Source organism: Lepeophtheirus salmonis, chromosome 8 (genome assembly GCF_016086655.4).
Source record: "Lepeophtheirus salmonis chromosome 8, UVic_Lsal_1.4, whole genome shotgun sequence".
NCBI classification, from domain to species: domain Eukaryota; kingdom Metazoa; phylum Arthropoda; class Copepoda; order Siphonostomatoida; family Caligidae; genus Lepeophtheirus; species Lepeophtheirus salmonis.
In genome coordinates, this window is record NC_052138.2 from 24,910,267 (window position 1) to 25,029,760 (window position 119,494).

Consider the following 119,494-nt stretch of genomic DNA (forward strand, 5'->3'; position numbering starts at 1 on the left):
ACAACGCGAGTCAACCACCCTCAAAGTGACGAGTAGACCTTATTAAAATAGCCAGGCTTAAGTTCAGTAAATTCATGTGTACACTCAAATCAAATGCATGTTTATCACAAGCCCTGGCCTAAATATGCGACCGAATTCTGTAATTTAGGATATTGATGTCTACTAATCTTAAATTTTAATCCTCCTCCATCATTTTTGATTAATATTTTTGACCCTAGTCATCAATGTACCCACCCATCAAATAAGTTTTTGAACATAACTTTAATTGAGTTTTGAGAGATTTTGGTTAATATTAAGCAAAAGTTACATAAACAAAAAAAGCAAAAAAAAAAAAAAAAAAGGTGATTGTTTACCTTTTGAACATTTTATTTATCAAGTCTCTACGATAAATATTAACAAAAATGGAGCAAAAAAGGTAAGAAGTGGCTCGTTTAGTCTGTGGTAGATTTAGCAATTATGATATTGTAAAGACCCTAAATGTCTGCAAAACTACCGTATGGAGGGTCAGGGTAAAGGTAACAATGGTAAATACATCAGAGATCGTCGTAAAAGTGAAAGCCCGATCAAATAAAGCCTGAAATGGCAAAAAAACACTTATATGAATAATCTGAAGATGATGATGACTAACTTGGCGAAGAAACTGGTGGCAAGACTCTCATACATATTGCACGACCCTTGATCACTCAACAACAACAGCAATTACGATTTGATCGTTGCAAAAAACATTACAGTGACCTAAAATATCACAGAAACCGAATTTTTTTCTGCTCGTACGAGTAGACATTTAAAGTGGATTCCATGTATTATAAGCAAAGTGATCGGGTTTTGTGTTTCAGAAAAGTCAACTGCAACCTCCATGAAGTGTCAATCACTAAACATGCGGCCTCAGAAATGGGAATTTGATTTTTTTTTTCATCTGAAGGTCACAAAATGAAGCCAATTTGGTTCCTGTTGTATATAGATGGACTAGCAATGTTTACTTGATGATTTGGCCAATTATAGCTTTCAATAAGACGAGGCTTCTACACAAGAGTCAAAAAACCGTTCAAAAAAAATCAAAAATCTGCCCACTGCAGAGCCCCGACCTAAATCCCAATGATTTCAGCATCTGGTGGCGAATTGAATGCAAGGCCTGTAGACAACGTCACAGCAGTATTGAGTCCTAAAGCAATTGGTTGAGAAAGAGTGGCAATCAACTTCGAAGTACTACGTTGTCAACCTCTGCAAAGCGTTCCGGGATCGCGTGGAGTGTGTGATTGAGGCTGAATGTGCTCAAATTTATAAATAATGTTCTCTAAGGAGCAATAAACAAGCTTTAATTAAAGCGGCTCGGTATAACTAAATGATCAACGTTCATTATGCTTCAAGACTTTCTGACGACATGGTAATTGAAGTTATTGACATCCCTTTTAACTTTTATTTATTGTTAAAAACACAGTTGTGGTCTATCAACACATAAACCTTGGATTACGTTTCTCAATAATGAATTTGGATTATTTTTATATTAATCCACCTACTATTTTACATTTAAAGTAATAAATTATCTTGGTGCATTCTTTAAAGACCCCGCTAATTACACTTATGTTACAAAAAATTCCCTTCACTATTAAAAAATACAATATCAAAACTAGATTTTATTTGCAAGATCTCATCAAATCCAAATAATTTCAAATGGATCAAATAAAAACTAGAGTTATGATTCTTTGATATCTCAAACTCATCTCATACATTATGATAAAAGCCCATAAATTACCAAAAAAGACAATGAAATATTGGGTCGTTTATGTTTATGAAGTTGCCAAATAAAGATGTTTAAGATATATTTTCAGTTAACGCACTATAACTAAAAACATACATGAAATCCATCTATTGATCATTGATTAAATAAAATAAATCCATAGTCTAAAAGTTATTATCACATAAAAAAATAAAAGTATGTAATTAATCAAAATCATTGCTCCAACGATGGGGAAAATTATATAAATGGCAAAATGGCTATGCTACTAATTTTTTTGGGATCTCAATGGTTAATTTGAAAATAGATTAATTTATTGGATATTGGTACTGATCGTTGATTGGTTGAATTAGAATTATCTTAAGTAAAGCTATAAACCAGGGGTCTCCAACCTTTTTTCTTCTTTGAGCTACTTTTACAAAATAAAAATGGCCAAAGAGCTGCTCATATCTTGTAATATTTATTCGCATCACTGATTTCGAACAAACAAAATCTGAAGAGCGCCATCTTTGAACTTGCTCTTATGAAAATAGCTACAAATATTTGTATTGAAAGTAATTCATATCTAAACAATAAAGTATTATCTAACCAGAGCCCTTTGGCGAGCTACTTGGTAGGGGCTACAAGATACTGGTAGCTCGCGAGTGATGTGATGGATACCCCTGTGGTAAACAATTTTATAATTGAAGTTAATTGGCTAATTACATGGTTGATGTGTGATCTTTTTTATGTTTCTTTTGGAATAAAAGATTTAAAGATGCTATAAATTTACTAACATCAAAATTTGCACTATTTTTTTTGTCATCTGTGGATTTCCTTACTTTTTTCGGTTCTGAACGTTGATTGTAGGGATTCAAATTAACTTTCGTTTACCTATGAAGTATTCACACCGATTTTAATTTCGTATTTGGAAAAAATTGCCGTACAATAAAGTGTTTTCAAATGACGTCAGGACTGTTGATTGAGGACATTTCGGAGGCCTAAACAGACTTTTTTCAACAGTTAAAATCATTTTTTTTTAAATGAAGGAAAATATTGAACTATCAAATGTTAAAATGAGACCAACAAATGAAAGGACTTAACCCTTACTGATTATGAAAAATATTTCCCTCTATTCCCTAATTTTATTGTATGTTAGACCCTAATATGTATTTAAAATATGTTATTATATCGTTATAAATTCTTATTTCCATAGTCAAGATAAAAATTAACAATTAAACACAAAAGAATAAAATATTTTTTTCTAAGTTATCCAACTTTTTTATCCTTAGTCGATCAACAAAAAAATATGCAAATTTAAACATTTCATAAGGATTTCAGTACATTTCAAATCAATTATATTCAGATATTACTGTCTATCAATTTTTTTTAAATCTAATGTAATTGTATCCCTACTTTTACAATCCAAGAGCATATTTTAAGCACTCCAAAAATGTAATTTTCAATTTCCAGCCAAAATACAAGAGATGGTAGAATTAAAAGGTCACCTAAAAAATAGGACACCCTTCTACACTAACTAAAATAAAAATTGAGAAGAAGTTTACTTTTTATCTTTTTTTTTGTGGATATTGAACTTTAAAAAAGACTTTATTAACTCAAATATTATATAATTATTGCTTTAAGTATAAAAAGGCTTTAATGATCACAAAATTTGCTAGTTTCTTCATAGTACATTGAAAATAGATAAAAAACAAAACAAGCATTTATGGTTGTAAAATTAATATTTGAGGTAGTGGGAGGGGGTTTGGTTGTCGATTTTAAAAGTTTTTCACAAAAAAATACTAAGCTATGTAGTCACTTGAAAAGTTGAGCTATATTAAGTTGTTTTTTTTTTATTAAGAAAGCCATTGGATGAAGTTTCATCAAAATTGACTGGAAATTTGTCAGTGATATATAGTAAAAATATCAACTTTTTGACCCTGAGTCTCCTTCAGTTATGATATAATTAATAACGTCAATTTTCTCTTTTAAATAATGATGGTCATTTTGTCTGTTTTTCTTAGACAAAAAATTGCAAGCCTAAGCCATTAAAAAAATCAACGTCATTAAACACCATAAATATGTTTTAATATAATCAAAAGTTATATCAATTAATTTATAATTTTGCTATTTTGTAGAAGGAAGTAATATAATATGTTAATTCTTAAATGGCCCACACAAAGTGTCGTAAATATTAGTATGTAACACAATAAATCCTCTTAAGGCGCTCTATAATAATCTGTAGAATATTTTCAATATCATATTGGATACCTCGTCCCTTGCTGTACACATTTACAAACAAATACAATCTTCAAGACTTTGTTTATGAATAGATGATAATTGCTGCGTTTTAAATATGTATTTTATAATAATAGAATTGTTCTCAATAGCTTCATGATTAATTTGATCTTATACATACATCATTAAGAATTTATATTTGAAATATCTTCAGGTGAATTTGAAAAGATTGTTATACTCTAAGGCTATTAGTACAAGATACAGCTTGCTAATATATTTTAGCAATTTTGGCAAATAAACAGTTAGTTATTGTTATTATATAAGCTTCTTCTGAAAATTATAGCAGATATTTATGTATCCATCTGGATTTGATTAAAAAACGTGGTGTGATAGGGCTTGTTACAAAATCTATATGCATACAAATAAATGAACTTCCTTACATTTTTTTACTTTAAAAATGACAAAAGTGTACTGATAATAAGTCAAAGTAATTATATTTAACAACAATTAAATGATATTTATATGATCTTTTCCCTAAATACAAGAGCGAAAACTACTAAAAGCCTTCTTGATAGTTCCTTCAAGAACCTTGTTGCAAGCAAGGGAAAATTTCTTATTTCCTAGACCTAAATTTGGATGAGGAGAAGAATTTGACTCCACAACGCTTCACCAGAATTATTCAAACACGTTGAGATTAGGGAATGAGGGAGACCACATATTCGAACAACAAGATCTTACGGCATTTAAAGACCATTGTACGAAATCAACTCACAACGCTAATATTTCAATTATATATATGGTAACTAGCAAGTATTCAAAATATACGGGAAAATTTGTTTAGTAAATGTATACATAGACTCTACCTTAAGTTCTAGTAAATATAGCTACAACTAACATTAAATTAAAATGTGATAAATGCATTGTTGATCTTATCTCAAACACTATATATTCTGGGAATCTATGAAATTGTAGTATATAAACTCGTGGATAAATGGTATTATATATCATCTTTTCATAAGTGCATTTATATTTCATTATAATGGACTGTATTTATATTATTCTAGCCTATCTATTTTAATCATGTGGGCCAAGGATTCTCAACCTTTTTTTAGTGATGTACCACTTGTAAAATATTTAGTAACCCCTATAATCACAAAGCATTTTTAGCTTCAGTGATACGGGTGTCTGGAGGATTATATTTTGGAGAGGGAGGGTTGGAACTTTTTTTCAAAAAACCAAATTTAATCCCAAATAATTAAGTATTCTTTGGAAAAAGTTCAAAATCAACAGTTGATCGCAAAAAATATAGTTTTTTTTGGAGAAACATTTAAAAATCCATAGCTATTCAAATATTAAATTTTTGGAAAAAATTCAAATTTTATATTTTTCAGAAAAAAAAAATTCAAATATTAAATTTTCTAGTAAGAAACAAAAATTCCTTAATTTGAGGGGGTCTTCACCCTTTCAACCTACCCCCTGCAGACGCCTCTGAGTTATATACCACTTGTAAAATATTTTTTCAAAATCTCAAGTACTCCTTGGAATGTCTCCAAGTACCCCAAGGGGTACGTGTACCCGCAGGTGTTTAAAAGATATTTACAATTAATTTGACAGAATACCCTGTAAGATGGAGGGGGAAATTAATTAAAACCAAAGGCATTATAATGAATCCTTAAATATTATAAGCATTTACACTACTAATTGAAACTTGAAAATCATTCATAAAGTTTCAAAAAAAGTAAACCTATGCTCATGTTGAAACTTTACAAACATTATGCCCTCCCCATCTTAATGAACGGATTTGAGATCTAGAATCCTTCCAAAGACTATTAAACTAAATCTCTAGAGAAGTTATAAGTCAGGTTTATGTCGATTTTTCATTAGGAAATAAGGACAATATCCGTGGAAAATCAAAAGACTTGCCCTCATAACTCTGCATCATAGACGTAACATCAGGATGTTATTACACTCCACATAATTTTAAACAAAAAGATAATTCCATCTCCCTCACCCTAGATCCTAAAAAGAGCCTACCACTGTCACGAAATGAAACTCTTTGAATTCAAAACCATCTACCTACCACAACCAATTATAAACATTTAAAAACATAGTTTTTAATATAGATCGGAAAGTCTTTTAAATTGTATTATATCATGCTATCGTAAGGGATGTAAGGCTGACCTCAAGCAATTTTTAGGCAATTCTTTTTTTGTGTCACATGTTTATATATATTATATATTAGGTCGATTTTTCACGGTGCAATGGTTAGGTATAACTATACCTTATTGCTTTATGGACCTTTCCCTATTGTCTGTAGGGTTGTTTATGGATTTTTAGAGTATGATTTCATAGCTCCACTTTGCCTTTTACCCGATACTCCACCCAAAATCGACCTACAAACTCAACAAAAAACGATACTAACAATCAGGAAAGTTCTATAGGGCAATGAGCGGATCCCCCCACCCCAACGTTGAGGATTAGTTCTACTCGGCATGTCGCTCCACCAAAAATCAGCTTAGTATTTACTTTTTAGAATTGTTTTTTTTTGTTGCATTTTTACGTTATTTTTAAAATTTGACTTTTCTCATCTTACATACAATTCTTACCTTTACTAACGATAATATTTTTTTTTATATTTTATAAACACTAACTATAAGTCGACCATTATCGGTTTTGAATATTGCCGCTTGTGGAAATACGTATTATATTTAAATTCAATCTAATGCAACATGAGCCAAGTTCATTTAATTGTAGTTAGTGTTAGATCGGTTTAAAAAAACTGTAGTCCTACCTGTCCAGGCCAATCGAAATTTTTCAGTACTTTAACCGGTATTTTATCTGCCCATTAATGGTAACTACAACAGCTGAAGGGATGGGATAAATTATTCAAGAACTTTAGCTCTAGTTTAGAATCTTTATTTAATTTAAGAGTCCCCGATATGGCCTTTCATATAAAATCCTTAAAATTTTCATTATTTTATTATCCTAATGAAATTTAGATACTTTAACTGTTATCTGTGGGGCAGTGAAATTTTTAATGCGAATAATTTGTTTGTAGAAATTGACTATTATTCGTCGAAGAATATAAATGTATCTAATCATCACTCAATTTTAAGAACTTTTTTTTAATACCCCTTTAATTGGTCAGATAGAGTTGCAGTGATTCAGTATAATTAAACATTAAAGTATTACATTTAGTCCATCTGACCTAGGAATCTTTTGGTGACATCCATCTTGAGAAAGTATATTTATTTCTCTAGGAATCGCCTGGGCCCAAACGCACATTGAATTCAATAGAATAACTTCTCCCGAGGACGTTGTCCATGGCTTACTGCGATTCCATTGCTGATTTCAATGTGTCACTAGTTGTTGGTTACCACATGAAGTTTTTGAACTATAGGTTGATTAAAAGGTTGTATTTTATTCTATTCTAACCCAGTGATCCTTGTCAGCGCATCTGTTACAGTAGGAAAGGAAAAAAGGGTATTTTGTGTAACCCATAATGAAACTATACCTAAATAGTTGCTTCTTTGACGAAGCATTTCGCAGTTTTGCTGGCACCATTTTTACGAAATAGATTTTAGGTTGTTTTTGTGTTGATGAGCCAAATATGTACTTTTATATGTAAATGAGGAGGGCTATTATTATATACTGTCAAAATCTGACAAAAATTATGGACATCTCTTTCCTGATTTTGTTAATAATAGAGATATCTTTACAAAATCTTTATCATTTTTTAATGTCATTATCATTATGAAGCTTTTAATATTCATAATGTACAATACTATGATATTCTATTTGGTCATTATCTATGCAAAATTATATTTGCTTTCTTTGAATTGAGGAAACAATACTTTTTTAAATGATACAGACTGGGCGTTCAAAGGAGTATGCTAATAATCTATGTAGATTTAAGAACAATGAATAGTATAGTTTGTATTTTAACAAAACATTTTTTTAATTACCTAGTTTGAATTTAGAATAGAGTTAATTATATTGCAATGATATTATTATATTAGTAAATGACCGAGCAAAACCTTAACAGTGCCTATAATTATTCTAAAATATATCTTCTTTTTATTCATTCATATAATTGTTATGTGTATTGATCTATAAAGGACGTCACAAAGTGCATCATTTATTGTTTATGGTAATTAAACTTGACAAGTAATAGTAATACCGCTGATGGCTTTATCCTACTGAAAAAGAGTGCTATATAAATTTGTCATGTTTGATATTTACTATGACTTATTTTGTAGAGTATAAACCAAGGACTACGCCATATTGAAGACCAAGAGTTGATATATCTTTAATTATATAGCCATGTTTGTCTGTCTGTTTTTTTTTTTTTTGTTTTTTTCTGTCTATAGGGGACTCATTTTGAACAAAGAGTGTGTGTAGCTAAAGCTCAGCCCGCCAAATTTAAAAAGAAAAGGGGAGTACAAATACACAATAAATAAAAAGGGAATGCGAATTTTGATACGGTTTATCAACGAGCGTTGTAGCTGAAGAAGCCGAGCGCGATATAATTAAAAAAATAAAAGGGTAGCATATATTTAAAAAAATGAATTTGACTATAAATGAGGTTTAGCAATAAGTGTGTATAACAAAAAATGATTGCGTCATATTAAAAAAAGGGGGATTGCATATACAAAAGGACGTGACTTAAGATGCGGTTTAGCAACAATTGTGTAGCAAAAACTTAGCATATGGTAATAAAAAGAAAAGAAAAGAAGAGTAGTTATGTATATATATCAATACAGCAAAGTTTGTCTTTCTGAAATTTATGTATGTATGAAAAGTATTACTCCATTATATACATCATTATTCATTTGCATTTTCGGTATGCCTAAAGGGTTGAATAAAATATAAAAAGACTAGTAAGTATAAATGAACTAACTCTTGCATGAATTTTGTATTTAGCATACGGGGATCATTAGTTTTTTGGTTTTTTTTTCTAGAGAGCACCTTAGAGAATTTAGTACTGATCAGTCATTACATTATATATATTTTTTTCTCGAACCCCTTATTATTATTCGTTCATTCTTGAGGGGAAAATACAATATATGAATTGATATAAGGTTTTAGTAGTTACATGTTAGTGTGATCATGAAAATGGAGAAAAAACTTATGATTTCTCGGGGACTTCTCTTCTAAATAATGAAAGCAAAAAATTCATTTATCCGGTGCATAATTAATCCGGGCAATGAGTACCACTTGTAAAAAAATAATTAAAAGAAGTTAATGTTATCTTAAATAAGGTATAGCAACGAGCATCTGTAGTTAAAGCCCAGCGCGTCATATTTAAAAAAAAAAGGAATACAATCTACATATTTATATTATTAGAGCAAAGTTTATTAACGCTTAAACAATCTTTGAACAATACCAGGTACTCCAGACAGCTACCAAAATAAAATGAAAACATTTTCAAAAATCTTGAAAAAGGTTTAAAATGTAGAAGGATTTAATATCTTTATTCAATTTTCCTTGCTGTAAAAGAAAAACAATGCTATTTCAATTAAATCAAATTAAAAGATACCAAGGTTCTTTTAAATAAAAGGTTATACAAAAATGAAATCAGGCATGCTAGAATTTTCAATCTGATGTTCTGTACCGACTGCTGGGCAAGACAGGCAGATTGTGACAAAACACGCAACCACTCATAGTCTATGACGTCACTATTGCTAGAATTTACAATTTAATGTATCGTACTAACTACTGGGTAAGAAACACAGATTTTGACAAAACACGCAACCACTCACCTCCTATGGCGTCAATATTAAAAGTGTGATGGAAGTTGAACATCAGTCGTACATGCATTTTAGTATAACCTTGTATTGCTATTAACTTTAAAAGATACTAAAAATCCCCATAAATGTCTGAGTGGCTACAATTAATTTTTATGTTTAAGTCCTTTTATTTGTTGATCCCATTTTGACATTCAAATTCATTTTCCTAAGTTTGACTAAAAAAAGTTTTTTTACCCCTATAAAATTTGATTGCATGGGCTCAAGATGGCCAAAATGAACTATGCCGACGCCATTTTATCTCTATACATAGATATTTTATCATTTTATAAATAAATTATTATAAATTCATATATAACTTTAAACACATAAACGTTTGTTAAAACATTTTTTTTTTCTTAAAGTATGTTACAGTTTAATCCGGATTATGGTAACATGAGCTTAAAAGCATTAAAAAAAAAAAATAGAATAAGACCAACTTCTTTTTGTTACCCTTTATTAATCTCCAAAATACGTGTATAGAGAATTCATCAAAAACATTGTAATATATTCAAAAATAGTTTTTAAATAGATATTTATGCACTGTCCTTAGACTCTCAGTATTTTATACTATAAATACTGTATGTTGCTGTAGGATCTATAAACCTATTTATGTAATTTATGGCCATAGTGATGTTTATAAATCAGAACGTCATTTAAAGAGTTCAAACCTATTTATAGAAATAATTTTTGTCCTTATAAAATTTTATAGCTATGGATATTTTTACAACTGTATTTGTTTTTACATTTATAGAAATTTTCCGACTATTTGTCTCCATTTTTTAAATATTTCTGTAAATGTTTTTTACTAATGTTATGGATTAGCTTTTGTTTCTTAGCTCTCCTACCTCAATGTGAAGATTACAGGACTTGTAAATAAAAGCAAATCATATTTTTAGTTACTCACCATAGTTTTAGCAAGTTTGTATGTATAGTTGTTTGAGTGAGTTGATGGGAGTGTTACTGTGCAAATGGAGAAAATCGAGTGTCGAGTTGTCATTAAATATTTGTTTTTGAAAGTGTAACCTTTAAATAGATTCAAACAATAGCAGACATATAAAAGGGGGTTGTGTTAAAATTTGACGCGTCTAAGTCAATCCAATTCGGAGTATTTGAGCCAAAAAGAAAAGTATGTCGTGAACAATTATTTGGACTGGTTACAGAGATGAGAGCATCACTGGAAGAAGTGTGTAGAATTAAAAAGAGAATATACATATATTTTGAAGAATAAAATCAAACAAAATGTTTTGTATCTTTGTAGGTCGGAAACTTTTCCGACCACCCACGTATAACTTTGAAACATGACCCCCTCAGTACTCTGCATATTCGGAGTTCCACACAAAACGGCGAAACAACTTTTCATCTGATCTCAAACAGAACTACAGATCTGATTTACATGATGCTTATAAACAAAATGAAATTTGTCCTTTGATCACATGCCAATGGATGTTGTTGCTCTTTACAAATATCTTTGTTAGCTCAGAATCTTTTCAGAACACCCTTGTAGATATGTAGGCCTAAAATAAGTCTATTGATTTCTTCCGATAAAGGAGTTTAAAATATATACAGTTAAAGAACAGCCTCTGAAACATCAAAATGAAATATCGAATGATCTAATGCATATCTCCATCCTATTCAACTAAAGGAGAAACCAGAAAAATCAAGTTCACATTGTCCGACATTAAATTCCATTTGATTCTCGAGCATCGATTTTTTAATACTATACACTATATACCTCTATGATGTACACCTACAAATAGAAGTGGAAACTTGCACTCAATTCCACATTCTCAAGCCTTGCAATTTGACTTGATAACACAATAAAAACTCAAAACTCGATTCGGACTCAAAAACAAAGGCTTACGACTAAATTTGGACTTCAAAGGCATTTCAATTGTTTCACTGGATATAACTTAAGGTACTCTTTTGAAGTATATTTTATTTTCTGAGGGCTTGAAGTGGACTCAATAGAAATATTCATTGACTTGGATTCATGAGCAGAGACTTGACTCGGACTAGCAGTATAAGGCATTTTCCCCAACATAGTATCCAAGGGATCTTAATTTATTTTTCTATCTCCTCTTTAATTTTTTCAATCAATTAAATGATAGGGCAGAGTAAAAATTAACCAATCGGGTGATAAGGCAAATAAACCTTCCTTTCCTCCATTGCATCTCTTCCTTTTACCCTTAATAACTTGACCTCTTCCAAAAGACTCCACGAAAAGAGATACGGGGAATATGGAAGAGTTCACAAGGTAATGAGTCAATCGTCCACATTGCCATTTGCTTCACCAAAAATCGACCAAATGTACAAATAATTATAAATCTAAACAGTAAATTGTTAATTTTGATTGAAACTGATTTAATTCAATATTAAAATTAAAAATTGTTTGCTTAAGTGATACAAATTATATCAATTTGATTACCCATTACGGAAATTATAGAAACTCATGTGATCCTAAATGACTACAAGCCTGACTCCATATGATTCCGTGACCGAAGCAAAACTGATTCTAAGTATTTTAGTATTAATCGTTATTATTTATTGTTCAAATAAAAAAGTTACAATATATTTAAATCAAACGAACCATACAAAAGTCAAGTCCAAGTCAATAATAAATGGTTCGAGTCCAGGTCACAACTCAAGAACTACTCCTTGGCTTGTAATTTGTATTTGATATGCATAAACTAACAAAGAATTTTTGGAAATGAATCATTTAAGACAAAGTAAAACCAATTCAATCATGTAATAAGTTTAATTAATTGATGATTAAACAATGTGGTCCTATGGTATTTAAACAATAATTTATTTTTGTGTTCAAAGTATAATTGATCAATCAAAATTACATGACAAAGATATTTTATTTGATCAATAAACTGATTTACATATCTATGTACGTATTATATATATATATTTCGAGTAAAAGTTGTAATTTGTACAAAAAGATTGTACAAGTTGCAATTTGTGCATTTACTAAGGTTAACTATAAAACCGTCCATATTAATTGATATATGGAATTATCACACATGCAGTTTATTTAATGTAATAAAATTAATATAATAAGAAAACCAAAAATAAACAAACATGACAACGATTCGAATAGAACAAGTGATAATTACTTCTTCTTTATCAACTATCATTAGACATGATTAATTATTCATACTAGAAAAGACTCAAGGACTTACAAACCAGCATAACTTGAGGAAGAAACATAATTCCATCGTTTAATTTCTTTTATCGTAATAAATATTAAGCTTTTTTGTAAGTATAAAATTCATTGAAACATCAATTTTGACTAAAAATAAACAATAAAGACAAATAAATCTCATTTTTTTATGTTAAGCAAAATATCTATGAGGTAAAATGGCTTTAAGGCAAAATTGTTTTAAAAAAATACCGGGCCCCATAAAAATTAACTGAAAAAGATACACGTGGTTTATGAATAAACTTGCAACTTGCACAATATTTCTTATACAAGATACAACTTGTACAAAATCAAACACCACATAAATAAACAATTATAGAAACAATGTATCGACAAATATCACATCCGAGTATACATATTTTAAAAATAAAATAAGAAATGTTTCTTGAAGCAATGGTTTTGCTTAGTCATTACATTACAAATAATTATGTTTTATAAGTACAATAATGAAACAAATTAGAATACTACCTACATATGTACAGCGGAAACAAACAGAATTCTTTGATACTGGATACATACTAATCTGTAATGATTTTTTTGTTAATATTTATAACCTCAGTAATAGCATGGTTCTACTCCTTTTAACTAATTATAATTTTGGTCTATTTAATTGATGTATGATTATAAAATGTAGTGGAAGTACAAGAAAGATGGTTTGGATGTAATCGTAGATAGGTACAGCATGCTCCATGTACTTAGTTATCATGTTTTTATGATACTTAAAAATTACAATATAGGTATATGTAGGAAGAAGGGCTTAGTTACAAAGGCCAAAGTGGACCTGGAGGACTTAAATAAAACAGCCCAATACCTTGTCTTCAAGTCCAAAGGGGCCCATGATTGAGATCTCGGGGTTTCAAATCAGACTGTTCAGAGAGCAATAAAAAAGTGGGTGTAAAGAGCCTTGTGAGGATAGAGAGGTCATTTGTAACACTAGCAAAAAAACACTGATAGCCAGCATTGGGACGCCATGACAGAACACTACATCGGCAGCGGGTTCCAGGGCTTCCCCTACCTCCTGAAAGCTATAATTGCCGCTAAGGGCGTCTACGTTAATTATTAACGGAGCTGTGATACACATCTATTTATGGTGCTAATTTTGTTTAAACTCTATTGTTAATTAATAAATTATATCTTGTTGAAATTTAAAATTCAAAGTGTGTATATTTTAATGGACCACTCGATATATGGTACACTCTTCTCTTTTTGGTAATGGATAATCTTAGATTTATTCAATGATTCATTGTTTTCTAACAATAAAAACGTCAGCAAATGTGAAGATTCTTTCAATTTTAGACAAAAGTTTAAAAGCAATAGGCGGCCATCTCCGAATATCTTTTATATGTACAAATTTTTGGAACTGGGATATATTTTCACAACTGGAACCGCTTAAGAGGGTGAGAGAATTGGTGATAAAAATATTGACTATTATTTTAGTTAACAATAAGAGCCACCCTAACGTGCATAATATATTCTCAATTAGCTTAATTATTATCATTAGTTTTATAAATGAGTTGGATACCAAGGAAGATTATTAAGGGTAATAACAGTCACTACATGGAACATAGTATGTTCCATAATATGACTAGGGATTCCCATTAAAAACATTAAGTATAAAGTATTGTCTACGTTAGTTGAATTATGTGCCTAGCATCTACATACTTTTAGTTCCTTCCTTTTCTTAATAGCCAACAACCACTATGTTGAAAGAGTAGGGTGATCTATTGGATATTCTTTTATATGGTACCTACGTGTTGTTGGTCATATAAGTTTTTGTAGGTTGTAAGAGTTGCAAGCAAAAAAAAAGATGAAGTATTTTAATTGAAGAATTACCATTATTTGTTATAAGTAATAGTAAATTAATGGTTGAAGTACTTTTAATTACTGGTGATTTCATTTTTTGTCTTTTCAATCCAAGTAAATGCATTCCCTGCAAAATTAATCCCTGGACATTTCATTCCCGTCATGAAGAGTGATATTTCATGACGTCATACAACATATGTTTCTAAACTAATTATTTGTGTCTTGTGAAATGCTGTACAGGGAAGGGCGAAGGAACATGTTAAATGCTTACATAGATTTGAATTATCAGGATACCGAGTGGTCCATTAAAATCTGAACAATTCGAATTTTTAACTTTCACAACATAAAATTTATTAATTAACAATAGGATATCAACAAAATTAATACTATAAATAGATCTATGTCTGAGGTCTCTTAATCATAAATGAAGCCGTCATTAGCGTCAAAGATGGCTTCCAAGCGGTGGTGGAAGGCCTGGCACGCGCTGGGGAAGTAATCCTTGTCATGGCGTACCAACGCTGGCTGACAGTGGATTTGAAGACTTGGTGTTTGGATGACGGACACTGCAGGCCTTCCCCTCAACATGCACCCAAAAGGTGTAGTCGAGGATGTTAGCATTAGGGCTATTTGTGGGACAAAAGAGTTCCAAAGACTCATTCAAAGGAGTCAGGAAATGGAGGAGATGGGTTTATTTCATTGGTGGTGTTACAAGTGGACTCTCCACCCTCACAAGGTTCTTTACATCAACTTTTTTGATAACTCTCTTGACAATCTGGTGTGAAACCCCGAAATCTCTTGCATAGGCCCTTATTGACTTGAAGGGATTGGCCTGGTCTGCTTTCTTTAAGTCCTCCAGATCCACTTTGGCCTTTTTGACAAAGCTCTTCTTCCTCTCCAACTTTTCGGACTTCTTGACGTCATAGACAGTGGTCCTGTACACGCCCAACTGCTTGGGTTACGCGAATGGAATATCGTCGATCACGTTCAACTGTATTTTTCTCTACTTCTACGTAAGCTAGAGAGCTAAGGTTTGTTTCGTTTTGTAACTAATTGGTTTAGCTTTAATATATCGGAATATGAATGAATTTCAACCAATCAAACTGTATTAATTATTAGAAAGTGTTTTGATTTACATAGTAAAAATTTCGTCTTGTTCAAAAAATTTGAAATATGGGATTAAAATAACCTCAATAGTATTTGAGAGGGATTTGAATATCACGTAGGCACAGCAGCACCACGAAACTCAAAACATTTAAGTTAGTAAATAAATTATGATATTTTCCGAACAAAATTACCCTGAAAAGGCTAAGAAAGAATAAAGGGAACAAAGTCTAAATATATTAAATTCAACACACAAGACCTACATTCCAGCTCTTAAAGACTCAGAAGAAATCTTGTTTTTAATTGGTACTATTGAGCAGAGTTTTACGTGAAAAATATATAACAAATTTTAGTTAATATATCTAATAAACCAGATCTTGAATGGAGGTCGTCTCGTTGTAATTCAGTATATCTTATTGGAGCTATCAATCAATTTTTTGGAGACTTTACTTGGGCAGCTGTACAAAGAATTATATGGAACGGGGATCCTGTCTTTGATTCTAAATCAACAGTGGATATCGTGAGACAAAATGAATGCATAAGATATTTTTTGAAGTATATAGGAAATCCTTGGGATTTAGAAAGGGAATCAATAAATGGTAATATATTTACTGTGCATGACCTGAACTCCTCCAGTAACTACTTTTTAAATAAATGAAAAACCGGTTCCTTTTACAAAATCTACAAGACATCATTTAAACCCAGTGCCTTGGCACTTAAAGATGATGACTTTGCCTACATGTGCTGATGTATCGAACAAGATATGTCGATAAATTCTTTACAGTTCTTGGGCAAATGCCATAAAGGAATTATTTGTGCACAGTTGACGAATAAAAAATATTTACATCTTAGTTCCAAATTTTGAAAGACTGTATTTCTTTCTACGATCCCTGTAAAGATTGTTAAAAAACTTTTAACAATATTTTTCAAACTTTTATCGAGTGTCCTATGGTTTCTTTTTTAGTTGAATTGGTTTCTTTTAATGTGAGCGGGAAATGTTAATACCTTAGAGGCAACAATTTTGCTCGGCTTTGCCGACAGTGCAGTGAACAAAAAGTTGTGAAATTGGCCAATACATTTCGCTCTTTTGAGGGACGAAGCTCTTATTGGCAATAAATGGGAATGTGGAGAACCAATTCTTAGAAAAAACTTAAGAGAAATAGTTGTTTGCCCTTTTCAGCTATATATGGTGCTTTTTTTTAAAAAATATCAAAGATGGGTGGTGATTCCTGGAATCATGCTATAGACATTGTCAAATACAAACTTACAGATTTAACTAGATATATGACAAGTTTAAAAACAATTGTTTTGAGGTATGAACGTTTTCATCAATGGAGACCAATGGATTGATTATTATATTTAAATTGTTTATTATGTGATTGTTGTATATAATTATTTGATCGTTAGAATACTTGATTGTTTTTAGGTGTAGGTCTTGGTGAGGAGGTCTAATTTAAAGTTTAATTACTTATGCATGCTAATATAACGCAATTCTTCATAGTAATTCATATTATATTATCTTATGTTATATATATATATGTATAAATATCAACATATATGATATGAATAATAAAAAAATACAAATAAAGAAAATACAGGCGACTTTTTGGAGTTGCAACTTGAACAGGCTTTTTTTTTTATTTTCTAAGGCTGTATTCATTATTATTTTATTCTTGAAGACAGAACATCTAAGTATAAAGTAATAACTAGTTCATGTGCTTATGAAAGACGGAGAGTAACAATGAAGGGTTGCTGAGGAGGTCTTGTTTTACTCAGAGTAGAATGGAGGATCGAAATCGGAGTACTTCCAGCATATACCTATTTCCTTGCTATATACGGAGTGAGATTTCTGTTTATTTCCGACCACTCACGGCTTCTTGCAGCTGATCTGATGAACGTCATGACCAAGGTTGTGCCCAGTTCAGGTTCATCGGTTCTATCGATCTCGGTTCTTATGTTATCATAATGATATTAGACACAAACAGGGCCGCAGTAACCTCATACGTTGTGCCCCAAGTTTCAGAAGGGGCCCCAAAACTAAGTTTGTTTAAGGCAGTAGTTTTCAAAGTGGAGCCATGAGAGGGATCCGGGAGGGGGAGGGGTGCAGTAAGATGGAGAATTGAGGATTGCTTTCGGTATACAGATACACAGTTCACAAATTTGTATTAAAAAGGGCCTCAACTAAAAATATATTAGTGGGGGGCTTGCCGTAGTAAAGTTTGGGAACCCTGGGTTAGAAAATATCATAGAGTTATCATATTATAGGGACCCGACAAGCTTAGTAGCGGAACTACTTCCATAATCTACTCCATCCCTTCCCTCTTTAATTTAGACCGTGTGGTGCTTAAAACCACTTTTTCATATAGATAAGAAGCCCTTAGCTATTTAGAACTACTCAGATATAACCGTATTACTCTGGCGACGTAAAAAAATAATTGGAAAAAGCTGTAATTCCACAAAAAAAAAAAAAAAACTCAGAAAATGGACTGATTTATTAAAGCTAATTTAATCTTAATAATATATACTCTGTTTATATAGGAACAAAAGAACAAAAGCAAAAGAATCGAGACCGATAAGGGCACAACTTTGGTCTGTTTAAATAGAGCATTAAAAATGGTGTACATTTTATACAAAGATGTCAAAATATCTAAAAGTATTGTCAAAAAGTAACCAACACCTCCAAGAAATACCCTTGTCATGGCCCTACAAATTACGAGATTATCACAAAAATATTTCCATCTCTTTATATTGGCCAAATAATCGGTATCAATTCCAAGAATCCATATTAGTTGGGCTCTACATGAATAATAAATATATGTTTGTAGGAACATAACGGATGCATTAATGGTCTCTGCCCCTAGCTTAGTTTGTTTGAAATTTATTGTTAATTATCTATGTATTTTTCATTACCATGCCAATTTGAAATATTTTATAACATATTTGATAAATAAATCATGCTACATACTATGATGATACAAACACGTTTTTTCATACGTGCTCAAGTGATTTATTCACCTAAATATATATTGAGGAGCAATAAATTATAATATTGTATAATTTATTTTTTTTATGAATATTTTTTTTATACCCATAAACAACTGTATTATATATATATATATATATGAGATAGGATATGATATTTTAATGTGTTTGTCGAAGTAACAATTCCTTTTATTTGCATTATGTACAGGCCACAGGGTATAGGTTGTGATTGTAATTTACAAAAAACGTGGCAAATAATTTGCAATTCATTCTTTATTTTGAAGGGGGCGGGGCGGGGGCTTAATATACTAGGTATATAAAGTATGCATGATGATACAATAAATTTAGAGGGTCAGGGAGATACCTAGTCCGTCTAAAACCCCGCCTATGCCACAGGGTGGTCCACAATTAACGTAATGAAATTAGTAGTACCGTTGGTAGAGATTTTGTAAGTCAAGTTAGAAATATTGCGATATTTAGTAGTCCACAATGCAAATAAATTTCAAGAATGGTGCAAAGACAGTATTTAACACTTTAAGCCTCCCTCTTCACGTTATCATAACGCAAAGACGTATAAAGTCATTTTTAGCTTAGGAGGTCCAAAATAGAACCAGGGAGCTGCATATATTTTTTCTACCGTGGTATGAACATGGTTTATAATAAAAACCTTTAAATTTTTGGGCCACCCGGTTCCCAGTAGCTTGTAACCCCCTCAGCTATGTAGACTGTCAAGCTGTTCAAAACAAAAGTATAGTATATTGAACAAAGTCAATTGCAGGATAATATTACTTCTTGAAAAAACTAATATATATTCTAGTACAAATCATAATCAATGAGTAATAACATCTTTGATGATGTTCTAATTTTGGACCACTCTGTATATTTTTAGCACTTCATAACTGTTTACATAATGAAACATAATACACTCTTTTTCCCTAAAACATTAATGTAAGTATTGCCAACAAAATTGCGAGAACTGGAATATATTTGAAAAATTGGTGATATTTACTTACTCAAGTATCATTTATGTATCCTTTGAACCTTTTGTTTATATATGTACTCGTAATATGATGGTCAGAATCATTGCTATTTGACTTTTGACATATTTACGATTTTAAATCAATATTAATATCAAACAGTTTTTGGCAATTCAATTACAAAATATGTACACCTTTACATATTTAAGTACATAAGTATAAATAATAGTGTTGAAACTCAGTCCGAGGCCTGTTTTTTTCTTGGTTCGGTCTTGGATGATATTTCTGGATCAATTTGGACATAAATATAATTGTTTTCAAATGATACACTAATCTTTTCACTCTTAATCTAAAAACTAAATTTCCCTGTTGTGGCTATAGGAGTTGTACATCAATCAAATGCATTAAAATTCATATGAAGTCATTGTACGGATATTTACAATTTACAAAGGACTTCATTAACAACTCATCCGCTATAGACACAGTTTTAAATGAAAACAATAAAAACATATTTTCCTTATGTTCAATCCTTATATAACTATTAGATTTATCCATACCGATTTTTTCTAACTTGCGGACACACCTGATCTTCCTTAAAGAACTGTGTTAGTTCGGTCCAACAACAATTATTACAGTGTCTAAAACCCAGCATAGGCTCTAGGCCTATTAGCGAAAAACACTTTTGCCTCTGTACGATTTAAATAACGGGCAATTCACCAAAGTTCAATTTGCTAAAGGCAATATGGAAAATTGTCCATGAAAAATACTACTTCATATATTGGTATAACGATTGTACGAGAAAATTTCCTTGTGGTATATTATACTTTTTTTAAATGACGCGTTGAGCTTTAGCTATACACACTTGTTGCTACATTGTTATTTCTTAGGTAAAGTAGCTACACTCAAAAATGAGGTATTCACAAACATCCAAACTAACTTTGTTCTTATCAATGTACCTAATATAGTATTTGGATAAACAGTAGGGGCATCAAGAAGTGTTAAGAATGAAAATGAATGCTAGTTATGTGGTTATTGAGATCAGTTTAATTCTCAGGCCCAATGTTTTAAAGCATTATTATTTTCTTAGTCTTAACACCGAGGCTAAAGCATCCAGATTAAACTTTATTCTCCTATTCAATAGAAACAAGTGTTTCCTTGGCTTCGATCGCTTAAAATCTTATTATCATCTTTGTCTCAAGATTTGAAAGTATTTTTTCTCGGCAAATCTGGTCTTGACGCTAACATTAAAAAAAAATTATTTATAAGGTTAGATGGTGTATATTTTTGCATTTGAAGGTTTTTCCTAAAAAATTGGGTGATCAATTCAAATGTTTCATGTTTTCTTGTAAGCAAAACAGGGCTAAACTATGAATTTCATTAAAGCAGCGTTAACCTGGAATGTAATATAATTCTAAAACTTTCAATTAAAGAATTAAAGTCAGGTATACACAATTGACCTAACCATTAAATACATTTGATGAAACTTAAAAAGTAAGATAGCTCATGATATGAGCAACATTTAAGTGTTCAAATAAAAGTTGAATAATTTTGGAAACTTTAATTTGGCTGATTATTTTCTGTTCATATCTTTTAAAGCATATATTACTCCAAAACTTACAATGACTTAAATAAATTTAATGAAAATATTTAGTAGAATAGGTTATAGTTTGGGATACATTTAATTGATTTTTTTTAATGCACCTTTCATTGATGATATGGAATTGTACAAAAATATGAATAATATAGCATAGAATCGACTCAATGAACAACGCGATCGGAAGAAGTTATTCTATTGAACTCAATGTGCGTAGGTTTGTGCCCAAGTCATTTGTAAAAAGAAATATAATTTATATAGATGAATTTCACACAAGATTCCTAAGTCAAATGGAGTAAACATACTACTATTTATAACGTTAACTTATATTTAATCAGTGCAAATCCATTTGACAACAAATTTAATAAACATTTAAAAAAAAGTATGAATAAGCATTATAGTATTACATTTAGTGATGGGATGATTAAAAAAAAAAAAAAAAAAAAATGCCAATTGTGATTATTTAATATTTTAAATAATAGTATGAGAATACCATTTTGCTATCAGGAGGATCTACAGATCTACATTACAAGGTGGCAGAGTTTTGGATTTTTTTGAAAAAAAAATCAATTTTTTTTTTTTTTTTTGAAATTTGAAAAATTAAATTTTTAGGAAAAAATTTCAAAAATTAAACTTACAATTTAATTTTTTTTGAAAAAAAAATTCAAATATTAAATTTTGGAGAATTTTTTTTAAATTTAATGTTTTAAAAATCAAATTTAATTTTTCGAAAAAAAAATTCAAATATTAAGCTTTCTATTAAAAAAAAAAAATTCTTCATTCGGGGGTGGGCAGCTATTTTTTTTTTTTTTTTTTTTCATAACTTAGAAAAATAATAAATAGTTATATACCAGTAATAAATAATAATAAAAATTGCAAATTAAGCATACTTTTCCCAATGCCAATCCTATTTCCGATTCCAGAAAAAAACACACCATTCTGTGTAATTGTCTCATCACTAAATTTAATTAATTTAAAACTTTATCTAGTGTGGATATAGAATTAGGGAATGTGGACCGGTTCTATTTAAATGAGGAGGAAAATCTTTTCTTTTTTTTCCTTTACTAAAAGCATCGTTGAATTAATAACATAATCATTTAAAAAGCTTCTAAAACGAAGACATTTTTGTTGGAATATGTAATTAGGAGTGGTAGGGACGTTAAGCTCCATACTTACGGCTTGACTTGATCTCACAATCAAAGACTTGGGACTTGACTTGGATTCAAAAGATAAGAACTGAAACTACTTAATTTTGACAATTTTCTCAACATAATTTTAATTTTAGTAACCTTCAATCGAACATTGGAATTATAATACAATTCAAGTTAGATTTACGGACTTGAAATGAACTTGAATGAAATTAGAGGACTCGAACTGTAGCCGATGAAAACATTGAAGGACTTGTATTTATGAGTAAATACTTAAAACTCTACTTGGATTTCGGAGTAAAGACTTGAAACTCTACTTGAACTTGCAGTATAAGGACGGTTTACCCACCTCTGAAAATTGGATACACCTGTTTTAACCTTATTTTTGAATCAAACTTTTTAATTTTACTTATATCCCCGAAAATGAACGTCCTTTTTGCGATTAAAAGGCTGTGTTTATCGTTACTCACTCTTGGCAGATCTAAATACATTCAAAACAAATTTTATATCATCTTTTTTTTCTCATTATCCAAATGCATAGAAAGGAACAAAAAAAAATACTATTTAATGTACCACAATGTTAGAATATTCCAAATGCATTTCAGTCAATTTGCTTAAGGATATATGAAAATGAAAGCGGATGATTGTCATTTATTTATTGAAATTAAAATGAGAAGAATTATATGGAAAAAAACCTGAAATCAGCAATAAAATATATATGTATATTATGTTGCAAAAATAATAACTATACTTATTTAGTTAGAGTTTAATTAAACCTACTCATTTAATGAATATATATGTATGAGTAAATGATTAACTTTTAAAAAAATGAATATTTATCTGATCCATTAATTAACTACATGTTTAACTTACTTAAATTGAACAATATATTCATATAAATGTTTATATTGAAGCCTGGGAAGGGCTTGAAATATACGTAAACTTGTGTTTTAGTAACAAATATGTTCTTACAAAATAATAAGAGTACTTTACGTTCTATCCTTCATCATTGCAATGATTTAATATAACATATATCAACAGATATTAACTCGTATTTACCCATATTGTAAATATTTTATATAATATCTTTCTTAATTAGACATACGATTTTGAGTTCTATGTAAGTGGCAAATATGGTATGTGTAACTGGGCAAACATAAGACGCTTTTTTAAAAATCACCTAGGAGTTTTTAACCTATTATAGTCAAGTATGCTAAAAGTTTTACAGTAGATGTACTTTCATGCTACGCAATAAAAATTCTTGGAACTTATCTCTAACACACATAAATATTTAAACTAGAGGCCTTTTTTGAAAACTTATAATTCGTTCGTATTACTCCATGCTCAGAGTAATACGGGACATCAAAGTCGTTTTAGCATCAATAAAGCCTAAAACGAAATGTTATATTAAAACAAAATTTATAATAGTTCATAAGTTCATATTTTTACTTCAAAATATGAAATCATAACTCTTCTTTTATATTTTACTGTTTATATTGACTGGGATTATGAATTGTTTTTCATTTATTAATTTAGATAAAAAATTTAGTTATTGCCATAGTTTGAGGGTAGTAATAATAGTATTAATATTTAAAAAAAATTTATTTCCAAAACCTTCCTATAGAGCAAGAAATGAAATTAATGTAAATAAATTTTGATGGCCTGTCTAGAATGCGCATCTCTTTTTTCTTTTACATTTGAAGTTAATAAGATCAAACTAAATGTTCAAAACTTTTTTAGGTTATTTTCTACCTTTTTCTCCATAGGGTAACTTTTGAAAAACAAAAACATTAAATATTGAAATAAGTCTATCAATTTTTTGTTGAGGAAAATGAAAAATAATGCTTTATTTTAGGGATTATGTTATGCCTTTTTCCAACTTTGATCGAGATGTGCGACTTAAAAATGTTTTGAAATTTTACATGAGTTATTTTTTTTTACCATATAAGAACTTTTAGGCATTAGTTGGTATCAAAACTTGAAAAAATTTGAAGAAATAAACACACTCTATTATACTGTTCTATCAATATTTTGGAGCTTTTATATCAATTCCTATGCCTTTTTAGGTTTCTTTAAGAAGTTCAAATTTTTTCTTCTACCCCATTCCATTTTTTAATATGAAAACACACATTGAAAATCAGCCTTGATCATTGTATAGTATACAATGGTCTTAAATTGCAAATGAATAATAATAATCCCTTCTTTTTTTTTTTCCCCGTATTTCTAATGGTGTTAAGATCAAAAAGGGCACTTATTTGGACTTTTTGAAGACTCAGATTCTTCTATGGATCCATGTGGTGTTTTCAAAAACTTTAATTAAATTTCAAAAGAAGAGAAAACTCCCCTAAACAGAAAAATGGTGTAAGCTCAATTTTGAGCACTCTTTCCCCCTTTTTCTCTGGATTGCAAACCTATGGAGCTTTTTTTTGTAGCGTTCATTTCATTGCTCTTTTTTACAGTTCTCCGAAGAAATATTTTAGCTGGGGCAAGGAAAACAATATGTATTTATCACTAGGAAAAATTATAAAGTAACAGCAACTGAGATATTACAAAAGATACATCTCGCAAGGGAAAAAGTTTTTTTATTACACACTAAATTAGGACATTTGACCTGGTCTTTGTCTTTTTTTACTTAAAGGGAGGAAGGGAAAGGAATTAACACAAGAAAGAAAACATTTCAGAAACAAAAAGAATGAACGGGTCCAAATCTGGTATAATTATATAAAACATATAATATGTTTTACTGTTAATATTAGTTAAATAAGTTACAAACAATGTCTTTTAAAGAGAAAATAAAAATCAAAAATTGTAGTTGATGGATTCTTTTTAAACAAACATCCTCATTAAATATTCCATTAATTAACTTATCCCAACATTCCTAAATGTCTACTATAAACGAATATCTGTATAAAGCGTGAACGTCTTCACTGGGATAAATTGTTTTTTGAATTGACTCATTAATTAACTTCAAATTGGATCTTTAGTTAGATCCTTGTGGTCTTTCATAAAGAAAGATATATGAATATATTTTTTATGGAAAGCTTCCGTAAATAATAACATTTTTGTTTCCTTAAATAATGGGCTCAAAATGATCATATTTTTGTTTTATTTTTCGGATGTATTTCTTGATTTATAGCTGAAGGAGATAGTAACATTTATTAACGTACAAACATCTGACACATTTCCCATTTTTCTTCTTAAAAAAAGATGGAAAATGTGACCCTAGTCAAGGGCAAAATAATTTTTAAAAGGGGAAACACATAATTAAATTTAAGTCCAATAAATGTTTTGAGTCATTGCCTCTTAATCTTTTTTTTTTCTTCACACCAATTACATCTCCTATAAAATTAAAATTGATTCTATTTATATAAAACCAATTATCCAAAAACTTTTTTCGAAGAAAAACTGTAAAATATGACGCTTTTCTGTTTTTGGTGTCCATCTATGACACGCGTACAAGCAATACTGATTCAAACAGTCAAAAACTGTGTTAACAGTTTTTCTTGTATAAAATCTTATCTTTCAAAAAGTAGCCTCCAGAAGTTACTATATAAATTTTGAAAGTCAGTTTTACTCATGTGAGGAAGCATTAAGAAATAAAATTATATATATATATAAGCTTTATTTAAGGAATAGCACAGAAATTTTTTCGTGATTTTTTTTTTAATTACATTTTTTGTTCAATACAAATTTGACCTTCTGATCAAATAAATGGATTTTCTTAAAAACATAATTTATCAAAGAGGAAAGTATGTTATCAATTATTTTAAATATTTACAATAACAGTATTGTCAAATAATTTGTCAAAATATCAATGTTGCCGTTAATTTTTATTGCTTACACAGTTATAGATTTTTTTATTAAATACAAAATAACATTCCAAAATTTTGCAATATATTGATTGACACAATAAACAAATTAGAAATGGATTGATATATTTGAAAGGGATCAAAATCAGCACCAATATAAGTATCTTAACTCAAAGTAAGGTTCTAAATTATTACAAAAATTCTAAGGTGCATTCACTCATCCAACAAATCTGAATCAATATTTGAAAAAATTTTATTTGTTGACAGATATGAAGAAAATACAAATATTATCAATTCCTATTTTTAAATAATTAATTATTGAACTATTAGCTAAAAATATTATAAAGGAAGAATTTACAAAAAAAAAAAAAAGGCGTGCTTCAAAAAGGATGATGCCAGCCCTTTAAAATGTGTTTTTCTATTTACTTTGTAATTAACTGCAATAAGTACTATAAATACTCAGATAAGTCTATCAATACCATCAATTCATTTGAAGAAGAAAGGATAAATAGCTATGAATGTAAATTTAAAATAATAAAGATTAATACTTTTATCCACTTCTTTCAATATCTTGTTAATTTATATTTCAGACTTTACTCTTGATTTCATTCATTCCCCTTGCCCTGGGAACTCCTGTACAAAACTACAACTATCCCGGATATGCTCCAACCTCCCCCAATCCTCATACTCCTTCATATGGCCATCCAGCTCCATCATATGGTGGTCATCACGGATACGAACAACCCAAGCATAACTGCACTGTCCAAGATGCCACTGAAGTAGCTGACATTTGTACTCCTGCCTTTGAGACATATTGCGAAAATGTTGACTTGACCATCAAGACCATTGTAGACACTGAGTACTGCTACACATCCACACGTACTGTCTGTACCGAATCCATTGAGGAAATCCCCAATGAGATCTGCACCTACAACTACCAAAAGAAGTACGAAGACACCACTGCCAAAAACGTGGAAGTCACCTTCAAGAAGGAAACAAACGTTCAAATGGTCACTGTCTGTCAACCTGGATACGGTCATGGATACCAGTCTTATGGACATCAACAATGCAAGGAAGTTGCTCAAGAAACCGCTTACAACGTTCCCGTTGTCACACCTATTGATGTCCCCGTCAGAGTTTCTTATCCTGAGCCAATCAAGTCCTGTGTGAACAAACCCATCTCTCTTCCACGTGTTTCCTGTTCTGACATCCAAGAAGAAAAATGCATCACTGTTCCTGAGGTTCAAGACTCTGTTCAAACTGTTGAGAAATGCAGTACTAGGCTTGGAGCTCCCTCTTGTCAAAAGATCGAGTTGACCCTTCCTAAACAAGTTTGCATCGAGCTTGTCTATGGATATGCTCATGAGCCACATCCAGAGCCTACTTATCCTCCCCAACATTCCTAAATATTATTCTTCTTATTTATCAGATCAAAAAGATGCCTAAGTATTTATATTATTTTCTATTTATTTGCTCTTTGTACTAAGTTGTATTCCTTATATGATGAAGCAATAAATCTGTTAATCAGTTATTCTCAAATACCACTTTTTCTTAAATCGGTAGCGTAATCTGAGTTTAAGGACAGCCATTTATAGATTTTTTTACTCACAATCTCGACTGTCAAAAAAGAAAAGAAAAATTTGGAAGAAGCATAATGTAGCTAATCTTAAATGTTTGCCTTGTTGCCAAATATTTATTATTATTTAAAGATTTATTATAATTTTTTCAGTATAATAATCAAATGTTGAGTATGAATTGGTTCGAATTCTGAACTAAATTTCTTAATTTGTATAAATTAATAAAGAATCCAAATCATAGTAGATACCTTTTTTGAGTTCATAATGTTTAGAGTCATCTGCTTTAAATTATACAAGGGTCGACTCTTTCATTTTATAATGCTAATTTAAGTACAATCTGTGGCTCCTCCAAAGGATTAATGAGAATAATTTTTTGGTAGAAATTAATTAGGAAAAGAATACAATGTGTGTTGTTATTGGAATAAAAAAATTTTTTTTAAATCCAAAAAACCTTTTGTTTATAATTGCTTAATTTGAAGGAAAATTTTTTTTTAAAGAAAAATTATATTAATGGCTCTGCGCATGGAAACGTCATAAATAGTTTGAGTATCTTATATTCAGTTTCGTCTTACTGTTGGTAATTACAAAGGGATTTTAATATTTTTGCATGTGTTACCATTTATTTTATCATTGTTTACTTGTACGATGACATGAATGCCTAACTTTTATTGCTTAAGTGAACTAAAGCAACTCTATTATAATTATTATTTTATAAATCAAGCGTACAAACTGCAATTTATTATGTACTCTAAATTATTGTGGTTTCAACATAAAAACCCGGAAATTCATAAAACGATTAAATATAATTGATATTTGCCTAAGGAAAGTGAAGATGATTAAATTAAAGAACTGTCCATTGTATATGAAGTTGAGTATTGTTGAACTTAGCCTACGAAATATTTTAAGAAATTAGGGTTTTAATTATATTTTATAGTGTTGGATTTTCCAATTCGATTTTTTTAGCATTGAGTCAAATCTAGTTTGAATCAACGCATTAAGTAAACAAAAATATTTCTCAAATTCAAGACAATGCATCATTTCATAAAACAATTTGGAAAGAACAGATGTAAATTTTGAAATCTTATACAAAAAATTTAATTTTTGGTGAAGAGATGTAGATTTTGAAATTCAAAAAACAAGTTTAACGATTTTGTGTGGCTTTAGATTTTTGAAAAAAGCCATTAATTTTTGAAATTTTTTGCAAAAAAAAAAAAATAAACATTAAGGTTGAGCTGCAAATTTTTGAAATTTTTTCAAAAAATTTTATTTGTCAGTTATAATTTTTGAATTTTTTCAAAAAATTTTATTTTCTATGAAATTATGGATTTTCAATATTTTTTTCAATTAAAATGATATATTTGAAATTTATTTTTTGAAATATTTTTCAAAAAATTTTTTTTTTCTGAAAAAAATGGATTTTTAAATTTTTTGAGAATAACTGTAAATTTTGAAATCTTTTATGATTTGTATGATTTTGAAATTTTTTGGGAACAGCTGTAGATTTTGAAATTTTTTGAGAATAAGTTTTGATTTTTGAAATTAAAAAAAAAAAAATACAACTTTTGTTTAGCTCTGGATTTTTGTGATTTTGTTAAAAATAGCTATTGATTTCATATTTTTTTTATTTGAAAAGAAAATTAATTTGTGTATAAAGCTGTCCAATTCTTTTTATTTATTTTCTAGTCATGTCACTTACTGACCCTTGAAAAACATAGCAAATTTTAGAACTCCTCCTAGAACGCAAAATTTCGTCAAATGGAATAATAAAGTAATACTACCCAAAAGCATCGTCTACAACAGGGATCTCAAAACTTTCAAGTCTTTTGCTGATTACTCCAGTAAGTTCGAAGGTCCAAAACTGTTTTATTTTTCCTGTCACTAAGCATTCCTCCGTAATGTTCTTTTTATAATCCTTTAACTGTAGTTGGCCAGATTGAATTAACAGAGGGATATTTATCACAAATAAGGCATTGAACACCTACCTTAGTAACATAGTAACCTTTGTATTAATATTCAGGACGTATTACTCTTTAATTGATTCAAATGTAATTTACATATTTTCAAGATTTAATCCACCAAAATTTTTGTGAATAAATTATTCTGGATTGTGATATTTATTTTCTTTTATTAAATATTTTCCATCAAATAAAATAAAACTGATAAAATATAGCATTAACTAAAGAACTTAAGGGAAAGAACGGACAGACAAGAAATCTACGACCACTAAAATATAAAGGAAAAAAACAAAGTCTAAATTTAGAGCTATTGCACCGACTGATACATAATTGTTATTCTCGTATGATTAAAAATGGTTATTTTTTATGAAATAGTTGTTAATTCTTTGTTTTATTCAAGAATCCAATTAAAAATTTATTTAATTTAGAAAAATATTTAGTGTTAAAAAAGAATCAAATTTACATTTATACAATAAATACTTAAAAGAATTTTCTACTATAAAGTTGAATAATATTTTTTTTAGGAAGTAATATATTTAAATAAGTCATTGTGATTAAATTTGGCCAATGATCAAGACATGTTTTCTACAATTTCATGCATACTTCCATTTTTTTTTCTCCGCTTAAACGGGAGCTCTTGTTGTTTTTAATCTTAGAATGTTCTAATAAAGTAGGAATTGTATTATTTACCAAACGCCACCATCCTTCTGAAGACATCCGCAGAAACATTGATTCTATAAATAAGACTAAAGTGAATAATTTAATAAAGGTAAAAAATAGGTGATTATATTACTTGGTAAACTTGTGAGTCATTTGTGAGAGTCCAATTCTCAAGTTGGATGGTTTTGATCCAAAATTTCTTACGATTGATGACTTTTGGTAAATTAAACATTTTCTAGGGCGATAAGCCAGGCGATTTTTTCATTCAATGTTGATCTATTATTACAATACAAAGCACAAAACGTTACCATTATGAAAAATATATTCCAATTAATAAGTATTACCTAATTATCATAATAATTTGATGAAGCTCACAAAGTAGTTTTTAAAATATTGCCTTCAAGGCATTTAAAATAGACCTGATGGGAGCTGACAATTTTAAGCCAATCAGCAAAGAGAAAAAAAACATGCTCTTCTTTTACTACTATCGTCGACTCTTTCCCTTGATTCCTTTGACATTGAAATATATTAATCATAAGGTTAATAAATATATATATAAAAAAAAAACCTATAAAAAATTTTCACTACTTATTTTGGATTTAAAAAAAATGAAAAATACGACCCAGCCTAACATTGGGGGTTAAGATTTTTCATTTTGGTTCCCGTTTTCACAGTATTTCTAAGGATTTTACTACTACGAAAAATTCTACCGGAAATACTGCATTTAATTCATTCATTATATGAGCTTCGTTTAATTATATACGAAGCTTATATAATAAAATGTTGAATCCATATTATATGAAGAATCACTCGGTTTAAAGTTTTTAGGATTTATGCATTTAAAAGTATGTGGTAATGAATTGTTAATAATTGATGCCCAACGAAGGAGAACACGTGGTCTTTAAAAACTCCGCAGTACTAGTGATCTTGATCAAATCAATAAAATGAGAATATAGACTTAAGACTAGCTGAAAATGTATAATTTATATTTTAAAGTATATAACAAATACTTGAATTTTACACTATTTATTATTTATTAAAAAGATCCCGTAATTTTTGGAATCCCATTCAACGTCAATTTCTAGGGAAATAATAAAAAAATAGTAGATACAAAACGAAAGAAAAGGCTTAATATTGAGAATATGATATTCCGGAAAAAAAAAGACTTAATTTCCTTTAATCTTTTATTTTATTGATTTTTAATCGTCCAACTTTTGGTACATCGTATAATTTTACAAAAGTAAAAATGCACATTGGACATAACCATAGCCCAAAAAAAGAATCTATTGATCTACTTTATTATTTTACCCTATAAATAAGACAGTCTTTTAAGATAAACATATAGATCATATAGTGACGTCATCACTAAATTATCTTCACCATTGTTAATGAAAATAATACACATATTTCTTAAGCTTAAATTGAGAATACCGGGTGGTGCATTGAAATCTATACCCTTACTAATTCAATAGTTAATTAAAATTGAATGATTGAAATTAATTCTTATTTTGACATATTAAAGCATAAACAATTACTTAGAGAACAAAATAAACATGAGCTCTTTAACTTACGTACAAGTCGAAAAAAGGAGACTTGAACGTGATCAACGAATTTTAATTTATTTTACTGGTGGTTTCACACCAGATTGTCCGGAAAAATATCAAAAAACTAAGTGGGAAAAACCCTTTTGATGATGGAAAGGCCACTTTTGAGACCAGCAATGAAATAAATCCCACTCCTTTGTTGCAAGACTCTCTTTAATAATTCTGTGGAATTATTTTGGACTCTTTTTTCACAATTTTGGCCCCTCCATATCCCTGATGTCAATCTCCTCGACTACACCTTTAGGATGTAGATCAAGTGAAAGGCCTGCAGTATCCGTCATTCAAACACCGGGCCCTCAAACCACTGTCAGTCAGTACTGGGATGCCATCACAGAGGACTACATCCGCAGTGAGTGCCAGGCCTTCCACTGCTGACTGTTAAAAAGGCCAAACTGGACTCGTATTACCTTAAGAAAATAGTCCAGGGAAATTCCCTCGAGTCCACCTCAGGGGTTCACAACACACTGTCTAGAGAGCTATCACAAATTAGATGGAAAGAGCATTATGAGAGTGGAGAGGCCACTTTTTGACGCCAGCTATGAAAGAAACCTATTTTCTCCGTTGTAAGACTCTTTTGAATGAGTTTTAATTGAGTCTTTTGAGCTCTTTTTGTATACATTTGGCCCCTTTTAGTCCTGATGCAAACCCTCATGACTACACCTTTTGGGGTGCATGTCGAGGGGAAGACATTCAGTGTCTTTCATCGAAACACAAAGGTCCTGAAAGCCATATATCAGCCATCAATGGGACGCCATGGCCAATGAATACATCTGCAGCAGGTTCCAGACCTTCCGCCACCACCTGGAAGCCATCATTGACGTTAAGGGCGTCTATATTAATGAATAAGAGAGCTCAGCTACAAATCTATTCATAGTATAAATTTTGTTGAAATTCCATTGTTAATTAATAAATTATATCTTATTGAAATTTAAAATTCAAATTGTTTAGTTTTAATGGACCATTTGGTATCTTCTAGAAAAAAAGATATGGTCCCTGAAACCTGTACCATTCCCATACAGACAAGAAGAACCAAAGGTGATGTAGCAATTTCGGGCCTAACTCCATGTGATACTCCTCTAGACCTGACATCATCCCCCTGGAGCGTCTCAGAGAGGAACCTCTGCCGCATTTCTCATCCAAATGTGGATTCTGTCCCAGCTGGCATCATTACAGCGTGATACATCACAGATACGGCCTTCATCGACACGAGCTGTCAATTTGTTTGCTGGCGTGTCGGGTCGGTTATTGCTTGTGAAGCAGGCCATATGGAATAAAAAATATTACTAAATATTGTATTTAAATCTCACAAATTGTTTTGGGGTTGTTTCTTCTTGATTCCACACAAAGCACATTTTTCGTAATTAAGTCATGCTACTGCAAGTTTTGGGTCATAATTGAAGTGTAATTTTTCAAAAAACATATAGAATAAAAAGGCCAAATAAAAACAAATTATAAGCAACTTTACTGATAATATTCTAATAAAAATCTTAAAGTAATTTCCTTTTTAGATGAATATAATAGTTCCTAATATCCATAAGTAATTATCAATAGAAACTGCATTTTTTTATTTAAATTACCTATAAATAGTGATGTAAATCTAAGACAAATATGTAAATAATAAATAAACCATGTTGAAATGTTACTTAAAAATGTACTATTTCAATGTGGGATTTACTAAGCTTGATTTAGAATACAGAAAACATTATTAAATACAACATCGTTTATTGCATCAATACAGAATCTGTGTAACATTTTTGAAGTGGACAGACCAAAATCTAATTTAAAAAGAATTTTTTTTTATCTTACATGCTGGGGTAACAACCGCCCTTATTTGCTTGGATATATCCTCCTTTTAATTAATGATTCGAGAACAAATTCATAATATGTCCTGTTTTTATGAGTTAAGTCAATTTTCTGGATGTAAAAGGTGTACTAGTTTGTGCAAAAGAAAACAGTTGGTCTCCTTATTTTAAAACTAAGGTGGCTCAACAGTTTGCAACCTAACAAAGATAAAATACATTTTTTTTCAAGATAGTCTCCTTATAACTTAACACACTTCTTTTAACATCTCAGTAATCCGTCCAAGTACTACTCGGCGTTTTTTTTTTTTTTTTTTTCAGAACAATTGTTCACGAGCCACTTTGTTTATTGTGGATGTGTAAAATTTTAAAACAACACGCTTTTATATGTTTACTATAGAAAGTTATTCTGAAAGTTACACTTTCAAAATCAAATATTAAATCTCAGCTCGAATCTCGATTTTGTCCATTTTTGCATAAACACATCAACAAACTCAAACGACAGTTAGATAAAAACTGCGCGTCCAAAATGGCAAAAGCATTGATGAGTAACTGTAAACAAATGCTAGATAGATGTAATTAGCTTTTATTTACAGGGGTTGTCATCTTCACGTTGAGGTCCGAAACTTTTCAGACAATCCTTGTATACGGTAGGGAATTTCTTTAACAAAAGAAAAATATAAAATAAGAAGAGATTAAATTTATTTCTTTATACAAAAAGTTTAAAACAATAAATAAAAATAAATGTTACTAATTTCCAAATATTTACTCTCTTCTCCGATAAAACCAACACTAACTGGGCCAAATGTCCTTTTTCAGAAATCAAAATATAAATGCCCTAGTTATATAATAATTAATCGTACATTCTTGAAAAATGAGGGCCCTAGCCCTCCCTGTTGGCAGCCCTACACCAATAGTCTAAATTTTAAAGAAAAATAATAAAGTAATGTTAGAATCAAAGTTATTTTTTTTATTAGATACTTTTTAAATAATTTTTAACTATATTTGTTTTTTCATACTGTCCTTACAATGATGTTGAAAGCTATATGTGAAAATATTTTAAGATTATAAAGTTACTTGTATCAATATTGTCCTACGTATAGAGATTTATGAAAAATGTACTAGAAAGTGGTGGTGGTTTTTTCTATTCGGTAATCTGAACATGCTTATAATTTCCAAAACTGTTTTTATTATTATTTTTTCTTGAAAACAGAACATCTAAGTATAAATAATATACAACTCTAAGCTCTATAGCGTATGAAGAAGTCGAGAAAAGAACAATTGAACGTAATAGACGAATTTCCAATCACACACTCCCAGCAGTGGGGCGTCTCCTGGACCACCATCTACGCCGTCATCAAGTCTGAAACGTTAGAAAGGAATTAGGGCTTTAAGGTAAATTTATCGGCTCTAGTAATGAAGTTATCCTGAATCCATAATTACAAATAAGTTTCTTCAAGTTCTCCATAATCTAACGAACACGGTAGTTAGATACAAGCTCAGCCAGTATCATCTTGCTTTTATTATTTTACATCCCCTTGCTCCTCAGTTCAAAACAAAATGTCGGACTTTGTGGATGTGCACACTACTAATTGTTGCAAAGTTTGGGATCATTTTACCCAAATAAGAAAAATACAATTGAACTTGATGAACAAGTGAAGAGAAAAAATGAAATAAACACGAAGACGAAGACGAAATATCTCCGGAGAAAGAAAAAAATTTGTGAAATATTTCAAACAAATAAAAAAACCATAAAAAAGATCTTGATGAAAAAGTTGCTAGGATGTGTGCTCATGATAACATGCCATTCAAAAGTACTGCTTCCAGTGAAAGTTTGCACTTTGCGTTGAAGAAAGCTGGTTATATTCTATATATTAAAATTAGAAAAATTGTTTTTAAGCAAGCGATTCGCATAAAATGTATTAATTATGGAACTCAATTGGTTGATACCAGGTGCATTTTTAGGAAAATGCAAGCCCTTTATAATTTATTCTAACAAAAAAGAAGATTTTTTACATAAATATTGATAATAAGATCAGAGATGATTTAGACAGAGAGGATGACAATGAACGGTTGAATAGTGAAGGCGAATAAAGCTAGAAAATTTTGCAAACTTTTTGACAAAATACAGTCATAAAAATTTGAAAAGTATATAGTTTTGAGTAATGGAAATGAGCTGGGGCTTCTTTGTTATCGAAATACTTGTTAGAATTTATTTGTGGAAATCCTAAAGCTCTTTCCGGAGGTAAGAAAATCCTTTAAATTGCAATGACTTAAATATAGAAAAAAGTTTGATTTTTTAAGCATTATCGATATTATTGATAATCGAGAATTTAAAAAAATATCGATATTTGATTATACTCGTGGCTATAACATTATTTTTTGGGGTAGGAGTGGTTTAAGCCCCTTAGATCACCTTACCTTAGAATACCCATATAATACATATATCCATCAAAATATAAGATTATTTCAAGTATTAAAACACAAATAACCAAATAAATATAAAAATAAATGTAAATTGAGTTATTTTTAATTTAATGAATATCAAATGGATTCATAATTAAAAAAATTAAACTTGACTTTTGAAAAGTATTGGAAGAAAAATGTAAATCTGTTACTGACAGGAAAAGATAACGAATAAACAATCCAACATAATGGGCGTGTTACTTAACATAATCACCGCTTACATAAGGCACCGCCTTACCTTTAGTACTGCACACAATAGACAGAATATCTCTTGTATATATATATATAAATATGTATATCAACATAAATCTCATCATCAGATACCTTTGAAAGCCGCAAACACAATGAATGTAAACTAAAAATAAAGATGATTACTTATCAACTAATATCAATAACTTCTTAATTTGTATTTCAGGCTTTACTCTTGATTTCCTTCCTTCCCCTTGCACTGGGAACTCCAGTACAAAACTACAATTATCCTGGATATGCTCCAACACCTGCATACCCTCATACTCCTTCATATGGCCATCCAGCTCCATCATATGGTGGTCATCATGGATACGAACAACCCAAACATAACTGCACTGTACAAGATGCCACTGAAGTAGCTGACATTTGTACTCCTGCCTTTGAGACCTCCTGCGAAAATGTTGACTTGACCATCAAGACAATTGTGGACACTGAGTACTGCTACACATCCACACGTACTGTCTGCACCGAGTCCATTGAGGAAATCCCCAATGAGATCTGCACCTACAACTACCAAAAGAAGTACGAAGACACCACTGCCAAAAACGTGGAAGTCACCTTCAAGAAGGAAACAAACGTTCAAATGGTCACTGTCTGTCAACCTGGATACGGTCACGGATACCAGTCTTATGGACATCAACAATGCAAGGAAGTTGCTCAAGAAACCGCTTACAACGTTCCCGTTGTCACACCCATTGATGTCCCCGTCAGAGTTTCTTATCCTGAGCCAATCAAGTCCTGTGTGAACAAACCCATCTCTCTTCCACGTGTTTCCTGCTCTGACATCCAAGAAGAAAAATGCATCACTGTTCCTGAGGTTCAAGACTCTGTTCAAACTGTTGAGAAATGCAGTACTAGGCTTGGAGCTCCCTCTTGTCAAAAGATCGAGTTGACCCTTCCTAAACAAGTTTGCATCGAGCTTGTGTATGGATATGCTCATGACACAGAGCCAGCATATGCTCCTGCCCCAGCATACGAAACTACTCCAACATATCCTACAGTCCATGCTTAAATTCGTTATTATTTATTTATTTGTTTGTTATTTCATTAATTTGTTGCACCTTTGTGATTAGTCATTCATTCATTAATAAAACCAAAATATTAAGTTATACATATTTATAAATTTATTTATTTTTGTGGTTATGTGGGTTTTCAAGATTTTGAATTGTTGGTAAAGTTATAATGTGGCATTGTTCCAAATAGTAAGTAACTTTTTTAACGAGTTTTTATTGAGGGAACTTACAGATCTTGCCTTTACTTGGTAAAAACTTAAGATATATTCTTGTGTTTTTCAGTTATCATTCCTGTCCCCATCTATGGTATATAACAAGTATTGTATTTATTCACAATTGAAACAATTTATTAACTTATTTAAACTTTTAACTACACGGAACTAAAAGAACAATGACCAGGTAGGTGAATATTGGCTAAAATATGGCGAGGATAAAAAACACCCGAGAAACAAATATGGCAACTTTATGATCTAATATATCTTCCAACACAAATAACTATAAACTATGTTTCTCCTTCGAAATAGAAAGGAACAACTAATTAAAGGATTTCTATTTCGCTCTCACCAACAAATAATTATATTTTAAATGTATTATAACCCTAATTTAGCCAATATTCACATTCCTAGTAATGACTGTTGACATCCTAAGATTTTCATCCAATTTCGTTTGTTTTTATGTTCATTTCAAAACACATTATTTTTATTTTTCAAATGAAAAAAGTTAGATGAAGTCCCCAGGTTTTGTCTGAGACCATTATAAATTTTGCTTGTTTATAACCTAAACTATTTAAAACTGTAAATTATACAAAATTAGACGCCTCAACAGGTCAAAATCTGTGTATCACACATCTAAAGTATAAAGGTTGGTAGGGTTTTATTTAAAAAGTTATGTACCAAATGATATATTTATATCCTTAATATTGGAGTTATAAACCTTCCAATTCCTTTTCCATATTTTATAGTCATGTCAATCTTACTGGCCCTTGAAAAACATACCAAATTTTAGAGCACCCCCTAGAACGAAAAATTTTGTCGAACGGAATTTCCTTACTAATGGAATTATTTTTATACAACTTTTAGTACCTTTAGAGCAGGAGATTGAAAATATTTTAGTGTTAACGAGTGGTTCATTAAAAAAAAATCTGAATAGATTGAATTTTAAACTTCGACAATATATAATTTATAAATATTATAAATGAATGTGTGGCTGAGGTCTCCTTATCATAAATGAGGCCACCCATAGTGGTAAGGATGGGTTCCAGGTGGTCGTTGAATTCTCGACACCCGCTGCAGATGTAGTCCTCTGTCATGGTGTCCCGATGCTGGCTGGCAGTGGCTTTGAGGATTTTGGTGATTGAATGAGGGGCACTGCTTCTCCTAGACATGTACCCGAAAGGTGTGGTAGATGAAGTTAGCATCAGGACTGTAGGGGAATCCAAATGTTTAAAAAAAAAAAAAAAGTGTTCAATAGAACTCAAAAGAGTTTGTCAAAGGAGAAGATGGTTGTCTTTTATTGATGGTGTCAAAAGTGACCTCCCCACCCTCAAAAGGCTCCTTCCACCCTCTTTTTCGACAGCTTTCTATATAGTTAGGTGTGCAACTCCGATATTTCTTGTATGGTGGCTCATGGACCTGAAAGTTATGTTTAATTCCTCCGAATCAAGTTTGGCCATTATGACAGAGCCCTTCTTCCTCTCAACCTTTTGGATTTACTGACGGCGTAGACGTCCTAGAGACGTCCATCTGCTTCGAGTGCGCGATTAATAATTCGTCAACCACTTTCCAGTGTCATTTTCTCAAATTTTCTCGTTGATATGCTAGAGAGCTTATTCTTATTCAGTAATTGTTTTTGATTTAATATATCGAAATTTGAACTTATTTCAATCTCTCAACCATAATTAGTTATTCAATTAGTAAGTATTCAGATTTCAATGAACCACCCGGTATTCTTAATTTAGGCCTAAGAAAAATGTAGATTATTCTAATAAAAATTGGTAAGATTGATTGATGATGATGTCACTGTCTGATATCTATTATGACATTATTTAGCACAGATTGTTCTATGGGACGGTGTTTCTCTCTGATTTGGACGTATCGTTTAGAGTTATTATATAGAGTGGAACTGGATACTGATAATGGAACTTTATCGGCAATTTAGTTTTAGAAATACTTGTCTGTTTCCTTTTTTTATTATATCAAACTACCCAATGTCAATCAACCCATTTATTCAATTTTAATTCAATAATTGCTTGACAAATAAGGAAATATGAAAGAATTCACATTTTATTCTTGGGTAGGGTAAATAATGACAGCTGATCTTTATGCCCATTTTTAGTGTAGAAGTATGCAATTTATCTTTTATTGTTATAAAATAACATTTATTTACGCATAGTTTATCCATTTACTCAATTTTACACTTTAATAATCGGTCAAAAAGTGAAATATAAATGAATTGTGCATCAAACGGCTCATAAAAAACCGCAGGGGATATATTGAGAACGCATTTTTGTTATACAAAACATGTTTGATTATATTTTATTTTAATATAATGATTATTAAGTTTGTGTTATTGCTGGATTTTAAATGTTAATAATCAATCGACAAATAAAGAAAATATAAATTATTTGAGAAAGCTAAATAATTGTTTGGTTAACTCACGAGTCCTACAGATTTACAGATTTTTAGCATTCTGTTTACATTATCTTAGACTGACCCAAATACAGAGATAATGCTTGTTCCATTCAAAATTCCATCGTGACTACATTTTAAACAGTTTAGTCTACATACATCACTAATGGTTCTAGGACAAGTGACCAAAAACTTTATTTCCAAATGCAATTTTGTTGAACTTACTTTTTGCCGAATAAAATTGTGTGGAAACATGAAACTTACAGACTTGGAAAGAAAAAAAATAGACTAGCATTCTTTAATTATACATTTTACAAAAATCTTTATTCATATTTTTCTGATACATTGACAATATCAAATTGTTTTATACTATTTGGCCACATTTGTCTTACAGATGGGGACAAGCCTTTTGTGATAAGAGTTCCATGCATTGTCAAAGAAGATCGGGTACATGGCAGTCTACTCCTGGTTGATGGAGGCCTTTATGGCTTCAACGTTCGGGTAACGAATACTACAGGCATTAATTACAACAGACTACCATAAAAATTTTCTATATTTTTTATAAAAATGTAATGTCAATTATGAAATTGGGTCATGAGCCTCTTCTTTTTTTTTATCATTTCATTGATGTATCAAAACCTGTTTTATATCATAGATATTAAAAATCAACTAATGTAAACATAAATCATGATTCTTACTTTGATTTAAATTCGATCATCATCATCTGCTACGTATGCACATTGTCTTTTCGCCAAATCTTAGAATCTATGAATCAAAGTGTTAACTTATTACTAATGTAACACTTTAAATACGAAATGATTTATTAAAAATTTATCATCAAAAGGGTCTAATAATCCTTTTTTGGCAACCAACCTCATTTATTTAACTGCAATAGGGACAAGGTAAAACCCAAATTTCCAGCTATTGGTTATTCTTTCAAAATTGGATTTTTTTTGCCATATAAAGGATCTTTACTTAACCTACAAAAACACCAATTTATGATCTATATCTCAATATGCTCGAAAGTTATGGTCGATAATTTATTTTTAACGTTGTGTGCTCCCTTCACCTTGACCTCTCAAAATGTAATGGCCTCTTACTGTGACCTTATAACCTTGGTAACCATTAGACAAACAAACAGAGGTAAAACATAACCTGAGCTATAAGTGTAAGTCCTTGATGGACTAAATGAGAGATTTATATCCTAAATATGGGACTCAAAATCTGTACTATCCCTTAAATATATTTTCTAGTCCTGTCACTTTTACTGGCCTTTGAAAACAAGACAAGCTTTAGAGCGCCCCATATAAGGAAAAAAATTTGTCCAATAGAATTATGAAGTACATTAGTTTAGCAATTGAATTATTTTGATTAAACTTTTTGTATCTTTCGTTTATTAATAAATTCATATTATAAACAGATGTGTCTCTGAGCTCTCTTAATGATTAACGTAGCTGCCCTTACCGGCAATGATGGCTTCCAAGTGGTGGTGGAAGGCCTTCCACCCACTGCGGATGTAGTTCTGTTCCATAGCGTAACCGTTCTAGCTGACATTGGCTTTGATGGTTTTAGTGATCGAAAGACGAACTCTGCAGGCCTTTTCCTCGACATGCACCAGACAGTATAGTCTAAGAAGTTGACATTAGGACTGTCGGGGTCAAAAGTGCCAAAAATAGTTCAAGAGAGTCTTGGTATGGAGAAGATGTGTTTCTAGCATTGCTTTCATTAACTATTGAATTAGTCAGTGTTCATATTTCAATGGACCATCCGGTATTCTTAATTTAGGCCTAATATATAATTGATATGGTTGTAGATTAGTTCATTCAAAAATATTTTTTTAACTAAAAACTATCTCATTCTTAAAGACTTATAGTACTAAAATGTGTCTATACATAATACAAAGGGCTCATTGTACTTAAAATCGATTATAAACTCAAATATATTTTCCTCAAAAAAGGCTCCGAAATTTGACTTCGATAAAAAATATATATATAAACGCAGAAGGTTGAATAGATCGACTTTATATGCGTTATATCTCCAAAAATTATCACTCAGTAGGAAAAATTTAAACAGCAAAACAGATAAGAAAAAATTTAAATTTCTAAAAGGCATCTTTTAAAATTTAGGTTTTGACCCAAAAATTAGTACTCTAGAATTTTTCAAAAAGAAATTAATATCTTCTAATAGGTATTAAGCTTACCCATTATGAAATTCTGCAGACTGAGACTGAGAACATTTTTGAATGAGTTATTGATAATGGAGTAGGAGTCTAAGGAAATATCGTCACCTTTTTTTAAAGGACAATATATTTTTCAATGTCAAACTTTTCAGGATTATCTCTCGTAATTAGTATCTGCATAACTAAAAAAAAAATAGCCACTTCTGAAATATATGGTTATATCTTTTAAATTTTTTCGATATTTGCAGTAGAATGACCTCGAGGCGTCTAAAGGATCTTTAGTTTGAAAGGGCCATAACTTAGTATTTTAAGTATATATTTCAGGCAAATATTTAAACTCTTTAAAGTGGATTGTAAGATCTTTTGTTATATTTTATATGTGTATTCTAAATTATATATGTTAACGTATATCATTTAGTTATTGATCTATAATATGTGTGTAAAAAGATATGGTAGGTTTGATTTTTGAAGATGGACAATTACTAACTAAACTGTTTATTTGTGCTTTTTTGACGTGACCCTTCGTCTTTTATTTATTTCTTACGTAATTTATGCATATAAAATGTAAACCTCAATAAATAAAAAAATACATTTCTGCATCAATATACAATTTGTTTTCAAGTGTAACGCAAATAATCAAAAATATTGAATAAAAATTTTCATACAGTTATTATTAACTAGATCTATATTTTATATTTATTTTTAGACCATATCTAATGGATCTCCTCATTTCTCAATATCCATCATATAACTTATCATAATTAAAGAAATTAAACTTGACTTAAGAAAAGTATTGAAACAATGATTGTGGATGTGTTACTGACAGGAAAAGATAACAAACAAACAATCCAACATAATGGGCGCGTTACTTAACATAATCACTGCTTACATAAGGCACCGCCTTACCTTTAGTACTGCACACAATAGACAGAATATCTCTTGTATATATATATAAATATGTACATCAACATGAATCTCATCATCAGATACCTTTGAAAGACACAAACACAATGAATGTAAACTAAAAATAAAGATGATTACTTATCATCTTATATCAATAACTTCTTAATTTATATTTCAGACCTTACTCTTGATTTCCTTACTTCCCCTTGCACTGGGAACTCCAGTACAAAACTACAATTATCCTGGATATGCTCCAACACCTGCATACCCTCATACTCCTTCATATGGCCATCAAGCTCCATCATATGGTGGTCATCACGGATACGAACAACCCAAGCATAACTGCACTGTCCAAGATGCCACTGAAGTAGCTGACATTTGTACTCCTGCCTTTGAGACCTCCTGCGAAAATGTTGACTTGACCATCAAGACAATTGTGGACACTGAGTACTGCTACACTTCCACTCGCACTGTCTGCATCGAGTCCATTGAGGAAATCCCCAATGAGATCTGCACCTACAACTACCAAAAGAAGTACGAAGACACCACTGCAAAAAACGTGGAAGTCACCTTCAAGAAGGAGACAAACGTTCAAATGGTGACTGTCTGTCAACCTGGATACGGTCACGGATACCAGTCTTATGGACATCAACAATGCAAGGAAGTTGCTCAAGAAACCGCTTACAACGTTCCCGTTGTCACACCTATTGACGTCCCCGTCAGAGTTTCTTATCCTGAGCCAATCAAGTCCTGTGTGAACAAACCCATCTCTCTCCCACGTGTTTCCTGTTCTGACATTCAAGAAGAAAAATGCATCACTGTTCCTGAGGTTCAAGACTCTGTTCAAACTGTTGAGAAATGCAGTACTAGGCTTGGAGCTCCCTCTTGTCAAAAAATCGAATTGACCCTCCCTAAGCAAGTTTGCATCGAGCTTGTTTATGGATATGCTCATGACCCAGAACCAGAATATGCACCTTCTCCTGCATATGAACCTGCTCCAACATATCCTACAGTCCATGCTTAAATTCGTTATTATTTAATGATTTGTTTGTTATTTCATTAATTTGTTGTCTTTTTGTGATTAGTAAATCATTTATTAATAAAACCAAAATATTATTTCATATATATTTCTTTCTTTCTGTGGCTATGTGGGTTCTCAATATTTTGAATTCTTAGTCGAATTATAAGGTGGGATTGGTCCGACTGGTCAGTAATTTTTCTAACGAGTGTTTATTTAATGGGCTTAGAAGCCTTGATTTTACACGGTAAAAATTAAAAAGGAAATGTTTCGTTTTTCAATTATCATTTCAATCAACATCTTTTTTTTCTCCAAGATTTTAATGATTTGTACAACGATATTGACTGAGCATTTTCTTTCTTCACATTTGAAACAATTCGCCGGCTTATTCACCCTTTAAACTACTAAAAAGTAATGAATAAGGAGTAGAGATATGAATAATTGCTCATTTTAGCGAAGTGTAAAAATCACTTCTGGGAAAATGTCATAAAAAATTGTTAATTTCGAGACACATGTTATTCTCTGACAGAGATCACTAGTAACAATCGTGTTCCTTCGAATTTATATTTCTTTTACATATATCTCACTCACTGCGATTTATCCAATATTCACATCCTTTGTAATTTTGGACGTGCAAAGATAATTAATCAATTCTTGTTTGATATATTGTTAATTTCAAAACATATTTTTAATTTTTCAAATGAAGTGAAGGTCATTTTATGTCTATTACGCATGTAGATTGTATTTTTGCCAAATTTTGGAATCCACAAATCAAAATGTTAGCCAATTACTTAAGTAAAACTTAAAATACCAAATGATATATCATAAAGGGTATCGCTTAAAATTACACGAGTGTTGTTTGAAACGTGCGTGTAAAGTCCAAGAGATGACACTAACTGTGCGTATCGAGGTTATGTTTAGGAAGAATACACACCCACTTTTAGCCAGATCGGTCCATTTTTTTCTGTATGGCATCCGTTTGAATAGAGGAATCGGCCAGAAACATAATTGATACTGTCTTTTGAAATAATCCTAATCGACCATCTGGAAAAGGGTAAAACTATATTTTTGGAATTGTTATGGGACAGTTTGAAAACTGAGCTACAAGAAAAACTCCCGCGATTGTACCACAAAAAATTCATTTTCCATCACGGTAAAGCATCAGCTCACACCTCAGCAGTAGTAGTTGCAAAATTAATGGAAATAGTTTTACAAATATAGATGCCCACAGTACTAACATTCTCACGCACATTCGCTCTTCTGTCATCCATCACCAGATTGTGGATTTTATCAATGATTTCTGGAGTTGTACCCTCAACAAACCGTCCAGAACGTTCAGTGTCACTTGTGGCCATATAGCCACCCCTAAAATTTTGGAACCACTTTTAAACTTTTCTAATCGAAGGTAAAAAGTCCTTATCATGTTATTCAAGCTTCTTTTTTGTATCATGTGACGTTATGCCTTTCAAAAAGTAATGTTTAGTCAACACACGAAATTATTTTTGCCAATTTTTTGAAAATCACTCCAGTTCTTCGATTCAAACGAATGTCAAACAGACAGAAATCGACTGATCGACCTCAAAGCTGGTGTGTTTCCTTCCAAGAGATTCTACTAACTAAATATAATCTCAATACGCGCCTGTAGTACCATCTCTCGGACTTTACACCGACTTTTAAAACGATCCTTGAATAGAAATTACATGGAATCAATTTGGCTCATTCGTACTATGTATATAAATTCAGCTTTTAATACTTTACCTTTGAATTGAAAACATAATAAAGTATTGCATTTGAGAGAGTTTGTTCATTAACAAAGTCCAACAAATTTTGAGAGACTATGAACCATAAATACGTCAATATATATAGATTTTATGTCAACAGTTTCTAGATGAGCTCATATTTAATTGAACTAGTATGTACTATGAAAACCTTAAAGAATTATATAAATTATAAAATTAAACTCAATTCATCAAATTTACCGAAATACCGAAAACAATTTAAATTAAATCATTTAATAACAGCTCTCTCAAGTAAAACTCTGTCACTCTCCATTTTATCTATTCTGCGCTGGATATCATTAGTAAAATATTTAAAACAGTATCAAATTGAATGAACAAGAGATTTTCAAAATACACAGTAACACAATTATAGATGTAATCAACATTCAAATATCTAATAGCTTGATTAAAGTATAGAAATACTATTTTCAATCAACCTAAAATTAAACTTCGATCTACAGTCATTTATATCATATTAATTATGTATTACTAAGTGACCAAAAAACAAGAGGATGTATCATAATTCATTTCTCACGCAAAAATAATTGATAATTATGGAAGTTTGACGAGGGACGGCGTGTATTTAAGTTACCATTTGGTATTATTCTGATACGCTTTAATTATTTCTTGTACTTATGAAGCAACAGTAAAACGGAAAACATATAAATACATAGATCGAAATGAATCTAACCATCACATCCATTTGAAAAATATAATCAACAATGAATGTAAATTAAAAATAAAGTTAAAGTTAGTTCCATTAATAACTTGTTTATTTGTATTTCAGGCTTTACTCTTGATTTCTTTCCTTCCCCTTGCACTGGGAACTCCAGTACAAAACTACAATTATCCTGGATATGCTCCAACACCTGCCTACCCTCAAACCCCTTCTTATGGTCATCCAGCTCCCTCATATGGCGGTCATCACGGATACGAACAACCCAAGCATAACTGCACTGTCCAAGATGCCACTGAAGTAGCTGACATTTGTACTCCTGCCTTTGAGACATATTGCGAAAATGTTGACTTGGCCATCAAGACAATTGTGGACACTGAGTACTGCTACACATCAAAACGTACTGTCTGTACCGAATCCATTGAGGAAATCCCCAATGAGATCTGCACCTACAACTACCAAAAGAAGTACGAAGACACCACTGCCAAAAACGTGGAAGTCACCTTCAAGAAGGAAACAAACGTTCAAATGGTCACTGTCTGTCAACCTGGATACGGTCATGGATACCAGTCTTATGGACATCAACAATGCAAGGAAGTTGCTCAAGAAACCGCTTACAACGTTCCCGTTGTCACACCTATTGATGTCCCCGTCAGAGTTTCTTATCCTGAGCCAATCAAGTCCTGTGTGAACAAACCCATCTCTCTCCCACGTGTTTCCTGCTCTGATATCCAAGAAGAAAAGTGCATCATTGTTCCTGAGGTTCAAGACTCTGTTCAAACTGTTGAGAAATGCAATACTAGACTTGGAGCTCCCTCTTGTCAAAGGATCGAGTTGACCCTCCCAAAGCAAGTTTGCATCGAGCTTGTCTATGGATATACTCATGACCCAAAGCCAAAACATGCACCTCCTCCAGCATATGAAACTACTCCAACATATCCTCCATCCCATGCTTAAGTTTACTATTATTTAGTCATTTTATTTATTTATTTGTTATTTCATTTATTTGTTGCCCCTTGTGATTAGTAATTCATTCTTCAATAAAATTATAATTGAATACATAAATTGACAATTGGGAATGTCAAAGAAAGTCTACGAATCCCAAAACAAATTGTTTTCATCTTTACATAGTACATATAAGTAAACCTACAAGTTATTTCATGATTTTTTAGTTTTTATTCGACTATTTGACTGGCAATGAGTAAATTGTCAACCGGGAACTAGAAATCATTATTTCCTATCGTGGTGAAAAACTAAGTCTTCACTATTTCATTAGGGATCATTTCAATACTTATTAGGGATGTTATTATAACTATTTTTTTTCATGGATGCTACATCACATGCAAATAACATAATTCGTATTTCAATAGTCATATAAATAATTGTGTTTTTTTTAAACTTTGTAATGGGTCCACTCAATTTTAAACTAATTTTTTCTTTTTGGAAACTTTAGAGTATCTAACTAATTTTTGTTGGCAATAATTTTTCTAATAATGTGAGTAAATGGTAAAAAAAAATCTTATAATTATATATTTTTTTGAAACAAATATCTATATTTTATATATTTCGACATAAAATAATACAATAATTTTTAAAGACCTAAAATAGATGCAAATTATATGACAAATCTTTTAAGTATAAAATTTTATCATCATATTAGACATATTATCTAACAATATTGAGAATACGCTTATTAAATTCTTGATATATTTTATTTTGTTGAAAAATATTCCTCTATCGTGATGAATAAACTTCGATTTGGACATAAATTCTTCTTTTTAAAATGTTTCATTTAGATGCTAAAGATTAGGATGTGAAGATGTAACACACTTATAAATTGCATTATGGAATTCCCCATTTGTTCGTCCAGTGCTCACCATTTTTTTTTCAATCAAACACATTACATAATTTGATGGGGTATCTTAAGGCATCTCTTCCCATCTTGTCTGTTCTTCTTATAATTTTTCAATGAACTCAATTTGAAATGTGCAATAAATTCAATACGAATTGCGAGTGAAGAAAATTGTCTCATTTTTAAACTGAAGTCACTTTCTCTGTGATAATATTGTTTATAGCCAAAATCAATAATTTTTTTGTATAAATTTTGAAAAAGATTAAAAAAAACAACCATTCAATTCACAATTAGGGAAAATAGTTTGACGTGCATTGATAGGGAAAATTTCAAAATCAGCTAAAGCAGAATCAGGACATATTGAAATCCTTTCCTTTAATTTTTGATAAAATATTAAGTATATATCTTTTGGTTTACTTGGTAGAAGTGACAATTTTAAGTGTTTGTCCAATTTTTATGCTTTGCCAGATCTTCCAATTCAGGGTTTGACCAAATATAAGAGTCCGAAAAACTGGGATGGAATGTATTATCTTGTCCGTGAAAGAGGAGTAAATGGGAAATTGTGAGTCTCTTCTTTCTAGCTTCTAACACATCTGGATATATTTCTTAATTCAGGAAGGTCTGCAATGGTTCCCCAAGTAAGATTTGACATCATATTGGAAATAAGATAGCGTGTCATATCCTTTTGGAATTCAATTGAAAACAATTATTGATATGACTATTGAAATACTAATAATGTTATTTGTATGAAACGTCACATCCATTAGAAAAAAAGAATTAATGTCAAGAGTTTTAAAAAAGTACAAATACGTTCACAAGTTGCACGATATAGGTGCCTTTATTAATGATTCCTCCATATTTTGGAAGAAACAAAAGTATTAGTGAGTAAAGAGCATTACTTTTAATTTAATTATCTCTGTTCGAGTTACCAGAATATTTTTATTCGACTATGTACGGTCGCATTAATTTAAAAAGGATATTATTAAATTGTTCAGAAACAAATCAATTAACTACAAAAGTGAAATATAAGAGCCAAAAATCTCCATGAATAATAATTACATAATCTCCATCCGTTATTAAAAATTTAAATCCTTTGTTAAATATCCCAACAAATATAAACCAATCAAATCATTTACCGGGCCGTGCAAAATTATTTACCAATGGTGTAAATATACTTTTTAAGAGGTTTTGTGGCAACCAATCTGATTGTTTCATATTTTTACTGTTAAAATAAACAAAAATCCTTCCTGTGAGAGCGTAACAACTTCCACACGTGAGACCATGTCCAATCAGGAAACAAAGAAGATCGAAATTGCAGCCCTCCTCCGAGCAGGAGTGCCTCATAACAACATTAAAGAACAGGTTGGGGCCTCGTTGAAGACAATTTACAACGTTTCCAAGCGCTTGGAGGCTGGGAGTGATGTCAAGCATTCCCCTGGGCTGGCAGGAAGCCCACTGTCTTAACAAGGCAAGTAAAGGCAATGTTCAAGAAGACTTCCAACAGGTCCATTGCCGACATGGCCAGAAAGATGGGAAAGTCGAGATCAACTGTTTCAAGGGCATTGAAAAGGGCTGGAGGAAAGTCCCTGAGGCGTACTGAACGCCCTCTGCTAACTGAACGTCAGCAAGAAGTCAGACTTGAGCGTGCCAAGAAAATCTTGAATTATATCAAGAGCTCATCTGGCCGCATCATCATTTTTTCAGATGAGAAAACTTTAACGGTCGATCCTGTTTTCAACAGGCAAAATGACCGGGTTGTGAGCTTTAGAGATGAGCAAGATAAGCACCGCTATGTGGCAACAACAAAGCACCCTGCTTCGGTGATGATGTTGGGTCTCGTGGCCTCCAACGGGAAGGCCATGAAGCCGGTATGGTTCCCCACTGGCTACAGATTAACAGGAGGATTATGAGAAGATTCTGGAGTCCAAGGTCCTTCCGTGGATCAAATCCATAGTCGGCAACTCTCCTTGGGTTTTTCAACAAGATGGAGCACCCGCCCACGCTTCCAAGAAAGCTCAGGAATGGCTCAAGGACAACATGAACTTTTGGCCCAAGGACTACTGGCCCCCTCAGAGCCCAGATCTGAACCCACTAGACTTCTCTATCTAGGCGCACGCGGAGACCAAGGCCTGCAAAAAACGACGCAAGAACATAAATGCCTTAAAGGCTTCTGTCAAAAAGGCCTGGCCCTCCATGGACGCCGATTACATCCAGCAAGTCTGTGACAGCCTCAGACGTCGCCTGACCAGTGTCATTGAGTCAAATGGTGGCTACATTGATTAAATTTGATTACAAACTATTTTATTATTCTAAAAATGTATGAATAAAAGGTTTCTCAAGTCATTTGATATGTCATTATTGTCCGCAATATGTTCTGAATAAAAATTGGTAAATAATTCTGCACGACCTGGTACATATTTTTTCCAAATTAATCACTTTAATGAAGAAATAAGAACTAATCATGTGGCCACCTACATCTATTTTGAGAGCATGACTATTAATAATATAAAAAAATTAATAGTAAATAAAAGATAATCATTTAAAACTATGAAACTCTTCCTACTTCTATCTACAATTTATAAGCTCATATTGTTTAGAACTGGACCTCCCTCCATGTACAAGAATAATCATGTAAATCTCACTTCTGTGAAGTCAATATCAGTGATCATAATTCATTTTTTACGCAAAAAAAAAAAAACTAGAACAAAATACAAACAAACTCCCGTAAAATTGACGCGTAAAGGCGTGTATTTATGTTAATATTTGCTATTGCTCGAATAAACCTTCATTATTTCAAGTAGTTATAGTAATGGAAAACATATAAATACTCAGATCGACATAAATCTTATCATCAGATCCATTTGAAAGAGACAATCGACAATGAATGTAAATACTAAATAAAGATTATTTTGTACTTCTAATAAACTTATATCAATGACTTGAATATTTGTATTTCAGGCTTTACTCTTGATTTCCTTCCTTCCCCTTGCACTGGGAACTCCAGTACAAAACTACAATTATCCTGGATATGCTCCAACACCTGCCTACCCTCATACCCCTTCTTATGGTCATCCAGCTCCATCATATGGTGGTCATCACGGATACGAACAACCCAAGCATAACTGCACTGTCCAAGATGCCACTGAAGTAGCTGACATTTGTACTCCTGCCTTTGAGACTTCCTGCCAAAATGTTGACTTGTCCATCAAGACAATTGTGGACACTGAGTACTGCTACACATCCACACGTACTGTCTGCATCGAGTCCATTGAAGAAATCCCCAATGAGATCTGCACCTACAACTACCAACAGAAGTACGAAGACACCACTGCCAAAAACGTGGAAGTCACCTTCAAGAAGGAAACAAACGTTCAAATGGTCACTGTCTGTCAACCTGGATACGGTCATGGATACCAGTCTTATGGACATCAACAATGCAAGGAAGTTGCTCAAGAAACCGCTTACAACGTTCCAGTTGTCACACCTATTGATGTCCCTGTCAGAGTTTCTTATCCTGAGCCAATCAAGTCCTGTGTGAACAAACCCATCTCTCTTCCACGTGTTTCCTGCTCTGACATCCAAGAAGAAAAATGCATCATCGTTCCTGAGGTTCAAGACTCTGTTCAAACTGTTGAGAAATGCAGTACTAGGCTTGGAGCTCCCTCTTGTCAAAAGATCGAGTTGACCCTTCCTAAACAAGTTTGCATCGAGCTTGTCTATGGATATGCTCATGACACAGAGCCAGCATATGCTCCTGCCCCAGCATACGAAACTACTCCAACATATCCTCAATCCCATGCTTAAATTGTTTATTATTTAGTCATTTTATTTATTTATTTGTTATTTCATTTATTTGTTGCCCGATTGTGATTAGTCATTCATTATTAAATAAAAATATAATTAAATTCATAAATTGCCAATTGGGATGCCCAAAGAAATTTTACCAATCCCAAAACAAATTGGTTGTATACTTGCATAGTGCATATATTAAGACCTAGATATAATTTCATTTTAGACATCTAGTATTTATTTGACTGTCAATGAGTCAGTTGTCAACTTGTTATATACTTCATTATTTCCTATCTTTGTTCTTCTACATAACCAAACTAACTCTTCGCTATTTCATATATTTATTAGGGATCTTATTATCATTATAGATCCGGTCTAACACTAAATCTGAAGCATGTGTCCGAGTGGGACCTAAAAATTGACTCTTAGAAGAGCCCTATCAAATAACGTTATCATAGATATTAGCTATGACGTCATCATCAATCAATCTCTACAATCAATGATCAAATGTAAATTTAAGTAATTAATTTGGCCTCTATTAAGATTAGTAGCAAATTATTTTCGCTCATGAAAGATACTTAAAAGTTATATTAAACTAGTTCAATTAGTAAAAAAAAAGTGTCTTACTATCATATTAGTGCAAATGATACCTTTAATATTTGCCACGCTTTTAAGGGATGATGATTTCAATTCCAATATAAAAGGCAGATACAGCCCTAACTGCAAGTTTGTAATTAAAATTATCTTTCAACCAATTCAACTGAATATTTTTCCATCTCAGAGATTGCACGATTATTGTGTAAGGGAGGAAAACTTGTACATCAATATTTTAAGTAACAGCTAAGAGGATTTGGAATAAAAACTTTCGTAGTATTGCAATTAAATATAATAAAATTATACCCTGAACTCCAACCATATACAATTCATCTATGTCGGATTTAGAAAAGTCATAACTTCATTGCAATTCGGAATGTATATTTCGAATTTCACTTACGATAACTGTTGGAAAAATATAGAATATATATTATATTACAGCTTTATTCAATTTCATACTTTTGAAAATCAGCTTCCCTTTCACCTGTTGATTTGACCAGACTCCCTTGCTCTATGGTACAGATGACTGATAGTTTTACAGATGTCAAGGGATGCACAAAATATGTCTCGCCGGTATAGAAAAATAATAGAAAGCGAAAGTTAACGTGATAATAATGACAATTTGAAGAATGTCATGGGAGAAGAGCAGCTTAGCGGTCATGAGGTTTTATTGGATTAGCTGCAAGCAGCCATGAGAGGAAGGATATAGACCGGAAATACTCCAATGGTAATCTCAATTTTACTTTACATCCAACAAGGACTTACACGTATTATGCTTAAGCCAAACCACATTGTTAAACTCTGTCTATAATGAGCATGCGCACTATTTATTACTATATACTCACATGTTCTCTCTACAATAACTAAATAATGATGATAACAGTTTTGGAGAATAAAAAAGATTGTTGCGATTCTCAACTATAAAAAGCCTGCTCCCGCTTTCTATGACTTAATTTATAGACTTCATGGCTCTTCAGTAGCTGGACACATATTAATCTCTTCTCTCCCTTGGAATTTCAACCTGACAAAGGAGACAATGAGTAAATAGTTATAGATGTCTTCTCCACTGTGTATGTTATGTTGGGATTTCTTATAAGTTGAAACAAAGAAATAAGGTAAAGTTAATTTAAATAAAGAGCTTTCAGAAGAGTGTTCTTTTTGTAATAAAAAAAAGAAAGAAATAAAACTTTATTCCTTGACTTGGTCAGCCTAGTTTACAATACTTATTGTAACATTACAGTATGTTCAAAAATTGATGGTGTTTTTCTTTTTAAATCATGAAATAACCTAAACAAGTGATTTTTTTTGCCGATTGTTTACTTCCCAATATGACGACTTTTAAGCTTAATACATTTTTTTATGCGTTTTGGCATCTCTTCATACACGTTATTCAAAGTATCTGGAGAAATTTTTCCCAAGCTTTTGTGAACTTTTCTTTAGTTCATCCTTTGAAGTTGCTGGTGCATTTTTATTGAGTTTCCTCTCGACCAAGGCTCACAAATTTTCAATGGAAGCCAAATGAGGACTGTTGGCAGGCCATGTGCCTTTGCCCCAGAAAGAAACCAAGTTGTCTGAACACCACTTTTGTGCCTTTTTTGAAGTGGCGAGTAGGGGCACCATCCTACTGGAAAATGGCTCTTGATGTGTCAATCAACATTTTCCTCTTCAAAGAAGGTCCAGTTTCTTTAGTACGAGACAAAGCTGACATCAAAGACTCACTGAGGATCTCCGTTACGTAGTACTCGGCCGTCACAGTTTGGTTTCGTGGAATCAAGTGAAGATCTGACACTGCCTGGTGGCTGATAACGACCCAAACCTGAATTTTCAGTTCGAGTGTGTTCCACATCTCCCTTATCTCTTTCTCAAACCCGATCTGTTTGGGGATTTGGGGTATGCAATAGCTCATATGGACTTTCATCACTGAAGAAGATACATTTCCAGTCATCTATAGTCCAGTGTTTCCGCTCATGACAGAATTGAAGCCGGGCTTTACTTTGGTTTTCTGAAAGTATCGGGTGCAGACGAAGTTTTTATGGCAAAATATTCAAAAAGTGCCTCAGGTAGTTGTGGACAAATAACTTGGATATTGGATAGCCCTTTGAAGTCAATCTTGCTGCAAGTTTCCTTGTGGATTGCCTCTTTTTGGTAAAGGAGTTTGAAATCACCAGTTTGGGAACTTTGCCATTCGACTCTTCTGATTTGCAAGGGTTTGCCCAATCTTTCTTTTCTTACATCAATTCGCAATGGTCCTGAAAAGAATCTGTAGCCTTTGAGCAACGTTTCTCTGGCTTGATCCATCCTCTATCATGCCAACAGCCTTGGCCCTGGTCTCCAATGAGTGCTCTCTCAACATTTTGGAAATTGAATTTCAACTAACATCATGTGGTGTTTTCTGAGCCCTTTTATACTGATGTATGATGCAATCAGAAAAATTCAATATTGCCTAATGATTGTATCAGCAAAATTTCATTTTATTCCGAAGAAAAATATTATTTTTCTTTTACTATAAAGCATATATTTTTAATACCACCATCAATTTTTGGACCTACAGTACTCATGTACTGTATACTTATAATGTAATGATATAAATATTCGATACATTAATGGTGCAATTAAGGATTTTTGAAGTGGAAATTACTAATTAATAAGAATCATTTGGCATTATAGTATTTAGTTTCCAATAATTCCAACACGTGTGTATACATAATAAACTAGAATAGACACTCATTAGATTACAGGCTTTCCTCTAAAATTCCTTCCTCATCAATTTAAAAAAAAAAATGTATTTGAGTTTTGTATCTCAATATGTTCCAAAAATATGGCCAATTAAGCGATATTAACCTTTTTTGTAACTTTGACCTATTAACCTTTCTATAAAGTTTTACTCAAATAGATTATTAACTTTGTCCATAATCCTACTTACAAACAGACGGACAAACAAAAAAGTGCAGGTGATTATATAATCTCATTTCACCTCCGATACTATTAGTAGAATGATAACATCAAGTAAGTAATCTTAATGTTTGGAGTTATACATAGTTACAATAGATTTTATAAGACCGTAAAATAGTAACTTGTGGAGTCTGCTTGTACAAGTTACAAATTCAACAAAATATGAATTTTAGACAACATACCGAACAAACATTTCAATGCTCAACGCTAGCATGTTAAGCTTTTGAATACTATACTAAATATATGAGTACTCTCCAATAAAAAATGTTGGGATGCCTCCAGTGATTGTTGACTTGTTTGCATAGCAAACATGTTTGCTCTTCCGATGTTCTATAATACATATTACCCAAAGTTAGTAAGTTGGTAACCACTCCGTACTTCATCCAAAGTAATGAATAATCTGTCATACTATTAAGCCCTCTGATTTTATATATTTATTCTTTTTTATTTGATCTGAAAATTGATTTCGTTTTCATTTGCCCATTAAAAGTATTCTCAGCCTATTGTTTCCTATCATTTTCATAAAATTAAAAAAACTGTCGCTAGGGCCAATTTCTCTTCTCTTCTTTTTCTTCTAAAAAAGAGAAATATAGGAGACAAAAATCTCCATGAATAATAATTAATCTACATCAGTTATTAAAAATTTACAACCTTTTGTTGAATATCCCAACAAATATAACCACATCAAATCATTTACATATTTGTTCCAAATTAATAATTTTAATGAAGAAATAAGAACAAATAATGTGGCCATCTACATCTATTTTGAGAGAATGACTATTAATATTATAAAAAAATTAATAGTAAAAAAAAAGATAATCATTTAAGCCTATGAAACTCTTCCTACTTCTATCTATAATTTATAAGCTCATATTGTTTCGAACTGGACCTCCCTCTCTGTACAAGAATAATCATGTATATCTCACTTCTGTGAAGTCAATATCAGTGATCATAATTCATTTTTTACGCAAAAGAAAAAGAACATAAAAATCAAATCGCGTAATAATGACGCTGATAGGCGTGTATTGATGGTACAATTTGCTGTTGCTCGGATACGCCTTAATTATATCAAGTGTTTATGAAACAATAGTAACAAAAAACATATAAATACACAGATCCACATTAATCTAATCATCAGATCCATTTGAAAGAGACAATCGACAATGAATGTAAATACTAAATAAAGATTATTATGTACTTCTAATAAACTTATATCAATGACTTGAATATTTGTATTTCAGGCTTTACTCTTGATTTCCTTCCTTCCCCTTGCACTGGGAACTCCAGTACAAAACTACAATTATCCTGGATATGCTCCAACACCTGCCTACCCTCATACCCCTTCTTATGGGCATCCAGCTCCATCATATGGTGGTCATCACGGATACGAACAACCCAAGCATAACTGCACTGTCCAAGATGCCACTGAAGTAGCTGACATTTGTACTCCCGCCTTTGAGACCTCCTGCGAAAATGTTGACTTGACCATCAAGACAATTGTGGACACTGAGTACTGCTACACATCCACTCGCACTGTCTGCACCGAGTCCATTGAGGAAATCCCCAATGAGATCTGCACCTACAACTACCAACAGAAGTACGAAGACACCACTGCCAAAAACGTGGAAGTCACCTTCAAGAAGGAAACAAACGTTCAAATGGTCACTGTCTGTCAACCTGGATACGGTCACGGATACCAGTCTTATGGGCATCAACAATGCAAGGAAGTTGCTCAAGAAACCGCTTACAACGTTCCCGTTGTCACACCCATTGATGTCCCTGTCAGAGTTTCTTATCCTGAGCCAATCAAGTCCTGTGTGAACAAACCCATCTCTCTTCCACGTGTTTCCTGCTCTGACATCCAAGAAGAAAAATGCATCATCGTTCCTGAGGTTCAAGACTCTGTTCAAACTGTTGAGAAATGCAGTACTAGACTTGGAGCTCCCTCTTGTCAAAAGATCGAGTTGACCCTTCCTAAACAAGTTTGCATCGAGCTTGTCTATGGATATGCTCATGACCCAGAGCCAGCATATGCTCCTGCCCCAGCATACGAAACTACTCCAACATATCCTCCATCCCATGCTTAAATTGTTTATTATTTAGTCATTTTATTTATTTATTTGTTATTTCATTTATTTGTTGCCCGATTGTGATTAGTCATTCATTATTAAATAAAAAAATTTATCAAATTCATATTCTACTAACTTTCATTGAAAGTCTATCAATTTTTTTTGTTCTTGTCACTCATTAAAGCTCTTAAATTACTCCCATTATAATTTGTCTGTATTTTTCCAGTCTACATTTTATTACCCAAATGTCAATCCAAACTTTTATGTTATTTCGTATATTAAGCCTAGAGATATGGGCATCTTAAGTAGCTAAAATTATATTTTTTTTTTTTTTTAAAGAGAAGAATGAAATTTAATTCCACCTTCAGTTTAAAGAAAATGCATTGAATCCTATTCGATCAATACGAGTTTACTCTAAAACTTAGTCTGTCAAAAAATGACAATATGATTGATTCAATTTTATACAGTAGTTGTAATAATTGAATAGAAAGTATTCCTTATCATATATTTTAATATGTAAGACAAACTAACTTTCTATCATGAAGATATCAGAATAAAATATTTGGGAGAGTTTACAGTCTTTTATAGTTTTTATTTATGAAAATACATTATTTAAAATATTTTTAGATACCAATATATCAGGATGAGATATTTTCATAAAAAAATTTCTTTTGCAAATTAAAGATTATTTCTTTTCAACGTTTCCAACTTTCACTAACCTCAGTCCATCCCCTTATAAACCAGTTTTCATACAACATACAACAATGGAGAGTGAATTCAGTACGAATGTTACACTGCCACATCAGTTATTCATTATGCCTCTTTATAACAACATACCCCAGTCTTTTCTTTAATAAGAAAAAATAACGGTATGTACTTTTGTGTCACATTTGTCATTTGTGTATATGTTATCTACTTCCTACAAAAGAATTAGTCAGTTTTGAGATATGTGATTAACTCCCAATGGCACAAAGAACCTCTTTCTGTATCGATAACCAGAGTTTTGGACACAAGTACGACTCGAATTATTTATTTTATGGTTTATGACTTAATTTGCTCTTGAAAGACTTGAGATTTACCTTGGACTTTGACATACGAGTCTAATGATTAGTTTTGAATCAATGCTAGTTCTTAATTACTGATCGGTCTGTTTCTTTCCATTGCAGCCCATCATTAAGGGAAAAGAAAAATAGATTAAAAAAAAACAACGACAAAAATGCACGTTAAGTAGTGTTGTGTTGGTTCAGTTCAGTCTCGGTTCTGTCCAGTTAAGTCCTGCATATCGGTTCTAAAAACTTATAAAGTTTGGACCTTGATTACACTTCTCATTTCATTTCTTTTGTTTTTAATCAATTCTAGTACTGATGGTCTCAAGAACTGATAGGATCGCTCCTAAGACTGGACTGTACCGAATAAATAAGGAATGACACAACACTAATTTTTAATCGCTTTTTTTTCTTTTCTCCCCACTGAAAAGAAAGCCCACAATGGAAGAAATATGAAGATTAATATTCTTAGGAATCGATCCAACTCTACTTAAGCATGCATTTGGGTTATTTCAGTTTAGAAAAGACTAGCAAAAATGTTTTTCAGGTCACTTTAAGTTGATACAAGCAGTTTGCGACCAAAAAATGACTTGTAGTAATTTTAGAGAAGAGTTTATAATATTTATAATTAGGGTCATGCAATGACTAAAATTCTAATAGATAGTTGATATATTAAGAGTGTAATTTAAAAACTCTTGTCATGAGAAATATTATGTTCAGGTGTCCATAGTTCCATCATTTTACATAAGTAAAAAAAAAGTAGTATTAATAGGACAAAATGATATGATATCATAAATTGAAATCTAATATTTTAATTTGTTGGTTTTATAATAAAATAAGACTCCACAAAACATACAAATTGCAACTTGTATACAAAATAAAAGTAATCCAATTATGATATCCTAAAAAATATTTTCACTGAACGCGTTTCTGAGATAATATTGAGCATTGGCCACACAAATGACTATTTTAATACTCGTATATGTGGAATTAAATCAGGAAATACATTTGTATGCTGAAAATAAAGGGGTGGACAAAAGTATCTGGAAATATTGATAATTGTTTGTTTTTATCTTGTGCGTGTATCTTACTCAGCTCTAACTTCACCTCAAAGTACTCTACATGGACAAAAACGTTTGTTTTTATGCTTGATCTCTTTGGTTTTACCATGAAGCAGCATATGTAAAGGCATAGCAGAATTTTTTAAGACCAGCAACGATGTTAAGGCAACCATAAAATTCCCAAAATATATAAGTTGAACCCTCTAACACCCCTGAAAGCAACCGAAAACGGGTAAGAGGCTTTCCTATTCTTCATGTGGCTCAACAAAGCAAAAAAGAGTACTGGCCACTTCCTGGCTCGGCTCAAGAGGTCTATCAAAGCCAATAGTATTTTATATTGCTTTGGATTTCATGAAGGAAACGAAAAAAAGACGGGATTATAAATATTTATATGATGTATTATTCGAATAAACATGATTCTTATTCGTTCTATTTATGGCAATGACTTAACTTTGTATTCAATGAGGTCATTTTTTTTAATTAAACTAGATATTTACAGATAAAATTTATTTTGATTGTTAATTGTTTACTGTACATCTCATTTTTGAAGGGAGAAAGGAAAATTAATTTTAGATTCAAATGTCCATTAATGTTTGTTTTAACGACATCTTTTAATTTTTTTATAGAGACAAACAAAATAACCCTTCTAATTAAGATCCAGACAACTCCCCCCTCGGGTATATTTCCTTCCCAATGAAGTTATTGTGGTGCTCAGTCAGTTGCTTCAACGATATGTCTGAGACATGATACAGTGCAGATTACAAATCTTTTGCCAGGTCTGTATTGTGACGCCATATACGAAAACTCCATGTTGTTAAGGAGAATAACCATTGGTCATAGCACAAAGCAGTTTCTCATCTTTTAAAGATTCAATCTTCATTATATCTAGAGCAGCTGTCAACATGATGGGCAAAACTTTACTAAGCTTTGCTGATACAAAATTATTTTTGTCAGCAAAAAAAAAAAAAAAAGAATTGCCATGAAACAGCTGCATAACAACAAATAAACGATTTGATCTGAACGCCCAGGATCGTGTATAAATTTAACTACAGTAAACAGTAGGTTAAAAAAAAGCAAATAAGCTTGTCTTATCCATTTTGAAAGCATAACTATTCAAAAGATGCAAGGTTTAATATCGAAAAACGATAAATTCATTACAATAAATAGTTAAAATTCATAACTTTCAATAATGAAGCTCATAAAGTTCAAACTGGAACGTTTCGTTTGATATGAAGAGTTCTTCAACTTTAACTTGTTTGAAGCATGCATTTTAAGGATTCGAATAGAAACTCAAACTCATTTAATTCTTGTATAATACAATTGAAATTTTAAAAATGTGAAGTTATACTAATTCAATTCTTACGCAAAAAAACCACAAGAAAAAAAGAGATAATGTAAACACGCAAGCTTGCGTAATAATGATGCGGAAAGGCGTGTATTTATGTTATTATTTAGTGTTGTTCAGATACGCCTTAATTATTTCAAGTACTTATGAAGCAACAGTAACAGAAAACATATAAATACAAAGATCGAAATTACTCTAATCATCAGATCCATTTGAACAATACAATCAACAATGAATGTAAATTATAATGTACTTTTAATAAACTTATATCAATGACTTGAATATTTGTATTTCAGGCTTTACTCTTGATTTCCTTCCTTCCCCTTGCACTGGGAACTCCAGTACAAAACTATAATTATCCTGGATATGCTCCAACACCTGCCTACCCTCATACCCCTTCTTATGGTCATCCAGCTCCATCATATGGTGGTCATCACGGATACGAACAACCCAAGCATAACTGCACTGTCCAAGATGCCACGGAAGTAGCTGACATTTGTACTCCTGCTTTCGAGACCTCCTGCCAAAATGTTGACTTGACCATCAAGGCAATTGTGGACACTGAGTACTGCTACACATCCACACGTACTGTCTGCACCGAGTCCATTGAAGAAATCCCCAATGAGATCTGCACCTACAACTACCAAAAGAAGTATGAAGACACCACTGCCAAAAACGTGGAAGTCACCTTCAAGAAGGAAACAAACGTTCAAATGGTCACTGTCTGTCAACCTGGATACGGTCATGGATACCAATCTTATGGACATCAACAATGCAAGGAAGTTGCTCAAGAAACCGCTTACAACGTTCCCGTTGTCACACCCATTGATGTCCCCGTCAGAGTTTCTTATCCTGAGCCAATCAAGTCCTGTGTGAACAAACCCATCTCTCTTCCACGTGTTTCCTGCTCTGACATCCAAGAAGAAAAATGCATCATCGTTCCTGAGGTTCAAGACTCTGTTCAAACTGTTGAGAAATGCAGTACTAGACTTGGAGCTCCCTCTTGTCAAAAGATCGAGTTGACCCTTCCAAAGCAAGTTTGCATCGAGCTTGTCTATGGATATGCTCATGACACAGAGCCAGCATATGCTCCTGCCCCAGCATACGAAACTACTCCAACATATCCTCCATCCCATGCTTAAATTGTTTATTATTTAGTCATTTTATTTATTTATTTGTTATTTCATTTATTTGTTGCCCGATTGTGATTAGTCATTCATTATTAAATAAAAATATAATTAAATTCATAAATTTCTTATTTCATTGTGACTTGGAAAGACAAAAATTCTACAATGGAATGTTGGCCCAATATTTATTTTTCTAAAAAGCAAAATTAAGTATTATAGGGCTTAATCAACATTGAATATATATGATTTATATGTACCTTGTTAGTTTTTTTTTTCAATTTAATATAGATACATGATATCTCAATATATATATTCATAATGTTAGTGTAGTATATACCTTATAGTCTAACATCAAATAATTGTATCTATGGTCTTATTTTAAAGGATATTAACTCCTTATCATTTTTTAAAAAAATCAATACATCATAATTTTTGTGTAAATGAAAAGATTAATTTTGTTGTCTGTATTTTAATTAAAAAACCAAGACGTTATAATCATTTTAATAATAATTTGTTAGATTGCATTTTATATAATTACAATATATCGCTAAGAATTCTATACAAATACCACAAAGACTACGGAAAACATTCTTAAAACTTACCCTGACCGCAAACTTAAATATTTAATTATCATATAGTGACGTGAATTAAATCTATTTTTTTCATTTCTTTAATTGCAGACCTTTTTTTTATACTTATGAAAATATATATTTTGAAGGAATGGGTGTGTATAATAGCTTTACCCGATAGGGTCATACCCGGAACATTGAAGTGAAAATCCATGTACCGGGTGGGTAGAAGAAAATTACACATTTTGAATCAGATGATACACTAACTAAACTTTGTACAGAGGTGGGCACATGAGTTATCATTTCTAATCTTCAATGTATCCCCCCATCCACTTTTGATAATTGATGCGCCGCTGGAAACTCTAACAGGTGATAAATATGTAATTGGGCCTCATGGAGTTCCAATGTTCATCAATGGAAGCCGTCAGAGCTTTGGTATTCTGTGGCCTTGGCCTGCAGGCCCTGGCCTCAACATGCCGCTAGAATAATAAGTCAAGTGAGTTGGTATTTGGCTTGTATAGCGACTTCATTGCTTTTGGCCAGAATGGAGGGTGGATCTCCAAATAGGCTTTGTAACTTATTATGTGTGTGTCGGTGCAAAATCTTGTTGAATCTCGTCTCGACGCCAATACCGATATTAATATTTTAATTAATCTCCCACCTTGCCTTAGTAAAGTTTCCAAATTTTGTTGGTTTGTACTCTGAATAAGGATATAGTAGTAATCTTTTTTGTGTCTCATTGTAAAGCCCATTTTTAATTGATTGTGTTATTTTTAATGGAACGGGAGGGTCAATAGACACAGTTTGTAAGCGGATAGAAGGAATTATCAATTTCTTGCCTCTGTGTTTCTTATCTCTCCCTTTTATAAGTGTCCAGATTTCAACCAGGCACCACCAATATTATTTGTGTAAACTGGTACATGGACGGTAATTACTTGATGGTGAGTAAAATTTTAGAATACAATCAACCCTGTATTAAGAGGTTAAACTTAAAAAGTGACCGCTTATTGCATGTGACTGTTAAACCCTATTTTGATATTTTAGAAAAAATCAAAAGTCGAAAAGAATGCAATAGGTATAAGATTAAATTTAGGTCTGGGTGGTAATGGGAACATTTGTCTCTAAATGTTAAGGCTATATAGTTGAAAACTATTCATAGGTATTCAAATACAAATGTAAATAATCGTTTCAACCCATGTGTATCTGGTTCCAAGAAAACTATATAAAACCCATCCTTAATATCCTGATATTTTGCTATATTTCTTCTTAGTACTTAAGCGTTTTTATGATTTTTTTCACGTTATAGGTACAATATATGACTGGAAACAAATATACAGCTTGAAAAATGCAATATGCAATATATTAACAGAGTGTCTTTTTACTTTGATAATGTTCTTTTTAAATTGTATAATTATGATAAAAGCGATTTTTCTATTAATGTGCAATGTACAAATTAATATTGGAACAAAATAAATCAAAAAAATAATTATTAATTATACATTAAATTATCAGAAAGTTTAATCGCTCCTTTCCATGTTATACGTAGACGGGAAAACTATCAGTAACTTTCTTTTGTCGGCTTGAATATACAGATCTGATGTATTGTAGTCCCCCAAATTTATATTTCATTAACATAGACTCCTGACAGCTCTATATCGACCTGTGATGTTCAATGCAGACCACTATGAGAGCCATTGATGTAACAGTTCCCGGTTTTTAATGGATCATCATATGGTTTTTAGAAGTTCAGATACGGTTCCTCGATTAGGCTGAAGATACATTTCTTTCTTACCGTATTGTCTGTAAAAAATAGTTCCTATGTATGGATGGACAGGAAGGGAGTACAGGCAGGCCCATCTTTACTATTATAAGCAAGTTAGGCGGTCGCCTAAAGCAGCATCCTCAGAGGCCATATTATATTTTACCAAGGGCGGCAAAAACCACGAACTACCACTTGGTAAAGGGTGTTTTACCTAGTTCCCTCTTTTCTGTAGTATGCAAAGAGCTCTCTTTATATAAAACTTATTTGAAAATGTCAAAACCAACAATTTTCTACTTATTTTATATATTGGGGATATTATATCTTTTCGACAAAACTATTTACATGTAACCTTTGGGGATATCCATGAATCATGGCTCATATTCCGGTTCCTTTTTGTAAGAACTGTTTCATTTACATATTATGAAAAACGGTTCGTCATAAACTTTAATTCTTAGTTTAATGGTATGCGAAACAGTTTGCACCTCCAACCCGTGAGTTCCGTATTTTTTACATTACTTGTTTGAAGAAGAATAGATTTGCTGCCTATTACAAGCACATTTGGAAAAAAGTCTGTTGTAAAAAAGTGACATAGAAAAAGTAACTCTTCCTATGTCTACATAAAGCAATATCTGTAAAAGTTTCAAATAATTTTCCGTTGATAATTAAAAAGTATTGCATTTCAAGGTTGAAATTAACTTATTATACCAGTCTCTCTGGAATTATTGAAACAGTTATGTAAGAAGAGAATGTGATAATAATCCCTCCTAATTAACTTATAGTCTTTTGCACTTTTGTTTAAAAAGAAAAAAAAAACATTAGTGTTGTTGATTTATCATAAATTGCAACCAATTTGGTTTCTGCATAATTTGTTACTTTCGACTCACAAATTTTTTACTTTTTAATTTTATGACATGTAATTTCATTAAGGGACCTTCATAAACCATCTTCAGGAACTCATGTATTAGGGGAGGGGGGTAATAAAATTACGTCTCATATTGATGTCTCTATTGTTGCACAACGTATTTTTACTGTTTTTCAAAAAGTAGACGGCCGAAGGACTAAAAACGGATAAAAACATAGAGTGTTGATTCAAAGAACAAATTAACGCTCCAACAGCTGTTGTCGAATAAAAAAACTAGACAAGTCGTTACTTTTGTTGTATCTCCCATTCTTTTCTCAACAAAGAAACAGAAAAATAGGCCCAAAACCATTTGGTAATGAGTAGTTAGGCAACGATGGAATTATTTATCAATAATTGTGTAGAGCTAAAGAAACGCTCAGAACACAGATTATAAGAAAAGAAGAGGAAAAATCGACCACTGACACCAAAACACATTTTGTAAATTATTCTCTTAGAATAAATACTCAATTACCGTCATTTATTATACTGCCATCCACCAAAAATAGATTTTTTCCCAATATTTTTACAGTCCAAAATTTAGAAAAGAACAACAACAATGTTTAACTTTCCGCCAGAAATCGTCTATGCCATGGCTACCTTTTCTTTTCAAACATTGTCTTTTGACAAACTCCCCGACGTTATTTATGGATGTTAGAATTTCAATACAAATATTGTGAACCAATTTTATGACAACACAGTTTGACTCAAATGAATACAGTCCATCTAGCAAAATCAGTAGCTTTTTCTGTAATCCTGCTTACAAACTGATAGAAAAATAGAGGGCATTTCATAGCCTCATTGTTTATATTGGTCACTGCATGGATAATGGAAGCCCGCTAGGCAGGGTTATTTGCACGTTTATTGGACTCTCTCTCCAAGAAGCCGCACAAAAGTTAGTCCAAGAGTCTCAGATCCGGCGAGCTAGGAGGCGTCGAACATGTCCTGAAAGGCCTTCAGGAAAATCTGAAATGCGTTTTTTAACTGAGAACGAACATGTCTTCCTTGTATGTGCTTCTGACCCACCCCTAAAGAACTGGCAACATCGTAAATATTGGATTTGGGTAGCTTCCTCAACTCAATAGTCAAAACATCTCAAAGATTTTGTATTTTTCTTATACCGTTTTGAGAGCCAAATCTGATGAAAACACTTTCATAAACATATATCTTAGCGTATTAGCGGGTTTTACTAGTCAGTTTTTCGAAAATCAAAAATTATTACTCTTTTTTTACTGTGTTTTTTTCAAGGAGATTTCAAAAATATAATTTTAAAAAGATAGGATTAACCTAAGCTACATCAATTTCCCTTTAAAAACTATAGAAGATGCGTGAGTTCTTTTTTTGCATTTTCCAGTACTGGCTTCTTTATGTAATTTATAGATATTCTTATTGAGGGAATGTATATTTATTGATCTTGATGTGAAGAGTACAAATATGAAATTTTTTTAATGGCATCTTAACATTAAGTTAAATAAGGTTACTATTTGATTATATTTGGTGTAGAAATAAAAGTCATGATTGAGCCCAATTGAGTTTTTAAGTTAAATATTTTATAAATCTATAGCCAAAACCTATTTTAACATAATTAACAGAGACTGTATACTTTTTAACAAACATAATAATAGAGTTATGAATTAATTTAATAAAACTTTAACGTAAATCATTGACAAAAATACGATTAGAAAAGCGTAGGAGAAATAGATGAAAGTTATAAGAGACGAGTTTGAGAGTAGTGTAGTAGAAAAGTTTGTAGTCTGCATTATAATGAACTTCTATTACGTCGTCAAATTCTTGGACTTGATGGCCCAACTCTCTCTGATAATAAATTATCTGGACAAGTAGCTAAGAAAATCAGTTACTGGCTTGGATATCAAATCCAAGCTTTCCCCGAATCTCTATTTAATCACCATTACTAAAACTGTGTGATGAAATTATTCAAGATTTGTCTACAGATCAACACTACGGCGATATGAAAGCGTGTGCTATCAGAGAATGAGTGTTTCATGAAAGGACGGATTTCTTGGAGATCGGATCTGGTTACCACAGCATCTAGGTCACCACTGCTAAGAGACTTTTAAGACTCTGAGTTTCATAGCTGGGACTGTGGAGGAAAAATCTAAATAATCTTAAGTCATTGTTGAGTTTATAATGGGGGTTTATTATTCATATTGGTTCAATACCAAGTTGAAGCACTGTTAGATAGAAGGGCAACTTAAACTGCAACTTACTTCACCTTAATTGTCTCAAAAAATAGGTACGTGAACTTGTGATGCACACAGTAAAAGATCTGCTTAATTTGCTCACAGTGAAATTATCCTAGAGGTTCTGGTTTGGAGATAATCATAGTGATAGAACGAATCCTAAGCACCAGGGGAGAGAGTGGACCAAAATCGTCAACCGTTTAGCCTGTCAGTCAGGATAAAAATAAACAATGGGGCTTCTATCATCATTTACCTAATCAATTTGTCAGAAGGAGTGTCAGAGCCACCTCTTACCTTCACTTTAGCAACTTCTGAGTTGAAGAACTTCATCCAAACACCTATCAAATTGTTGAAATAGCCATGCCCAAGAAAAAAAGTTGTGTGAGAGTTGTAAAAATGGTCACAGCAGTTTCTTCTCAGTATTTCTTACAAATAAATTGAGATGGAACAATTAAGACTCAGGAAGCCAGCAGAAGACAGATATCAAAAAATGACTTCCTGCAAGACCTCTATAACCTTCTAAAAATTAAATAAATTGCAAAAAAATTTACTGAAAGATAAAGTTGAAACTCTTTCATTGATTCAAATGTAATTTAAATATTTTCATCATATAATAGAACAAAACTTTTATTAATAAATTATTCTGGATTGTAATATGTCTTTTCTCTTATTCGATATTTAGAAACAAAATAAACGAACTGATAAATACAACATCAACCGATATGCATCTTAAGGTTTATATAAAAGTATTCTCCAATCGTTTTGATTGAGTGTTAAAATTACTGATTATATTTAATTTTTAAAGTGCACAAATAATTAGCTTGGAACAATTTAATGATTCAAATTTCTTATATTTGAATTTCTTACCTCAGGGAAAATACAAATGTATTCCTTAAATATAAATTTATATTAATTACACATAGAAAGCCAGCACTGGAAAAATATAGAATAAAACGTATTTTATCTCATTTTTATGGTAAAATTGATGTAGCTTAGGGTTATCCTATCTTTTTGAAAATTATATTTTTGAAATTAAAATGAAAAGTAACAGTAAAAAACACTGCAGGTTTTTGATTTTCAGAAAATGAAATGTACGATTCAAATAGAACAGCAATTGATTCCACTTGTATCTTACAATAACCAAACCTAAGAATTTCAAAAACTTTGCGTGGGATAAAGAATAGGACGACTATCTACTGTGACCAGTAAAGCACATTTTAAAATTATAATCCTTACATATATTATTCAAATTTAAAATACAAAATATATTTAAATATGGGGGTGGAGTCATATTAAAAATCAATCATATGCAATCATTTCAATTGTGAAGTCTAAGATATTTCTAATATTATGATACATTTATAAAATAATATAGTATATTCCTCAAAAAACCATAAATATTTTAATATTCTCAAGACAAATACCTACAATGAATAGAGTTGATAATTGTATCAAAATTTGGCTCTTTTGAACAGTATCTAAAATTTTATTTTAAAAAATATAACAAATTATGGATTTTTTTTTTTTTGTTACACAATTTATTTTTATATTGCTCTTAAATGTTGTAATGTTGCTTGAAAATACTTTTTTATGTATAAACCGATTCATAGAAGTAATATTACAAAAAAAAAGATTTTGATTTTTTTTTAGAATTACAAATTACTTACCAAGGGTAATAACAGATGCAAATCATACTAATATCTCTCATTTTTACAAATAAGGTTTTTTCAGATTTAAAAAAAAATGCAAATTAACACATTTTCCTTAAACACTATATAAAAAAGCATTTTTAAGGTAAGACAAAGTTTGTTACAAATAATTTGCTACAAGTAATTACAAAGATGTAAGATTTATCAATATTAGTTAATAAATATACACGTGAACAAAATTTCCAATGAATATTGGATTTTTTATTAGAACTGTATCGGTTCAAATTTTTTGGACATACAATCCAGTTGAAGGACGCAACTAAATCAAATCCAAAAACCAACTCATAGAAAAACACTTGTTGATCAGAACGTGACGTTCTTATCAATCTATCTAGGCTTTATTGTTAATATATAATAATTATAATTATTTTATTTTTTCCTTTTTAATTTAACAACCTAGTTCATTATTAAATTTTAGTCATATTTAATTAATCAAATTAGCAATTTTCTTTTATTTTTAAGCTTACAATGTTTAATTAAGGATTTTTCCCCTATAACTCCCAACGGTGAAATTTTCTGCGGGAGAGGGCCATGCTTATGTATTTGGATGAATTGCTAGGAATAAGGTAAGTTACATTTCTCCACCGCGATTCCTAAGCATCAAGGAACTCTCCCAATATCCCCAAATACAACCTGGCTTTCAGATTCAACGGTTATTACTGATAATACGGGTCTGTCTTGCAGAAATATGTTTTAAAAGCTATATTCAAGAATTTCCAAATTATATATTTAAGAATTTATTAGTGTTAAAGCTAAAAGTTTCTCTTATACGGATAATTCATATTTTATCCTTCAACACCCACTAAATTAAAATATGGCACTACCTTCATATTTTTTTAAATTAAAATTACTGTTTATTTTTTTATATAGAGATTTTTCAGTATTTGATATGAAACACTATATTTTTTTTATTCAGAGTAACAGACCAACCGTAAAAAAGAAAAATGTATCACTGTTCCTGAAATTAAACAATCAGTTCAAGCTGTCCAAAAGTGTTCTACCAAGCTTGGAGCTTCTTCCTACCAACAAATTGAGTTGTCCCTCCCCAAGCAAGTCTGCATTGAGCTTGTTTATGGTTATGCTCATGACACCAAGGAAGTCGAGACCTATGCTTAAGTACAATCTCAAATATATATTTTTTATCTAATTTATTATTTATAGAATGCAATAATGCTGTTGTTATAGTATATTTTGTTCTGTTTTGCCCAAGGTGATAAAGCCAATAAATTAAATTTTAAGAATACTTTGAGTTTTTTTCATATTGACTTTATTTAAAGAGACTTCATTAACACATTTCCAATATAATCTAAGATCGAATTTTCTAACATATTTTATATTATACATTTGTAATTATTTTAGTACGTATTTCAATCTATATTTCGCAGGACCAAATGAAAAGTGATACTTTAAAAGAGATAGGAACTTGGACTTGGAACATGAAAAATTTAATTGATTATTTGTAAAGCATTACATTGTATAAAAGAAATATTTGCTTAAAAGCAAAGTCTACATTGAACTTCTTTATGGATATGCTTATTACACAAGAAAGGAAATTGAGAAACTTTGCAGTGCTGGCAGATAGTGGATTTTAGTTCCTCGGGATTTGGATGACGGAAACTACAGTGTGCAAGTCGAGGGGTTGCGATAAGGTATGTAGGGGACAAAAGTATGAAAAAAGAGTTAAAAAGACTAACACCAAACTCCTTCAATAGAGTATTTCAAGAGAGGAAAAGGTTTTTTTTTTAAATTGCTGGAGTCAAAAGTGCAGAAATTCGTCAATCACGTTCAAGTGTTATTCTCTCAACATGTAAGTAAGCTAAAGAGTTCAGATTTGTTTTGTATTGTAACTAATTGCTTTTATTTTAATACAACAAAATGTAAATTAATTTCAATCACTCAATCTCCATTTTTTATTGAATTAGTAAATGTTCAGATTTCAAAGAACCACTCGGTATTTAGCAACAAGTTAAACAAGATATTACCAGGCCTCTATTTTATATTTGTTTGTTTCTTTGTTAAGAAACTAAACAAATTAATTGAATTTATCTTAACTCTGATATTCCCATATATGAATAAATCAGACTTTTAATGAAAGTCTTAAGTCCATAGATAATTCTATTTATAAACGTTTAGTACCTAGAATACGATCGAGTTTAAACCAATAGAACTTTAACTAAAAGGATGTAATGTGTAGTATACAGATAAAAACTAAAAAATAATCTGTTTTTTTTTTACAAAAAGTAAAATTTAAATCTTTAGGCTAATGGAACTACCTCTAATAAAACCTCGTTTATAAATAAAGGATTTTTAAGCTCAATCATTTAGAGTGTGGTTCAAAACGGTTCCATCATATTTTTCATCAAAAGGAAACAATTCCATTTTGTTACTTTTTCACAAAAAATGAAATAATTGAGACTCCATGACATCAAATAAATCCCTTTAAATCGTCGCTTAACCTTATTATTGATATCCTTTGGCTTAGTAACAAAATTTGGACATCCAAAAAAAGAAGATACATGGCTCGATCTGGATTGGTATTAGGGGTGTTAATATTTTTTTAAATTAACAAAATTTACCCTAATGGGTTTTTATTTCGCAAACAACATAACATTCGAAATATAAGAATTGATAAAAATTTTGTACTAGGTTTAAAAACACTTAAGAAGAAAAAATGAGATAAGAATAATTATTAATATTTAATATATGAAACAGATGAGAAGTTGAGTTGGCCTATTATTATAATTACCTTTCTTCTGAATATACATATTATATATTAATTAATAAAGAACTTATCCTACATTTTATCCAAATAATAATAAAGTAATACATTAATAACGACACAACTAAACGACAAATATGGGAGGGAGGAATAAAAACCGGTAGGCCCGGCTAAAGATCTGATAAACAAGGCATCCCGCAACTCAATCCAACTGAGGAGAGAAGATCTCGAGCTAGTTTTCCTAAATAATTATTTATAAACACTATAGTGTGACGTCCTTATCATTGAGCACATAGTCTGACTGAAGTATTATATTATTTAGCTTCTTGCAGATAATTTTACATAGAACTGAAACAATAGACAAAATTGACTCATAATTCATTTGAACTCAAAGTATAAGAAAAGCTTTGCTATAATCTTAGCTTAGTTTTCATTTTGTCATCTGTTGAAACAGCAAGTCTTAGACTTTTTTAAATCATCTTTCATATATTAGAAGATCGAATGTTCTAATATCTTTATACTGATACATTTATTATTAGTTGAATACTTAATACAATTTATATTTATTATCCTTAAATAAATAGTGATGATCGCCAGAGTCAGAGACTTGGAATTTAAGAATTGACTTGAGAACATATAAAATATTACTTAAAAACAAAATCTGCATTGCACTTGTCTATGGCTATGCTCACGATACCATGAAAGCTGAAACCTATGCTTAAGTGCATCATCTACCGACTGTACTAGTTCACAAATATCGAATATAAATTATTTTGTTAAATGTATGCCTATATTCTCTATATTTTGATTTTATTTAAGTAAATAAATCCATATTTAAATTTATATGTTTAATTGAATTTTAACCTTCAACAAGACATAATTTATTAGTTAACCATATAGTTTCAACAAAGTTAATACCATAAATAGTATCTAACATGTCTTCCACTTGGTGGCTGACAGTGGATTTGAGTTGTTCAGTATTTGGATGACTGACACTACAGCCCTTCCCCTTGACATGCACCCAAAAGGTGTTGTCGATGTGTTGAGATAAGTGCTGAAGAGGGACAAAAGTGTCGAAAAAGAGCACAAAAGAACACATAAGACTAATTCCAAACTTCTTCAAAATAGTATTGCAAAGAGAAGATGGGGTTCTTTCATTGCTGGGGTACTTTCATTAATAATTGAACTAGTAAGTGTTCAGATTTCGTAGGACCACCCAGTTATTATTTGTTACTGTTAATATGTATATTGTATAAGTATAACTTTCCAACAATGTTTCACCAAAAAATTAATTGTAACTTTTCCACTAATCCTTCTTTTTTTTAAAGTTTTTTTGATTTTACCTATTAAAATTTTATGATTTTAAAATATTAAAATATTTCAACTTTTGACAAAGTTCTACTTAAATCCGTTGATTTTTTTTTTTGCTGTAAACCCACTCATAAACATAAATCCAAACAAACAATTTGAAGGTCAAACATAATCTTCGTTTCACTTCGTAAAAAAAGATATCCTATGATTTATATGAAATTTATATTTATAATTTTTCAAAAAAAGTTAATATAATTTTAACATTTTCTTTATGAGACAATAAAGTTGCAACGACGGAAGATCATAAGCAAGAAATTTTCATTTTTTTTTTCTTTTAAATAATGGTTTGATTATATATATAACATTGAATCTATATAGTTTTTAAGCTTAAAAAATTGTTTAATTACTCAAATCAAGGATTTTAAAACTTATGAATTTAATATGATACAAATGGTGTTATATATTATAAAAAGTTGTTAAATGAGTAAAAAATGTAAAATGAAAAAAGATAATCATGTACTTATTTTACTTCTATACTTGTTTGACAATCATTACTATTTTTAGAGTGTAACAATACATTGCCGATGTTCCTCATGAGTTAAATATTCAATGAAAACTTTATAATAAATAAAACAAAAAAACATTTAGATATATTTACTTTATCATATTTTAAATGAGATAAAATCAAAATATATTATTGTATATACATATACATTTAATAAAATAAATTGAATTAAATATTTCTGCACTAGCACGACCTTTGGTATCATGAGCATAGTCATAGAAAAGTTCACTGTAGACTTTGTTTTTTTAGCAAATGTATCTTTTATACGAATGTAATGCTTCGTCTCAAGTAAATTCGCAAGTCCAAGTGCCTAACTCTGGGAACAATAATTTTTCATTTGGTTAAGTGTAAGTACTGAACCCATAATAATTGGATAAGAAAATAGATATTAGAAAATTAGATCTTCTAATAAAAATGGGTAAAAAACGTCTAAAACTTGCTGTTTCATCAGATTATAAAATAAAAATTATCAAAACATTTAAAAAAATTTGATTTATGGACCTTGGGTAAAACAGAACAAAATGTAAAAATAAACAACAGCATTTTTGCATTCTATAAATAATAAATAAGATAAACAATTTATTTAAAGATTGCACTTAAGCATAGGTCTCAACTTCCTTGGTGTCATGAGCATAACCATAAACAAGTTCAATGCAGACTTGCTTAGGGAGAGACAACTCAATTTGTTGGCAGGAAGGAGCACCAAGCTTGGTAGAGCATTTTTCGATGGTTTGAACGGATTCTTCAATTTCGGGAACAGTGATACATTTTTCTTCTTGGATGTCAGAGCAGGAAACACGTGGAAGAGAGATGGTTTTGTTTCCAGAGGTCTTCATGAGTTCGGGGTAGGAAACCATGACAGGAACATCAACGGGTGTAACAACGGGAACATTGTAAGCGGTTTCTTGAGAAACTTCCTTACAGTATTGGTGTCCATAAGCTTGGTATCCATGACCGTATCCAGGTTGGCAGACAGTGACCATTTGAATTTTGGTTTCCTTCTTGAAGGTGATTTCAACAGTTTTTGAGGTGGTATCTTCATATTTCTTTTGGTAATTGTAGGTGCAGATTTCGATTTCCTCAATGGACTCAGTGCAGACGGTACGAGTAGAAATGTAGCAGAACTCTTTGTCAACAATGGTCTGGATGGGCAATTCAACGGTTTCGCATGAAGTTTCTAACGCAGGTGTACAAACTTCGGTGGATTCAATTACATCTTGAACTGTACAATTGTGCTTGGGCGTTTCATGGGGATAAGCTGCAGCTGGCTTGGGGTCTGCCACGGGATGTGCAGGGGAAGCTGCAGCAGTAGTTGGGGTGGGCTTAGGAGAAGTTGGAACATGAGTAGTTTTTGATGGAGCTGGTTTGGGATAAGATGGAGCACCATGGTATCCATGATTGTAGCCAAAGGTAGCACCATGAGCAGTAAAGGAGGAGAAGGAGGATTGTTCTCCAGACACAGCCAAAGCCAAGCAGGCAATAGTAATTAAAACCTAAATAAAATGTAATGAAAAAAATGATGGATATTTATATATGTCATTTTAATCATATTTAAAATGAAGTGGGTTTGTACCTTCATTTTATTGATTGATGTTTGTTTGTAGGACCTAATTCAACAACTGATACAGTTCATGAGACAAAAGTTTTCTTTTATACATTATACGTTATATAATATAACTATAATGTTTTTAATCCAGTTTAATAATTATTCTTTCCTAAGACACGCCTGATGTGTTTAAATTGGGCATACAGGAAAATAAGGTTTTATTTTCTAGAATAGTAATTTAGGTTCGAATTTTAATGGCTACTTATATTTAAAAAGTATTTAGAATAGGATTTTGTTAAAACTTATTTATTTTATTTTAGAAATTGTATTCTCATTGAAGATTTTTAACTAAAAAAAAAGCTGAAGGCAAATCATATATATTTATTATTTGTTTGCATATATACAAATTAGTTCAAATAACATTATTCATTTATATTTTTACGAAAATATAGGTATGTAATAATAATGTACATAGGAAAGGTTTCACATGATATCTTGAACATTAGCGCATATCTTACATGCTCTACAGTTGTATAATGAAAGAGAGCATGACTATCTACAATATGTGTATGATCATTTGGTCATTCTGACAATCTCCTTGTAAAAAAAGGTTTTTTATAAGATTTATAATTTAATATTCACAATAATTTTCTCGTAGCAAATAATTTGTAATACACTTTGTCTTTCCTTTAAAACTCCTATTTGTATATGGTAACAAAATAAAATCCGAAATTTTCCCTCGGAATTACTTCTATGAATCGGTTTACATATAATTGAAAAAAATATTTGCAAGCCTATAAAACAATAAAGCTTAAATGCTAATGTAAAAATAAATTCTGGAAAATCAAAATTATGGAATTATTCAAATATTTATGATATTTAAAAAAATTAACTATATTATTTTATACATGTAAATAATATATATTTTAGATTTCACAATTCAAATGATTGTATATGACTGCAAGTTTTTGTGCGATAAATTATTATGACATCTTGGTCTAATATTAATAATACTATCATACTTTTTTCATATTTTAGGTTAGGTTATAGCAAAGTTTCTCATACTTTGAGTCCACGTCAAGTACGAAGTCCATTGTTTGTCTATTATAGCAGTTCCATGTAAAAAATATCCCAATGTAGTACAATAATTCAATATTTCAGTCAGACGGCCTTAATAATAAAGACGTCAGAACTCCATGATTTTGTAAACAGATAGTTGAGGGTACTTCAACAGTTTTAGACGATAGTGTTTATAAATAACTATTTATGAAAACTAGCTCGAGATCTTCTCTTCTCGGATGCATTGAGTTGCACGTTGGCTTGCTTATCAGATCTCTAGCCGGGTCTACCGGTTTTTATTTCCCTCTCCATTATTTGTCATTTTGTTTTGTCAATGTGAATATTAATGTATATTCATTATATTTTTAGACTAAGTTCTTCATTAATTAACATTATGTATATTCGAAAAAGGGAGGGAAGGAAATAATGGTAATAGGAAAACTCAAATTCTTATCTGTTTCATATATTAGATGCTTAGAATAATTTTTTATGTACAAAAGACAAATACAGAATAAACAATCCTTCTTTTTTCCCGACATTTGGGGACTTTTTTACAATAGATTTATGAAGCTATCCGATTTTTTTGGTACAAACAGATCAAAATCGACTTATTTGACTATTTCCATTCCTGCAAAATATTAACACCACTAATACCCGTCTTGATAGGGCAATCCACTTTTTTTGGAAATCAAAATTTGGCTACCCATCCTAAGGTGTCGGTAATACGATTATGCAACAACTTTAAGGGTTTTATTTGATGTCCTGCAGTCTTTAATTGGATTACACCATTTTGAATGGAACAATTCCATTTGAAATGGACTAGTTCTATTTTGAATAAGACTATTGCATTTTGAATTGGACAATTCCCGTATTGTATTAAACTATTTCGTATTGAAATTGACTGTTCACATTTTGAGTTGGAAATGCTATAAATTAAATAAAAAGATACAGACTGTCACGCAACCCTGCAGATAATATATAATTTTTAGTTTACTCATGGGACCACATTCTAAATTTTTGGATTCGCAATTCTTTATTTTTATATATGTCCAGAGTAGGTTCTCAATTATTTCATTTTTTGTGAAAAATTACAATATGGAAGTTAAACATGTTTCCTTTTGATAAAAATAATATGATTGAAAATTTTGAACCGTTTTTATGAAGAGGCTTTATTAGGTGTAGCTCCATCAGCCTAAAGTTTTAAATGTTACATTTTTTAAGAAAAAGCGAGGTTAAATTTTAGTTTTTATCTTTATACTGTACATTACAGCCTTTTAGTTAAAATTCTATTGGTTTAAACTCGATCGTATTCTAGGTCCTAAACGTTTATAAATATAATTATCTATGGACTTAAGACTTTCATTAAAAGTCTGATTTATTCATATATGGGAATATCAGAGTTAAGATAAATTCAATTAATTTGTTTAGTTTCTTAACAACGAAACAAACAAATATAGATATATATAGGGGCCTGGTAATATCTTGTTTAACTTGTTGCTATATACCGAGTGGTTCTTTGAAATCTGAACATTTACTCATTCAATAAAAATGGAGATTGAGTGATTGAAATTAATTTTATATTTTGTTGTATTAAAGCAAAAACAATTAGTAACAATACAAAACAAATCTGAACTCTTTAGCTTACTTACAAGTTGAGAAAATAACACTTGAACGTCATTGACGAATTTCTGCACTTTTGACTCCAGCAATTAAAAAAAAAATACCTTCTCCTCTCTTGCAATTCTCTTTTGAAGGAGTTTGGAAATAGTCTTTTTAACTCTTTTTTCCTACTTTTGTCCCTCTACATACCTTATCGCAACCCCTCGACTTGTACACGGTAGTGTCCGTCATCCAAATACCGAAGAAATCTAATCTACTGTCTGCCAGCACTGCAAAGCATTGATAGAGGTTTCAGATTCCTTTCTTGTCTAATAAGCATAGCCATAGAGAAGTTCAATGTAGACTTTGCTTTTAAGCAAATTTTTCTTTTATACAAATGTAATGCTTTACATAAAATCAATTCAATTTTTAATTTCAAAGTCCAAGTTCCTGTCTCTTTTAAAGTATCACTTTTTATTTGGTCCTGTGAAATATAGATTGAATATGAACGGAAATAATTACAAATGTTTAATATAAAATATGTTAAAAAATTCGATCTTCTATTATATTGGAAATGTGTTAATGAAGTCTAAGACTTACTCAAGAAAAGTCAAAATGAAAAAACGCAAAGTATTCTTAAAATTTGATTTATTGACTTTATCACCTTGGGCAAACCAGAACAAAATATACTATAAAAACAACATTATTGCATTCTATAAATAATAAATTAGATAAAAAATATATTTGAAATTGCACTTAAGCGTAGGTCTCAACTTCCTTGGTGTCATGAGCATAACCATAAACAAGTTCAATGCAGACTTGCTTAGGGAGAGACAACTCAATTTGTTGGCAGGAAGGAGCTCCAAGCATGGTAGAGCACTTTTCGACGGCTTTGAACAGATTCTTCAATTTGAGGAACAGTGATACATTTTTCTTCTTGGATGTCAGAGCAGGAAACGCGTGGAAGAGAAATGGTTTTGTGTCCACAGGTCTTCATGAGTTCGGAGTAGGAAACCATGACAGGAGCATCAACGGGTGTAACAACGGGAACATTGTAAGCTGTTTCTTGAGAAACTTCCTTACAGTATTGGTGACCATAAGCTTGGTATCCATGACCGTATCCAGGTTGGCAGACAGTGACCATTTGAATTTTGGTTTCCTTCTTGAAGGTGATTTCAACAGTTTTTGAGGTGGTATCTTCATATTTCTTTTGGTAGTTGTAGGTGCAGATTTCGATTTCCTCAATGGACTCAGTGCAGACGGTACGAGTAGAAATGTAGCAGAACTCTTTGTCAACAATGGGCAATTCAACGGTCTTGCATGAAGTTTCTAACGCAGGTGTACAAACTTCGGTGGATTCAGTTACATCTTGAACTGTACAATTGTGCTTGGGTGTTTCATGTGGATAAGCTGCAGCAGGCTTGGAGTCTGCCACGGGATGTGCAGGGGAAGCTGGAACAATTGTTGGGGTGGGCATAGGAGAAGTTGGAACTGGAGTAGGTTTTGATGGAGCTGGTTTGGGATAAGATGGAGCACCATGGTATCCATGATTGTTGCCAAAGGTAGCGCCATGAGCAGTAAAGGAGGAATAGGAGGATTTTTTCCAAATACAGCCAAAGCCAAGCAAGCAATAGTAATTAAAACCTAAATCAAATGTAATGAAAATAATGATTTTTATTAATAAATATCATTTTAATCACATTTAAAATGATGTGGGTTTGTACTTTCATTTTATTGTTTGATTTTTATTCTGAGAATTAATTCTTAGAGATTTCATATCTACTATTTGTTTCAGTTTTGTCTTGCATCAATTTCATTGCTTTGACTTCTATATTGCTAAATAATATGGGAGATAAAATTAAATTTGCTAGGAACAGCATTGTATTTTAATTTCCTTAAGATTATCACAGTATTTTTTGTTGTTTAAATGGTCTTACGGAAAATTGATCAATGCATAATGTAGGATGAAAGAACGGCGTGAAGTCTTAACGACAACAGCTTTTATCCATTCATTCCGAGTCATTATTAATTATTATTATACAAAAAACGAAGCTTGTAATTGAATTGGCTATGATGATTCAATCTAAGCTATAACCTAATCTCTAGGAACCCTATGGAAACTACGTCCAGATGAAGAACCCTTGTCCAAATTGGAACAAACGTAACCAGTACAAAATTTTACTATTTTAGTAAAAGTATACAACGATCATTTAATCTACTACTACCTTGCTATGCCAAACTGATAATAAAAATCGTCTCTGTGTATTTCTTACACTCTGGCTCTGGCATATACAGTATATATATAATATACCATGCATATTTAAAAACACAATGTATATTTTTGGAAATGATACGCATAGAATAAATACACATTGAACTCAAACTTTTTTATTCCAGAGTCTATAAATAATATAACTAAAACAAAGGTGTGCAGAGCTTGAGAAACACTGTTGTATAGAAAAACAAATTGGAAAAAAATATTAGCAAGCCAATATTGACAGTCTGTGTGTCTGTTTTTCTTTTTTCTTTTTGAAAAGCTGAAGAATTGATTGAATTTATCTTTTGTCTGACCTTCACATATGTAAATAAGCATAACCCATAATGAAAGTCTTAGGTTTATAGATAATTCTATCTATAAACGTTTAGGACCTAACATGTGTACAAGTTGTAAACCAATATAACCCTAAGTAAAAGGTGGTTCTAATCTGTAGTATACGGATAAAACTAAAATAATTTAATTACGTTTTTTATTAAAAAATATATAATTCAAAACTTGAGGGTAATGGAGCTACCTTTAATAACACCTTTATATAAAAATGGTTCTAACTTTTTCTACAAGGTGATGTGACGGTTTGTAGCTTTTTATTAAATCTATAGAATTTCCAACTCAAAATTAGAACTGTCCATTTCAAAACAGAATAGTGTCTTTCAAAGTTGTAACTGTCAAATTTGAAATTGTATAGTAAAATTCGAAATGGGATCAAAGTCTGAACAATCCAATTCAAATCGTCACTGAACCCTATAATCGATGCCTTTAGGTTAGGAAACCAAATTTTGATTTCCAAAAAAAGAGGATACATGACCCAATCAGGACGGGTATTAGGGTTGTCATTATTTTGCATATAAAAAATAAATAAATTTTGATTCTTACTTTTCATAAACCACTTGGATTATATTGGAATAAGTTTATTTTTGACTGTTTGTTCCAAAAGAAATCGGATATTTGATGACTCTCTAAGAAGAAAACAAAAAGTTCCTGGATGTGGGACATATCTGGGAAAAGGAGAAGGATTGCTAAATCTGGCTTTATTTTTTATTCAATTTTTTTCAAAATAAACAAAATTAAGCCTTATGGGTTTTTATTTCGCCTTTTTTATGTACTGATTAATTCTTTTTAAAATTTATTGTCGATGTTTTATTCAAACATAGGAATTGACAAATTTTCTAACAGGAGTAAAAATATGACAGCTATTGTTATCCAATATATGAAACAGATGAGAATTTGAGTTCGCGTATTATTATCATTTCTTTATTCCCCTTTTTAAATATAAATAATATATACTAATTACTGAAGAATTTATACAAATAAGAATGAAAAATACATTAATAACTACACAACGAAACGACAAATAAGGGAGGGAGAAAAAAAACCGGTAGACCCGGCTAAAGATCTGATAAGCAGCCTACCACGCGACTCAATGCATTCAAGAAGAGAAGATCTCGAGCTAGTTTTCATAAATAGTTATTTATAAACACTATCGTCTAAAACTGTTGAAGCACCCTCAACTATCTGTCTACGAAATCATTGAGTCCTGGCGTCTTTATTATTGAGCCAATAGTGCAACTGAAGTATAAAAGTAATGCACTAAATGGGATATTTTTACATAGAGCTGCAACAATAGACAAACAATGGACTTCGTACTTGACTTGGACTCAAAGTTTGAGAAAAAATTTTCTATACCCTACCCTAAAATATGAAAAAAGTATGATAGTATTATCAATATTAGACAAAGATGTCATAATAATTTGTTGCATAAAAATTTGCATTAACACTCAGTGCACGATATATTTTATTCATTGAGAGATAGTCACCCTTGGTAAAATCAAAATATCCTCTAGAGCGGTTATTTTTATTTTAAAATATACGTTTAGTGGTGGAAATTAAGATTGGATAATTATCATATACATTAAAATCATGCAACACTTAAGTGTTTATGGTAGAATCCGTTTAGGAAAGCACCAGTTCCAGAATATTGCCCCAAGAATGAGTTTCTTCGTGGACTTTTTTGTTCCAGGAAAAAATCTTGAAAGACTTTTATAGATCTATAGTTGTATATTCTAGAAGCCAAATCAATATTACGAAGATTTAAGTCCCACAGATGATTGTGTCAGAGTGAGTTGATCTTAGATAAGTAAAAACTAATTGGTCCTCATTATGCTTGGGATTAGAAGAGCGATATATAGGAAGGATCCTATGATTATCACAAAGAATTTTGCATGTTTGGAATTTGACTTCAGAGATATCTCTAACTGAAGAACAGCTGAGATTTTTTGAACAAAAGACTGGCACACCACCTCATTCTTTCTATCTCTTCACTAAGTGATACACGCGGGAGATAAGGTTTTAATTAGTCAAGACAATTTTATCATTGCTATGATCATCAAACCATGTTATTCTTATACATACTTGCTGACTTGAAGTCGTCAATAATACATCTTAAAAGTTCTAATTATTAAAAATACTTCTACTTTTTTTGGGTGGGGGAGGGGGACAATTCGGAAAATTCATGAACTCCTTACTTCCAGAAAAGATCTTGAAAGACTATATTGATTCCACCTGTGTCTTGCAATAACCAAACCTAAGGATTTCAAAAACATTGCGTGGGATATGGAATAATTCAATTATCTACTGGGACTAGTAAACACATTTACAAATTATAATCCTTACATATATCGTATTCAAATTTAAAATACAAAATATATTTACATATGGGGTGGAGAATAGACTCTGTATGAAATTTTTGTAGATTAAAGGAGTCATATTACAAATCAGTCATATGCAATCATTTGAACTGCGAAGACTAACACATATTTCTAATATTATGATACATTTATCTAATAATATATTTTATTTCTCAAAACACCATAACTGTTTTAATACTTCCAAGTGTAATAATACATTGGATGGAGTTGTTGATTGTATGTATCTGGATTTTGTTCATACTAAAACAGTTTTTTTTAGATTTGATTTAAAAAATATAAAGGTTAAGGAAACATTATTTCAAGAGAAACCATCAGTCAATGATTTAAACCTAGAGTCCAAAAGTAAAGGTCACCTTTTCTTCTACTTCCTAGATATTTGAGAATACGCAAATTCGCTCATTATCCACATGTCTATTTTAAAGTGTTTATTAAAATACCAACATAAAGAAAAAAATCTTTCATTAGTGTAATTGCATCAATTAACCAATGTGTTCCTACAACAGTCGTGTATAGAAACATTAAAATCAATAAAAATCAAAGATAATTCATAGAAAACAATTTTCTTTAGAATTCTTAGACCAATATTTAGTAGAAAGAGAAATCTCTTCCTGCGTAGTTTAACGAGAAGGATATAGAAACAAGAAGTTTAAATTCACTTGAAACTAGAATTGCAGAAAAAAATGAATTAGCATTTTCCTCTAATTAATATAAATGCTAGTTAGGGAGTTTCAGTTCTGACTTTACAATATGTAAACGAGTCATCTGATTTAAATTCCGGATTGTGAGCAAAGACAAGTCTAATCTTCTAAAACGACTTATTCTTCAAAAAATTACAGGTTTCCTTTTTCATTTTTTTGTATTTCGTTGCACAACCTACCATATTTTCCTTTACACAACATTTTAACACATCGGCGTGTCTTTGGGGATAATAATTTATGAGCTGAATAATAGTTCTACATACTGGTTAATGTATATAAGAAAACTTTTGTCACATAAACTGTATCAGTTGTTCAATTAAGTCCCACAATAAGACATCAATCAATAACATGAAGGTACAAAAATACTTCAATTTTAAAAATGAATCAATCATTATTTTCATAACATTTTATTTAGGTTTTAATTACTATTGCCTGCTTGGCTTTGGCTGTGTCTGGAGAGCAATCCTCTTTCTCCTCCTTTACTGCTCATGGTGCTACCTTTGGCTACAATCATGGATACCATGGTGCTCCATCTTATCCCAAACCAGCTCCATCAAAAACTACTCATGTTCCAACTTCTCCTAAGCCCACCCCAACTGTTGCTCCAGCTTCCCCTGCACATCCCGTGGCAGACTCCAAGCCTGCTGCAGCTTATCCACATGAAACGCCCAAGCACAATTGTACAGTTCAAGATGTAACTGAATCCACCGAAGTTTGTACACCTGCGTTAGAAACTTCATGCGAAACCGTTGAATTGCCCATCCAGACCATTGTTGACAAAGAGTTCTGCTACATTTCTACTCGTACCGTCTGCACTGAGTCCATTGAGGAAATCGAAATCTGCACCTACGACTACCAAAAGAAATATGAAGATACCACCTCAAAAACCGTTGAAGTCACCTTCAAGAAGGAAACCAAAATTCAAATGGTCACTGTCTGCCAACCTGGATACGGTCATGGATATCAAGCTTATGGGCACCAATACTGTAAGGAAGTTTCTCAAGAAACAGCTTACAATGTTCCCGTTGTTACACCCGTTGATGTTCCTGTCATGGTTTCCTACCCCGAACTCATGAAGACCTGTGGACACAAAACCATTTCTCTTCCACGCGTTTCCTGCTCTGACATCCAAGAAGAAAAATGTATCACTGTTCCTGAAATTGAAGAATCTGTTCAAACTGTCCAAAAGTGTTCTACCAAGCCTGGAGCTCCTTCCTGCCAACCAATTGAGTTGTCTCTCCCTAAGCAAGTCTGCATTGAACTTGTTTATGGTTATGCTCATGACACCAAGGAAGTTGAGACCTATGCTTAAGTGCAACCTCAAATATATTTTTTATCTAATTTATTATTTATAGAATGCAAAAATGCTCTTGTTTATTTTTACATTTTGTTTTGTTTTGCCCAAGGTGATAAAGTCAATAAATCAAATTTTAAAAATGTGTTTGAGAATTTTAATTTAGAACCTGTTGAAACAGCAAGTTTTAAACTTTTTTTACCCATCTTTCATAAATATTAGAAGGTCGAATGTTCTAATATCTTTATGCTTATACATTAATTATTGGTTCAGTACTTATTCAAATAGTTTGACCATCCTTCATTTCAACTCTTAAAAGAGGTAAAGACCTTGATTTTGTTTATATAATTTTATTGATATCTACCTTCAGGTTAGAGATATGGAAGGAAAGAGTTGCACCTCTTCTAGGATTCAATTTGTAAATCTCAAAGGACATAGACAAGGAGAAGTGCTTCAGAGCTTCATAAAGGCAAGGCTATGGTCGAGTCTGAAGATGACCTTCAGTTGAAAAAAGGTAGTGGTGGACACAATAGGAAGCGGACAGAAGCTAAGTTGGCCGATATCAAGGCCAGAATCCATGAGAACCCCGAAATATCAATGGCAAATCTGGGAAAGGTCACAAGGTTGTCCAAAACGACTGCAATTGATGCAATTAGGGACTTAGGTCTCAAAAGTTACTAGAAGAGGCATCGCCAGCTCATTACCAAGGCCATCATGGCAATGAGAGTGACCAAAGGAGAAATACTTCTGAACTGCATAAAAAAAATCTAACGTTGTGCGTATCTTCAGTGATGAGAAGTTTTGGATGGTTGACCAATCCAGAAATGCACAAAACGACTGTTATTTGGCTACAAGTCCCAAGGAGGGTGCCCATATCAATAGGACAAAGCAACCTGCTAGGGTCATCATGTTGTTTGTGGTGGCATTTGATGACAAGGGAATGCCTCCGTACTGGTTCCTAAAGGGTCTCAAAATCAACACAGAGGAGTTTTGAAGTTCATGAACGAGATCGTAAAGCTTTGGCTAGACCAAACATATCTTTAGGGAGGTTATGTTTGTCAACAAGATTCAGCACCAGCCAAAAGGCTGCTAAAACTCAAAAGTGGAGTGAGATGAATTTGGACGATTTTTAGCCATACTCAATGTGACCACCTTCTTCTCCAGATTTGGACTATGGTATCTATAGCAATGTGGAGAGAAAGGCTTGCCGCACTCATCATGCAAGTGTTGAAGTTCTAAAGGTCTCTGTTGACGATTTGTGGCTAACATGTCGAATGAGTATGTGGCGAGGGTATGTTTGAGCTTCAGACATAGGGTGGAGGCCATGGTTGCGGTCAATGGGAGTCATTTTGAAATTTAATTGTAAAATTATATACTTAATTGAATTAAAAATTTCAACATTCTACTCCTTACGGTTTCTGCATAAAATGTTCATATCAGTCAAGTATACATTTGTTCACAATTTGCTTGACTGCACTGTATAATCAATCGATTATTTAAAAGAAAAAATTTGAATTTCTTATTTAGGATCTTCCGTTGTTGCAACATTATTTTCCCATTAAGAAAGTGCTAAAATCACATGTTTTTTGTTTGTTTGTTTTTTTAAATTACAAATATAATTTTTATACAAATCATAAATTATCTCTACAAACGAAATGAAATGGAGATTATGTTTGATCTTGCAAATATTTGTTTGTATGTCTGTTACGGCAAAAAATTTCAAACTTTTTTGTAAACTTTATAGAAAGGTTATATATTTTAAAAATAAGAGATTATTAAATTTTGATAAGGAAGGTCACATAAACTTTTTTTAAAAGGAAGATTACAGAAAAATTATAAATCAATTTTCGGGACACTTTGTAAGAAAATTATATTATATATTTTAACAGTATGACGTCATTGCATTTTGATATGTCAAGGTCACAAACACCTTACTCTAAAAGAAGGATAACAAAAAAAATTAGAAATCAATTTTGGTGAAACATTATAGGACGGTTATTTATGTTAAGAGTAAATGCTGAACAATTTTTATAGGTTAAGGTCACAAAAAAAATAAAAATAAAAAATAAAGCAGGATAGCGGAAAAAGTTACAAAGCGATTTTGATGAAACTTTTGTTAAGGTTAACAGTAAGAGTTCAATTAAGTTTTGAGATATCAAAGTCACACAAAATGTTAAAAATTCAAAATCAACCATAAGGTTGGTTACATATCTTGAACTAAATTTTGAGAGGTTAAGGGCACACAAAACGTTAAAAACGCATACTCGGACATCACCATTGTACAAATTGAGATACATAACTTAAATTCAAATGTTAACTTTTAAAGAAAGAGATTTTAAGCATAAGGTTGTACTCTATAAAGTGTCCATTCTAGTTCTTATATAAAAACTAGCAAGAACAGCTAATCAGCTATTTTGAATATAAAAAAACTATTCATTTTTATTATCAATTATGGAAAAATCTTGATATAAATAAAAATCAAAAAATAAACAAGATTATAATTTTAAAAAAAACAGAAAATTATGGCGACACTTTAATCTAATGGACGATTAAGTGGAAAATTGAAATCATCCGGGTATGACGAACTTTTAAAGCTCATTAATTCCGAAAAGTTATAAGGAGTTGGATGTTATGTATTTATAAATGAAGACGTGCTAAATGTTGCTAAATTTAATCTGAAAAGTGAAGTTAAAGGTTGTTTTTATACTAGAAAAGTGAATATTCAAGGCCTTTAATACGAGGTTTATTCCCCGTAGGATTTATACTCTTGGAAATCATTTTGACGTATTTTCTAACAAAGATTGTCGCCATCTTTTCATACAACTACTCTTCATATCTCTTCACTCTGAATAAACAAAAATACGAAAATCCAAGAGCGTTTTCTTCTCTTTTATTTTTTATTTTCCTTCTTTGATTAATATTTTTAATATTATGGAAAAAAAAATGTGAGATAGCCAATAGAACCAATGGGGGAACATATTGGGTTTATTTGATATATTGTATAATGGAGAACCAAGTTTTTTTATTTATTTTTATAAAATTTTTAGTACTTTGAGTAAATACTTATAAAAGGAGATGGATACCTCCAAAGTAAGGTGTATCAGATCCCCCCCATCTCCCCTATGTTAAAATCTTGCATTAGCGTTATGATAAAAATATTCTACCTGTAATAAAAACTTAAATTAAATTGTGCATACATTAATATGGCAAGGCAACGCTAAACATTCATTTTTGTATTTTTCAATAATTATATGTTTAATATTATAATTATTAACTACTTACACTTTCTCAAAAATATATTGTTTTACTTTCAGTTAGTAAGACATGCATGGTTACGAATATATAAATATTGCTTTAATGGCTTAAGAGAGCCAAGAGAAAGAGTTGAGAATAAATTGATGCCTCTAATATTACCCTTATTTTGTTTTATTTGAAGCTAATTAGGATTAAAAGCCACACTTAAAAAAAACTTAATTTTTTTTTCTAACTCATAACATTTTAATTTAGTAGTTTTATTTCAAATAAAGTCAAAAGAAAAAAGTGATACATAAGACAAAAGAGCTTGAGAAAATTATGGAACTAGTTGAGAAAAATTACAAAATTCAAAAATTACCAATTGGTAGCTATTTATTTTCAAAGGTACTTGGGTACAATTTCATCATATGGTGGTTTGATGGGCATTGGCATACCAGATTCATTGCACAGAATTAAGAGAGCTAAAATATAAAAATTACAAGAGAAGAAGGCAAAAGAAAAAGAAGCAAGTGTTAAAAATGTTCTGTAGGTTGACAGTGAATCTAGCCACGATGAAAATAATGTTGGAGAAGAAGATTCGGTCACTCTTGGACCATCACAGAATAAATCCCATAATCTTACAGCTCGACCTGTAACAGCAACCTTCATTCCATATGGCATTCTTAAAAAAGCCTAAGTTGGTTTCATTGGCTACTAGAATGATGTTATCCCCATCTGAGCTGGCATGATACATGCAGGCAATCATTGATGAATCTAGTGGTAACTACAGCAAAGTAGATGTTTCATATGCTACTGCAGACAGGTCACGACATAAAATAGGAGAGATGATTGCCACTGCATTGAGAGATTTGTGGACCCCCCAGAAATTCTTTCAACTCATTGGGATTCAAAACTTAAACATAGTGGTACTTTTACAAATAAGAATGTTAATGAAGAGCAGCTTACTGTAGCGATCCATGATGTGAAACAAATTAAGTTCCTTTGGGTTCCATCTTACCAAACCGGTACTGACCGACGCTCAGGAGAAAAGTATACTGAAAGTTTGGAAATATGAAAAATTAATTGTATCGATGTTGTTTGACACAACTGCCTCTAACACAGGCTATGTTACTGCTGCTTGTATTTGTCTTCAAAGGCATTAGGACGGCTCTTACTTTGTGTAGCAATTTGTTATGCCATTGGTGAGGTGATGCTGAGACAGATATTCAAAGACCTCATAATGGAAGCATCGAAATCATCACATGTATCCGTCTTCAAAACATTTCAAAAAAAAATTGAAAGTGAGAGCTGCCTCAGCAAAGAAAAGCTGATACTCATTGATCTAAGTTCATATTCTGATGAAATTAATACTGTGGTACAATAATGGAGAATTGAAGTACTTCAGTTTGCCAAAGTATCCGCGTGATTATGTCAGAGTGAGAAGTTACATGTATTTGTCAATTTTGTATGTTTGATCTACAGTTCTTGGTGGAATACATGTACCACAGCCTTGGATGCTCTTTGGAATGATGTATGCCTGTACCACAAATCCTTGCAGTATAAAGTAATCAATCTAACTGTGTTTAAGAGTACCATATCTGCTCTACCCCGTCATCTGTGGTATTTAACCTCAGAAATGTTACACTTGCGCTCTTCAGTTATTTAACTCCATCAAGTGAGCGACACAACTTGGATAAGAGGCTCACAGCAATGAAATATCAACTCAGTAAACATAGAAAATACCTACATTTCACTTTGGTATAGATTTTGGGGAACCACGTTTTCCAATTGACATAATACAGTCCACAGCACTTGCAGATTTAGTTTCTTGCAACTCCTGGCTCATCTTTAGAATGCTGGGCTTAGAGATTGATTTCCTTACAAAAAAAAGTAACAGAGTGGATAAATTTGTCGTCTTATATGTCTTCCAAATCAAAAATCAATGCAATTAACGTCATTAATAACGGTGCAAGAAGAGGCGTAAAACTATACGCGGACTTTCCGTTGTTGCTCAATTAGAAGAACATTTTCAGGAGGTTTTACAAGTAGTAGAAACAGATAGAAAGAAGAGACGAAACCTACGCAAGAGAAAACTTATCTAATAGTGAGTAAACATGAATAACTGTGAAGATTATCACTTTGAAGATTATGTATTTACCTTTGATTTGTTTATTTAGGACTTTGTCCATCAAAAACAAAATTCCAGTATTTTTTCACTTACCCTGGAAAATTAAATAATACAATTTAATGTATATTCTATTGTGCAAGAAAATATAGACGAATAATATATTTCTTATGATTTAAATCAACCTTTATCTTATTTATTTAGTGTATGGAAATAAATCTGGTAACATTACTATTTTTTACCAGACCAGGTAAATGTTAACCAAAATTTATGAAATTTCCACAAAAATATTTTTCCATGAGGTTAAACATTTTTTCTATTCCGCCATAACGAAATAGAAACATTTTTTAAATCATGGAAGACGGCTCATAGAAACCTCACTTATCAGGGTTATGAGTTTATGGTATAGAGCTTCAAAAACATAAAAAGAGTATTGGGGCGACTCATTCGATGAGTTCTAAAATGAAATCACTAACAAGAACACCTTTATGAATGAAGGTCTAGACGACATCCGTATTCCCAGAGGTGGTTGGACGAAATAGAAAGGAGAAAAATCATTTATTCATATAAACATGATGTAAAAGACTTGCCAAATTTTAAAAATAATTGGTTGAAGGTCTCTTTATTCGCCCGTGAAGCGATTAATGGTAGAAGGGCCTCATTCCAATAAAGTAGTCTGGATAATGTTGCCTCCATAACTAGGGAGATAAATACGGGTAAGAGAAGATTAGTTCCCGTAAACAAAATTCCACGCCTGGAGGAGAAAAGAAACGAATTATAAACGCTAATAATATGGAGTAATACTTCGTTCTATGAATAATAATGGTATTTAGTAATAGTTTTTCCAATGGGAAACAGCCTGGCTTCAAATTATATTGTGTACAGATAAATATAGGTCAAAGATCCCTGGCTGGTTACAAACAGTGTAAGATGTTGGAAGAAAATAGAATCCCAATGACACTTCTTACGGAGCCACCTAACAAAAATGGCCGTTTGGTAAATAAGCATCCCTACTATGACAATTTTTCACATCAATGCTCCACAGGAACGAGCGTAAGGGCAGGCATTATGATTTTGAAATGCTTAACGGTAGTAAGATTAATTGATTATTGTAATAGAGATACAATTATCTGTTTCATTGTTATCATTGAAGCTAAAGAAACAGCAGATTGTTATGGTATCATATTATGCAGATATAACATTAGAATGCAGCTTTCCATTGCTTGAAAGATTGATAATAAAGTGTAAAGAAGAGCCCACACCCATTTTGATAGTTTTGGATACTAATGCACATAGCACATTAGGGGGTGCTGAAACTACAAATAAGAGAGGTGAACAAATAGAAGAGATGTGTGCAGCACTTGAATTGAACATATGCAACGAGGGGAAAAGGTTCCTCGATTACAGGTGTAACCTTCGTCAACGATTACATGCTTCCCAATGTCTCTTTGTAGAGTGTGTCCAAGAAACAATCAATGTCTGACCACAAATATTTAATGTTTAAACTTGAAATTGAAACAGAGCCATATTATGCAGGAATCTAAGGTCAATCAAATGGCAATAGTATGTATAATAAGAAGCTTCTTCCACTAAAAAGGTTGCTACAACTGGATTGTAAAACAAAATGGTTGTGGAGGAAATAGATCTTCTAGCTACCGAAATAACGAACTTACTCGTCAAAGCTCTAAATGAGTTATCACCAATGCGTACAAAAAATATAAACGAATTAGACGAGAACTGACGAGATAGAGAAAGGAAACCAAGAAAGCTGAGCAAAGAGTAAGAAACCCCCAGTTGAGTAACGAAAGAGTTGACTATTACAAATGTAAAACTGAATATAGGAGGGTAATCGAACTGGAGAGACGAAGAAAATGGAGGGGAAAATACACGGAGTTCGATTTTTACACAGTAATATAGCTGCAATAAAACGACAAGACAATCATAATCGACCGAGTATGAGAATGTAATGTAATAAAGATGGTATTTCGGTAATAGATGGCCTAAATGATATAGTGAGATTGCATTTTGATGATTCAATTATACATGGTCCTCATTTACTCCAACAAAAGGATGTTGGTAAGGTTGAATTTTATCTCCATTTGTGTGGAATTATTCTATTCAGCATATAATTCTACATAAGCCTGGACTAATATTGACAATTGTATTTACGAATGATATATGTAGCTATGATAATAAATGGAATAGATCTGTCAACAATAGGTTCTATCATATTAATAACGGGTGAATTAAATGAGCATGTCTTTGGATGATATTGCTTTTAAGTTTAGTAAGAATAAAACAAAAGGAATATTACTTCCTTCAGCAGCACCTTTGAATGATATCACACTAGTCAATAACTTTATCAGTTATATGAAGACCTATAAAACTTGTGCAATCAAGGCACTCTCGGGACATTTGTGGTACCTAACAGAAGAACTCGTACCATTAGTATTATTTTTGATCAAGTTAAAAACGACTTCAACACATACATGGTATTGGTATTCAAAAATTGACAAATGATCTATATGTGTAAAGTAGTTACTAATTTAATCGTAAATGTATATCATTATATAACGATTATATTTAGTAAAAAGGAAAAACTTTTATTATTTTTCTTATTCTTTTCTAAACTGAAGTTTAATCATGTCTTCTTTATTTAATAAACGGTATAGGTAGGATCACTTATTGCTTGATACAATCAAGGAAAGTGAAGTGACAAAAAAAATATAAAACAAGATTATCTTTATTTGATTGTAGAAATATGTTACTTTTTAAATTGTTTTTATAAAACCCAGTATAAAAAAGTTTTATTTCATATAAGTTTAGAAATTGCAATTGTGCTAGAGGTAAAATTCAACCATATTTGATAAAAAAATTGTGTTCTACTTACCTAGTTGCAGTACCAAAATTAGATTCTGTTGATTCTGATAATGTTGGGTTAACTTTATCACCCTAGTATGCAGCCCATATTTTTTTTTCACCAAGAATGGAATGTTGTTCACTAAAAAGGACTCTGTAACCATTGCTGTGTATGCCGGTGTACCATCTTCTTTAAGAAACACATTCTCGTCCGGAACTAATCCCTGATCCAGAGAATCAGCTTATGACTCTATTTGTAAATAGCGTTGAGCCTATACCCTGTACAGAACTAGACAAGGGGACTTGTCCAGTCCATTGAATGCAACAAATCCCAAGCTCATTACCGGTGCTGGGTGCTTTGTAGTCATCAAGGCCTTCTTGACGTTGTATATAGTCAAGTTTGCATCTGTGTTGGCGTGTTTTCTCTCGAAATAGAGCAGGAATCTCGCTTCTTTGTCTTATTGTGAGTCAATTTTTCGATTAACTGTTTAATTTTTGTTGGAGGGGGTTGTCAATAAACACAGCTTGTCATCTAATGAGAGGAATTATCCATTCCTTTCAATCGTTATTCATATTTCTCTCTTTTATTAATATCTAGATTTCAACCAAGAACCAATTATGATTTATATTTTTTCAATAAAATCAATTATTTAGGTTTTACTACTTACAGCATCTTGGTTCTGACCCTACGATATATACAACAAAAGTAGGCTGAAGAACAATTTATTTAAATAAAAATGTTGAGAAAAATGAAATAATGTCCATTTTTAATAATTATTATATATTAATTTGACCGTTCTAGTGTTTAGGCGACATATTCATACTAATCACCACGACATAAATTTATGCAGAAAGGTCTTCAAGAACCTCTATTTGACCAATTATTATATCTTATATCATTTTGAATTAGGGATTATTACTTGAACCTTTACATGATGTTAACTTAAAATTAAATAGTAAGCCCAAAAAGATAAAAATGAATCATCACTTAGAACTCATATGGCAAAATTATTTGAGAATACTTGTACTAGTGGACCTCTTAAAGAAAATTATATCTTTGGAAGCCAGAAATGGAATAAAATGAAGATACTTCGTATAAAGTACACTACAAAAACATACAAACTGGCAAAACATTAAAAAATGGAAGGATAGCTCTTATACCTAAAAAGGGTGATGGCACTGATTTCAATCACTGGAGGCCCATCACAGTTTTAAATTAGGCTCACAGAATATTGTCAGATGTTTTAGCTAAGCAAATTGAACCCATTTTAAACCAAAACATTAAAGATGAACAAAAAGTTTTCCAAAGAAATAGAAAAATTACGTATATTTCACGAAATATAGCTAAAACAATTGAATCTCTTAATAGGAGATTCAAGTTTGGTGCATTGATTGCAATTCATTTTTGCAAAGTATTTGACTCTGTACGTCACTGCCACATTATGAGATCTGTTAAAAGGGTTCTCCCCAAACTTTTTTTAAATCCTAACAGAACTTTACTGGTTATGGCTTTTCTATAATTTCGTTGGATGGTAAAATGAGTGAACCCTGTTTTTATTAAGAAAGAGCTGTAGACAAGGTTGTCCAGTCGCCCCCTTGCTATTTATATCTGCCATCGATGAACTAACAAGGACCATTTCGAAAAAGTATTTGGGATTTGGTGTCTCTTTTTGTGGGACTCCATATCTAATTGGCATATATGCTGATGATGTAACGTTTATGATTGAAGCCAATTTGGAGAGTCAACTTCAGTATAGGATCAATGTTCTTTTGACTTTTTTTAACAAATTTAAGGTCAACAATGGATTATAAATGAATCGAACAAAACCCACCATCCTTCCCCTTGGATCCTGGAAGCCGGATAGTTCTACAATAATCGAAGTTTGTAGAGTTGTACCGAAGGGGAACATCTTAAGTATCGAATGGACAACCAATGGGGTATCAAGAGGTAATTGGGTACAATTAAATATGATGGTCAACAAACAGATCCAAAAATGGTGTCATTTATCTCTACAAAAACGCATTGATTTGTACAATTTGAGAATTGTTCCTCTTGTATTATACAGAGCTACCTCCATTCCTTCTCTAGCAGAATCTGCAATAATTCAAGAAGATGCATGGTGTAAGGGTCTCCTCCATAAAAAAACGATATTCCTTCTTTAAAGCGTCCAAAGTATAAATTAGGCGATGAGCTATGCTTTTATCTAGTATAATTCCAAAATGTTACAAAAAGGTTGTGGAGGAATAAGGTGTATGCCCGTTAAGAGACTGAAGGGTGAATTTCACGTCTTCTAAATATTATGAATGGATCAAATGGAAACACCCTTAAATAATCGGGATTAGGAAGTTTTTTCGCCACTTCTAGCGTCTATTCAGAGAATTTTATGGAAAGGAAGTCCTACTTATAATTCAGATTCAACAATTGATATAATTCACGAAAATAGGACTAAAATGCCTTTTGTTAATAAGTTTGGGAATCCTTTTTTATTAGAGAAGACTGCTCTCCATCATAAAATTTTAAGTTATCATGACTTAAGATTGGAATCTATCTTTTGGGGTGGGAGATTCCGTCTTCCTTTTGAGAGGTCTCTTAAATATTTTACTCCTTCATAACCATGGTTTTTAAAAATGAGCTTTTGCCAAAATTCATCGGTGGAAGTGAAGTCTGTGTCAGATACATATATGGTACTACTCGATCTTCCTCCTTCATGGGAACGAAGAATTGTCCGATCAATTTCTGGAATTTCAGACGGAACCAAATTTACGGCACAATTTCAAATTTCCACTGACAATATCAAATTTTATTATCCGTGCAAAGACTCCGGTTTTATGTTCAACTCTACCCTACACGCTTTTGCTGATTGCCCAGTTTTGAGAATAGTCAAATATTTTATCCAATTCAACGTTTGTGTGACGGAAGATATTTTTTCTAACTTAATAAAGGCAAATATATTATTTGGAGCTTATAAGAGAAATAAAAATACTTCTCCTGTTCACAAAGCCGTGGAGTTTGCTCTATTAAATATTAAATCATTGATCTCTAAAAAGTTAACTATTGACTCTCCATTACATATGGAAGAATTAAGAGATATAATGAAAAGCGAAGTTGTTCGATATTCAGCACTTTCTATCAAAATCCCTCTGTCATCATCTTTGTCGTGGGCATGGGCCGTAAATATCATCAAATTTGTTCCTTCAAGGTCCGTGCAATATTTTAATCTCATCAAGTCAATAAAAAGAAGACATCGTCGTTTTCTATTCACCTTAGCTGATGTTTAGAATTGTTTATTATATCAGGTTATTTTACTTCAGGACATTGAATATGAACTATAATGTTCATTTATGTTTTATTAAACGTAATTGTCATGATGCTTTTTATCTACTTTTATCTTTATGTGTATTGATAATTTACACTGTTTGTATTGTAGAATATAAATAAATTATTTTAACCAAAAAAATAAAGAATAAAAATGAGTTAAATAACTCTTAAGAGGTCACCATAGACATATACATCTGTATTGGTATCTGACATAGTATTGGAGAAGAGTGTCTTTTGATAAACCTGTTTTTATTTACATATAGATGACTTCACATTAAGTCATTCATATCTTAACTCTTGTATTTGGATTTGAACTCACTTTTCTAATTGATTAAAAGTATTGAAAATAGTGTTTCTGATTTGATTTCCAAATGGAGTATATGTTTGAGTTTTATTTTTGAATAATTTTTTATCAAGTATGTCTCATCCTCCCCATTCCATATATTTAGAAAGAAAGTGGATATCAGCTTGTATATATGTACCTTTAACCTGAGGAATTTTAAACGGATATTATGGATTAAGAACCTAATTGTGGAATATTCAACATGTTAAGGCGGAATTAGTCCATATTTTGCTATTTTAATGGAGCCAATCGTTATTATCCCCACCGCTCAAACTAAAGACACGGTGCATGATTAAGTTGGGTTGATATTTATTTCATTTCAAATTAAATTTGATAATTTAATGTGACACCAGGTTCAACTTTTACTTTTTGATATTTATTTATTTCATTATATTTAGACATGAATGCTATTAATCTTTAATTGGAATAACTCATGATTACATTGATCACTCGATGTAGAGTAATTCATCTATATTTATTAGAATAACCTTATTATTTCTTGCTCAGATTTATAATTTTTATTTGAAGATCCTATCCTGTATTGCTCAGAAATAAATGTTATATAGAAGCTATTTATTCTAATAATTGCATCTTGTACAGTAACGTCCTCATACTTAGTCTTAAAAAAAGTAAATTTGAAATTTCGCTACATGTATTTGTTTGGTCTGCAACCAACAAATAAATTATTTCATCTATGAAAATCTTATGGGTAGTATTCTACATTTTAAATTTCAAGTATATTTGAATAAAATACATTAAACCCAATAGCGAGACAACCTAAAATGAATTAACACTTATTATCGATCATTCATTAAACAAAAATATAGTTATTAAATCAATATAATAATTAATTATTTTCTCAAAAAGAGAGTGCTAATCTCCCTACTTTTCTAATTTTGTGTGTAGTGCAAAATACCTTAGTCTGATTTTGTTATGTACAGAAATTAAACTTTGTCTTCCATCCAACTTACTCATATTTTTCTAGGTACACAATTGTAATCTAATTTTTGTTTGAGCTCCGACCATTTGAAATATCATCTTTTTTCAAAAATGTTTGCACCCTTAATTCTATTTTGTCACTTTTCCGTTTACGGTTCACCTCAGCCAGTGACATTATACTAGTCTTTTGTTTGATTATCACTTCTGTTTTTAATCCTAACAATGATATAGCATCTTTTCTTGTGATACGTCTCTTTAGCTTTCCATTTACTTTCTGTTCCAAAATCTTATCTTCATATTTACAATGAAGGGAGCAAACAATTTTGTAGAGCTATCAACAGATTTATCATCTACATAGAAAATAATAATTGTATATAAAAACTCATCAAATATTACTAATATATAATTTATATCTGGTATTTGTTGGTATTGCTTATTTTCATTTTTTAAGAATTTCCATGTTTGATGTTGCAAATTTATGCAATGAAGTTCTTACTTTATTACCATTGAGCTTTCAAACAGATGTTTTACCGGTGTAGCAACAAGGAACCACCCACGTTTTATGCATATTTCATATATAGGAAGACCCCATGCAACATAATATTTATTTTTAACTAATAGAGGATAAAAAAATATATTTATATAACTTATTTAATCAAAACCGTAATAGTTATAATGGAGAGGTTCTGTAATTTTAAAAGTGAATAGTTTATCCAGGTATTAAGTAATTTATACCATAGATGGATTTTTTTATTCTGAATTTTTTTTTTGCCAGAAGTAAATATTCTTTCATATTTAATATGCGACAATGTGCTAATTGTAATGTGCTATGAATCCATTTATTGTGAAACCATTCAATGTGGCTTTAATGATCATATCTGGAATCCGGTGAGGTATTCCTTAATAGCAATGATGTCTATTTTACATTGATTATTAGCTGCAGGGGTGTACAATACATATGTTTAGGTTTGAACAATATAACTATATAAGAATATTCTGCTATCAGCAACTGTGTCGTTCTATAAAAAATTTACACAAGTTTTTTGAAATAAGTATTTGTTATTTTGAAAGCGTCAAATAATAGTTAATTTCATATATAAAAAAAACATGAAAAAAGTGTTAATTTTCCATGAAATTGTGCAGCTAAATAAATCTAACAATAAATTACTTATAACACCTAGGACAATTTTTTTTTCAGCCAGACCCCTAAAAATAGCCTCCAGATGGTTTATTTGAACCACAAGGTACAAGGACAAAACTTGCAACAATATATAGCACTATGTCAGTACATCATAAAAAACCCAAACTCACAAATAAATTCAGTCGTAAATTTGAGGTCAACCCCCCCCCAATAAGTACCCCAAAAAACGATAAAGTTAAACTTTTGCCCCATAAGGTATATGGACAAAACTTGCATTATTGTTTTTTGCTATGTGAGGACATCATAAAAAATTACTTCAAAAAGTGAGGTCAGACTACGCACCCAAAAAAAAAAAATCGCCCCAAAAAACTTCTAATTTACTGTTTATTTATTTATACATCAATGTATAAGATGTACTACCTCAGATCATCATAAAAAGTCAAGACTAACAACAAAATTTTGTCCGAAAAATTAAATCAGACCCCCAAAAAAGTACTCCTCCCAATCTCAATCTCAGAGATTTATAAGCATGACGAATTGCATGTGTACAAAAGTTGGATAGCAGTTATTTACCATCATGTTCAAGATCACAACCTCCAAAAAATACGTCGAACTCATTTACTAGTTATACGACGGTGGCTTACTGCAACTTGATCAACCTAAGCAGAAGTATTTCCCAAGAGTATGGATGGAAGAATGTAAATGGTTGCTACCAGTTGGTGTTGTTTCAGGACGATTCTTCCCCAAAATTATTAGATTTTCTTCGAACAGAGGCAGATCTGTTCCTGGAACATAGTGCAGAAGGTAAGTAACGAATGGCATGTCTGCCTAACAATATTTTGTGTTTCCAAATATTTTCAAGAAAAATTTGAAAGTGTTAGAAACTGAAAAAGGATGCAAAATTCACTCCAATAAATGGTTAAAACTGTTCATATATTGGATCAAAAGGCTGAATTCAGTATTAAAACTGTAAACTCTCATGTCTGAATTTTGTACAACTAAATCACCTACTTATGACACATACATAAAAATAACATTTTATCTCAATATTAAAATTGATAAATGGATAACATTGTTTAGAAAATGATCTGAATGAAATTGAATTTATTTTGTGTTTGTCCTTTAAGTACATGTTGACGAAGATGACAATATTAGTGATGAAAGTGAAGGTTGTCATGAGGAGATTTTAAATCTGACCTCAAGTCTCAGAGCGAATTTTTGAGTCAGTTTTGGTTTTTAATGATTGTCTTTCATAGTACTACACATTAGTACTTATTTTGTCCATGTGCATTATGGGGAGAAATAAACAGTAGATTCAACACTTTTTGGGCCGACTTTGGGGAGGGGGAGGGTCTGATCTCACTGTTCCAAATTAATTTTTTTGCAAGTACTGGTTTTTATGATGTTTTGATATAATACTATACACATATGCAAGTTTTGTCTATGTACTTCATGGGTCAAATAAACTGTCGGGATTCTATTTTCAGGGGGTCTCGAGGCCAGACCTGGCAGGGGGGGTTCAGGTTGACAAAAAATAATACAATGTTATAGATGACATAAGTAATTTCAGGGCTTGAAACCTTCTGTACCTAGTGGGTTGAAATCTTTCGAGGCAGGGTCCCAGGCTAATGGTTTAATAAAATAGTTATAAATCTTTCAAATGTAAACTTAATTATACAAGTCTAACCAGACAGCACAGTTATCCACTCAATTTAAGATATTTTCCCAGCAATTATGTACTATTTGGTAAATGTATTTTAATAAATTTCGAAAGTTAAATATCTCCATTCAAGCTTTTGTCTAGAAAGTATATTGTTTGCAACTAGTCAAATATTTCGTGCCTCCTAAAAATGTTTCATATAAAATATAGAGTAAGTAAATTCAATTTTTAAAATATTTCAACATTCACTCCGGTATAATTTATTCTTCAAATCCTGAGATAATACATTCATACTCCGATTCATGTACGATTTAATATGCTCCGAGTTAACATGGTTATGAGTACATAAAAGTAACTCCAATAAAGACTAGTGTCTATATATTTGAGATAATGAATTGTTCATTTTGAACGTAAACGAGTTCGATTCAATATAAAAATGGTGAATGGGTGGCTTTGATGATTTAACTTTTTTAAATATATTTAGGTAACTCAACATTCATGTCCACAGAATTTTGAAAATCTTGAGAGAGATTTATTTTTTTGCATATTGAACACCTCTATTAAAAAAAGTATTTGTTCGGGTAGGAACACGGAAAGTCCGTAGTGTTTATCACAAAAATTGTTATAAAAGCTACAATGTATAGTTGAAGAGAAAAATAATTTATCTACTAAGAGAACAAATAACTGTGAGTCAAGATTCATCTGCTTTTCACTCCGTACTTGAGTACTACACGTCTATTAGTATAAATATATAATGTAGTAAACAGTGTTTATACTTCAAACATACTCTAGTTACATTTATTAATTAAAGTGAATAACCAAATTTACAATTTTTTCTCCAAGAAATTAAATATTCAATAGAAAACTTTAAAATTAAAGAGACATTTTGATTTATTTACTTTATCACATTGTAAATTAGATAAAAACAAAATATAGTGTATATAGGTATACATTCAACAAAATAATTTATATTCAATATTTGTGCACTAGCACAACCAGCAGGATTGCACTTAAGCATAGGTCTCAGCTTCCTTGGTGTCATGAGCATATCCATAAACAAGCTCAATGCAGACTTGCTTGGGGAGGGACAACTCAATTTGTTGGCAGGAAGGAGCACCAAGCTTGGTAGAGCACTTTTCGACGTTTGAACGGATTCTTCAATTTCAGGAACAGTGATACATTTTTCTTCCTGGATGTCGGAGCAGGAAACGCGTGGAAGAGAGATAGGCTTGTTGACACAGGTCTTGATGGGTTCAGGGTAGGAAACCTTGACGGGAACATCAATGGGAGTAACAACAGGAACGTTGTAAGCGGTTTCTTGAGCAACTTCCTTGCAGTATTGGTGTCCATAAGCTTGGTATCCATGACCGTATCCAGGTTGGCAGACAGTGACCATTTGAACGTTGGTTTCCTTCTTGAAGGTGACTTCAACGGTTTTGGCGGTGGTATCTTGATATCTCTTTTGGTAGTTGTAGGTGCAGATCTCATTGGGGATTTCCTCAATGGACTCGGTACAGACAGTACGTTTGGAAATGTAGCAGTACTCTTTGTCAACAATGGTCTTAATAGGTAACTCAACGGTTTCGCAGGAAGTTTCAAAAGCAGGGGTACAAACTTCGGCGGATTCAGTTACATCTTGAACGGTACAATTGTGCTTGGGTTTTTCATGAGAATAAGCAGGTTGCTTGTATGGAGCAGGCTGGTATGGAGCGGGCTTGTAAGGAGCATAAGCTGGAGCAGGCTTATAGGGAGCATAAGCTGGAGCAGGCTTGTAGGGAGCATAAGCTGGAGCGGGGTGGTAAGGAGCAGGCTTAGGATATGCTGGGGGATGGGCAGGGTAAGCTGGAGCAGCAGCTGGGGTTGGTTTAGGATGAGTTGGAGCTGGTGTAGTGTGAGCTGGAGCTTGTTGTGGGTAAGATGGTGCACCATGGTGTCCATGGTTGTAGCCATAGGTCTTGCCATGAGCAGAAAAGGAGGAGAAGGAGGTTTGTTCTCCAGATACAGCCAAAGCCAAGCAGGCAATAGTAATAAAAACCTAAAGAAAATTTAATGGAATTTTTTAAGTATATTAATCAATATTAGATTGTTCATTTTTAAAATGAAGTATGTTTGTACCTTCATTTTATTAATTGATGTCTGTTTGTGGGACTCAATTGAACAACTGATACAGTTCATCTGATAACAGATACCTTTTATACAAATACATTATACGGCATGCATGTATTAATACAATATTTATTTCGCTCAAAAATCTTCTTCCCGTAGACACGCCCGGATATGTGTAAATGGGCGTAGAAGAAATAGTTTTATTTCATACTACGAAACAAAAAAAAAATATATTAACAAGATTTGGTGAACTCTATCCTAATTTTTAAAAGCTGATCTTTGAAATGTTTCCTTGATTGAAAACTAAGTCCCCTACTCATTTTAATACAGTTTCCGTATACTAGGGTTGAAACTATGTAGTAGCCAACCATATTTGAATATATTAAAGATATGTAATATATCTTTATTTATTCCGTCAAATGCGTTCATTAAATATATAGTGTATTCACATCATATACATAAAATTGATAATTACATAATAAATGATATGATGTTGTTGTCTTTGCTATTGAGTGTCGAAGTCATTGACTACTGCTTTGTGTGGTTTGTAAATATAATTCTTTTAAATTATAATAAATGTGTTGTAAGTTACACTTCAAATATTTGTGTAACTGTTCACATTTGCCGTTAAACCATAATTACATTGGTTGATAAATTAAGGAAAAATGGATTTTTATCTGAAATATAATTTGAGCAATAAAGCCAACAATTCAAATGTAGTAAAATTTGCCCATTTGAAAAGATAACAGTTGTTTACTTCTTGGAAACTGGATTCAATAGCTTGAGTTATTGTTCCAAAGGATTTTTATTACATTTGTATGTAGTCTCTAATGACACTATTTCAAACTATAAAAAAACTCATAACATCCCATAAATTTTGAATGGTTCATTATAATTCTATATAATTAATTTATAAGTATGTCTTTCTTCTAACATGAGAGAATGGAATTATCGTCTATCATAGGTAGACACTTACAGGATAACATGTGTACTTGATTTTTTATATTCAGGAGTGGTAAACTTTCTATGAAAGGGTCACATTAAGGAAGACATCAATTTGAAAGGGCTATGAACCGAAAAACTTTTTTTTTTTTTTTTTTTTTATGTTAGATCAAATATTTAGTATGTAAAAAACAATGGGACAGAATCAGTGATGCATTAAACACGTACTCTTGGGATATAAAAGTAAAATAAACCAAAAATGAAAATGGTAATCCTGAGAATTTGAAGAATGCTAGGGAGGAGAGTTGCGCTTAACTGACTGTCATTAGATTAACTGCAAGCAAGCATGAGAGGAAAGGAATAAATACAAACCCCACTCCGTAGGTAGCAAGGACATTTAGGCTATAGTTACTCTAATGCTCATTCTCAATCTGGGCCGTACGCAGTTGTACCCCCCCCCTATTTAATTTTCTTTGAATACCTATAGATTTTAAAAAATTTCTCCAAAAAACTTAATATTCAAAAAATTATCTTTTTGTAAACAACTGTATATTTTTTAATTATTTTTTTCCCAAAAATTCTAATTTTTTGGGAATAGCTACAGATTTTGGGAATTTTTTTCTAAAAATTTAATTTTTGTGAATATCTGTGGATTTTTAATTTTTTTTTCGAAACTTTGTTCCCTACCCAAGAATTTAGTAAAAGTAATAGCATCTTTGTGAAACAAATATCCTGGACTTAGTGCACAAGTAACCAAGTACATACCCTTGCAATCTCAAACATTTTTGTTTCCATCTTATCCCAGAAGTAAGGTATATATATTTGTCTGCAGTATCGTGTTTGATAGATAAAAACAACAGCTTCATGATTGAAACTCTCAACACCTATCAAAAATACAGTTTATTCTTTAAGTCGTATTCCCTAACCATTTCTAAGGATGTATCAGTCACAAAATTTGGACTTATTTCTTAAGGACACGCCCTAACCGGATCAAAAGCCGTCCCAAAAATTTTCTTTTGGACTCTCTTTAAGCTTTTTTGACCTCCTTCAGTGGTATCCGCTCGGGGTTTGGTTGGAGTAGCTGTCGCTCCCCCTAAAGAAATTTCTGTATTTATCAGGCAAAAATGAAACAAAATGGTCCAGTTCAAGGCCGACTCAAAAATTTTATATATTTTTAAATTAAACCCCTTTTCTCTAAAAAAAAAAAAAAAAAGTATTTTGCGGACACCCCTGACTTAGGACACAATATTCCAGTCTAGGGACTTGGTTTTGCGAATTCGGCCATAAACATTTCTGGTTTGTCCTCAAAAGAGTGTTTGGCAGGTTTTAAGGTTAGTTTGATTGGATTATCGCTTCGCAGACAAACCATCTTTTAGGGACTTGCGAACGCGGTAGATAGTTTGGTGATTGATACCTTGGCTGATGCAGATCAAAGTTAACATCTCCAATATTTGAATGTCTGGTTTTTCCAACTTCGAATCTACATACTTTTGGGATTTATACAAGGGAAGGACAACAGGCTCCAGAACTTCAGAAATGAGGCGTTCTTGTATCAACCAGACAACATTTTCTAGAAAACTAAAGGAAGTTCAAATCCTTGACTAGAATGCCCCCCCCACTCCATTACTAAAGCTGCAAATTTAGATTTGAGGCCTGCCATTAGACCTGATGGAGCCTCGATAACTGGACTAGCTATGATTTGGTCATTTGGACGGTTGAATTTGGCATCCATCTCTTAAAAAATTCAGTTTCAAAATCTGATAAATCTTGGCTTGGGTAGTTGCAACAACTGTAGAGTTACTTTCAGTCCCTGGATCTGATCTTCGAAATCGTCGATCATATCTCCTCATATCCTTTGATGGCCTTGTGAATGAATTGAACAGCTGTATGTAGTTGGTGGGGTTAGTGAAACCTTAACCGGTTAAAGACAATTTGGGTACTAAAAATCAAGAATATATGGTTTTATGGTTACAAAATGAAGTTTGTCAGCGCGGATCTGAACTACCCTGTATGTAGATAGAGTTTCTTTGACAAAGAGCAATTTTAAGCAACCATTGTCTATTTATCCACATATGTCTTATATTCAATCCACTCTATAAGGTATCGTAAATATATGAATATAAAAAGGACATTGGATGGATGTACTACAATACCATTCTTAATTATTTCATACAAATTAGATTTCCTAGTTCCGCAATGCTTAAGGTTTCTTAAAATATAAGTCTGCTCCAAACGTAGGTAGAAGGAAAGTGCATTATGAATTATCTTTCATAAAAAATGAAATTGAAACTTGATGAGACAAGATTTATGAATATAAATCATCATTTATGGTCTTGGAATAAATTTCCTATGACAATGTAGTTACATTTTGATATATGAGGGTAGTCTGAAAAGTTTCTGACTTCAACGTGAAGATGGCATGATAATGATAGTCACATATATCTAGCATCGTTTGACATTAATTCAACAAACTTTGAGCCATTTTGGACGCACAGTTGTTATTTAACAGTCGTTTAAGTGAATTGATGTAACTGTTTTTGTAAAAATGGACAAAATTAAGTATCAGCTCTCATTAAATATTTGTTTATGAAAATTTAACATTTAAATAGTTCAAAAAAAAGATATATAACCTCTTTAATTATAATGCGTAGCTATCAGGCTATAGAAGTAGTACTATAGTGGGCGTGGTTTCATTCCAGAGGCAGTATTTTAAAGTTTTCTACGAAACACAGTCAGTCGCTTTTAAGCGTTGGCTTATTGAGGAACGTGCGTTTGCTGTCGAAAATAAATATTCATAAAATATTTTGAGAGAATATTTTTTTAAATTAAACGAATTGCAATTGAGTTCCCAAGTTTTTATTTGTGGGATTGATGAAAATCAGTTACTTGCTTGAATTTATAATATACAAAAAAAGAACCTATTAATTTTCATAATTTGAAATTGCCAAAATTCTTTGAAGTCAAATAAGGCCATATATAATTTTACTTTTAGAGCTAAAATTGCTGCTATTAAATTTGGTGTCATGTAAGAATTCTAAATTTGTACAATTTCTTCAAATTAATTCATTTGAACAGGATTTATTTCAGCAAAACTAACATTTTTAAGACATTTGAGGAGTCGCCAATTAGTACTTACCTAATCGACTAAAAATCTGGAGCTATAAAACAAGAAATGTGGCAAATTAATTTTACAAGTTTTTATATCCTCTTTTTTTTAATTACTGATGGACTTGTGTTTTGCTCTTTGGAAAGACGATTTCAAGTTACTGGACCCTGTACAAAAAAAAAGTAATTACAACTAAGTCGTTCTCCTTTCAAAGATTATTCTAGTTATTAGGATAAGCACGTCATTTTTCGATTTTTTTAAATAAAGATAGTCCTTAAAATTTATAACTCTGATTATAAAAGTAATTTCTAACCAATTATTATCTTTCTTTTTTTAAACTAATACTTTTTTAATTAATAAAATTTTCTTAATGTTTCATAGATAAATATTTCCTATTCATTCTATTGCAATTTCAAATGTCAAAATGTTTTTATGATATTAGCAATCACTAATTCATGATATATTATGTATGGATGAACGGGCTCTAACGCTTATCTAATAAATGTTAAATTTTATCAAGTTTAAAATATATAATTATTCTATATAAAGTAAATAATAATCAAAGTGTTCTAAAATGCAAACTTTGATTCAGTTTGAAATATGACCCTCAAAACGAAGCTCTAAAAAAATTTCTTCTTATTTTTTTAAAAATTTATTGCGCAAAATTTACAAAATTGTATAAGAAATACACGGTAACGTGAACCATAACCAAATCCAGCCAATGTTTATAAAAATAATAGGTGTGTTTCAAATAAATCCATTAGTTTAAAAATATCTTTTTTTCAAAAATATTTATCTCCTTGGCAACCAAAACAGTGTTTATATGACGACATTTGGACTCGACGATTTCCATTATTTTGTCCACATATTCGACAATTGGCCTTCCAGAGCGTGATGCATTCTAACATCAAAATTACTGGAACGGATTTGACAAAACTAAACTTCCACGTGATTGGCTTTTACAATATCAGAACAATAAACATTATTGCATTTTCAGCCGCTCGGCTTGTTTTTTCGCTTTGTTGGAAGAAAAATATTAAAACATTTACATAGTATTTTCTCTTTGCTTGAGTCCATCTTTGAGTTGCACTCAAACAATGAGAAATCTGTCCAAAAAAAAAGACATTTTTTTAGTACTAAATCTTATTCTTTCTTGACCCTCTGATTTCAATTATACAGCTGAAGATAAACATTAGTACAGCCATCTATTGGAAAACTAATTAGTTTATATTACATATTATAGTTTTGCAGATTATTTAAAGTATTCTCCATTGTTATTGATAAGAAGTTGGACACAGCCTCCGAAACTTGCTGAGTGCTTCACAAACAGGTGTCTTGGAAGATGACAGAACTGTTCCTTGATGGTAGGATTAAAGCTGTATTTATTTTAATAAGAGGCTCTCTTAGTTTGTTTCTTAAAATAGCCCCAGACAAGATTTTCCATTTGGTTAAAATATGAGGAAATCATGACCGCAGTTCTTTGCAATCTCTCTAATTAATTTCAACCGGACTTACCTTCATTGTTAATATTATAGATGGATCAATCCAGAAATTGGAATTGCTTATAACACATGACTTTAATAATTTAGAGGTAATGCCGTTATTTCGATAGCGATCTAAATATCCGGTATATAAGCAACTTAAAATTGATTCGAAGCAAGTTATAATCATGGAAGCTCAAATGAATCATGATGATTATGCTACATTTTATTTTAAAAGGGCTATTATTTAACTGTGTTAAGTGTCTCAGGGAGTGCAATACAGAGCTTAAAGATTCTTCATCTGAAGGTAGTATATTCCACCCCCCAACCCCCTAGATTAACAAAAAAACATTGAGAATCTATCGAATAAACCTACAACCTAGTAGCTATTGAGAACGCTGACAGAGCATGTATTAAGTCCATTCATGTTAGAGTATTCGGACACTTCCCCACTCTGTATTCCCAACAATTTCTATGTTTTCTTTAAAACCTGTCGATTTGTTAACTATTGCTCCACATCATTAGTGTTCTGAACGATGATTTCTGGAACTCCAATTATTTCTTATTAAGCTTTAAAAATATCCCCACTATTGAATAAAGTCCAACGATTGGGATAATGACGTAATTGGCTGGCACCAAAGTTCCAAGTCTTTTGTTCACAATTCCGAGTCAAGCCCAAGTACTTGACTATATTGATTGAGAACAGTTTGAATCCTTGGGTTTCTTTTTAGTTTATTTCAAGACCATGATAATGATATAAGGATCAAAGTCTTAAGAATTTAATTAAATTCAGTAAAAATTAGGTTTAGAGTCCTAATCAAGTCTCGAGTTGTGAGATAAATTCAAGTTAAAAGTTTTCCAAATATAAAAATAGTGTCAAATATGTACGAATTTTTCTTTTATACAAATGTAATATTTAAATGTACTCAAGACTATTTTTTAAGTTCAAAGTCCAAGTTCCTCTCTCTAGCATGCATCATTTTTCATTTGGTGCTAAGAAATATAGATTGCAATATGTACTAAAATAATTATAAATGTATTGGCATAAAGATATTAGAGAATTAGATCTTCTAACTTATAAAACAAGTGTTAAAAAAAGTCTAAAAATTGTTTTTTCACAATAACACAAAATGAAAACATTTCAAACATTCTTAAAATTGGATTTATTATTGACTACATCAAACGGTAGAACAAAATATACTAGTAAAAAACAATTTTGAATTCTATAAACGATAAATAAGTTAAACAAGGTATTTAATATTGCAATTAAGCATAGGTCTCAGCTTCCTTGGTGTCATGAGCATAACCATAAACAAGCTCAATGCAGACTTGCTTAGGGAGAGACAACTCAATTTGTTGGCAGGAAGGAGCACCAAGCTTGGTAGAGCACTTTTCGACGCTTTGAACAGATTCTTCAATTTCAGGAACAGTGATACATTTTTCTTCCTGGATGTCGGAGCAGGAAACGCGTGGAAGAGAGATAGGCTTGTTGACACAGGTCTTGATGGGTTCAGGGTAGGAAACCTTGACGGGAACATCAATGGGTGTAACAACGGGAACGTTGTAAGCGGTTTCTTGAGCAACTTCCTTGCAGTATTGGTGTCCATAAGCTTGGTATCCATGACCATATCCAGGTTGGCAGACAGTGACCATTTGAACGTTGGTTTCCTTCTTAAAGGTGACTTCAACAGTTTTAGCAGTGGTGTCTTGATATCTCTTTTGGTAGTTGTAGGTGCAGATCTCATTGGGGATTTCCTCAATGGACTCGGTACAGACAGTACGTGTGGAAATGTAGCAGTACTCTTTGTCAACAATGGTCTTAATAGGTAACTCAACGGTTTCGCAGGAAGTTTCAAAAGCAGGGGTACAAACTTCGGCGGATTCAGTTACATCTTGAACGGTACAATTGTGCTTGGGCTTTTCATGAGCATAAGCAGGTTGCTTGTATGGAGCAGGCTGGTATGGAGCGGGCTTGTAAGGAGCATATGCTGGAGCAGGCTTATAGGGAGCATAAGCTGGAGCAGGCTTGTAGGGAGCATAAGCTGGAGCGGGGTGGTAAGGAGCAGGCTTAGGATATGCTGGGGGATGGGCAGGGTAAGCTGGAGCAGCAGCTGGGGTTGGTTTAGGATGAGTTGGAGCTGGTGTAGTGTGAGCTGGAGCTTGTTGTGGGTAAGATGGAGCACCATGGTGTCCATGGTTGTAACCATAGGTAGCACCATGAGCAGAAAATGAGGAGAAGGAGGTTTGTTCTCCAGATACAGACAAAGCCAAGCAGGCAATAGTGATGAAAACCTAAAGAAAATGAAATGGAATATAATATTTATATTAGTCATTATTATGCTGTTCATTTTTATAATGAAGTATGTTTGTACCTTCATTTTATTTATTGATGTCTGTTTGTGGGACTCAATTAAACAACTGATATGGTTCATCTTACAGCAACCTTCTTTTATACATAATAAGATATATAGTATAATATTGTTGTTTCGCTCAAAAATTTTCTTCCCGAAGACACGCCTGTTATGTGGAAATGGGCGTTGAAGAAATATTTTTGTTACGTACAACGAAGCAAAAATGTAAAATAATAACAAGATTTGATGAACACTATTTTAATTTTTAAAAGATGATATTTTAAATGCTTCCTGGATTAAAAATTAATTAAGTATACTCAATTTTATTCAGTTTAAATATTTGTTGAATGAATTGAAAATCTTGTCTTATTGGTCTAAAGGATTTTTATTACAGTATCGTGTATGTAACTAGGAGCTCTAATTATAGAATTTCAAACTATAAATGTAAGCTATCTCATAAATTTTGAATATCTAATATAATTTTATAAATTCTAATTTGAAGTAGATCTTTCCTCTTATGAATGGGAATACATATAGTTATCTTTTACGGAAGTCATTCCTAATATGTGGGCCTCGACCCCAAATAGGGTCACATCGCCAATATTATAATTAATTTCGAGGTTAATGTGAATATTATATATATACACAAGGAATAGCATATTAAGGCAGTTCAGTTCCTACTATAACACGAATGGTCCCTATGTCACTCAACACAATGTTTGAGGCGGTATTGAACATCTTTGGTTTCTATTTTCTTTTTTTGTAACCACCGCTGTTGTTGTTCCCACCCGTATTGCTAAATTAGCTCATTTCAGATTAGATCTAGATCAACTGGTTAGAGTTTGCATAGCAATATTAATATAACGGTGTCAATGGTGGTCAAGGTGGAAGAATCTAGTTTCAGACTACATTAGATAAGTTTGGGAGCATCTGGGCTAATTTTTTCATTGATCAATGGTCAGTTTTTGTAAGAATTATTAGAATACTGTGTCCATGGTGGTCAAGGCTCCTCAAAAGAGGTCAAAGAGGTTTAAGGAGAGCAATTATTGTCTCAATAGCATCAACAACTCCGTATGGAGCGTTTGAGGAGTCCTCTTAATGCCTTCAAACTTCATAGTGACTGCATGATTTTCTTCTTCGATGAAGAATTTACGCAAAGGTACTTTACAAATAATTCATTAATGTACGATTCATAATCACAATATGTAGCAGTTTTTTGTACAAAAAAAGAATGCATATGTAAGATACATATACATTATGTCGTTTACTGATTGCTTGTTTTAAAACGGATATACGTATATATTTGAAAAGTTGAGACCCACTAGTCTAAGGAAAAATTGACGAATCATATGATTACCTTGAGGGGTGTAAGTCCTAAATCTCCGGCTATCATTATCATTGTTAGAGAAGAGAAAATTCACTTTAACATTAGGTATAGCTTAATATCATGCCAAAATGGCATAAATGACGTCATAAGGAACAAAAATATAAAAATGAGTTACTTTTTCTTGAAAAGAGTTAATTTTAGTAATATAAAGAAAATTCTAAAAAAAAAACGTCAAGAGATGAAATTATTTGAGAAAGGCAAAAGGAGGCTTTAAAAATCTTTTTAACTAATATATACAATGAAAACATTTTTTTTAACATTTTACATTTTATTGTAGACTAGCTAAGGATTACCCGGGGTTGGTCGGGCCAAGGAGGGAGAGGGAATTCACTTGAAAATAGTCAAATTAATTAAGAAAATTAAGAAATATTCAAAAAATACTTCTATATATACTAATGATTATAATATGAATGTTTCATTGTTGTCCAAAAAAAAGATCCTGATGACTCTTATTCTATTTCTCTTGGATTCTTCACACTATATAAACCAGGTGAAGAGTAAGGAAAATAGCAACTCCATCATTCTAAAAAAAAAAAAAAAAAAACTCATATTATTGCGACTTGAAGAATGATATGAATATTAAAAAAAAAAATGTTTTATGAACTTCAAAAAACATTATAATATATAAGTATGTACAAAATTGTCTAGATGAGAAATCTATTTTAAATTTACTTCAAAAAATTCCCAAATCGAAATTCGTAAAAAGAATTGCAAAAAACTTTTTTGTGCTATTTTTATAAAAAAAAGTTCTTGATAGGATTTATCGAAATTGCAAAGAGGAACACAAACCTACCAAAAAAAAATCATACTTGCAAGAACAAAAAGTTATGAAGAATAATGTTGTCGAAAAATAACCCTCGATAACTGGTTCATTTTTACAATAGTTGCAAACATTATCTAATAAAATGTTCCGAATTGAAAATTGACGTTTTGAAAAAAGGTTTTAAAAATTATTTAGAAAATTACAGATATTTAAGTTAAATATCAATTTTTCTTTTTTATATGCAAACCAATCTCCAGATAATTTGCTAACAACTTTATTCTATGTTAATCCCATATTCCATTGCAAGTTCCTTTTTTCCACCTGAAATAATTGAAATAACAATTTTCACCGACTTTTTTTTTTTTGCCCAAAACTTTTTTGATTTTGAGTAAAGTTATTCGTAAGTTGGTTTTTAAAATCTCTTTTTGATAAATAATTCAAGCGACTATCTAGTCTCCTTGAGCTGCAAAAAACAGTTTTAGTGTTCTGGGTATAGCATTACCTCCCTAAAAAAATGACACCCCCGTTTTAGCCTGTCCAAGCTCAAAAGATGGGCCCATGCCAAATTTCAGCCTCTTATGTTCAACGGTGTGGGAACGTATAAAGGACATGTACAAACACATTCTCCTTTATATATATACATATTAAGTAAAAAATAATTATGTCTTCTAAAAAAAAGTCAAAAAAAGGTTTTTTTTTCATTTTAAGGTGAAATATGTATAATTAAATAAACCACTTGGTTCTATGGGAGTAAATAAAGGATTGGGGAAACATTTGGCGCCTCCAAATTTGGGTAATTCGGAAAATTGAAATTTTATATTTGGGCATTTTTAATAGAAGTGATTCAATCTGTGATATGCAAGTATTTACAAGATCACTTGCAAACCAGGGTCCTAAATTTTCTCCACCCTTGTTTTTATCAAAAAAACGGAAGATAGCGTAATTGTAAAACTATGAAGAAGCTTAAAAATATAAATATATCATTAAGTGTAGGTATTATGTAAATAAAAAACAAATATTCTAAAAATCCATATCTTTTTAAACTATTTAAACATACAAACCAATATTTCACAGGCTTATTTAGGTCAATTATCGGCTTTGTATTCAAATGTCTGTGAGGAGTCGAGATGTACAAAAAGATAAGCAAATCTTTAAATTTGTCATTTGATTTTCGGATTTTGATTTTAAGAAAAACCATTCCAAAAATATTTTATGTTGACGGGCCACATAAGTACGAAGAATTGATTGTATTATATTTAAAGTAAATTTACATGTAAATTGTTTAAGATTAATACATATTTCAGTTGTGATAGTAAACGTGTTGTCATGATATAAATATTTTCGTTGTCACTTGTCAGTTATTTTTGCTAATGAAAATTGATAAATTTCTTAAAAATTTTCAACAGTGGGATTATTAATCCCTTCATTATGTTGAACTTATCTTCTCAAGGTGATTTATATGTTTTGAGTAACAATCCATGTCTCCACCAGGCATCATTTTTCATTAGGTGCTCAGAAATATAAATTGCAATATGGCCTGAAATAATATTATAAATATATAAGCTAAAAGATATTGGAGAATTAAATAATAAATTTTCTAAGACATGTGTTAAAAAAGTCTAAGACTATTTGTTCTAAAAAAAAAATGAAAAAACTCAAAATATTCTTCAAATTTGATTTATTGACTCTATCACATTGGGCAAGGTAGAACAAAATATACTATAAAAACAACATTTTTGCTTTATATAAACAATAAATAAGATAAACAATTTATTTAAAGATTGCACTTAAGCATAGGTCTCAGCTTCCTTGGTGTCATGAGCATAACCATAAACAAGCTCAATGCAGACTTGCTTGGGGAGGGACAACTCAATTTGTTGGCATGAAGGAGCTCCAAGCTTGGTAGAGCACTTTTCGACGCTTTGAACGGATTCTTCAATTTCAGGAACACTGATACATTTTTCTTCTTGGATGTCAGAGCAGGAAACGCGTGGAAGAGAGATAGGCTTGTTGACACAGGTCTTGATGGGTTCAGGGTAGGAAACCTTGACGGGAACATCAATGGGTGTAACAACGGGAACGTTGTAAGCGGTTTCTTGAGCAACTTCCTTGCAGTATTGGTGTCCATAAGCTTGGTATCCATGACCATATCCAGGTTGGCAGACAGTGACCATTTGAACGTTGGTTTCCTTCTTAAAGGTGACTTCAACAGTTTTAGCAGTGGTGTCTTGATATCTCTTTTGGTAGTTGTAGGTGCAGATCTCATTGGGGATTTCCTCAATGGACTCGGTACAGACAGTACGTGTGGAAATGTAGCAGTACTCTTTGTCAACAATGGTCTTAATAGGTAACTCAACGGTTTCGCAGGAAGTTTCAAAAGCAGGGGTACAAACTTCGGCGGATTCAGTTACATCTTGAACGGTACAATTGTGCTTGGGCTTTTCATGAGCATAAGCAGGTTGCTTGTATGGAGCAGGCTGGTATGGAGCAGGCTTGTAAGGAGCATATGCTGGAGCAGGCTTGTATGGAGCATAAGCTGGAGCGGGATGGTAAGGAGCAGGCTTAGGGTATGCAGGGGGATGGGCAGGGTAAGCTGGAGCTGCAGCTGGGGTTGGCTTAGGATGTTTTGGAGCTTGTTGTGGGTAAGATGGAGCACCATGGTGTCCATGGTTGTAACCATAGGTAGCACCATGAGCAGAAAATGAGGAGAAGGATTTTTGTTCTCCAGATACAGACAAAGCCAAGCAGGCAATAGTGATGAAAACCTAAAGAAAATGAAATGGTATATAATATTTATATTAGTCATTATTATGCTGTTCATTTTTATAATGAAGTATGTTTGTACCTTCATTTTATTTATTGATGTCTATTTGTGGGACTCAATTGAACAACTGATATGGTTCATCTCACAACAACCTCCTTTTATACATAATAGGATATGTACTATGATATTGTTGTTTCGCTCAAAAATCTTCTTCCCTAAGACACGCCTGTTATGTGGAAATGGGCGTTGAAGAAATATTTTTGTTACGTACAACGAAGCAAAAATGTAAAATAATAACAAGATTTGATGAACACTATTTTAATTTTTAAAAGATGATCTTTTAAATGTTTCCTGGATTAAAAATTTATTAAGTATACTCAATTTTATTCAGTTTACTCAATTTTATTCAGTTTACTCAATTTTATTCAGTTTAAATATTTGTTGAATGAATTGAAAATCTTGTCTTATTGGTCTAAAGGATTTTTATTACAATATCCTGTATTTAACTAGGAGCTCTAATTATAGAATTTCAAACTATAAATGTAAGCTATCTCATAAATTTTGAATATTTAATATAATTTTATAAATTCTAGTTTGAAGTAGATCTTTCCTCTTATGAATGGGAATACATATAGTTATCTTTTACGGAAGTCATTCCTAATATGTGGGCTTCGATCCCAAATATGGTCATGTCGCCAATATTCTGGGGGTTATAATTAATTTTGAGGTTAATGTGAATATTATATATATACACAAGGAATAGCATATTAAGGCAGTTCAGTTCCTACTATAACACGAATGGTCCCTATGTCACTCAACACAATGTTTGAGGCGGTATTGAACATCTTTGGTTTCTATTTTCTTTTTTTGTAACCACCGCTGTTGTTCCTCCCACCCGTATTGCTTAATTAGCTCATTTCAGATTAGATCTAGATCAACTGGTTAGAGTTTGCATAGCAATATTAATATAACGGTGTCAATGGTGGTCAAGGTGGAAGAATCTAGTTTCAGACTACATTAGATAAGTTTGGGAGCATCTGGGCTAATTTTTTCATCGATAAGTGGTCAGTTTTTTGTAAGAATTATTAGAATACTGTGTCCATGGTAGTCAAGGCTCCTCGACAGAGGTCAAAGAGGTTTAAGGAGAGCAATTATTGTCTCAATAGCATCAACAACTCCGTATGGAGCGTTTGAGGAGTCCTCTTAATGCCTTCAAACTTCATGGTGACTGCATGATTTTCTTCTTCGATGAAGAATTTACGCAAAGGTACTTTACAAATAATTAATTAATGTACAATTCATAATCATAATATGTAGGAGTTTTTTGTACAAAAAAAGAATGCATATGTAAGATACATATACATTATGTCGTTTACTGATTGCTTGTTTTAAAACGGATATACGTATATATTTGAAAAGTTGAGACCCACTAGTCTAAGGAAAAATTGACGAATCATATGATTACCTTGAGGGGTGTAAGTCCTAAATCTCCGGCTATCATTATCATTGTTAGAGAAGAGAAAATTCACTTTAACATTAGGTATAGCTTAATATCATGCCAAAATGGCATAAATGACGTCATAAGGAACAAAAATATAAAAATGAGTTACTTTTTCTTGAAAAGAGTTAATTTTAGTAATATAAAGAAAATTCTAAAAAAAAACGTCAAGAGATGAAATTATTTGAGAAAGGCAAAAGGAGGCTTTAAAAATCTTTTTAACTAATATATACAATGAAAACATTTTTTTTAACATTTTACATTTTATTGTAGACTAGCTAAGGATTACCCGGGGTTGGTCGGGCCAAGGAGGGAGAGGGAATTCACTTGAAAATAGTCAAATTAATTAAGAAAATTAAGAAATATTCAAAAAATACTTCTATATATACTAATGATTCTAATACGAATGTTTCGTTGTTGTCCAAAAAAAAGATCCTGATGACTCTTATTCTATTTCTCTTGGATTCTTCACACTATATAAACCAGGTGAAGAGTAAGGAAAATAGCAACTCCATCATTCTAAAAAAAAAAAAAAAAAAAAAAACTCATATTATTGCGACTTGAAGAATGATATGAATATTAAAAAAAAATAATGTTTTATGTACTTCAAAAAACATTATAATATATAAGTATGTACAAAATTGTCTAGATGAGAAATCTATTTTAAATTTACTTCAAAAAATTCCCAAATCGAAATTCGTAAAAGAATTGCAAAAACTTTTGTGCTATTTTTAAAAAAAAAAAAGTTCTTGATAGGATTTATCGAAATTGCAAAGAGGAACACAAACCTACCAAAAAAAAATCATACTTGCAAGAACAAAAAAGTTATGAAGAATAATGTTGTCGAAAAAATAACCCTCGATAACTGGTTCATTTTTACAATAGTTGCAAACATTATCTAATAAAATGTTCCGGAATTGAAAATTGACGTTTGATATTGAAAAAAGGAAAAATTTTAAAAATTATTTAGAAAATTACAGATATTTAAGTTAAATATCAATTTTTGGTTGCCAAATTTATATGCAAGCCAGATAAAACAACTTTATTCTATGTACTTCCCATATTCCATTGCAAGTTTTTTTTCCAAAATAATTGAAAATTGACTTTTTTTTTTTTTTTTTGAAAAACTTTTTGATTTTGGTAAAGTTATTCGTATAAGGTTTTTGAAAAATCTCTTTTTGATAAATAATTCAAGCGACTATCTAGTCTCCTTGAGCTGCAAAAAACAGTTTTGTGTTCTGGGTATAGCATTACCCCCCAAAAAAAAAAAATGACACCCCCGTTTTAGCCTGTCCAAGCTCAAAAGAGGGGCCCATGCCAAATTTCAGCCTCCTATGTTCAACGGTGTGGGAACGTATAAAGGACATGTACAAACACATTCTCCTTTATATATATACATATTAAGTAAAAAATAATTATGTCTTCTAAAAAAAAGTCAAAAAAGGTTTTTTTTTTCATTTTAAGGTGAAATATGTATAATTAAATAAACCACTTGGTTCTATGGGAGTAAATAAAGGATTGGGGAAACATTTGGCGCCTCCAAATTTGGGTAATTCGGAAAATTGAAATTTTATATTTGGGCATTTTTAATAGAAGTGATTCAATCTGTGATATGCAAGTATTTACAAGATCACTTGCAAACCAGGGTCCTAAATTTTCTCCACCCTTGTTTTTATCAAAAAACGGAAGATAGCGTAATTGTAAAACTATGAAGAAGCTTAAAAATATAAATATATCATTAAGTGTAGGTATTATGTAAATAAAAAACAAATATTCTAAAAATCCATATCTTTTTAAACTATTTAAACATACAAACCAATATTTCACAGGCTTATTTAGGTCAATTATCGGCTTTGTATTCAAA

The 119,494-nt window shown here is 31.6% G+C and overlaps 12 protein-coding genes and 1 pseudogene across 12 annotated transcripts; 8 read left to right on the forward strand and 5 right to left on the reverse strand.

Moving 5' to 3' along the window:
* Window positions 1–26,830: 26,830 nt before the first annotated feature.
* Window positions 26,831–27,899, forward strand: LOC121123379 (uncharacterized). The gene is made up of 2 exons (XM_040718504.2): window positions 26,831–26,880; window positions 26,951–27,899. The coding sequence occupies exons 1-2, from the start codon at window positions 26,875–26,877 to the stop codon at window positions 27,764–27,766; spliced, it is 822 nt and encodes a 273-aa protein (XP_040574438.1). The 5' UTR covers window positions 26,831–26,874; the 3' UTR covers window positions 27,767–27,899.
* Window positions 27,900–36,830: 8,931 nt separating this feature from the next.
* LOC121123369 (uncharacterized) lies at window positions 36,831–37,779 on the forward strand (the record flags this gene model as incomplete). Its single annotated transcript, XM_040718490.2, has 1 exon — window positions 36,831–37,779. A coding segment is annotated over one exon (852 nt), but the record flags the coding sequence as incomplete, so codon positions are not given.
* Window positions 37,780–43,437: 5,658 nt separating this feature from the next.
* Window positions 43,438–44,508, forward strand: LOC121123361 (uncharacterized). The gene is made up of 2 exons (XM_040718476.2): window positions 43,438–43,505; window positions 43,571–44,508. Exons 1-2 carry the CDS (start codon window positions 43,500–43,502, stop codon window positions 44,414–44,416), a joined length of 852 nt encoding a protein of 283 aa, XP_040574410.1. The 5' UTR covers window positions 43,438–43,499; the 3' UTR covers window positions 44,417–44,508.
* Window positions 44,509–46,841: 2,333 nt separating this feature from the next.
* On the forward strand, window positions 46,842–47,921 carry LOC121123435 (uncharacterized). The gene is made up of 2 exons (XM_040718551.2): window positions 46,842–46,916; window positions 46,976–47,921. Exons 1-2 carry the CDS (start codon window positions 46,911–46,913, stop codon window positions 47,819–47,821), a joined length of 852 nt encoding a protein of 283 aa, XP_040574485.1. The 5' UTR covers window positions 46,842–46,910; the 3' UTR covers window positions 47,822–47,921.
* Window positions 47,922–51,529: 3,608 nt separating this feature from the next.
* LOC121123394 (uncharacterized) lies at window positions 51,530–52,629 on the forward strand. Its single transcript, XM_040718518.2, has 2 exons — window positions 51,530–51,602; window positions 51,675–52,629. The coding sequence occupies exons 1-2, from the start codon at window positions 51,597–51,599 to the stop codon at window positions 52,518–52,520; spliced, it is 852 nt and encodes a 283-aa protein (XP_040574452.1). The 5' UTR covers window positions 51,530–51,596; the 3' UTR covers window positions 52,521–52,629.
* A 4,516-nt stretch (window positions 52,630–57,145) lies between these two features.
* On the forward strand, window positions 57,146–58,244 carry LOC121123337 (uncharacterized). Its single transcript, XM_040718454.2, has 2 exons — window positions 57,146–57,220; window positions 57,293–58,244. The coding sequence occupies exons 1-2, from the start codon at window positions 57,215–57,217 to the stop codon at window positions 58,136–58,138; spliced, it is 852 nt and encodes a 283-aa protein (XP_040574388.1). The 5' UTR covers window positions 57,146–57,214; the 3' UTR covers window positions 58,139–58,244.
* A 3,477-nt stretch (window positions 58,245–61,721) lies between these two features.
* LOC121123396 (uncharacterized) lies at window positions 61,722–62,823 on the forward strand. Its single transcript, XM_040718519.2, has 2 exons — window positions 61,722–61,809; window positions 61,869–62,823. The coding sequence occupies exons 1-2, from the start codon at window positions 61,804–61,806 to the stop codon at window positions 62,712–62,714; spliced, it is 852 nt and encodes a 283-aa protein (XP_040574453.1). The 5' UTR covers window positions 61,722–61,803; the 3' UTR covers window positions 62,715–62,823.
* Window positions 62,824–74,377: 11,554 nt separating this feature from the next.
* LOC121123413 (uncharacterized) lies at window positions 74,378–76,045 on the reverse strand. The gene is made up of 2 exons (XM_040718534.2): window positions 76,007–76,045; window positions 74,378–75,926 (listed from the first exon to the last, which is right to left on the reverse strand). The coding sequence occupies exons 1-2, from the start codon at window positions 76,010–76,012 to the stop codon at window positions 75,030–75,032; spliced, it is 903 nt and encodes a 300-aa protein (XP_040574468.1). The 5' UTR covers window positions 76,013–76,045; the 3' UTR covers window positions 74,378–75,029.
* Window positions 76,046–79,268: 3,223 nt separating this feature from the next.
* Window positions 79,269–80,367, reverse strand: LOC121123581 (uncharacterized; annotated as a pseudogene).
* A 4,239-nt stretch (window positions 80,368–84,606) lies between these two features.
* On the forward strand, window positions 84,607–85,657 carry LOC121123453 (uncharacterized). Its single transcript, XM_040718578.2, has 2 exons — window positions 84,607–84,672; window positions 84,734–85,657. The coding sequence occupies exons 1-2, from the start codon at window positions 84,667–84,669 to the stop codon at window positions 85,628–85,630; spliced, it is 903 nt and encodes a 300-aa protein (XP_040574512.1). The 5' UTR covers window positions 84,607–84,666; the 3' UTR covers window positions 85,631–85,657.
* Window positions 85,658–102,105: 16,448 nt separating this feature from the next.
* LOC121123151 (uncharacterized) lies at window positions 102,106–103,433 on the reverse strand. The gene is given in 3 exon segments (XM_040718270.2): window positions 102,106–102,373; window positions 102,376–103,267; window positions 103,348–103,433. Coding segments are annotated over 3 exon segments (1,083 nt in total). The 5' UTR covers window positions 103,408–103,433; the 3' UTR covers window positions 102,106–102,242.
* A 6,580-nt stretch (window positions 103,434–110,013) lies between these two features.
* On the reverse strand, window positions 110,014–111,301 carry LOC121123535 (uncharacterized). Its single transcript, XM_040718660.2, has 2 exons — window positions 111,240–111,301; window positions 110,014–111,159 (listed from the first exon to the last, which is right to left on the reverse strand). The coding sequence occupies exons 1-2, from the start codon at window positions 111,297–111,299 to the stop codon at window positions 110,134–110,136; spliced, it is 1,086 nt and encodes a 361-aa protein (XP_040574594.1). The 5' UTR covers window positions 111,300–111,301; the 3' UTR covers window positions 110,014–110,133.
* Window positions 111,302–115,029: 3,728 nt separating this feature from the next.
* Window positions 115,030–116,277, reverse strand: LOC121123538 (uncharacterized). The gene is made up of 2 exons (XM_040718662.2): window positions 116,214–116,277; window positions 115,030–116,133 (listed from the first exon to the last, which is right to left on the reverse strand). The coding sequence occupies exons 1-2, from the start codon at window positions 116,217–116,219 to the stop codon at window positions 115,156–115,158; spliced, it is 984 nt and encodes a 327-aa protein (XP_040574596.1). The 5' UTR covers window positions 116,220–116,277; the 3' UTR covers window positions 115,030–115,155.
* Between the last annotated feature and the right edge of the window lie 3,217 nt (window positions 116,278–119,494).

Excerpts from the sequence above, each read along its gene's own strand:
- LOC121123535 (XM_040718660.2), bottom strand. The coding sequence starts at position 111,299 with ATGAACCATATCAGTTGTTTAATTGAGTCCCACAAACAGACATCAATA. Across the intron at positions 111,160-111,239 it reads CATCAATAAATAAAATGAAG|GTTTTCATCACTATTGCCTG; the intron begins GTACAAACATAC and ends CATTTTCTTTAG.